The following is a 123,241-nucleotide window of genomic DNA, read 5'->3' as shown; positions in this document are numbered from 1 at the left end:
TCAAAGTTATTGAGCCTTAATAATTGCATTCCACCCCTGCAACCAAATACTGATTAGTACTCTATACCAACTGACCCTTAGTCTGTCCTGAGAATGGTGAAACGGGAAGAGTGAAGAAAGGGAAAGAGTTACTAGGTTTGCCCCACCTCCACACAGGAAGTTGGATTAGTGCTTTCCTTGGACCAACTCAGAAGACAGCCTTCCCTTTCCCTAGCTCTTCTTCAACAGTTCCCTCCCTGAACTGATCCCACCTGCTGAAGAATGCTGAACATAAGAAAGTGTCAAAGACAAGGCTGTTTGGGCTGCCTGCTATCCCTTTCTTTTAAAAGACTCTTTCTTCAAGAACTAACCCTGCTCCACCTGGTAGGCTAGCCATTCACCGGCACCTTGCTCCTAGGCCATGGCAGGGGACCTGGCACCCAAGGCAGATTCCTCAGCCAAGCTCCAGAGTTTTGCTTAGGCTATTGGCAAAGATTTGCACTCTATTTCCTGGAATCACGAGCTATTAGAATCATCTCTGTCAATGGAGCAAAAAGAAATACAAGGTATGCTCTTTGTGCATTTTAATCCCATGGACCATAAGTAGTCCTGTGAGCATGGCTAAGGCCAGCTCTATGCCTGGACTTATTTTGTTGATCGTTACAATTCCTTTTTCATTAAGCTGGTTTCAGTCTGGTTTCTTTCACTTAGAACTAAAATATCCTTAACGCAAAGGGAGAAAACCAAAACAGAAAGGAAAAGGAATATAATGTATGGAAAAAAGAGAAACTTAACTGAATGGCACAATAATATATTTCTCCAAACCTCCAATTGGTTAGTCAGTGAATTTTATACCTGCAAGGAATCTTGTAAGTGACAGTCATGCACCACATAAGGATGTTTCAGTCAACCATGAACCACACATATGACGATGGTCCTGTAAGATTATAATATCACTTTCCTAGCCTCCTTGGCTGTTAGTTGTGGTCATGTGACTAAGTTCTACTTAGCGACATGAGAGCAAAAATGGAATGTGGTATATGCTGGAGCCTTGTCAACCCTTCTTTTTCTTTACAGATACAAGATCTTATAATACTATGTTGCCCAGGCTGAACTCAAACTCCTGGCCCCAAGCGATCCTCCCACCTCCACCTCCCGACTATCTGCAACTACAGGCAACCCTTTTTTTCTATTCTTCAATTCATTCCTTCTTCAGTCCTGCTGCCTAAATTGGAATGCAGACATCCTGAATCAGGAGTCCAGCCTATGCTCAGTGACACAAGAGAAAAGACATCTGGGTTTGGGGACACCATGGAGCACCATGCAGCCTGGACCGCCTTCCCTGTCTTTTATTTACATGGCAGGGAAGTAAACATGAGGAAAGCAGGAAGCCCAGAGCTGGCTGAGCCAGGAGGAGGAAGGGGAGAGGAGGGAGAAGAGGAAGAGGTGGTAGGAAGGGAAACAGCAGATGAGGGGATAGGAGGGGAGGAGGAGAGGAGGGAAACAAGGAGGAGGGGAAAAGGAGCAAGAAGGAGGAAGGCGGAGAAAGAAAGGGGAGGAGAAGAGGAAAATGGGAAGGAAGGAGAGAGAGGTACAGGAAGGGTGGCAGGAGCAGAGACCCGAGATTAAATTGGAAACTATTAGTTATGATGCTTTCTGGTAAGAAAGTTACAGAAAATTAATTCAAGATGATGAAGTCCATAGATAGGAATAGGATGGGCTTGAGCATGGTAGGTACAGCACGGCTCTGGCTCCACAAAATGGCTACCATAGCTTCATGTTTAGACAGAACATTGATCAAAAGAAGGAGGACCTTCTGTATCTCTTTCTTAAAAGTGAAGAATCCTTTTCCAGAAACTTCCCAGCAGACTTTCTCTCCAGTCTCACTGGCCAGAACTAGATTATATACCGATTACCAAAGCAATCACTGGCAAGGAGAATGAAATTACCATGAATAATAAACCATTCATACTATACAAGATTAACCTCCATTACTGGGGATGGGATCTCCTTCCCCTGAGCCACACACAGGAGGAATAGACACAGGACCACTCCTTATGGGTGTGCATAGTCATTGTCATCTGTAAGGTTATTATGACAAATTTCCAGAAGATGGCAGTAAAGTGCTTGAGGAGAGGGCACCTCTTCCGGATTCACAGTCACAGCAAGCAGACATGGTAGATACCAAACAAAATCAAGATTCGGTCAGAAGAAGGTGGGAAATGGGTGCTTGACAGGTAGTAAGAGTTCTGCAACATAAAGTAAATAATCTAAACTATTGTAAACCTTTTAAAATTATATGTTGTAAATTATATATTAATGAATAATCCATTCCAGGGTTAAGAAAAATTCTGAAAATCTTTATTCAATTCCAATGTAGTTATTCCAAAAAAAAAGATATCCTAAATTGAAAACCATGAAGTATAAAACCCATTATCATTACCAATAAAAAGTTTAAAATAAGGTGTCAATGTTGATTTTTACAAGAGCAAAAGCATTCATACATCACAAACCCTACCTTCTCTCTCTCTTTTATATCAAATGATTAGGGCATATAGAAAATTACTATACCTTGAGATAAGGTATCAATTGACTAGATTAAATATTATCACCGAAGATTAGTCACATAAAGCATGATTAATTTTAAGAAATCTGAGACTTAAATAAAATATTAAAGTTCATCCACTTTTTCTGTCAACTACGTGTCCACAGAAAAGAAAAATACAGTCAAAACTAAGCAAGCAAATGATAAGCTTGGGAATACACAGTGATATGTCTGGAAAAATTTTTTTAAGTGAGACTGGATAATCAATTTTTTTCATTCCTGTAACTTCTATCACCTTTTCTTAATATCAAAGCAAAACTGTAAAAATGATTATATGTTATAAACATGCAGGGAGTTTTCTTTGGATCAGTTTACCCTTGGGGTCAATAATATATGCAACGTGTACGATGAAATGGAATTCCTTTCATATCTTCCCTATGATCACGGGCATAGTCCCATAAGTAATAATCCAGAAGAATGGAATTGATCTCTTCATTAGGTTTGTCATCCTTTTTTTCAATAAGCTCCAAAAGATAATCCCGGATAAGCTCAACACACCAAAGTGAGCACCCTCTGATTTCCACCTCTTGCTTATCCCCATACGAAAGCATCTCTTCTGCAACGGGAGAACAACAGAGCAAGAAGAATTAATAGTCAATGATGCAAAATTTACTCAGAACTTTACTGCAGGAAAAAACAGTATTTTTTCTATTCTTTTTTTTTAATTTCAAAATAATAAGGGGGACAAATGTTTTTGTGACATGGATGATTTTTGTAATGCTTGAGTCATGACTATAAGTGTGCCCATCACCCAAATAGAGTTCATTGTATCTGTTAGGTAGGTTTTTGCTCTTCCCCCCAGTTTGATCACCACTGAGTTTTAGTTCCCTCTGTGCACAGGTGTGCTCACCAGTTAGTTCCAATTTAATAGAGAGTGCATGTGGTGTTTATTTTTCCATTCCTGAGATACTTCACTTAGATAACAGTCTCCAGTTCCATCCAAATTGTTGCAAAAGGCATCGATTCATCCTTTTTTATGTCTAAGTAGTACTCCAAAACACAGTATTTAAATAGTACTCTTTAAAATTGTAAGCTTCAGACTTTGTTTTTGGTAATTTAAACCATTTCTAAACTTTGGCGTTAATTTTATATTATAAGTTAAATTCCACAAGGACAGGTGCCATATCTGGTTTGTTTGTCTCAATATTCCCAGGATCTAGCATAGCACCTTGCACATACCAGCTACCCAACAAATACCTGATAAATGAATATGTGGTAACGATAAATTTAAAAATATGACAGCAAGTAATAGTTATTAAAAAGAAAGGATTTAAAATTGGGTTTGATAGCAAAAAAAATTATTGCAAATTTTAGAGGGTTCAATAAACAGCACCTCCCTCCTTGTTTGGGTACTTAACGTTGTCTTGGGGACACTCTAGATGCATCAGGGAGAACCTGGGAATCAAAGTCGTTAACTTGAGCAAAGAAAACCATGACCATTCTTTGGATTCAGGATCCTTTTAGTCAGCTTTGCCTAAATATGCAGCTGAGAGCTCACATAAGACCTCCAGTCTATTCAGTACCCATCTCCAGGGTATACATGATTCTGCAGGGTACGCATTGGCTGTATCTTGCCACTGAGACTAGAATAGGATTCATCAACTCAAATGCCCATAAAGATCAGGCAGATAAACAAACGCAGCAATTATATGCAAACTGTGGTGAGCTAGACAGTGTGTGCAGTCCTGTCTAAAGTTAGCATGTTTCCATATTTCTCGTACAATAGAAGACAGAAAGTTTGATTTTTATGTTAAATCTCCTCATTTTCAAGTACTGGAAACTAATTTAAAATTGCTTATTGCTTAAAGCACTGCTCAGGCTAAAAAAAAACATACCTGCAGTCCATATTTGGCCACCAATCTGCACCCTTACACAGAGCTTTACAGTACCCAAGAGGTGCTGTGATCTTAAGTTGTGTTACGTATGCCCCTCTATGCAGCTTTCCCATGGGCTTAGGCACTGGATGATAGAACAGGTGGGAGAAGGGAGAGTAACGGTACTCCTCCATTTCCTTATTTTGCCCCAGGTGCTAACATACAAATTCATACCTTCCTCTTCAGTATCCCCCTTCATCTCTAAACTTGACTGTCAACTTGCCAAAACTGCAAAATCAACCACAAAAGTGACCATGGAGGCAGAGGCTACCACCCAAGTAGAGCCATTAGATAAGACCACTGCCTCAGCTGATAACTTGACTGCAACCTTGAGCCACAGGCACCCAGTTAAGCAGCACCCAGATTCCTCACCCAGAGAAACTGTGAGATAACAAATGTTTGTTGTTTTAACCACTAAATTTTAATATAATTTGTTACAGAGCAATAGAGAATAGCAGTGGGTTGAACTGTGTCCCCCCAAAGGATACATTCAAGTCCTAACTCCTGGCATCTGTGTATGTGACTTTATTTAGAAATAGGGTCTTTGAAGATATAATCAGGTAAAGATGAGGTCATACTGGATTAAGGTAGGCCTTAAATCTGATGACTGGTGTCCTTATAAGGAAAGGAGAGGACACAAAGAGACAGAGGAGACACACAAGGAAGAAGGGCATGATTGGTGTGATGCAGCTACAAGCCAAGGAATGCCAAGGATTGGTAGGATCCAAGAAAGAATTATACCCAAGAGCCTTCATCTCTTCTGAATTTTCTTGTGGAAAAAAAGGGGGGGGGCCTTCACAGAAAGGATGGCCCTACCAACGCCTTGATTTCAGACTTCTAACCTCCAGAACTATGAGGCAATAAATTTCTACTGTTTTAAGATATCCAGTTTGTGGTAATTTGATATGTCAGCCCTAGGAAACTAATATAGCATCTTACAGTATGGGATGGGACACAGACTTTAAAACAGAAAATGACTGAATCATTTGAGTAGACTGACAACATAGATTAGAGTAAGAGAAGGTAACATGGCCAACGTATTAGGGCTAAAATCTGGCCCTAGAATCACAGTGAAGAATCCAAATTTAGCCAAATTGCATTGTCAACCTTTATAATTGGCTAAGAAATACGACTTTGGTGAAGAAATGGATTAAAGACAAAGGGGACAGAAATCTGGGTAGGACTTCCAAGGGCTGTCCAGGAGATATCTGTAAGAGAGGAGAGGGAAAGGAATGTAAGTGTAGCACATCCTTAAGTTTGGAAGAAGCATCATTGGAAGCCAGTTAAGGAAGGTCCTGCCTCATCTAGTCAAGCTGATCTGGTTCTAGATTTCACTTAAGGTAGTCTTCAATAATCAGTGCACTATGCTTGTGTGTGTTCCTTTACTTCTATAGTTTTTTATTATCTTATTTTAGTTCTCCTCTAGTTTTCCAGTAAGATACTTCTTGAAAAATCAAATTTTGAAGGCCGGGCGCGGTGGCTCACGCCTGTAATCCTAGCACTCTGGGAGGCCGAGGCGGGTGGATCGCTCGAGGTCAGGAGTTCGAGACCAGCCTGAGCAAGAGTGAGACCCCGTCTCTACTAAAAATAGAAAGAAATTATATGGACAACTAAAATATATATATACAAAAAATTAGCCGGGCATGGTGGTGCATGCCTGTAGTCCCAGCTACTCGGGAGGCTGAGGCAGAAGGATTGCTTGAGCCCAGGAGTTTGAGGTTGCTGTGAGCTAAGCTGACGCCACGGCACTCACTCTAGCCTGGGAAACAAAGTGAGACTCTGTCTCAACAAAAAAAAAAAAAAAAAAATCAAATTTTGATTAAATGAACTAGGGGAAGAAGGAATTTGTCTACCCATGTCAAACTAGCTAAGGATAACAGACTCTTTCAGAAGGCAGGCATAAATGTAGGCAGTAACAGCTGTAGCTGGCTATCTGGAAAAGAGCCTCTGGAGCTGACATGGACGGGAGAAGAAAATTTTGACATCTCTGTACAACTATGCTGAATGATCCTTTTCTTAGGGGTTTTTCTCACAGTAGCAGAAACAATTATGTGTTATAAAAATTCAGAAGGAGATGAACAAATCATCAGAAGTTAGGAAAAGCTACATGGAAAAGAGGTAACACTTGAGAAAAAAATGCTTGAAGAAAGGGCACCTTTTTCAGATTCACAGAAAGTGTGTGGATGTGTAGGATTTGAATTAAAAAAAAAGAAAATTTGGATGAGGGAAACCATGCAAGAGAATGCTTAGAGACAGGAATGAGCAGTGTGTATGCATGGGCAGGTGGGTGGGAAGGTAAGTAAGTAAATGAATGAATGAATAAATAAGCGAGCAGTTGAATATGGCTGTATGAAAAAGACGCCCTGATTGCTAAATGTTATTCCTTTTAAAGTTATCCAACACTTAATGACCCAGGACAGGAGCATTATGACATAAAATAGCATGTTATTTTTTCAAATGAGGAAATGTTGACTTGTCCAAAGCAGCACAAAAACCTGGTAGAACCAACCATACGAATAATGGTACCATTATATTCTGTTTTATTCTGATTTGGGGAGATTTAAATCTATTTCACAAGAGATTATTAATCATAAACATTACCTCCTTTTAATGAAGAAAAAAGTAGCAAAAATCCTATACCCAAAAGAGAGAAATAAACATGAAAATCATATAATTCTTTTTCTTTTTTTTTTTTAGAGCTAGGGGCTCACTTTTTTGCCCAGGCTGGAGTATAATGGTGCAATCACAGCTCACTGTAATCTCAAACACCTGAGTTCAAGTGAGCCTCCCTCCTCAGCCTCTGGAGTAGCTAGGATTACAGGCACGCAACACCATGCCCAGTTAATTTTTTTATTTTTACTTTTTTGTGGGGACGGGTCTCACTATGTTGCCCAGGCTGGTATCAAACTCCTATCCTCAAGCATAATTATTTTTCTTATAAGAGGAAATGTTTAAAAATCAAAAATCTACTTTTCACATAAACTTCTCAACTCAATTTACCTATTCTTATATATTATTAATATAAGGCTCCCAGTCTTGATATCAATAATGGTGAATAAATAAGCCTAGAGAAGTGAGTGACTTGTGCAAGACAACCCAGTGGTAGACCATGGAGCCTGACTCAAAATCTAGTACGTATCACCTATCCCTCAGCCTACCCTTCGTATCACAATGTAGTGTGCTGTTCAGCTTAATTAGTACTCTTCAAATACTACATCTGATGAACTGTCAGTGTTGCACATGTTCACGTAACATAAATTTAGGTTTCATTTTATTAGACTCTGGAATTAAAATGTTCAAATAGCACAATTTTCCACAATATTCATATTCTACAGCGAAACAACAAAAGCCATTTTCTCTACATTTAAGGTTACAAACCTTTGAGAAGCTTCTTTAGTAGTTCATCGGAGTATTTCAGGGCTCCAAGGTGAACAAGAACCTGAGGTAATCTATAGTCAGCAAACATGGTGATGCTGGAGATATCCTTAAAGCAGCCATCTCCTTTTCCTTCTAATACACTCCATGTATCTGCTACAAGGATTTGGGCTCGTTTGTAAAAAGAAACTTTTTTCCCCTGATGAATGAAGAGAATAGAAATGTTACCTGGGTCTCTGACAGCTTTATGTATGCTATTTTAAAAAAGCACATGTTGAATAATCTTACTCTGTTGGTAAGAATTTATAGACCTTTTACAGAAAACAAAAGGACTTTAAAAACATTATCACTCCAAATTTACTTCCTATTTTTTCAAGGCACATAGAATACAGTTTATGTAATCCTGGTACTATTATCTTTTTTAATGGCATGACTTCATATACCTATTTCTATATCACTATAATCCAACTACTTATTATTTTTGACATCTAAAGAGTATTCCTTTTGAAAGTTTCTTAAATTAAAAATATACATGTTTTTCTGACTGCAACATAATTCACATTAATTGTATAAAATACAGAAGAATATATAGAAGAAAATAATCATCCATAAGCTCAGCTCTGAAGACAATTATGGCATTCATTTTTTAACTGTTTCCTTTCAGATAACATGATTCTTTTTGAGATAAAGACATAATTGATCTCCTAGCACTCTGGAAGGCCGAGGTGGGAGGATCACTTGAGCTCAGGAGTTCGAGACCAGCCTGAGCAAGAGCAAGACCCCATCTCTAATAAAAATAGAAAAATTAGCCAGGCGCAATGGTGTGTGCCAGCAGTCATAGCTACTAGGGAGGCTGAGGCAGGAGGATCACTTGAGCCCAGGAGTTTGAGGTCGCAGTGAGCTATGATGATGCCACTGTACTTTAGCCCAACCAAGTGACAGAGGGAGACACTATCTCAAAAAAAAAAAAGAACATAAATGATCAACAGCCAGAAAATTATCAAGTCTACCATTTTTGGAAATGGTCAAACTCAATATGTACGTTCATATAACAAAATAAACTAGCCAATTATATTTATACATATAAGAGGCAAATTTAATGAAGCATTATAAGACAGTGGATTAACTCAAGACTTCTCCATAAATCTACAAATGCAGATCAGTATAGAATATGAAAAAACATAGATAATTACCATCTACTCCTAGTCCTAATACCAATAGTAATAAGCTCAAATCACATTTTACAAATGTCTGATAAATGGAAATAATCAATATTACTCACTCCCAAAACATATTCTAACCACCCTGGAGAATATTTTAATTAGTGACATAAATAATTAAACAAAAATGAAATTAAAATTTTAAGAAAGTCTCCATAAAAAATTTCTTAAGATGATAACATGGATTCCTTTATTTACTAAGAAAACTTCAATGATACTGTCATAACAAAAAATAACCTAACATCGATTAATCTTAAGGCATATCTATTGCAACTGAGCCAGACTCACTTTTACTAAATAAATAAAAATTTGGCTGGGCAGAGTGGCTCAAACCTATAATCCGAGCACTTTGGGAAGCCAAGGTGGGAGGACTGCTTGAGGCCAGGAGTTCAAGACCAGCCTAGACAATATAGCAAGACCCTGTCTCTAAAAAAAAAAATAAAACGAGCCAGCATCATGGTGTGTGCCTATAGTCCTAGCTACTTAGGAGGCTGAGATGGAAGGACTGCTTGAGCCCAGGAGTTCACCTGGTGACAGAGCAAAACCCCATCTTGAAAAATAAATAAGTATACAATACTTTTAAAAAATTTCTAAAGCCACCATTAAGAAATTCAGGATCTAGATGGGCACAGTGGCTCATGCCTGTAATCCTAGCACTCTGGGAGGCCAAGGTGGGAGGACTGCTTGAGCTCAGGAGTTCAGGACCAGCCTGGGCAAGAGCAAGACCCCATCTCTATTAAAAATAGAAAAATTAGCCAGGCATGGTGGCGTGCATCTGTAATCCCAGCTACTCGGGACGCTGAGGCAAGAGAACCACTTAAGCCCAGGCCTAGGAGTCTGAAGTTGCTGTGAGCTAGGCTGACAGCAGGGCACTCTAGCTCAGATGACAGAGCAAGACTTCGTCTCAAAAAAAAAAAAAAAAAAAAGAGAGAGAAAAGAAATTCAGGATCTGATGGCACCGTACTTTAGCCCAGGCAAGAATGAGACACTGTCAACAAAAAAAAAAGAAAAATTCAGGATCTTATTTTCCAGGGAAAACAAACATGCTCATTTTTTGACATGGTGTAAAGTCCCTAAATTAAGTTGAAGGGCTGGGAAACAAATCATCATTAAAAAACATTCCTATGTTATGCTATGAACCTATATTCCCAAACCTACCCAAATATGACAACCTGGCAATTGTTCTTCCATCTAAACTGGATTTACATATAGCAACTAGGTTTCTAGTTCAAGTCTAGTTTTGTAAAACAGCAAGAAAAAAAAAACCTCAATTTATAAAACTGTATATAAAGCATAATTATTACATCATGAAGTTTATTATAATAGAAGCTATAACCTAATATTGTTAACAAGACTGACAGAGCAAAATGGAAAAAAATGAGGAATCAAATATGACAAAATCAGTGCTAGCATCTAAGAAACATAGAAATTGTCACATCATGACCACTGTTTCCATGGTAGCAGACTAGTAGTATCATAAAGATTAGGTTATAACACCACTTAAAATGAAAAAAAAGATTCAAGTGCAAAATCTAAAAATAAATTCAAATAATCTATAAAATATTTTCTTAGTAAGCTGTTTATGGTTTTTAGTAATCAAATGATTTTAGTAATCAAATTCTAGGCCTCTAAAATATTAACTGTTATCACTAAAAATACCAGTAAATCCCCAAGTAACAATTCTCTATATATTCCATAATATTGCTTCATGACTAAAATATTTTCAAAATAATACCTTTATAAAATGATTACCAATGAAAAACTCTATGACTCTGAGTTAATTTTCTTGAACAAATTCGTCAATAAATTTATCATGAAAAAATAGAAAAGTCAAGGATTATAAATGCTTACAAGTAACAAAATGTTATCTGTTAAAATATCAAAACACTTATGTTTTTCATGTATATTTATCAATAATGTTAGAGGAACAATGATAGCTTAAGGAAGCTTTTTTTTTTTTTTTACAGTCCTATAGACAGATGATTTATTAATTAGGACTTTTACAAAGTTACTGCATACTCTATATCAGAGTCAGTTGAAGAGCTTAACAAAATAGTTCTTCTCTTACCTATTGATCAGAATCTTTGAGGGTGATGCTTTGGAAATATGTCTGAATTTTAAGCTTCCTAAGTGTTCTGGGGCACAGCCAAGTTGGGAAATCACTGATCTAAATCTGTCTGAATTACAAATTTTTAACTTTATTCATCTGTTCATAATATCTAAAAACGAATGATATTCTCAGTAAGTAAGTATACATTTAAAACACTTGTGACTATTTTTGTGTGAATTTGTTAAAGATCAAAAATATAACAACCAACTAGCCAGCGCAGTGGCTCATGTCTGTAATCCTAGCACTTTGGGAGGCTGCGGTGGGAGGATGGCTTCAGTCCAGGAGTTAGAGACCAGCCTGGGCAAGAGCGAGACCCTATCTCTCCAAAAAATAGAAAAATTAACCAGGCGTGGTGGTGCACCTCTGTAGTCCCAGCTTACTCCGGAGGCTGAGGCAGGATCGCCTGAGCCCAGGAGTTTGAGGTTGCAGTGAGCTATGATGATGCTACTACACTCTAGCTGAAGCAACAGAGTGAGACCCTGTCTCAAAAAAAAACAAACCAAAAAAATGCTGCTGTGAAAAAAAAAAATGGTGCTGTGAAAGAATTTTTACTGACATAGAAAAATGTTCATAATGTTAAATTTCAATACAGTTTATATAGTATGATCCTATTTCTCCCCATGAATACACATTCATATATATATATAAATATATAAAAGACCCATTGACCAGGCTTAAAAAAATAAAAAGGTTAAAAAAATTTTTTTGAAAGACTCAACCATCAACAGTGGCTACCTGTCAGTAGTAGAATAGGGATTGCTGCTCTGTACTTTCCAAATTCTATAATTAACATATTTTACTTTTGCAATTAGAAAATTTTAAAATACTAAGATATATTCAATTATGATACTTTGTGAATTTCAAAAGAAGTCCCAAAAGTTCATTAGAATTCCTCCAGATTTGGAATTAACTGGATAATGTGCTTTAACTATTTGTGTGTCTTTTAAGTGAATATACAAAGATAACTATAAATTGACTGATCAAAGCATTAAGTGAACACCCACTATGTGCTCAATATTATGTTAGGCATCACAGAGGTTACAGAAATATAGTGCTTTTGGAAACTAATGATAATCTTATGAGAAAAATAAATGGAAAAACCATAATACTCTTTTAAGAAAGTGTTAAGATTCCTAAGTATGTTTTTTGTAACATTTTGGATTCTTCTGTAAAAAGGTATTTTAGAAATGAGTACTCAAGGGAAATGGTTCATGTACCAATTTTCATTTTAAAATGTATTGTCCTTAAACCAGGCATGGTGGCCTGAGCCTGTCATCCCAGCTATTCTAGAGGCTAAGGCAGGAGGATCGTGTGAGCCCAGGTGTTTGAGACCAGACTGGGCAACATAGAGACCTTGTCTCATAAGGGAAAATAATAATAAAATAAAATAAAATGTATCAGCCTTAAAATTAATCTATATCCTGGTACATTTTCTAAAAAAATAATTTTTCAGCAAAGCAAATCAAAAGCACTGTGTTCTAAAGTAAAGTCAGCAAATGTTTGTTAAATCAATACTATAATCTACAAAAAACATATATACTCCTTTCATTTACAAAAATAAGAACTCAGGACAACTTGAAAGTAGCAAACTACATGGTGTCACGAATTCATTCCATCCTGAAGTCATATTAAATTTAATCAGCCTGTTCTCTACTATAATTGTGTCAATTCTGGAATACATGGATTAATAGCTACATCAATGACAGTTTGATTTCTTTTATACACTGTTTAATATATTTAGATAGCCTATACAATGGACCAAAGGACTTGATCTGTAATTTCCTGAAAAACAAGGGCTGAATAATATACTTTGAAGACAAAGATAAATCTCAAAAAGTAACCCTTGCATTATTAGCAAAATGGTCAGTCAGAACAGAATGAAATTCAACAGTGGCTTGGGGACTCTATTAGAAACTACCTCTCAGCCTCATTCATACACAGCAGCAAGACTTAACTGGCCAAAGTTCATGCTAGTTCAATTAGTCCTTGTCTGGGAATTCCAGAATTGGCACTGAGAAAGAGTATCTCCCTCTTTCTCTGGTAGCTGAAGCAATAAAATGCAAAATTCAAGGACATTTACTTTTTCTACTTCATGGAGAAGGCTGGTCTGCAGTAAGAGAAAAATGAAGCCAACAGAAGCAAAGATGAGAGACTGAATCCTGATGGTATTTGAGTCCCTGATTTGGGATGTTCCTATCCCACATACCCATCTAAAAATTCCTGGTTTTGCTTAAGGCTTTTTCAGTTGTGTGCCTGTCACTTGCAATTATAAGAATCTTAACTCACATGGCTCATCAGGCATCTTTCATTTTATGTAGAATCAAAAGTCTAGCTATTTCCTGACTAAACCTAGGGTAAATCATTTAATCTGTCAGACTTTTTTGCTTCCTGTCTGCAAATAGGACAATAATGTTCCTCATCCTTTAGCCCCACAGAGCTGTTCTGTGGATCAAATGAGAGTGTGTGAATACTTTTACATCATAAAAAGTGATTAAACAGTATTATTGGTAATTGTAGTTATTTTTGAATTGCAATTACAAAATAACTTTTAAAATTCAATTTGATATAAGTATTCGTTAATCTATTTAATAGATTTAGTTACTCCTCTTAAGTTGCTTCCACTCTATGCCATAGTTAAAATACACTGTAATAAAGGATTCCAAAAGAATTTCACAAAAACAAGATCCAGGTGCATATTGGCAGGGTATAACAAAGTGTTCACCATTTTAAAAATACATCTATTTAATTTTTTTGTACCATAAAACAAATAATATTGTTAAAGTACATTATGTGAAAAAGAAAACCCATAGTACATATACAGTACATTGAACTTTGCAAGAAATACTTATTAGAATTTAGTACACATTCTCCTTTTTTTTTTTTTTAAGAGAATGGAGTCTCACCATGTTGCCCAGGCTGGAGTGCAATGACTATTCAGGTGCTCCATCATAGCTCACTGTAGCCTCAAACTCCTCCTGGCCTGAAGCCATCCTCCCACCTCAGCTTCCCAGTAGCTGGGAATACAGGCTCTCACCACTGCTCCTGGCTAGAGTTCACATTGTGATTTTCAGCCAATAAATTTTTTGGAGTACTAAAATGGTTCAATGTTTTTTAGGTATGAAATATTTTAAAAGGACAAAAGCAAAGAACAAGGGAAATACACTGATTAGAAAACATAAAGAAGTAATGAAACACCACTTAATTTTGTTACTGGTTCTTGTCCACAGGGAATGAACTTCAAAATTTAAATTTAAGTTTTTATTACCAAAAAAAGTTCAGGAAGTAAAAGAGTTAACTCTGAAAGGATTAGTTTTTTAAAATTTTTAATTATTATGGGTATGTAACAATTGAATATCTTTATAGGGTACAAGTGATGTTTTGATACAGGCATACAATGTGAATTAATCAAACCATAAGTGGGGTATCCATCACTTCAGGCATTTAACATTTCTTTGTGTTAGGAACATTCTAATTTCACTCTTTTAGTTATTTTAATGTACACCCTGACTCACTGATTATAGTCACTTTGTTGTTTTATCAAATAACTGTTCATTCTATCTAACTATATTTTTGCACCCATTAATCATCCCCACTTTATCTGAAAGGATTATTAAAACTACTAAAATTCTCAACAGAAGCAACTCACCTCAAACTGAGTCACATCTCTGTAAGAAGGAAAATTTTCAACGACCAAGTACATTAACTTCTGTGCACTATTTTCACTTTTTCGCACACAATTAAGAAAAGAGCCTCCAAACTTCTCCAGCAGAATTTTCCCGGTTTCATTGAGAATCCGATGCCTCTCTTCTATCAAAGGCATGGAAACGTCTGAGTCAGAACGAAATATATGGCGAACCTGATCCAGGGTCACTGTGGCATAGTACGAGGCAGTAGTTAAAGGTATTCCTTTAGGGAGAAAAGAATTCGGAGGAGCAATGTCATACTTTTATATTCATTAGACCCTTGCTTTTACAACAGGCAACTAATAGGAAACCAAATGAGTGTTACAGGAATGCGCCAGAAGTGGATGAATAATAAAAGCAAAACTCTCATTTTCTTCTTGTTCGTGTGTATTCACCCACTTCTAACTATTGTAATATTACATCAGATGTATTTTGACTTGTAAAATATTTTATATCTGTCCCTTTGTTCTTCAGGTGTCATTAAAGCGGCATTGTTTAGAAAACTGACTTTTATGCTTAAGCTGCGATAATGACAAATATTAGGATCATTTCCCACTGAATACACCTCTCCTCATAGTTTTATTTTAAGCAGAGAGACCTGCAAGTACTTCAGGTTCACCTCGTTAACATATTACTCTCTCTCCCAACCTGCTCATTGGGACACACACTCCCCCCTCCCCACCCTCCCAGTAAACCCGAGCCTCAAAGGCTGTTGGGTCCGACGGAGAAGGGCACCAACCTTCGTCGAGGGCTCTGTTGACTGCGGCGCACAGGGACCAGTACCCACTGTACGTTCTCTCCCTATACTTCACCACACACTTGTGCTCGTTCTGCTCGGACCAAAAGGAGAAGTTGAGAGTGTCCGTTAGGAACACCCAGTTGACCGCGGCCTCGTCTGCCGCCTTGGGGTTCAGCTCATGAAGGGCCTTCCATCCCTCCACGCGCAGCTCCGGCCCCGACGCCTTGGCCAGCAGCAGCTCGGCCACCCTCCGTACGCCTTCGCTGTCAATGAACACATCCCGACTGTTTTCTGCAATGAATTTAGCGGATTCCCTGGGCGTTAGGAGCCTGTCCATTCTGCCCCTACCCTTTGGGACAGGAAAACCACGCTTTTGATTTCGGACTAGTCACAGCCTCTTCCAGCCCTAGGCGGGGCAAGGTCCGGAGTCCCTCAGCGCCTCGCGCGCCCTACCCACCGTGGGGTCACCGCCCTAAATAAATAAAGTGCTGCCCTCCTAGAAAGTGACACTGAGAACTGAGCGCCGCCACGTTGTAGGATCATCCGTCCCGTCGCGCTCTCAATTAACCGCAAAGACTCGGAGATGCGCGCCGGGCCGAGGCCTCAGGCACTTCCGGGAGAGCGACCCGCCCACTCTCGCTCGGGCGCGCGCCGGACCTCCGCTTCCGGCTCCGAAGGTCCGGAAGCCGCTTCGTAGGGTCCAGAGCGCGCCAGCCCGGGGGTTGCCCAGCCTGGGGTATGTGGCTGCATTACTTTGTGCCTCTTCCCACCCAGCCTTCGGACAGATGGGACACGAAGACTGAGGTTTGCCGAATTGGCTTGGGTCGCGATGACTGCAACCGGTGTACCGCGTTGCCCTCAGCCGGCTCCCGGTCCTTTCCTTTCCCGGAGGACGAAGTCTGGGCTGTCGGCGACGCCCTGCTTCCTTGGCCGCTACGAGCATTATGGCGCTCGGTCTCGGTGCCGGGTTCTGAGCCTCCCCCGACTGCGACACTGGGCGGCGGCCGGCCGCCCGGCAGGCAGCTGGTTTCTTTTGCTAAATTCCTGGCCTATTTGGAAGCCGAAAGAACGTTTGATTAGTTGGGAGGTTTGGAGAAATGGGTGAGGAAACAAGTGTGTTAAAGTATTAAATGAACATTGTGTGCCTGACATTGTGCTTACGTACACAATCTCACCTAGTCTGGGACTTAACAGAAGCGCCTGTTGAGATCCGGTTTTTGCAAGTGAAGCTAACTGGTTCATTGATTAGCCCCCATCACGACTATGTTTTGGGCTGAGATTCAAACCTTTGGTAATCGATCCCCCCCAAATCAGGAACACTTTATGAGCCAATCAGTGCCAGCCATTCTGGTCAATTAGTGACTATATCAATGCCCCTACTAAAGAGACGTTAAAAATGAGGAAATAAGTATCACCTTACTACTGCAAACTTCTAAAAGTACTTTGTATCAGAATGAGAGAGATACAGAAGTCAATTTAGTGCTGATCCAAATTTGGTGATTCAGTATTAGTGTAGATGTATTTTTACTCTTTTTGGAATGCTTAAGTCTCCATGGATAACAAAACTTTCGCACCTTTGAAAATCACCTGTTGAAAATAATCAGTAGTCATCTCTAGTTATCCACAGTAAAGTCTCTTCCTTGGTATTTTTGGAGGATTTGGAGCTTTTTAAGTTTGACAGCTGTCCCCCTAGAGAAGCAGAAGATCTTTATCCCTACAATTTCTTCGTTTTGGTAAGAAAAAGGAACTTTAAGGTCTCCACTATGATGTTTTTTCCAGAAAAAGTCACTAGTACACTAATACAGTTGGTAAATATAAATCTGTTGGTTTGGAATTTTTCCTTTCTACACCAGCAGCTGTTAAATCTTGGGAGTCAAATTGATGAGCAAGAAAATCTAGCAATCTAAAAGATTAAATATGAATAATTTAGGCCATTTTCTCTTGCTGAGGCTTGTTGATAGAAAAAGATCAACAACTGGAATTCTTACCTATGTTCAGGGTATTGAGTTAGACACTAGCAGTAGTATAAACAAGAATAAAACATGCTTCCTTTTTTTTTTTTGAGATAGATTTCTCACTCTGTTGCCCAGGCTGGAATGCAGTGGCATGATCATAGCTCACTGTAGCCTCAAACTCCTGGGCTCAAGTGATCCTGCTGCCTCAGCTTCCCAAGTAGCTAGGATTACGGGCTCATGCCAGTACACCTAGCTAATTATCTTATTTTTTGTAGAGATGGGGTCTCTCTGTGTTGCCCAGGTTGATCTCGAACTCCTAGCTTCAAATGATGCTCCTGCCTCAGCCTCCCAATCTGCTAGGATTACAGGTGTGAGCAACCTCGCCTGGCCTGCTTCCTTCTTAATATTGAGACAAATCATAAACTTGGTGTGTCTGGGTTTTTATGTTTTTTTTTCTTTAAGTATGTCTACAAGATGCTGAGAATACAAAAAGTGAGTTATTTACCTACTCAACATTGTTTCTCTCCTTCATTTCCAATACCTATTGTTCAGGAATCTGTCTCTCTTAACCACAGTCTCTGTAGTTTAGCATCCTTAGCCTCAGGGGTGGTCTGGACTGGTTAAAACTATCCTCTTGCCTGCGACAGAATTAGGATTATGCATGTTCCCCAGTTCACCTTGGTGAGTTGCAAGGGTAGGTTTGAAGGATGCTTACAGAAAAGCTTTTCCTCACTCTTCAAAAAGAACTTCCAAAAGTGATTTGTGCTCCATCTGGACCTGGTTGAGTTTGGATGTAAGGCCTGGAATTGCTGTGGCACTTCTGGTGGAGATTGAAGTCAACACGTGGGGAGAGCAAGGCCAAAAGAATGGCAGAGAAATGGAACTAGAGTAATGGTATTATGTCAACTCTTCAATCTGTCCTACTTTAAGATCTTCAGTTATGTGAGTTAATAAACTTCCTTATAGTTTAAAGCAGCGTGAGTTGGGTTTTTGTTACTTCGTATGAAAGCTTACAGTCTTACATAGAGAGCAAGGACAAACATGGTATCTAACATCTTACAATCTGGTAGGAAAGGTAAACAATCAAATATCTGGATAGAATTGTGCTTCAGGACACAGAAAGCCAGACTATAGTGATTAAAGAAAAATGGGATTGTTTTTCTCGTATAGTAAGTCGAGAGGTCGGCACCCCAAGGCTGGTGCACCTATTTGAGAATGTCAGCAAGGATCTAGGCTCCTCGCTTTCTGCCTCACCATCCCTACCATTTGGCTTTTGTCTTTATGGTGTGAAATGGCTTACACTTACAGGTTTGTGTCCACAGAAGGAGGAAAGTACAAGGGGCAAAGGGCCAAAGCAACATGCTAGCTGAGAATGTTTCTTGGAAAACCTTTGCCAGAAGCTCTACCTCATAGGCATAGGCTTTTGAAGAGTTCGTGATGACCTCAAAACAACCCGTAAGCTTGCATTTTAAAGGTTAACAAGGGTGGGAGATATGATCAATGATGTGTCCCGGCCGGGCGCGGTGGCTCACGCCTGTAATCCTAGCTCTCTGGGAGGCCGAGGCGGGTGGATCGCTTGAGGTCAGGAGTTCGAGACCAGCCTGAGCAAGAGCGAGACCCCGTCTCTACTAAAAATAGAAAGAAATTATATGGACAACTAAAAATCTATATAGAAAAAATTAGCCGGGCATAGTGGCGCATGCCTGTAGTCCCAGCTACTCGGGAGGCTGAGGCAGTAGGCTCGCTTAAGCCGAGGAGTCTGAGGTTGCTGTGAGCTAAGCTGACGCCACGGCACTCACTCTAGCCTGGGCAACAAAGTGAGACTCTGTCTCAACAAAAAAAAAAAAAAAAAAAAAAAAAAAATGATGTGTCCCTATCACTTTTCCCCCTCCTGAACAGTATCCGAGTGAGATTATTCCAATTACCAAGAGAGCCATTCTGAATATCTAAATTAAATGTCAAGCTCTTGGCAACAATTATTGCTCTGTCTTCTGTTTTCTATCATGATAGGCTAAGGCAGGTACTTTAAGAAATAGAAGGTTAAGGGTATTGTTGAGGAAAAGTTAAAAAAGTTGGCTAGAAGGCCGGGCGCGGTGGCTCACACCTGTAATCCTAGCACTCTGGGAGGCCGAGGCTGGTGGATAGCTCGAGGTCAGGAGTTCAAGACCAGCCTGAGCAAGAGCGAGACCCCGTCTCTACTAAAAAAAATAGAAAGAAATTATCTGGCCAAATAAAAATATATAGAGAAAAAATTAGCCCGGCATGGTGGTGCATGCCTGTAGTCCCAGCTACTTGGGAGGCTGAGGCAGTAGGATCGCTTAAGCCCAGGAGTTTGAGGTTGCTGTGAGCTAGGCTGATGCCACGGCACTCTCTCTAGCCCGGGGAACAGAACGAGACTCTGTCTCAAAAAATAAATAAATAAATAAATAAGTTGGCTAGAGCAATGAATGGACAATAGACATTGCTAGAGAGGAGGCTGTACTTTTTCATATATGCAGATGGGGTTATGCAGAGAAGTAAAATGGATTTTGTGAAGGTAGGACACTTTCTTTGATTGTTTTTACTTTTCCTGAAATCCCCCAAATAATAGACTAGGGCCCCAAGAAGGCTTGGCAGAAAAGAGGTATATTGGTGTGGTGGCTAACACCTGTAGTCCCAGCTACTTGGAAGGCTGAGTAGGAGGATCCCTTGAGCCTAGGAGTTTAAGGCTACAGTGAACTGTGATTGTACTACTGCCCTCCAGTCTGGGACAATGAGTGAAACCCCATCGCTGGAAACAAACAAAAAAACAAAGAAGAAGATACAGTTCACTACAGTGTAATTTTTCTCTGTTCCTTTTCTTCTTGATTTATCCATATTTAGCATTTAAGATTGACCATTTCCATGAAATTCTCCCTTGGCTTCCAGGACATTATATTATCCTACTTTTCTTAGTACCATTGAAGGCTCTTTCTCTTCCTAGTGTCTTTTTACTGAGTGTTGAATGTCCCATGTACACAATATGACTTAAGGACAGAATAAAATCTTGAATCTTTCTGGTGAAAACTATGACTCTTAACTTCATTCTCTGATTTAAAATATTAAAATATTTCCTTTATCAGTATCCGGACTCCAGTAATAATAATGATAAATAAAGTATTAAATTATAATGGAATAAATCTATTGTTTCCCATTATATATCATTAACATTATTATTACAATTCAAAACCAGGGCAGGGCGCGGTGCCTCACACCTGTAAGCCTAGCACTTTGGGAGGCTGAGGGGGAGGATCACTTGAGGCCTGGAGTTTGAGACCAGCCTGAGCAAGACCCAGATCCCATCTCTATGAAAAATAGAAAAATTAGCTGGGCCGTGGTGGTGTGTGCCTATAGTCCCAGCTACTCTGGAAGCTGAGGCAGGGGATGGCTTGAGCCCAGGAGTTAGAGGTTGCAGTGAGCTATGATAGCACCATTGCACTCTAGCCTGGGTGACAGAGTGGGACCCTGTCTGGGGGGGAAAAATAACTTTTTGAACCATATTTTGCTTATAATTAGTGAAGTTAATATTTCCTACTTAGGAGGAAGAGCTAAGTATTATAAAAAACAATGCAAAAATAAGCAGGCACAAAGGAAAATTTAACTTGGATTCCCTTGAAAAGAGAATCTGAGGAAGGGTTTAAGTGCTGATGTTTTATCTATGAGGTACAATCTTTGGGTGTGGACATTGAGAAGACGCAGTGTTGCCCTAGCCACTGCTTCATGGTAAGCTCAAAGAGGCATACCTAGTCACTCAGTAGGAGTCTTGGCACAGTTGTTGGGGAAGTCTGCAGACAAACTATAAGGAGAAACTATGCCTCGGGGTAGTTTTGGGGAGGGAGGAAGGAGAGGAAATTCTCTCTCATATCTGTTACTTTCCATTGGTCAGAGTTGCCCCTCAAGGGTGCTGACTTCTCCGTAATTCCAGGATGTATCATCCATCTCCTTTGGTGGCTGCTCAGGAAATCATATCCTTTACCTGTGAAGTGTGTCACTTTATCCAAATCTACAAGTGAAGGGAAAAGCCAGAAATGCAGAGCCCATTGCTCATTGCCCAGGATGTTCAGCGGCATCCTTGAGTGGAGCTTGGCACTTCCCAGGAAACTACTGGTCAGCCCCAGACATAGCATAATCTTCCCCTCTCAGCCTCCGAAAGTGCTGGGATTACAGGTGTGAGCCACTTTGCCCGGCCCTGGTTTTTAATTATAGTAATAATGTTAATGATATATTATGGGAAACAATAGATTTATTCCATTATGATTTAATACTTTACTTATTATTATTATTATTATTAGAGTCCTAATACTGATAAAGGCAAGATCCAACTGATGTTGGTTGACAGCAGTGGCAGCTAAGATGGAACAAGAGCTGTCACCCATACTTTGAGTGACTTTTGTCACCCACCCTGTCTCTGCAAAAAAAAGAATTATAGTAAGATAAATCTCTTTGACAGGCTGCATGTAATAGCAACTGACTCTGGATAATTTAAGCAAACAGTTTAAAAAAATATTTTTTAACTGACAGATAAAATTATATGTATTTATTATACATAACATGATGTTTTGAAGTATATATATTTTGTGGAATGCTTAAATCTAGCTAATTAACAAATGCATTACCTCACAATTATTATTTTTGTGGTGAGAATTTTTTGAAAGGTTATGAAAAAGCTCACAGGTTGGAAGGGAAGACTGGGGAACTAAACTCCTAAACAGAAACCATATAGTTTTAGAATATTGAGAGCAGAAACTGCCCAAAGGCCTCTTTCAGTGCTACTGAAAACACTGCGATCATTACAACTTGCTTGCATCATTCTGCTCAAGATTGAAAATCCCTGGGGAAAGAGTCTGGTTGGCCAAGCCTAAATCAAATATGCATCCTCTGGGGTTATAAAGAACATCTAAGGACCAGGATTTCTTTGTTTTTGAGACAGAGTCTCTGTTGCCTGAGCTAGAGTGCCATGGCATCAGCCTAGCTCACAGCAACCTCAAACGCCTCCTGCCTCAGCCTCCCAAGTAGCTGGGACTACAGGCATGCACCACCATGCCCGGCTAATTTTTTCTAAATATTTTTAGTTGTCCAGCTAATTTCTTTCTATTTTTAGTAGAGACGGGGTCTCACTCTTGCTCAGACTGGTCTCAAACTCCTGAGTTCAAATGATCCTCCCGCCTCAGCCTCCCAGAGTGGTAGGATTACAGGTGTGAGCCACCAAGCCCGACCCAGGACCAGAATTTCTATCTCATCAAATCTACATACAATGGGGAGAGAAAACCCACACAAGGAAAACTGTTAGAAAGGGGAAACTTATGTTATATTAACAAAATGTCCATTATAATTCACCCCTTTGGCTGTTCAGCATTCAAACAAAATTTTTTCCATATATATGCTTTCAAAAATACTCCAGCCTGGAGAATTGCTTGAGCCCAGGAGTTTGAGGTTGCAGTGAGCTATGATGATGTCACTGTACTCTAGCCAGGGCAACAGAGCAAGACTCTAAACAAAAACAAAAACAACCCCCCCCCCAAAAAAACCTCCTGTCTCATATGATGCAGTTATTCCTCATAAAATAAAAATTTTTCACCCCTTATTCAGAAGGAGATAACCTAAAGTCTCACTACTTTCTGCTTCACAATCTAAGTCCAGGATGTCTGGGTGGTGTACATGTCTGCTCTAGCTCCAGCTCAACTGACCTAGATCAAGTCATAGAAGGAGAGCCCACGCCAGGGATTCTTGTGCAAGTGACTCACTGGAAAAGTGCTCTCAGGTGAAATGGAGTTAGGGAAGCAGCATATGTAAGAGAAGTAAAGGCCTGAAAAAGGGCAAAATATTCTATGAGTTGTCTCTTGAAAACCCCTAACACTTTTTGAGGAATTAAAACCTGCATTCCCATCTGAGGCCAGTAACCAGAGGAGATGGCCCAATGGAATGATCACGAGATCATCTTCACTGGAGATGATAAACAGCAATAGCCCAAACCTGAAAACTCCCTTTAAAAGCCCTGTATTTCTGCTTAAAGGGAGGATGATGGTTCTTTAAGACAAGAGTCCATCATCCTCCTCATTTGCCAGCAAATGAATAAACTTCTCTTTACTTTTCCTTAAACCGGTTATCCTCATTCTTTGCTTGGCCTCAGGGACAAGTACTAAACTTTTGTTTACACATAGGGCAGGGAAAATTAGTCAAGCCATGATGTGGTCTCAGCTGGAGATTAGCGTCAGCCTGATCCCACAAAGAGTCCTGCAGCCTGAACTGTACACAGAATTGGTGCCAGTTTGAGACACAAGTGTGAATAAATGATCTAGAAAAAAAGGCTACCTGATGTATCATATGAAGGCCCAACCCAAATGAGACCACCTCTACCTAGAATTTATAGTTTGAGAGCATCAACCTTACCTTTCCTGTTTCTATGGGGAACTCCAGGGCCTCCAAATTGCCATATGCCCTCTTGACTGAGTTGAACTTTCTCATAAATTCCCATTCCCACTGATGACAGAAAAAACACAGAAACTTGCCAGGTAAAAGTGACTTGCTCTCTTCCAGTTTTAAATAGTCTCATTTAAGGGAAATAGTTAATTTAAAGGGCTGTTTATTTTCTCTCCAAGGTCTGTCTTTCTTTTGCCTCGTTATCAAGATGTTTTCTGGGTGCAAAGGGAGGTTTAGGTGTTCTCCTGATAATACGAGGAAAGGGTTTTTGTAAGCAAGCTGTGACCTCTAGCCGAGGTGTAGTCTGTTTGGTGTCTGAATTTTGGCCTTTGCTCTTCCTATAGCTACCACTGAATGACCACAGCTAGTGTAACTGGGGTGTGGTTTCTCAGCACTAAGCCCAACAGTCTTCTTTGACTAAGTTGATCCCACCTTGGCTTTCACTGGTATTGCAGGTCCTTTGCAAATCTTCCATGTCTCCATCCAGCCCCTGGCTGGTCTACCTTATAGCTCCTCCTATTCAGTAACGACACCCTTCACCATAGTGACCCCATCGCAAGCCCATTAGCTCTCAACTCATGTCCCTCTTTTGATATATGGATGTGAAAGGGAAATTCTGTGGGGTGTTTATGTGTGTGTGTGATCTCATCATCTCTGTGCCAAAACATGACATGTCTCTACTTCTCTGCTTCCTATCCCATACAGTCACTGGGGCACTTTGCAGGGCTCCAAATTAGAAGTGAGGCTTGTGCCTTGCTTTTCTTTTGATTTTTCTCTTCAACCCATCTGGAGTTCCTGCTCTCACTAATCATCCCCGACTTGTCCTGCCACAGGCTGAAATCTAGGGAGGTCTCTGAGAGACCTAGCTGGCACCTTTTACCCTATTGTCTTGCCAATTCTTTCTATTAAAAGGACTTCTCCCTCTTTTGGTCCCCTTTTAACTTTTGATAAGTTAAGTCATATGCTTTTTCCATCCTATCTATAGATTTTGTTCTAGGTGAACTGGTCCTCCCCTTCTATAAATCTTGTCCTTAATGGTAGAAAGTCTTCAGGAAGGGGGAAAGAAAAGGATGGTCAAAAGGGGGAAAAAATTCTGAAAGGATTTTGAAAGGTGTGAGGTTTTGGTGACCTCTACGTTTTATTTCCCTCACAATTAAAAGTGTGGGGGTTAAGAGATGGAGATAAGGGGTTTGAAGGAGCAGGGAAAAATATTCCAGGTCATGGGATAGGCAGCATGCCAGTTTATCTTAACCTTGTTGCTAGGGTCTGGTGATCACCTGGCAAACGGAAACCCACCCCCATAAAACACATGCATTTTCTGTTCTCCAATGTGTATTTACACATAGAATCACATGCAAACACTTTGACTCAGATTAGTTCTCTATTTTAAATGCAATGGAACCAGGTGTGGTAGTGCCACATCACTTAAGCCAGGAGTTCAAGATCAGCTTGGGCAACACAGTGAGACCCTGTCTTAAAAAAAAAAAAAAAAATAGAATGGGCCCTCCATATCCATGGGTTCTGCATCCATGGACTCAAAAAATACTGGGAAAAAAATTACCTCTGTACTTGACATGACTTCTTTTTTGGCTATTATTCCCTAAATAGTGTAACAACTATTTATTAATACATAGCGCTTATGTTGTATGAGGTACTATAAGTAATCCAGAGATGATGGGAGTTATGTGCATAGGTTATATGCAGCTATTACACCATTTTATATCAGGTACTTGAGCATCCTATTTTGGTATCTGAGAGAAGGCCTGGAACCAATCACCCACAGATAACCAAGGGTTGAGTGTACAAAGCTGTTAACTGCCTGGGCTTTTCCTCCAGCTATTTCCTTCTCTCCTTTTCCTCAGGTCAGATTTCCTCCCTTACTGAAAGTGCAGAGGCCTGGTTGGGCAAATGATGTCCATCTGTGTAAACAAGCTCCCACAATGTCTACTTTTGTTCATCTGCTAAGAGCATAGAGCAGAATTTTGGGTCCCAAATTTTTGGGTCAAGATTTCTAGTTGAACTCTAGGAAGGACAGTGTTACTTCAAGCAACATGCTTACTAATGTGCATACACAAATATGTACATACGTGTTTTCTGCTTTCTTAAACACATCTTATAGTACTATATGGATCCTTTTTCTCATTATCAGTATGTTGTAATTATTGGATTCTCTAAAACAAGTTTTTGCTAACCACTGCACCCTTCGGGCCCAGCACTGTTCCCACACACCTTAGGAAGAAAATACTGTTATTTGATGATTTAATGAAAAGGTATGCAGACATATTTGTAGTTCTTACTACACATTGCATTTGAGGACCATAATGGTCCTCAAACTCCCAAGAATAACAAAGGGAATTTGTTAAATTTGCATGTTCCTGGTGCCTCTATAGAAATTGTGATTCAGTAAGCTGACATAGGATTCAGGACTTGCATTTTTAACCAGCACCTTAGATTCTGAAGGTGGTCCTGGGAACACAATTTGAGAAACAGTGCAATATTGCTTTCCAAAAACTCAGTGCCACCCAGAAGTTGGCCAGTTTCATTTCCAACTTGCCAGCAATGGAAAAACCTTAATAAGCAGGAGCTGAAAAACATGGTATTTAAGGTTGATTTAATTTACTTACAAGCACCATCAAGACTGAACATCTTTCCAATAAAAATTTTTGATGGCACTAAACAATGAACCTCAGTTTTCATTGGTCTAACATTCTAAGAGAAGATTTAAAATATAGGGCTCTTTACCTAGTAGCAATCTTAAGCAACTCACAACTTGTCATTTAATTGTGTGGAACAATGATATTTTGAGCACTAAAAATATAAGACAAACCACTGAAATGATTTTTTTTTTAACAGATAATCTCTTTCTATTTTTAGTAGAGATGGGGTCTCGCTCTTGCTCAGGCTGGTCTCGATCTCCTGACCTCGAGCAATCCACCCGCCTCGGCCTCCCAGAATGCTAGGATTTACAGGCGTGAGCCACCGCGCCCGGCCTGAAATGATTTTTAAAAGAAAAATTGCTGTTTGGTTTCCTGATTCTATTCAATGTCAGCAAAGATTTAGGATCCAAGTATTTTGACCTGGATCCTAAATCTCAGGAAAATAGAATAGATTAAAGGCAAACTACTAAAATTTGAACTCATTAATAGTAGGAAAAGGGTTTAAATTCTTTTTAGATTCAAAATTATTTTTTCATTTGAGACTATCATAAAATAGTATTAAATTCTTGAAATAATTGTGGTACAACTTGGCTTCCAACATGTTTGTTGGCATTTTGGTAAGACTTTCTAAATTACACTAAAAACATTTTTAAAACTTTACATTTGGCCTGGCGCGGTGGTTCACACCTGTAATCCTAGCACTCTGGGAGGCTGAGGTGGCGGATTGTTTGAGCTCAGGAGTTCAAGACCAACCTGAGCAAGAGTGAGACCCCATCTCTACTAAAAATAGAAATTATATGGACAGCTAAAAATATATATAGAAAAAATTAACCGGGCATGGTGGCGTATGCCTGTAGTCCCAGCTACTCGGGAGGCTGAGGTAGGATTGCTTGTGCCCAGGAGTTTGAGGTTGCTGTGAGCTAGGCTAATGCCACTGCCATGGCACTCTACGGAGGGAAAGAGTGAAACTGTCTCAAAAAAAAAAAAAAAAAAAAAAAAAATTTACATTTGCTAAAGTTCTTAAAGCTTCAGTAAGTCAGCATCATGTACACTAGTTGCTTCACACAAAATTGGTTCAGTGTTCCATTTAACGAATTTTAAGAGCGTATGTTCACTTCTCTCACCCTTCTTGAAAATGTTCTCAATTTATCTCAATTCCTATCCCAACTTAAAACACCATTTGATTTACCAATAGTAGTGGCAAGAAATAAATGCCTGAGGTGATGGGATACCCCAGTTAACATTTTAATTCATTGTATGCTTGTATCAAAACATACCAGGTACCCCATAGATAACTATTATGTATCCACAGTAACAATCAAAAAAGTGTGGCAATGCAAAAGCCCCTCGACCCCCAGTTTTATACAAGTTATCAATGACAGATATTCTTCAATCTATTTAATCCTCAGTAGGTTCATGTTATGAAAGTCTGAATTAATTCAAAAGGCAAAAATGAAAACATTTTCAGGTAAACAGTCCATGTGCTTCATAACATTTTAAAATGATGAAACCTTTGAAAGCCAGTTAATACTTTCCTCCAGTGGGAATAACAATTTGACTAAAATGTCATTATTGGTAATTTTTCTCTAGGGAGAATGGCTGGTTTCACCCTAAGCAACCCCAACTCACCCACACTTAAAACACCCAGGTGGCAATTCTGACTAATTCCACCTTTGGGGAAACTATCCCACAGGTTAACATTCACTGGCTTTAAAGTGATATTTTGACATTTATTTCATATTCTATTAGAGAATACTCTATGTACCTCTCCAAATTAAATGGGGAGTGGGCATGTCAGTGAAATTCTAATTTCCTTAAAAAGCATGTTTGCATGTACTACTTATATATATACCAGAACTGCCCAATTCACATTTTATTATACACATGCCTCTTTCCCTAAATTTAAGAAACCAATTACATTCACGACTCCTTTTCCACATAGTTGTTAACCTGTTTTCAAGCTTTCTGGACAGTTGGAGGTTAACAGGTAATTTTAGGGATGTATTGAGCCAGGAACCATATACTCTACAATTATTTTACTTTATCCTCAGTATTACCACACACCAAACTAGAGCTATTTAAAGAAAGAAACCAAATAACTCAATTTCTCATAGTTAACATGAAATGAAGATTGGAATAACTGGTTAATGATTAGGCTCTCATTTTGGTTGACTACCCGTTTAATAAAACAAGAGCCTAACTACTGGAATTTTACGTCTACCACCCCTACCAGATTTCATTTATGAATGCTAGAAAAACACTTCACACAAAAATTGTATAATTTAACATTACTGTATTTCCTTACAAGAGGAACGTCTTGACAAATTTTACAGGTGTCAATCAACCCTTGTTCAAATTGGGCACACATAAAATCTAGCATCATGGGAGTTTTATTTGGAAGTGAATTTTTAACTATCAATACAAATGCCAAGATACTACACAAAACATCCACAGGAACTTTTTCATTTTTTTTTTTTTGAATTGTACACAAACATTTCCTACATAATCCAACATACAACAGAGAAATGGTACATCTTTTTCTTTCAATTTGCATACAATGGAAAAAACAAGAATATATATATATTTTACAAAGTTTAACTAATAGACACTAGCGAGTTGACAGTTTAAGTCTATAGGTGAGAAATTATCTAATAAAAATAATCAGAATTTATTCAGCAGTCACTTCCATAACCAAGTGTTATTTTGATTAATAAAACTTGTTGCCAATCAGGCTTCTGGTATACACTTATACCAGTACTCAATTTGTAGCACTGCTCCCCACCTTGGTTCCTTGTAACTACTGACATAGAAAACTGTTGAAAAGTAGGGGCAAGCATTTGCAAAAACAAACAAAAATCCCCAGCTTATTATAAGCATGAACACGTATGATGGAATTTCTTCCCAGCAATAGACTTTTAAACCATCAAGAAATCACCAGAACTGAGTTTGCCAAGATATTTTGCCTATGTCCAAGAAGAGATGCACTTATATCCAACAGAGGAGCTGAAAATCAAACTTAGTGTTTAGTTTGGAGATGGGTTGGGAAATTCAGCCACCATTTGAAAAATGACTGTCTTAAAAAAAAATGACCACCAAAAATAGGTTCACTAAATTTATTTTAAAAATCATAAAACGTTTCTTACAAAAGAGCATAACATTCTGCACACTGCTCTGAACAAATGCCAGGGACATGTGGACTATTGTTACTTTTCCTCCCTGTCCCACCCCCCCAAATGTTACAGTGACCACAAAGCAAGGTGTTCACAATTATTACATGGGGGGAACTTTTTTAAACCACCAACAATGAACAAAAAATAAAATTCACTCACTCTGCTGCTGTTTCAAAATTTCAATGTTAGTTTTTGCACGCCCTTCCCCCCCCCAACCCTGTTTGTAAGGAACTAAAACATTACATCTGGTGAACAGCAAAGATTTCACTACACCTCAAATGCAGAACACCTATGAAGCAGAGGAATGTTGGCTTTTTAAACAGAAGCAGATAAAAAAAAAAGATGCAGGACTCCTTCAGTTCTTCACTAGTCTTAGAAAAACTTTCCAGAATACTGCTTCACACTATAAAAAAGAAAAAATATCTTGCATTAGAATCCTTCAACATCTGCATACTGCTTCACACTATAAAAGAAAAGAAAAAAAGTGCGAATTAGAATTTTTGTTTGTAACATCTTAATCAACATTAAGACATTTTCAATGGTAAATTAAATGATAAACATGTCCATTACAATTAGAAAAATTAAAAAAAAATTTAGCAATTACAAATTAAAGCAATGTAAAATTCAAGAAAAAGGATTAATAGTAAACCAGACATTAGTAGAGCAGAATTAAGAAAATGAAATTGAAAGTTGTTAATATTTGGTAGAAAAGACAAAGAATGCTAGTAAGGTGTGAAATGCTGCATTTTACAGCACCAATCATTTGTCCTGTAGAGGCATGGCCTGTGCCATATGGCAGACTGTGATTTGTTGTCAATTTACTTATCTAAAAACAACAAAATCACTAGTCTTCCACACAGAACTAGGCCAACATCCAATGAATCTTCTATTATTTTCTACAGGCTCTGTTTAATTTATAACAAGTGGTTTTGGCAGCAGTTTTCACCAGAGAAATGAGAAGTTTGCTTGGTTAAGGCTTCTTCCAGCAAGATTAGTATTGAATGTCTTCGTTTTTAGTAAGAAAGCAGAAAAAAATTAAGACAAAGCTATTATAATGTTTAGAAGTTAGGTCCCCAAAAGGTTGAGACACCATGGCTTCTAAAAGAAAAATCAATTGAGAAGAAAAAACTTTTTAAGGTTTTAGTATGTATAAGCTAATACAAAGCTAAAATTAAACTGACCTGTTCTGCAGCAAATACTGTGCATTCTGTATCTGGTCCTGTGTTCCTGTAATGGTAATGATCCGATCTTCGGATCCTTCTAAAGGCTCATCGATTTTGATGGAAGCTCCCGACTCATGACGGATTTGTTTAATCCGCTGACCACCTTTGCCAATAATAGATCCAGCCAACTGAAAAGATTTTTAAGAAGTCTTCATGATATACTTTTAAAGAAAACTTATTACTGGTATTTTCAATAATATGAGTGTTAATTTTATAGGCATTTATTCAGACTCTAATTCGTTATCTAATGCTCCCTAAACCAGTCAAAGTTTAGATTATGCTGTACTCACATCACAGATTAACATTTCCTTTAATAAGCTAATTAAGGGATTTATTAAAACCATCTTAACTGCTCTTAATAGCACTGAACATCACTTGACAAGACTCAAATTGCAGAATGACATGTCACTGAAGTCTTTAAACATAACCTTAATCCTAAAATGGAGTTATTTTTGTTAGAAACCTTTTGAATTTAAAGGAAATGTATAGAAACGGGCAACAATCATAAAAATGATTCACTAAATGCTCCTGGCAGTATTAAAGGTACTTACATCTTTGGGAATAGTTACTTGTGTAGTAATAATAGGTCCACCAAGATCACCATATGAGCCACGACCCCCTGCATAGGAATAATCTGATTTAAATAATGAGCATTAAGTTCATTTAAAAAGTATAAAATTAATATTTTGATTTCACAAAGGAGCAAACTTACCATATCCGGAGCCACCCTAAAAACAGAAAGAAAAAATAAAAAGTTACTTTGCCTTCAAAATTACTATTCAAGTATTTTAATACTCAAAAATCCCTCATTTAGGAAACCAAAATCCTCCCATATCCTCCCTAGTTTATTTCAATAAGTAAATTCCACAAGATGATCACTAGCAGAAGAATAAAAAGGATTCAGGTACACAGCATTAAAAAAACCAAAAACATTACAAGAGGCAGAATAAAACTCTTATTGGTGAGCAGGTGAGCATCTTAAATTATGGATATGCATGCCAACACCCATGATACTCAACCTGTGGTTCATAAGCCATCTGCCATTCTGATGGGCTCCATGTATCTATTGCAGAGTCCCAAGTTTCATCAGCACTGAAACCAACCTGTGTTAGAGACAGAATAGTAACATGATCCTGCATTACACTTGTTATGAAGCTACCATCGTATATGACTAATTTCCACTTTACATTGCCAAATATAAAAAAATATTTATCAGACAACAATTATATATTGGGGGGGGACAAAGACAATTTTAAAAAGCCTTCATACTCCAACAGCAAATAATGATTTAAATGGGTACCTAAAAAATTAACTTATAAAAGCCTTTCAATTACTCTAATCTTCAACAAAATGTTAACTATTCTCACAGCCTTCATACCCACACATTAAGGGTAAACCAGAATTCTTACCATGCCATCGTAGCGGTCTCCAGGTCTTCCTCTTCTGTCATAGGCCATTAGATCTCTGCAAGGATAGAACTTGTTGTAATCGTAATTTGTTTACATGTTATACACATCAAATCAAACTCTACTCCATCTACCATGAAATGCAGCCTCTTGTATGTTAATAGTAATTTGTGAATGAAAAAAACTTACCCTCCTCTAGGAGGCGGTGGTGGAGGAAGAGGGAGATTCCGAGCTCTACTACCACCCCGGCCACCTCGACCAGGAGGAGGGGGAGGTGGTCCTCTACGAGGGCTCATATCATCATAATCTCTTCTAGATGGAGGCATGGGACGCCCACCCCGACCAGGAGGCATTCTGTCAAAACCACCTCTTCCCCGCATTGGAAATCCTACAGGCCGTCCACGGCGGTCATCAAACATCATTGTAAAACCACCATAATCATAGGTTTCATCGTAAAAATTGGGATCATAAGGCTGTGCACGTCCTTTGATGGGAGACTAAAAAAACAGAAATACAACAACCTTACAGACTGAAGAAAAAGTTTATACCAACTCTTCTTTAGCAAACAAAACAAGTTTATTTTCCCCAGTAGGTAATAGAGGCAGAGACAGGAATATGGCAAAGATAATAGCAGGAAAGAAACAATTTGGAAATGCAATACTTTTGGTGAGTTCTAAACAACTGAGCTTACTGCCTGCTGGAGAAATAGCAGCTTGCTTTTCCCTTGGATCCCAAGACACCACAAACTCCTCCCCCATTTTACATAAGGAAAACTGATGCACATATTACAACGGGGTCTAAAAAAGTGACCATCCTGCAGGGCAGAGAGGACAATTATTCTGGGCAACTCTGTAATCAATCCATACACATCAGAAAGGAAGCTGTGCAATGCACTACAAAGATACAAGCAACACTACAGGGAACTTCATTTGAAGGATCAAAGGCTATAAATATATCACCAGCGATCAAATGACCACTCTCCACACTTTTCCAAAGCCATTTCTAAATGCATGCAATGGCTGAAGCCAGGTGATAGAAAATTACTAGGGAAAGGCCAAGTAAAGATTATTTATCTAAATGTTCTGTAACTACTTTTGCAGAAAATATGTTGGTTTCAGAAAATGAAATGTAATCAAAGTGTTCTTAAGTACCTCAGATATGAGATCGAGAATGATCTTTATGCACTCTACAACCCTATCAGGCTTTCCTCCAATAAGAACGACTCTGTCAGTGGAATGAGGACAGCATTCCTGGAAAAGCTTGATTGTTGTTTGAGTGTTCTGTAATAAATTTATAAAGAAAAATTAATTAGAGTAAAATGCACTGAAAAACAGGTTTCCTAGGTTCAGAGAAATTTACATTTGAATTTAGTAATTTTCCCCCTTATTATAAAGGCTTTATTAGTGTAGGTCTTTGCAATGGTATAAAATTTTTGACAAAATGACTTGTCTAGCAGTCAAGCCTTTTGTTATTTTAATAGCAAACCACATAAAGATAAATGAGAAATAATCTTAGGGAGGAAACTCAAAGGGGGAATGAGGAACCCACGGAACCAAGTCTATTATAAAAAAATCAGTAAGGAATATGACAGGAGAAAACAAAATTGTGCCTTTACCTCACGAAGTTCTTTGATTTTAGCACCTTTGACCCCAATAATTCCTCCGGCCAGACTCTGATGAATCAACAGTCTCAACTCGCAGTCAAAGTCGCTTCCTTTATAGTGCTGGTACTGTGGAGGGAGAGTTATAAAATTTTAGTCTCAAATCAACAATTCCCCAATACACACTTATCTGCTATAAGCATAACAATAATATACTGTTGCAGTGAGCAACCTGAATTTATATTTCAATAACTTTACCAGTTATGTGCTTATTATCCTCAATAGCCAGGCCCAAAAAGGACATTCTGCACCACCTTAAAAAACTATTTTATTTTCAGGTCCTGCAACACCATACCCACACTGCAGCCATTTAGCATGTCGCTGTTACCACAAAATTATTATTAACATTCAAATAACACCATAATAAAAATGACTGCAAAGCACTTTGCAAATGTAGTTAATTCCCACTGCAGCATGGAGCAGGGTCAACAGTGAGTTGTAAGACCATTCATGTATCATGTTTTTAAGCCTTTTTCTATAGAGATGGGAAAAGTACGCTATGTTAAAAATATAATCGATCCTATGGGCCAGGCTCCATACTTCAGTGGGGTTCAATGGCACTATGACATACATTTAAGCATTCCACAGCATCAGATTCGAGCGGGAGCTGGCTGGTTGCAGTGGGTGATGGCAACTGCAGGCCCTGAAAGTAGAAAAATAAGAGTAATAGGTTAAGTGTCTAGCGTGATCAGGCTATTGTCGCATATATTGGTAAAGCTACTACAACACATTTTAAATCTATATTAAATAATAAGAAACTGCTTGTCAACATTAAGACTCAATGTAAAATTTAAAATACTTTACACCTAGTAAAAAAATGATTAAGTAGAATCTTAAAAATCCTTTAACTAGATAAAGCTAAACACAATTAATATTCTAAATAAAAAGCCCCTTTTCTAAAACTAAAGCCTATAATATATACGATACCCAAAAGTACATGGCCACGGGCAGTTCATATTTACTCCCAAGAGTGGCCAGCCTGTATTTTTGAACAAAAATACACATATAGTAATGCTGCACATTATGTAGCAGGTTGTAAGATACTGCTACAAACTGTTATGCCCACTGTCACTCCACCCACCCATTATGCCCCAATGCAATGTACTTTAAACATTCCCCCCTCATATTGTCAAATACATTAAAAAAAAAAATGAGCCTACCTCTTCCAAGGTAGGGATGATTTTCTTCAGAATTTCTCCAATTGTTTCAATATCAGCACTGATACTCAATATGCTGTCAAACATCACAAATACCAGATAGTACAAAAAAGGTGGAAAAGAAAAATGAGTTTTGTGTTTGTCATCAGTAGTCATAAACTTTTACAGAGATGTAACATTTATTTAATATTCCCCATTTAAAGTAGCCTATTTATAGATTTTTCACATGCATTTTGTTTTATACCCAATATAGACATGATAACAATATTAGGAGACTTGCAGAGAGACAGAGAGAATGGGCTTTTGGAAGGGCTCAGATTAAGTGGGCAATAAATTGACCAGAACTGAAGCAGAGTTGAATATTTATGTTCCCCGCCACCACTAAGTTAAGGATACCCTCGCTGTTACATTGGTAAAACTGGCACACCTTCTCTTAGGCAAAGTGGGGGAATATGCAAGTGGTGAACATTATATCTGGAGTAAGGTTATGAATACCAGTTAGAAATTAGATCACTAATGGGCTCTGCAAGAAAACAAATACAAATGCAAGACAAAACAAAGACAACACAAATGAGAAGTGAAGGAAAGTGAACCAGAGTTAGCATTTCATCAGAAAAAATTATGAACAGGCAATGTTGGGAAGCAAGGTGGGCCACAAAGACAGAGCGAGAGACTATTTTTGGTAACGATTTGATTTACAATGCAGCAAATATGCAACACTTGAAGCTGTGCTCCTTCCATCGAAATAAAATTAGTGGATCGTTTGGGTGGGCAACTCACGGTAAAAGTTCAGTGACAAAAAGACTTAATGGGGAAAATAAGACAGAAACTTGAAAAACAATACACCGTCTAAAGGGGATACTATTTAATTATATAAAAGGCAGGTAATAAAATACATTTCTCTCTTTCTAATCAGGCAGTGAGGCATAAACTGTTGGGACATACCGCTCGGGGCCACTGCTGTCTGGGACTGAAACACTGGCATTGTACTGCATTGGTCATTGGCGTTCGTGGATGTTGGCATTGGGCATGGGCATTCAATCAGAAGTTGTCAAGTATGGTACCCGTTTGGCAACGAGCACATTTTTGGGCATAGCCAACCAGGGTTTTCACATGGGCGTTCAGGGGCGGATGGGCCAACGTCATGGTGGGCAACGCAGGGGTAAGTCGATCCAGTACATGGGCAACGGAGATATATGGCCAAAAAAACAAGGAGAGGGAAAAGGGGGAAAAGCAATAAATTTTAATTTAATACAAACTATACTCATACTCTCAATTAATGAAACAAGCTTAAGTTGTTCTGAAGACTAACACAATAATGGACTTGTCTATAGCTGACTGTGGCTTAACATTTAAGGACCTCAAATGATGGTTCTAGCCTTTTTAAAAAAAACAAACGATGTTTCAGTAGCAGGCTGGCTCATGAGGGTAGACACAAAACCTGTCGTGACTCAAAGTTTACTGAAATTCTTGAGGAAATGGGGAAATTAATAACCCAGATAAATTATCTGGGTATAATATACAGAACATCTGGATTAAGAGGAGAAAGGCTTATAAAAGACAAAACAAAAATTCCCACACCACCAAAAACCCTAGGCAGTAAAAGACTGGTTTGGTTTTCTGGAGGGTTTAAAACGCATTCCTAGAACCTAACAGGCAAGTTTGTAAAATTTTAAACAAATTTTCAAGTTCAGTTTACAGTAATCAAGAGGAACATACAAAGATCTGCGACCAAGAGAGAAATGAAATACTATTAAATAAGTACTCAACACAAAGTTATCATTTGCCGCAATTTTAGCAAGAAAAACATTAAGAAATGTGTACACTATGAGAAAAAAAAATTTATCAATTTTGGTGTAGCCAAGTCCTATAAATGTGCTCACTTCTGGCACTCCCAACATTTAATGTGTCTAATCACAAGAGTCAACCCACTATTAAATATGAAGACTCAAACAAATTATAGGCACTGACAAAACAGTTTCCCACTTAAAAGATTAAATGTCTACTCTATTCTTTATCCATATTTAAATCATGCAACCCCAACATGAAGTTCTTTGTGCTCCATGTGCACGCTATTAAAGAACAGATGGACAATTAAAAAAAAAAAAAAAGAAAAGAAAAATTTTGGATTTAATCAGCCACCTGCAATGTTTTCTCAGTAATACTGTACTGATTCACACACGGGAAAAGGTGTAATCAGGTTTTTTTTTTTTTTTTACATTTTGTTGCTATTTCTAATTAATTAAGATGTTCTCTTGCTTGAAGTGAATAATTTGGTGGTGGACTCTTATTAGAAAGTGAAGAGGTTTAATACAAATCCTCCATTCTACTCAATCTGGGCTTTTGTTAAAACAGGAATGGCAAACCTTGAAATCATCTATGTAATCAATTATTAAAAATGTCTTGTTGCTAAACTATTAAATGATTTCTATGATGTAAGTCTTTAAAATTTCTAGAAACACAAACTGAAGCTGCTTGTGTAGTAGTTCAAACTCTTTAATACTTACGTCAGTACGAAGAGCCTTAATATTCTTGCCTCCTTTTCCAATCACTGCCCCAGCATTCTGAAGAGACAAAGGACAAAAATATTATGCCTTTCCCTAAAATTTATGTCTACCTACGCACTTAGCTTTAACTAAAAAATCTCTAAACTGTCTTCGTTATACGGCTAAAAATCTATTCAGGGACATAAAAATATAATCAGGTAAAGGACAAAAATATGATTCTAAATGCTTCAAGGACTAAACACTTTAAGATCTGGAATCTCCCATGCCAGAAATACATTCTGCATATACAACTTAAACACAGATTAATTTTATAGTATGCTTTGGTTAACGACAAATCAAAGAATTCAAGACTATTAGCTACCTTCATATTGTGATATGAAAAAGCTATCAACTGCCAACTAAGATGTTTTCCAAAGAATCCACAATGTAATAAAGATTTACTCTATTAATGCTATAAGAATCATAACCCCCACACCCTTCTAGTTTGACCTGTAGCAGCTCACTACAGCAAAAGCTTTCATCTTAATTATTAATGAAATAATAAAACTTCTAGGGCCTACAAATCTGTTTAGAAAGAACCACAAACCAATCCTTTTATATTCTTCAATCTGTTAAACTATGATGGCTTTCCAGAGGGCCAAACCAGACCTTATTTTAATTTTTACTTCAGCATGAACCACCTTCAAATTTTCAAGAATAAAGTTTATACCTTGCTCTGAAGCAGAATGCGTAATTCAACCATCTCATCAGTGTTTCTAGACCTTTTAAATGCTTGTTCCTCTTCCATATCTTCTGCAGGGCGTTTACCTAAAATTAAACAGTTCAGATTTCAAATAAAGTAGCAAAGTCTTCAAGAAAAAGCATTTTAATTACATTTTAGTTGTAACTTGTAAGTTAAATAGATCAACTCCATTCTGTTTGAAGAGATTTGTTGCTAATAATGTTTTAAAAAGGCCAAAGGCAGTGTCCTGGTCTTACACTCCCATGTAAAAACAACAGAATTTACCAAGCACAAGACACCAGGACAAAATAATCCAAAGGATTAGGAATTCCAAAATGTAATAAAAATTTTTTTAATTCAGACTATGAATTTAAAATTACCTAAATAAAACCATGACAGCATATTACACCACACAATCATCATGCAATAATGAAACTGATAAAATGGAAAATATCAAATTGTTACAATTAAAATGTCTTCTCACCAAATTCACCATTGGTTTCAGTGTTGGGGAAGGTTTCCTCTGGCTGTTCAGTTTCCATTTTCTTGTATTAATTGGACACACCAATCTGTTGAAAAATAAAGAAGCTAGTATGTTTGGCTTATTGGAAAGTAAGCTATATTTAAAAAAAAAAGAAATGACTCTGCTTCTAGAACGTACCAGTTATTATATATCCTTGTAGAGCAGAACTGAAGTGTTCTGGGCAGGATCAACAACTGACACCCTAGTGCTGAGTAGCCTACAAAAACCAACACAAATCAGTTTTACTTGTTTATTCTTATTACACAACACTAATTTCTGATCACAATGAACACTGATTTAAATACAGCAGGCTAGTTATTTCTAAAACTTCATTCATTTTAGGGCCTTAAAATTCAAGTGACTGTCTTAAAAAAATTCAAAGGAGCCTATCTGATGTTTTGCAATGAAAGGAAAAACACTAATTTTTAGCCACCGGATTGTCCCACCACAGCAATCAGTTGTTTAATTCTATATATTTACAGCCATCTAAAAAGGTGGTAAGCCCGTGAGCTTCAATTTTGTTTATAAAGCACACACTTATAAAAAGTTATGCTGCATCTCATTCACTGGAAAAACTAGCTTTACACCGAAATTTCTAATCACCTTTGGGCTTCTTTCGACTCCTAACTTTAAAAGCCATTCTTTGAAATCTCGAAGGTTTACCAATACAAGCCATATCCAAAAACAACCCACTGAAGGAATAAATCTAAAAATCTGATACAGGACCAGACCCAGACTGCTATCACTATCCTACTACTCCGCAGAGCTAATGGAGCCTTTAACGTTAATACTGTACTAGAGGAATATTTTAAATTAGGCTAAAAACGGTATAACCCAACAATTATACCTCCACACAAAAGCTAAAAAGATTCTGCGTGCCAGAATGGCGACGGGACCACAAACCGCCTTTTCAGCTCCTCTCCCGGGACTAGTAGGAATTGACATGTAGCCTCTACTACAAAAGATGGCTAAAACAGCAAAGGGCTAAAGACCAAGGATAATATTTATGCCTCCCGTTCTTCCGTAACGTCGGTCGATTACTCTCCTAACGACTGAAACGATACCCTGCTGGCCCGTCACTCAGTTAAATCCTGAGGTGTGAGGTTTTTACAAGGAAAGTTTAAGCAAAACCAGCCGGGTTTATCTGTAAGGATAACGTTGCCGCGCGCGTTCATCCCCTCAGGTTCTGTAGTCACTACTCCTCAGACCCCGGAAATCGCTAAGTATGTGCTCGAGCAGCTGAACACAAACAAGCTCTCCCCTCCCGACCTCCAAATACCGGGATCGGCAACGGCTGGGTAACCTGACCAGAAAAAGCGAGAGTAGACAGCAGAAGCGCCACACCTCTCCTCACCCGGATCCGACAGGAAATGGCGGCCCGCGTAATGGCGACTACGTGCTACTAGGCGGAGCCGAGCGCAGCCCCCTCCCCCACCCACCACGCGGTCCTGGGATCTCATCCCCCGCATCCTCCCCCCACCGCTGTAGAGACAAAGCAACCGAGGCTGCCCTGACCATTCCATTACCCCCGCTCCAGCTCCGACCTAGGCCGGGAGACCCAAAGTGCCGCGGGACCCACACAAAGAGAAGCGGCGGCGCCGCAGCGTCCTCCTCCGCTTGGGCCTCCCGTCCGCCAGCCCTTTCTTCTCCCTACACAACATGCCTAATTCCCAATACCACATAACTACGGCTCATCCTGAAGGAACATGCCTCGCGATTCCCCGAAGTCCCTAGTGCCACAACGCGGACTGCGGATATACGCTCAAGGAAATGGCGGAGGTGGGGGAGGGGAAACCGGGCAACGTTCCCACTCGGAGAAGCAGCCGACCACCAAGCAGCCCCTAGCACGCCTCCCTCAAGCGGAAAAACCGGGATCCGACCATCGCCCCCACGAGCTGCTCGCCCAACCCCGGTCCTCACCGCGCGAGGCAGCCGTCCCTTCGCCGCCGCGCTGCCTCAGCCGGTCAGAGCTAGACAGAAAACGAGTGCAGGCCCCCTCCCCCGCCTCCTCGCGCCCTCCCCGCCGCCGCGCCCGATTGGCCGCCCGGGCTTCGGCGGTGGTGCGACGGCGAACCGATTGGCCCAAGGCCGCGTCAATCAAGACGACGGAGGAGGAGACAACCCCGCCTCCCGCCGGCGCCTCCCTTCGGGCTGTTAAGGCCACTGAGGGCCCGAGAAAACCCCGGCTTGGAAAAAGTCAACGCAACCTTTCAGGGAGGCCAAACTCCTGCCTGAATCAATAATACGCTAACCCCAATAACTCCAGTTACCTATAGGCTGCAAACAAGTGGAACACAGGCAAGACGTCGAGGTCGGTGTAGTAGAGAAACAGAGGATAATGGCGTCCGCAGTGCTGTCGCCTGGAGCGCCCTCCTCCTTTCTCTTTCGCGCACTCACTAGCTTGGGGGAGGGGAGAGCAAGGAAGGGGGAGAACCTCTCGCGAGATCTAAATACTGCCTAGTTCACGCGCACAGGGAGGGGGCGGTGAAGAGGCGTTTTCGAGGCCCGAAGGAGTGTTTTTAGGGTTGGAGGAGGGGCGCGAGCGCGCGGCAAATTGGGCGGGAAGAGGCAAAAAAGGATTAGGGTGCGCGCCGTGGCGATTCCAGGTCCCGCCGTTGCGCGAGGGAAAGGCGGGACGGGCAGGTCGGTACTCGGCCCGGACTAACGACCCCGTTTCCACAGTCCACATTTGCGTCTCCCTCCCTCCCCGGCGCCCCCATCCCGCCCGGGCTACGGAACAAGCTGAGCGGCGGTAAGTGCGGACTCCCGCGGACGCTGGGCCCTGCCCACGCCTCGGAAGCCCGCTGTGTAACGGTCCGTGGCGCCCGTCAGTCGTGGCTGGGCCCAGGGACCCAGCCGGCGGTTCTCAGCCTTCCATTAGCTCGAGCGGGATCCCGGGAAACGCGGGGCGAGCCTCGGAGTCTGGAGAATTTCCCTTTGGTTTTGGCCCTGAGCCAGGACCCCCGAGAAAGCGCAGGCGTTTGTACAGGGCTATCCGTTCTGACGAGACCTTTCGTTCTTTTCTTCTTTTTTTTTTCTTGGTTAATAGGGTCTGTGATACCAAGTATTTTGTAGTGTCGTCGTAGTTTACTCTCAGAAAAATTTCAGGAAGTAAATACTGCATTCATTTCCTAAAGTGAATGCAAATCGCAAAATACGTTGTAGGCATCCACGTTCCATTCATTAAACTCTTTAAAGCGCGTACCTGTGTCGGCAGTAATGAAAACAGACAAAAACACCCTTAAACATGCTGCCGTTCTAGTGTGTTCAGTTTGCACTTGCATTGTATTTGGTTACTTATTGCTAAGGTCCCTGTGCCAATCTTTGATGACTTCTTTTGTTAAGGCTTGTAAGGTCACTTTGAATCGGTGACAAACCTGGGAAGTCTCCAGCCCTGGTAGTACCTGCTTTTCTCATCCTTAGTCGTCAATCTTCCAGCCTCCACCCACAATCCCAAACTCGTTTTGAAGCATAAAGATCTTGTAATTTACACTTAAAGCTAAATCCACCATTAACAGAATACATAACATACATTTTAGTAGTGATGAACTTGTATTGATTCATTCCTGTTGTAACCTAGTTTCCTCGAATAATTTGCAAAATACATAAAACCAGCATCCTTTTTAGTGGCTGTGATTACATACATCAATCATCTTTTACCTGCTTGATTAGGAAGAAAACTTGTTATGGGGAAGTGAGGACTTTATGAAGCACCAATATTTAGGTCCTGGGAGGATACGTTAACAAATACTGTTAGAGCATATGTCTGCGATCGTGGAACTTATAATAAAGTTTTCATTAAGTGGTAATATAATTTTTTTAATGGTCCTCACCATGAAGAGTGTATATTCTTGTTGGGAAGGTGACATTTAACTCATGTTTTGGTTCTAAAATACAAAGTTCAGATTTTTATTAAATATTCAACCAAGAATTGATGAGTGTATATAGGAGCTGGGGTACTTGGATTATAGAAATTTAATCTGCCAGTCAGAATTTGCAACATTTAATTTAGTCTGTCACTGAAAACCTGGTACATTTCACTAAGGCTAATATGCACACATAAGGTTATTCTAATAATGGTGTTAGGTGGGAAGGAGGTTCTGTTGCAGCCATCATTTTCTACCTTGTTAAGCAGTGATGAGTGGGAATCCAAAGTAAGCACCCCTGTGTAGGAACTTCTTCCCAATTTCACTGTCTGACTGGACCCGACTGGTGAAAGCTATTATTCACCACCTCTAGATGCTACTGTGGAATAGTTAGGTTTTTTTTTTTTTTACCTCTTTCATTTTCTTTCTTACCTTTTTTAATTTACTTTTTAGGTTTACTCTTTAAATAACAGCAAAGTCTGTCTTTTTCCCATCCTCTCATTCTATATTTAAAATTAAGAATTTTCAACTCAACAGTATTACACCTGTGGTCATTCAAGAACTTGCCAATTTGATCGATACATTCAGTGGCTGGTGTCTTAGGTAATTAATTGGTGCAGTGGTGTAGTGATCATTTTGGACTCATAATGAATTTAGAGCTGGTATTACTTAGCTGTGGGATTTACTTTAGATAGACTAATGTAATTGAGATTGTACACTAGCCAGCTGGATTATTATTTAAAATATTGTTTACAAATTGTTTATTTAAAAATTACAAATTGTTTATTATTTAAAAATTGTTTACAACTACAATTTCCTGAGTTCCCCACTAAGTGCCAGACCTTCTGCTGGCAGTTTAATGCTTATTATAGTCCTTTGAGTAAGTCATAGTTATCTTTGTTTTGGATGAAGGAATTAACAAGGTCACATAGCAGAATTTCATTTCAGACTCCTAAACCTATTGTTTCTGTCTTTTCCTTACACTAGGTTATGGTGGATCCACGAACAGTTCCTCTGATTACCGCTGTCTGATTTCAGTCGTCATAAATAGTATACATTTTTCCTCTCATTTTCAGAGTACCATCTCAGAATTCTGTGATTACCTTAAAGTCATCCTCAACAAATAAAACAGACTTTATTTTTTAGATGAAGGTAATAGAAACATGGAGTAGATTTAACTATTTGTTAGTGCTTATAAGTCTCAGCTAGGGGGTGAGGTTTTCAGGCTGTTACTCTGAACTATGCCGAAAGTAGTGTCGCGGTCGGTAGTCTGCTCCGACACCCGGGATCGGGAAGAATATGACGACGGTGAGAAGCCCCTCCACGTGTATTACTGTTTGTGCGGCCAGATGGTCCTGGTGCTGGACTGTCAGTTAGAGAAATTGCCCATGAGGCCCCGGGACCGGTCCCGTGTAATTGATGCTGCCAAACACGCCCACAAGTTTTGTAACACAGAAGATGAGGAAACCATCTATCTTCGGAGGCCGGACGGCATTGAACGACAGTATAGGAAGAAGTGTGCGAAGTGTGGACTGCCACTCTTCTACCAATCCCAGCCGAAGAATGCTCCCGTGACCTTCATTGTGGATGGAGCAGTAGTCAAGTTTGGCCAGGGTTTTGGGAAAACGACTATATATACGCAAAAACAAGAGCCCCCTAAGAAGGTGATGATGACCAAACGGACTAAAGACATGGGCAAGTTCAGCTCTGTCACTGTGTCCACCATTGATGAAGAAGAAGAGGAGATTGAGGCTAGAGAAGTTGCCGACTCATATGCACAGAATGCCAAAGTGATCGAAAAACAGCTGGAGCGCAAAGGCATGAGCAAGAGGCGACTACAAGAGCTGGCTGAACTCGAAGCCAAGAAAGCGAAAATGAAGGGGACCTTGATTGACAACCAGTTCAAATGACCACGACCTTTCTCTGAGCACAGACTGGAGGCAAGCATTTAGATAAGGAAGAAAAGTAACTTCTTTATTACATGAACTGATTCTTATGTATGTCCCAGCTGAAGGCTTTACGTTGCTTCTCATAGATTCTTCTACATTCAGTGAGATCTTTAACTGAGTCCGTTTGACCTGCTTCCCGGGAGATGGATTTTTTAAAATCTTTTCTGTACTATTTTTTGTCCATTTGATGTAAACTTCAGCTATGTAGAAACTATGAATAGATCAGTGCTTGGGTGTCTCTAGTTTCTAAAATGGCTGTTTTTATTCCTTCTTCAAAGTTAATAAAATGTTTAAAGATTTTCTGAAAAATAAAAAATAAGTCTCAGCTATTGGTTGAATGCCACATACAGTGTCCCAAAGGATGGTTCTACTGCCTCTTTTTCATGTTAAAAAAATTGGAATATGTGAGGCTGACTGAAAGTTAAGGTATAAAGTAAATATGCCTAAATCTTAGTGCTGAGTGATAAAATTTTCCTTTTTTATTCTCTTCAGTTCCTGGCAGCCAAGATCTAGAATGTAGATTAGTGTGCTCAGCCAAGTTTATCATGCACAAAATGTTTATCAGTTTCTTTAAAAAGTATGTTTTCCTGACTACGAAATTATTGGGGATTAAGCTATATGTAATTTTATATTTGGCCTTTTCCTAACAAAATGTGAACGTATTTTCATGTCATTTAATTGTCCTTAAAAAATCTTCCTTTAAAGATTCTATAACTTTCCATTTCATGGATGCAATACAGTGTCTTTAATTTTTTTTTTTTGTTGAACATTATTTAGATTGTTTTTTCCCACATATAAAAACACAATGATAAACACTCTGGCAGATAAATCTTTGTCCGCATTTATTATTTTGTTTTTATTTATTTATGCATAAAAGGTGTACATAGTTTTGAGATACATGTGATATTTTTATACATTCACTTAAGTTATAAAGAAAAAATCAGTGTACTTGGGATATCCATTACCTTAAATATTTGTTTTTTTCTTTGTCCTTATTTGTGATTGCTTCCTTAACATTAATTGTAGAAAGTAAAAGAAGTGGATCATTTGGTTAGAACATATCTTACTGTACAATTTAAAAGACATCTTTTCCAAATTTTTCTTTTCTTGTACAGTGAAGTTCTTAAGGATTAGGGGCTGTTCTTTGGTATTCACAAATGAGAAATTGTGCTGCCTTAGCTAACCTCCCTTTCTGAACTGCTTCTGCCTGTCGTGTCTATGGTTATCCAGTTTCTCAAGAAGGGTAGGAACAAAAACCTTAGGAATTCTTTGAAGGACTAGATGCAATTTTTCATATTATTAAGGGTCTCTGTTATTGAAACCCAGTCTAAACTTTATTATATAGATCCTACATGATAATATTAATACTTTTTCCATTTAATTAAACATTTTAGTAAGGTTTCTAATCTGTAGAAAAAATCTTATACATCATTTTTCATTACAATTATTAGGGCCTACAGTGGTAGGAACTATATTGGTGTCCCAGATCTATCCTACCCTCCCTCCACTTTATTTTGTTAAGTGAGGAATTCTGTGTAACAGATGTGCATTTAGCAGTCAGTTTTTTTCCCAAAGTTCTTGACTTTTTGGTAAAATATTTGAGAATAGCTGTATTTGAAGGCTTATACAATGTTAAATATCTCTGATCACATTTGCTTGTGTTTTACAAATGTCTTGGTTATCTTTTGTGATTTTAGTCACTGGAATTTTTTTCCTTTCCTGGTTATGATAACAGTATCAAATTATAGTATGTCAGTTAGCTCCAGAGGTTTGAGGGTAGCACTTGGAGGAGAGAATTATTAATTAGGACTGGCACACATTAGTGGAACAATTTTGTTGTGGTTCACTGAGCAGTGTTTCTCATAATTTGTCCCAACTGTCAGCTGAAAGGAGTTTTGTCACTTGCCGTGTTCAGTAGCACATAAAAGGAATTGCATGTTTGGAATAAATTTTAAAAATTGAAAAATAGAGTAAACTGATACATAAGCCTTAACATATCAATTTGTAATATTTAAAACCTTTAAAGATTATTTTATGTGCTATGTTAGAATTATAGCAAAAGGAAAAGTAGTACTTAACCATAACACTTGTTTTGACACTATCACAAAGATAAATATAGTAGGTAATGTTTTTGTTTTCTTTCACATGACTTTGTAAATGAAATAATTTAAAATGCATTAAGTGAACTTGTTATTTACCTGAGATCTGAGAAAAGTCTGTTCATTGTAATAGCAGTGTGGTACTTTTATAGAATAGTCATTTATGCATGGATTTTATAACATATGTATGTGGGTTTTATTTGCAAATGAGGGATTGTCTATACTTTCTCTTTGCACTTAAGTCATCAGGGTCTAGAAAAAGGTATAGGAATGGAGATTAGCGAGTCTTTATGCCTGACTTTCATCATCTGTCAAATAGATGATAAAATTCTTTCTATCACAAATTATTTTATATTTTATATAATATTACAGATGTAAAAAGTATTTCAAAAAATTTTAAAGTCTTACAAATAGATTTTAGTTTATTTTCAGCAAACTCTTATCTTCAATTTTCTCTTTATACATCTGTGTATGCTGGGATATAGGATTAGTATCTCAGAAATTCATCATTGTTCATTTCATTTTCTGTCCAACCTTGACCTTTTCAATTCACAACCAATCAGTCTTTCTTCCTTTTCACTAGTTCCTTCAATAGTATTATCTCTCGGTATTTAACATTTTCAGGTAGAAAGTAGCATTTGTGTTATATGGCTGTGTATGATAACTTAGGGGCATATACTGTATCCGGAGTGATTTATAGTGCAAAACACTGTGTAAGCAACTTAGCTATAATTGTTCATTTATGCTTGATAAGTCACTTAAACAATTTATAACCCTCCTGAAAATATACTTTGTCCTGATTTTGGTTTACCTAATGACTGTCATCACATTATCACAACACCTTTGAAAATTATACCAGGTCCATTTGTCAGCACTGTGGTATTTAAATTTTAGTGGAGGAAATAGGTCCTTTATTGAATCAGTGCAACTAACAGCCATAAATCTGGCTTAATTTTTGAGATTAAAAAAATGACCACAGGCCGGGCGCGGTGGCTCACGCCTGTAATCCTAGCACTCTGGGAGGCCGAGGTGGGCGGATCGTTTGAGCTCAGGAGTTCGAGACCAGCCTGAGCAAGAGCGAGACCCCATCTCTACTAAGAATAGAAAGAAATTATATGGACAGCTAAAAATATATAGAAAAAATTAGCCGGGCATGGTGGTGCATGCCTGTAGTCCCAGCTACTCGGGAGGCTGAGACAGGAGGGTCCCTTGAGCTCAGGTGTTTGAGGTTGCTGTGAGCTAGGCTGACGCCACGGCACTCACTCTAGCCTGGGCAACAGAGCGAGACTCTGTCTCAAAAAAAAAAAAAAAAAAAAAAAAAAAAGACCACAGATGCAATAAAATAGTACTTTGGCATCTTAGATGATGTAAGCATGGATCTCTCAATATTGAGGATAAGATGTCAGTAAGTTATGGCCTCATGGAATCAAGCATGGAGATTTTAATGTGCCATTATTTTAATTAATTTTATATTTTGGTGTATTTTGTTTTAGGTCTAGCTCTTATGAAGCATACAGCTGGATTTGGTTTATCCAATTTGAGATCTCTTTTAATAGGTGAGTTTAATCTATGTTCATTATGATTGCTGACATATTTAGACTTATTTTTATCACTTTATTTATTGATTCTATTTATAGCACTTCCTCATTCCTTTCGTGCCTTCTGTTGGATTGTTTTCTTTATTCTATGTTTTCCTCAGCTAGTTTGAAAGTTGTTATATTCCTATTCTTTTGATGTTTACCGTCAGTTTTGTAATTCGAGCATAACTTACATCAAGTAAAATTCATACTCTTTGGTGTATAGCTCTATGAATTTTGATAAATACATGTAATTATGTAACCACCACCACTATAGTCATGTTATAGAACAGTTTCATCAGCCCCCAACTTTTCTTTCTTTTTTTTTTTTTTTTTTAGACAGAGTCTTGCTCTGTTGCCCGGGCTAGAGTGAGTGTGGTGGCTTCAGCCTAGCTCACAGCAACCTCAAACTCCTGGGCTTAAACCTCAAACTCAAAGTCCTGGGCTTAAACCTCAAACTTCTGACCTCGAGCCATCCACCCGCCTCGGCCTCCCAGAGTGCTAGGATTACAGGCGTGAGCCACCGCGCCCGGCCCCCCCAACTTTTCTTGTGCCCCTTGTAGTCAACTCCTCTCCACATCCCCAGCCTTTGGCAACCACTGAACTGTTTTCTGTTTGTATAATGTTGCCTTTTCCAGAATGTCATATAAGTGCAAATATATAGTCTTTGGCTTCTTTTACTTAGCATACTGCGTTTGACATTCATCCATGTTACGCCATGTATCTGTGTTTTATTTCTTCTTATTACGGAATAGTATTCCACTTTATGGATATACCACAGTTTATACATTCACCAGTTGAAGGACATGTGAATTGTTTCCAATTTTTGGTGATTATGAATAAAGCTGCTATAAACATGCACGTACAGGTTTTTAATGAATGTGAAAAGTATTTATTTACTCTCTTTTTTTTTTTTTTTTTTTTGAGACAGAGTCTCACTCTGTTGCCCAGGCTAGAGTGAGTGCCGTGGCGTCAGCCTAGCTCACAGCAACCTCAAACTCCTGAGCTCAAGTGATCCTCCTGTCTCAGCCTCCCGAGTAGCTGGGACTACAGGCATGCGCCACCATGCCCGGCTAATTTTTTCTATATATATTTTTAGCTGTCCATATAATTTCTTTCTATTTTTAGTAGAGGTGGGGTCTCGCTCTTGCTCAGGCTGGTCTCGAACTCCTGAGCTCAAACGATCCGCCCACCTCGGCCTCCCAGAGTGCTAGGATTACAGGCGTGAGCCACCGCGCCCGGCCTTATTTACTCTCTTGAGTGAATACTTAGCAATTCCATTGCTGGGTTGTATGGTAAAACTATTAAACTGGTTTCCAAAGTGGCTGTGCCATTTTTCATTCCCAGCAGCAATGTATGAGTACTTGATATTGTTATTTATTTTTTATTGTAGCTATTCTAATAGGTGTGTAGTGATATCACATTGTGATTTTAATTTTGCATTTCTCTGATGTCTGATGATATCAAGTGTCATTTCATGTGTTTATTGGTCACCTGTATATTTTCTTTGGTGAAGTATTCATTTAAATATTTTGCTTATTTATGGATTAGGACCAGAAACTGTGAAACTATTAGGGAAAAAAACGCTGGGGAAATGCTTCAGGATGTTGGTCTGGGCAAAGATATTTTTGGATAAGACCTCAAAAGCAAAAATAGACAAATGGGATTACATCAAACTAAAAAGCTTCTGTACAACAAAGAAAACAATCTATGGACTAAAGAGACAACCTACAGAATGGGAGAAAATATTTGCAAAGTATCCATCCAGTAAGGGATTAATAACCAGAATATATAAGGAGTTCAGAGAACTCAATAGCAAAAAAAACCAAATAATCTGATTTAAAAAATGAGCAAATAATCTGAAGCGATATTTCTTTTTCTTCCCCCCCCCCCCTTTTTTTTTTTTGAGACAGAGTCTCACTCTGTTGCCCGGGCTAGAGTGCCATGGCATCAGCCTAGCTCACAGCAACGTCAAACTCCTGGGCTTAAGCAATCCTTCTGCCTCAGCCTCCCAAGTAGCTGGGACTACAGGCGTGCACCACCATGCCCAGCTAATTTTTTCTATATCTTTTTAGTTGTCTAGCTAATTTCTTTCAATATTTTTTAGTAGAGACGGGGGTCTCACTCTTGCTCAGACTGGTCTCGAACTCCTGACCTTGAGCGATCCTCCCACCTCGGCCTCCCTGAGTGTTAGGATTACAGTCATGAGCCACCGCGCTCGGCCTGAAGAGATATTTCTTAAAAGAAGACATACAAAAAAAAAAAAAAGACATACAAATGGCCAATAGTTAATTACTAATCATCAGGGAATGCAAATTAAAACCACAGTGAGATACCATCTCACCCCAGTTAAAATGGCTGTTACTGGCTGAGCTTGGTGGCTCGTGCCTGTTTTTCCTAGCACTCTAGGAGGCCAAGCTAGGAGGATTGCTTGAGCTCAGGAGTTTGAGGCCAGCCTGAGCCCTGAGCAAGAATGAGACCCTGTCTCTACTAAAAATAGAAAAAATTAGCCAGGTGTGGTGGCACCCACCTGCAGTCCCAGCTACTCGAGAGGCTGGGGCAAGAGGATTGCCTGAGCCCAGGAGTTGGAGGTTACAGTGAGCTATGATCATACCACTGCATCCTAGCTGGGGCAACCAAGGGAGACTGTCTCAAAAAAAAAAAAAAAAAAAAAAATGGCTATTACCAAAAATATAAAAGTAACAGATGCTGGGGAGGATTTGGAGAAAGAGAAATGCTCATACTGTGTCGGTGGGAATGTAAATTAGTATAGCCACTATGGATAACAGCATGGAGGCTCCTCAAAAATAAAAATAAATCCACAATATGATCCAGCAATCCCACTGCTGGGTATATATCCAAAAGAAAGCAAATCAGTATAGCAAAGAGATATCCACACTCCCATGTTTATTGCAATACTATTCACAACAGCCAAGATATGGAAGCAACCTAAGTGTCTATCAACAGATTAATGGATAAAGAAAATTTGGCATATATATACAATGGACTATTATTCAGCCATAAGAAAGAATGAAATCCTGTAATTTGCAGCAACATGGGTGGAACTGAAGGACATATTAAGTGAAATAAGTCAGGCACAGAGATACAATTATCATGTGTTCTCACTCATGTGATATCTCAAAAAAGTTGATCTCATGAAAGTAGAGGGCAGAATGATGGTTAGAGAGGTTGGGAGGGGTGGGGGACAAAGGGGATGAAAAGGGGTTGGTTAATAGGTACAAAAATACAGTTAGATAGAAGGAATAAATTCTAGTTTCTGATAGCACTGTAAGGTGACTATAGTTAACATTAATTTATTGTGTATTTCAAAACGGCTAGAAGAGAAGACTTGGAATGTTCCCAATACAAAGAAATGATAAATATTAATATTTGAGGTGATGGATATCCTAATTACCCTGATTTGATCATTTCATATTGTATCCATGTATCAAAATGTCACATGTACCCTCATATTTTTCACTGCTCTGTTCATGTTCATGAGAATGCAGGAAATGTTGATTTGGGGATTACAAATAAATTTTAGTGAGTAGGCAAATTTGCAAATATGGAATTTGCAAATGAGTATCAACTGTATTTAGGATTAAAGTTGATTTTTATACTGTATATTGGCTCTGCATTTTGTTAACTCATTTATCAGGTGATAAAGCTTTTTTGTAGATTCTTTGGTATTTTCTTCATAAACATTCATATTATTGGCAAATAGGGGTACTTTTAGTTTTCCTTTTTTTCTTCCATTTCTTTTTCCCTCTTTCTCTTTTTTTTTTTACTCTTTTTCCCTCTTTCTCTCTCTTTTTTTTAATTGTAGTAAAAGACATAAAATAAATTTATCTCCTTAACAAATTTTAAGTGCATATTATGGCATTTTTTGTTTGTTTGTTTTGAGACAGAGTCTCACTCTGTTGCCCGGGCTAGAGTGCCATGGCATCAGCCCAGCTCACAGCAACCTCAAACTCCTGGGCTGAAGCAATCCTACTGTCTCAGCCTCCCGAGTAGCTGGGACTATAGGCATGCGCCACCATGCCCAGCTAATTTTTTCTGTATAGATTTTTAGTTATCCAGCTAATTTCTTTCTATTTTTAGTAGAGACGGAGTCTTGCTCTTGCTCAGGCTGGTCTCGAACTCCTGACCTTGAGCGGTCCTCCCACCTCGGCCTCCCAGAGTGCTAGGATTACAGGCGTGAGCCAACGCGCCTGGCCATGACATTGTTAACTATGTGCACATTGCTTCTCCATAATACTTGGCATCTACTTTCTGTTTTGATGCATTTAATTACTTTAGATACATCATATAAATGGAAGCATGCAGTAATTTGTCTTTTTGTGATTGCCATATTAGCATATTGTCTTCAAGGTTCATCTATATTGTAGCATATGACAGGATTTCTTTCTTTTTTAATGCTGAAAGATATTCCATAATATGAATATAATCACATTTTCTTTATTCATCTGTTAGTGGACATTTTGGTTGCTTCACATCTTTAATGTGAATAATACTGCAGTGAACATGGGTGTGCACGTGTCTCTTTGAGATCCTGTTCTCAGTTCTTTTGTGTATATACCCAGAAGCAGGATTACTGGGTCATATGGTAGTTCTAGTTTTACTTTATTTTATTTATTCTTTTTTAGATATGGGGTCTCACTAGGCTGCTCAGGCTGGAGTGCCGTAGCTATTCACAGGTAAGATCATAATGTGTACAGCCTGGAATTCCTGGCCTCAAGCAATCCTCCCACCTAAGCCTTCTGAGTAGCTGAGACTACAGGTTCACACCATTCCACCTGGCTCTACTTTTAATTTTTTTTTTTTTTTTTGGTGGTGGGAGCACTTTGAATGAATGACCTGGGGCTTCTACTTTTAATTTTTTGAAGAATGTCTATACCATTTTACAGTCCCATCAAAAGTACACAAGGATTCCAATTTCTCTATATCCTTAATACCACTTGTTTCTGTTTTTTTGATATTGGCCATCCTAACAGGTGTGAGTTGACATCTCATTGTGGTTTTGCTTTGCATTATAATTAGTGATGTTGAGCATCTTTTCATATGCGTGTTGGCCATTTGTGTATCTTCTTTTGGAGAAATATCTATTCAAGTCCTTTGCCCATTTTTAATTGGATTACTTTTTGTTATAAATTGATGAGTTCTTTACATAGTCTGGATGTTAACCCCTTATCTGATAAATGGTTTGTAAATATTTCTCCCATTCTGTAGTTTTTTCATTCTGTTGATTGTGTCCTTTGCTGCACAGAAGTGTTTAAGTTTAATGTAGTCCCATTTGTCTATTTATGCTTTTGTTACCTGTGCTTCTGGTGGCAGATCAAAGAAATCATTGCCCATTTCTAATGTCTTGAAGCTCTTCCCATTTTCTTCTAGGAATTTTATAGTTTCAGGTGTTATCTTTAGATCTTTAATTCATTTTGAGTTGTTTTGTATATGGTATAAGATAAGGTTCATCTTCAATCTTTTGCATGTGAATATCTGGTTTTCCCAGCACCATTTGTTGAAGAGACTATCCGTTCCCCACTGTGGAATCTTGGCATCATTGTCAAAGATCATTTGACCAGATACATGAGGGTTTATTTCTGTGCTATCTGTTCTGTTCCATTGGTTTATATATCTATCTTTATGCTACTTTTCCTTTTTAATGTTTGCCTTTTATTTCTTTTTCTTGCATTATTGCACTGACAAAGGCCTCTAATACAATGCTGAAGTGTTGATACTGGGTATTTTTGCTTTGTTCTTGATCTTAGAGGGAAAGTATTTAGACTTTCATACCTTTAATTTTCAAACATACATACTCTTGTGCTATTTTGTTTATTGCTAATAGCAGAAATGAAAAACTCAGTAGAACAAATGGAGGATAATGTTAAGAAAACTTTTCCTAAAAGTTAAATATCAGTATGAAGAAATTGATAGAACATAGAAGATCTAAGAAAATAAGTTTTATATATATATATCATTTAAATACCATACTTTAAAGAATTATTTTGAAAAATAACAATCCCTAGCCCTTCTCTGTGTTTCCCTTTGCAGAAGCATCCACTTTGAACATTTCTAGCTGATTTTTTTTCCCCCCCCCCACTGGCTTTACTGGTAATTTTTTTTTTTTTTCCACTGTGATTCTTTTTTATATTTACTTTCATGGCTCTGAAAGCAATGCAAATATTGCTACTTATTGATTTTTCAGTTTTAGGCATTATTTATTGACTCACTATGGAGATGAGGATTTAGCTCTCTCTCCACCTATCTTTTCTACCCTCCATATATATCACACATCTTTTTCCATCTCGCTCTTGTCTTTGTATAGCTGTGTTAAATTTTTACCAGATTAGTATTGAGTGTGTATTGTTAGGACTATGTTATTATATTTGTTACATTTACAACTAAGTCATGTAGTATACAAATATTACTTTTTCTCTGCTGTACAACCTTTAGTTTTTATTGATTTATCTTGTTTTGTTTTTCCCCTTAGTTTCTGTATATTTATCATCAGTCAACCCCTAACTCCTCCAATTCTGTAAATCTCCTCCCTACATTGAGATACATCAGTGCTCCCATGTAACAGAGGTGTGTAAGCCAAGAAAAAGGACAATATGAAATCCTGGAAACAGTGGTCTTACACAATTTTGTCTTCTTGGAAAATGATCTCTCCCTGGCCGGGCGTGGTGGCTCACGCCTATAATCCCAGCTCTCTGGGAGGCCGAGGCGGGAGGATTGCCCAAGGTCAGGAGTTCGAGACCAGCCTGAGCAAGAGCGAGACCCCGTCTCTCCTAAAAATAGAAAGAAATTATGGACAACTAAAAATATATACAGAAAAAATTAGCCAGGCATGGTGGCGCATGCCTATAGTCCCAGCTACTCGGGAGGCTGAGGCAGGAGGATTGCTTGAGCCCAGGAGTTTGAGGTTGCTGTGAGCTAGGCTGACGCCATGGCACTCTAGCCCGCCGGGCAACAGAGCGAGACTCTGTCTCAAAAAAAAAAAAAATTTCTCCTGATGCTTTCTGGGCCATTTGTCTTTATAGTCTATAAAACCCTTCATCATGATGTTTTGCCTCTTTTTTGTGTTAGATCCAGGATATCATGTCTTCCTCTGTCTTGGTTTAATCCTCTGCTAAGTTAAAGTATATCCTCCATTATAAAAATTGTTTTAGACAATGCTAGTCTGATAATGTTTTTATTTCACTGTCATACTTGATTGATAGTTTGCTTGGGTAGAGAATTATAGGTTGGAAATAATTTTCATTCAGAAATTTGAAGGAATTGCTCATTTACTTTCTAGTTTCCATTGAGAAGTCTAAAGTCATTTTCATCCTTATCCTCTGAATGTGACCTATTTGTGGTTTGTTTTCCTTCGCTGCAAGCTTACGGAATCTTTATCCCTGTATTCTAAAATTTCATAATGATATGCATTGTTGTATGTCTATTTTTGTCCATTGTGTTGGGTCTTTTCCATCTGGAAGCTCTTGTCTTTACGTTCTGGAAATTTTTCTTAATTTTTTAAAAATTATTTCTCTTTCTAGAACTCCTACTCTATTAAGACTTCCTGGGCTGCCCTCCCCCACTCTCTGAATTCCATTGATTTCTTTGTACTGATGTTTTCCTTTTCCTTTTAGAAGAGATTTTCTTAATTTTATCTTCCATTTATTCTACTGAGTTTTTCTTTTTTTTTTTTTGGAGACAGAGTCTCACTCTGTTCCCTGGACTAGCGTGCTGTGGCATCAGCCTAGCTCACAGCAACCTCAAACCCCTGGGCTCAAGCGATCCTTCTGCCTCAGCCTCCTGAGTAGCATAGCTGGGACTACAGGTGTGTGCCACCACACCCAGCTAATTTTTTCTATATATTTTTAGTTGTCCAGCTAATTTCTTTCTATTTTTATTAGAGACAGGGTCTCGCTCTTGCAAGGGCTGGTCTCGAACTCCTGACCTCGAGGGATCCACCAGCCTCGGCCTCCCAGAGTGTTAGGATTACAGGCATGAGCCACCTTGCCTGGCCTTCTACTGAGTTTTTCATTTTGCTATTATATTTTAAATTTCTCAGAGTTCTTTTTTGTCCTATTTATTGTTATAGCATCCTATTCTTATTTCATGGATTTGGCATCTTCTCCCTGAGGATATTTAATGTAGCTTTTTTGAAGTTTTTGCCTTCCTGCCTGGTCACTTAATTGCATTTTTTTCATTTGATATAGTTTCTTTTTAGAGATCTTTCTCAGATATCTTGTCAATTAAGAATGGGAAACTGGGCCTGGCACAGTGGCTCATGCCTGTAATCCTAGCACTCTAGAAGGCTGAGGTGGGAGGACTGCTTGAGCTCTGGAGTTCGAGACCCTGTCTCAAAAAATAAAAATAAAAAATGGGAAACTGGAAAGCTGATGGGAACTCTTGAGTCTGCATGCAGTCTCAAAATGAGCTGTTATTTCTTTATTTTTTATTTTTTGTAGAGACAGGATCTCACTATGTTGCCTAGGCTGGTCTTAAACTCCTGGCCTCAAGTGATCCTCCCACTTTGGCCTCCCAAAATGCTGGGATTACAGCCATGAGCCACCACACCTGGCCATAATGGGCTATTTAATTGGAAGCCTCTCATGTTAGTATCTTTAGGCCTTTGCTGTTAGGGTGGTAAGATTGCCCAGAGAAAGATACTCTTGATGAGTATTAAGTATTTTGCTCAGGGAATGTTGTTATTGGAGAGTATAGGCTTAGAAGCTGGGGTTTCTGGAAGCTTTGTAGATGAAGAAAGCAACGTATGGTCAGCATTCTGTATTTAAGAATTCAAGTTTCTGGCAGGCCCTGGTGGCTTGAAAGCCAGGGCAGACATGCTGGTCTTGGTCAGGTTTCCTGTCCTCGTCTCACTGACGTGGCGACTGCAGTAGGAGGAAGGTGGTTTTGGACCTTCCTCCAAAGGAAGAAGCTGGCCCTCCACTGCTATACATTGCAGCCTTATTTCAGTTCAAAATGAACTATAGGCCCGACACCACCAGTCTCATAGAGGACTTTGACAAAAATTACTTGATCCTGCTTTGAGATGGAAAGATACTTACAGGCTTTTTAAGAATCATTGATCAATTCGCTTAGTGCTACATCAGACTGTGGAGCATATTCACGTGGTCAAAAAATATGGTGATATTCCTCTAGGGATTTTTGTGGTTGGAGGAGAAAATGTGGTCCTACTAGGAGAAATAGATTTGGAAAAGGAGAGTAACACACCCCTCCAACAAGTGTCTGTTGAAGAAATCCTAGAAGAACAAAGGGTGGAACAGCAGAGAAGCTGAAAGTTCAGGCTCTTAAGGATCAAGGTCTTTTCATTCCTGGAGCAGATATTTTTGGTGAATAGAAAGTCCTTTCTTCAGAAGCTATCGCTCTTGAAGGGCAGGGGCTGTCACTGAATGATAGTCACATCCTGGTCCCCTAACACATTTGACCAGAGACTATCGAGTTTTGAAGTGCTGGGATTATAGCCATGAGCCTCCATGCTGAGCCCAAAAATATTAATCTTAGGAAGCACTTATATAGCATTTACTATGTGCTAGGACAGAAATATGGAGCAAAAGAGGAAGAATAGTTTAGAGGTAATGGTAAGGAGTACATATCACTGAGAAATATGAAAAGATGTTCAAATGCTAGCATTAGGATCAGCAATAAACTGAAGTTTTAGTTTCCTTCCATTCAGGCACGTGCTGCAATTTCTTTCAGTTTTGGGGGATGCAATGTAAAATAGTTTTGTTGCCACAGCAGTAGCTTAAGATGAGCCATATTAGCATTTTCAGGGTTTAAGCTTCTAAAATCTTAGGTAGATGTGTTATTTTCTTGTTTTAGAACTTAGAAAGAAAGTCTTAGTTCACTAATTTAAGAGCAGTTTAGGACTTTATCCAATGTAGGAACCAGTCATTCAATCCAAAGTAACAATAACTACAGTTTTTGAGGGAATGCTTCTTCCCAGGTACTAGTAGGGGCTTTAAGTCTAATAATAGTTTACTCTTACTCAGTTCTTGCTATGTGCCAGGTACTGCTTTTTTCATATTAATTTAATCTTTATAATAAGCCTCTGAGGAAAATCCCATTATTCTAATTCTACAAATGAGATCAGTAGGATACCTTGAAGTTGAGTAACTTGTTAGGGTCACAGAGTTTGTAAGTGAAAGATAGTTTGGCACCAGAGTTGTATTCCAAACTACTACGTCACATGCTGTATCTCCTGTATTCTTTAATTTACACAGTAACCCCATGAGGTAAATATGTAGATAAGGAAACAGGCTTGGAGAGAGTGTGTAACTTTCTCGGGGTCACTTGTTTCTGTTTATCTCACTACAAACCTTATATTTTAATTTTATATTATCTTCACTCTACACTGATTGATAACGGCATCCCTAAGAACTATAGCGTGAAACTCTTGCACTCATGAAAATAGGCCAGTGTTGCTTTCCATAGCTTCATCTTATTACTCTTACTACTTTTTGTCTTATCTTCCAGGCCATTTCTGAGCGGTAGTGGTATCAAGTATTCCATTGAACAACCAGTCCCAAAATCCTGTGATCAGATTCTGTGTTTCGTGTGGTAAGTTTTCTTGTAGGCATATTACAACTCTAATAAATTCTACCTCTTAAATATCTCCATTTGTAGAAGGAACAGATTATACTTATGTGAACACGTGGTTGATTAGTCTTTAGTGTTTTGCTACTACTTTACCATACTGAGAAAATCACGGAAAATTTGCCTGGCAGGACTGTTGAAAATATTTAGCCAAACAAATAAGATGCTTTACATCAGCTTAGAGTCTACTGTATTTGTTATGATTTTATCCTTAGACCACCCATATTTAAGTGCTAACTGGCCAAACACAGTGGTATAAGTTTTAATAAAGTTAAATCATAGTTAGAGTTAGTTCTAGATGTGACAAGACCATTTACTGAACATTGTTTCTTAACTGAATTTTAAATGATTAGAATCTAATTATTATATTAATATAATACAGTAAATCCCCTCTTATTCATGATCTCGCTTTCTGTGGTTTAAGTTACCTGCAGTCAACTGTGGTCTGAAAATACGAAATGAAACATTCCAGAAATAAACAATTCATAAATTTTAAATTTCAGGTTGTTCTGAGTAGCATGATGAAATCATGCCTGAGACATGAATCATCTTTTTGGCCAGTGTATCCATGCCATTCATGCTACCCACCCATTAGTCACTTAGTAGCTGGTCAGTTATCAGATCAAAAAAAATAGTGTATGTGGGGTTCGGTAAGAACCAGGGTTTCAGGCATCCACTGTGGGTCTTGGAACATATTCCCCAAGGATAATGAGGGACTACTGTGACTACTATCTACTGAATGTCTTTTATAGGTCTGACATTATGCTTTACAAATATTACTCATGTAATCCTCATGACAATGTGGTGAGATAGATGATGGTATTGACATTTTACAGATGAAAAAACTGGGTCAGAGAAGTTAAGAAATCTATGTTAGGTCACATAGCTTGAAACTTCACTAGGCTAACTTTCAAACCTCGGTATATCTGTCTCAAAACTTTTGCTTTTTTCATTAAACCATCTGATTACTTATGGTGTTTGAACTTTGGCCATGTAGAAAGTCAAAGATTTTTAAGATGCTGAAGAGAAAAAGAGTGTGGTTATTCCTGTTTGGGCAATGTAGAGAATTATAGAAGCTGTATTTAAATGTACTGAATTATCATAACTTTTTTTGTTCTTTGTTTTCAGGTAATAGATGCATATTATTTCTTTTATTTTAAAGAAATGAGTGTAACTAGTATTGCATTGAGGGTTGAAACCTGGCTTTTAGCCACATGGCATGTTAAAGTACCTCTCATGTGGCTAGAAGCTTGTATTAACTGGATCCAAGAAGAAAATAATAATGTTAATTTGAGTCAGGCCCAAATGAATAAACAAGTGTTTGAGCAATGGCTCCTTACTGATCTGAGAGATTTGGAGCATCCTCTTTTACCTGATGGCATTTTAGAAATTCCAAAAGGAGAGCTGAATGGATTTTATGCTCTGCAGATTAATTCCTTGGTTGATGTAAGTCAGCCTGCATATTCCCAGATACAGAAGTTGAGAGGAAAGAATACAAAGAATGATCTAGTTACAGCAGAGACGCAAGTAACCCTAAAGCCTTGGGAAGCAAAGCCTTCACGAATGTTGATGCTACAGCTAACTGATGGAATTGTACAGATGCAGGGAATGGAGTATCAGTCTATTCCAGCTCTTCGTAGTGACCTTCCTCCGGGTACAAAAATTTTGATTTATGGAAACATTTCTTTCCGTCTTGGTGTTCTCTTATTGAAACCAGAAAATGTGAAGGTGTTGGGAGGTGAAGTAGATGCTCTTTTAGAAGAATATGCACAAGAAAAAGTACTTGCAAGATTAATTGGGGAACCTGATCCTATCATGTCAGTCATACCAAATAATTCTAACCAAAACATCCCCAAAGTTACAGATGTTCTAGATACTGCATTAGGACCTTCTGATGAAGAACTCTTGGCAAGTCTTGATGAAAATGATGAGCTTACAGCAAATATTGAAACCTCCTTGGAAAGAAGATATTTCAACACAGGTAGTTCCTCAGATACTATTTCTATAAGACAGTCAATTTTTGAACCAGGATTTGTTAGTTCTCCAAGACCAAAGGAAAAACCACCCAACCAATCTATGCATTTCACTGATGGGGAATTAGATGACTTTTCATTGGAAGAGGCCTTGCTTTTAGAAGAAACTGTCCAGCAAGAGCAGATGGAAACTAAAGAATTGCAGCCATTGACTTTGAACAAAATCACAGATAAAAGTATAGAGAGTGTTAGCAAGCCTAATACTATGAATAATTTTTCTTCGACTTCCAAAACTGGAAACAATTGGAATGAAAAAAATGTATCTGAACAAATGACTAATGAAGATAAGTCTTTTGATCATCTATCTGCTATAGACCAAAACAATAGTGTTTTTTTAATTCATTGTAATGTACCCCTAACCCATGATTTTACAAATAAAGATAAGAACTCAGAGCCAGATAACCAAATAAAACAAACCATCAACAATTCAGATGGACATTCCTTAAATAATAAAGTATTAAATAGAGAGCTTGTCAACTATATACCAAAAAGGAATTCACAAGTTTCTAATGAAAATGAGCACCATTTACAGACTTGTTCTTTAAGATCATCAGAGAATAACACTGATCTTTCTATTGCCATGGATTTGCATTCTCCACCCTTTATCTATTTGTCTGTTCTGACGGCCAGCAAACTAAAGAAAGTTACAACAGTGAAAGTCAAAGCATTTATTGTAACTTTAACTGGAAATCTCTCAAGTTCTGGTGGCATTTGGAGTATAACTGCAAAGATTTCTGATGGTACTGAATATCTAGATGTAGAGTTTGTAGATGAAATACTTACTAGTCTGATAGGGTTCTCGGTACCAGAAATGAAACAACTAAAAAAGGAGCCTCTTCAATATCAAAAGTTCTTGAAAGGTTTGCAGAAATGTCAGAGAGATCTAATAGATTTGTGCTGCCTAATGACTATTTCATTTAATCCTTCCTTGTCTAAAGCAATTGTACTGGCATTACAAGATGTTAGTATGAAACACCTTGAGAATCTAAAGAAGAGGTTGAATAAATAATTTCCTAAAACAGTATTAGAAAACAATTCAAAACAACAAGTAATGCTTAGAATTAAATTTGTTCACAATTTTATTTTGGAAACTTTCTTTTCATAAAAAGGAAAAATGAAGTTTCATAGCTTTTTTCAGTTTAATTTTAAAATGTTTAATCATGTTTGTTATATGTGTAGGCTTTTTTAATAAGGTAATTTTTTTTTATAGTAACTGTTAGATGAAGGAATTTGGTGACCCACTTTTGTTGAGAAATTTGTTTTTGACTCATCATTTCACATAAGACAATTGCTAAAGTATTGTATTGGTGTTCACCCATGAGTCATATTATTGAAAGTTAATAATTATACATAGTAGTTTTACTTCTAACATGCTGAGTGCTCAAACGATTTGTTTACATGGTTATTCTTAGAAAAAATATCCAGTGGATCAGAACATCAGGCTTTCAGATGCAAATTGCTTTGCTGGTTTTTATTTTGCAGATTGTAAATTTTTGTCTGGTATATTTGAGGTAAATCTTGTTAACTAGATAATATTTCATAGATTATATATTTTGAATGATTAACCTTATTTTTGAGGATAGTTTATTTTAAATCGCATATTGAAAATTTCATTATTAAGGGCCAGTAAATAGTTCATTTAGTGTATTAAAATAAGCCATTTTTTCACGTCTTTAGGCATTATTATCTCCTTTCTGAATTAGCTGTACATAGACGCCTTTAGTTTTATTGTAAGTGCTGATTTTGTTAAAGGGAGGCTGTTTACCATTCTTATACTTTGCTCTTATGAAGGTGTATTTGAAAAATAAAGTTATTTTTATTAATCTTTTATCTTTAAAAAATGTAAAGTGGCTTGAATTTTAAGACATTAAACAAATGCTTAAATAATAAAATAAAGACATTGTGTTTGCTTTATTTTAGTGAAAATGTAGCAGGAAATATCAAGAAGTTAAATACACATATAAAAATATGTAGAAGAAAAAAGATTTTAAAAACATTTTCCATTGTTGTTAAAGGGTGATAATCAGAACTTAAAACACAAGAACACAGATATCGCTGATAAATGCTCTAATACTAATGTCATCTGTATACTTGGATAGATTTTTTTAGTATAAGCTATCTAAATGGGATGGTATTATCTTTCATTATCTTTTTTCTAAGTGTTCTCCTCCTGTACTCTGTGAGTGGTGCTTGAAAACAGCAATTTGATCTTATTTCCTCTCTTCATATTCACTCACTAAAGGCTGGCTACAGTATTTTTTAAAAATCCATCCTTCTATATTGGTTCTCAGTGCTTTGATTCTGTTTCTAGTCTTCTCTGGCCTGGATTATGCCAGTGGTTTGCTAATTGGTCTTTACCTTATTTTGCCCTCAAACCATTCTCCATAATGTTGCCAAAATAATCTTGCTAAAATAAATTTCCTCTTATTTTCTCTTTGTTAACCTTTAATAATCAACCTCCTCCCATCTCCTTACTTAGAGGGTAAAGTCCACACTCATCTAATATGTAAAGCCTTTTATGATCTGGCGCCTGACTTCTTTTAGCCTCCTCTTGCCCTTTTACTCTCTACTTATCTGATCTGCTCCTATGTTTTAGTTATACCAAATTATTTGTAGTTTCCCAAACATGTAGGGGAATATATCTCGTGCTTTCATACTCCGTGCTTTCATAGTGCCGATACTCCCTGATCCCATACTTCCCAAAACCATTCTTACTTCCAACTCAGTTTAAGCTTTAGATGCCCATTGTAGCATTGTAGTGTTTCATGAATTCCCCTGCCCACTTCCATGCTCTCCTGTACATTGTACAGACTAATATCATGTGTGTTTTATTGTGCTTATTTGTTTCTGTTATTCTACTACAATTTTGGCAGGATAAATCTTGTAGGGGGCTGCCCTGTGCTTTGTAGGATGTTTATCAACATCCCTATCCTCTACCCACTAGATGCCAGCAGCATCTTTCCAGTTGTGACAATCCAAAATCTCTCCAGACATTGCCAATTATTCCCCAGGTTGGGGATATGCCCCCGGTTGAGAATCATTGCTCTGTTGGAATATGAGCTGCTTGAGGGTATGGTTGAGTAATTTACCTTTGTAACACCAGTAAGTATTTCATCAAATATGATCATTTTTATTCTGTTGCTTAGTATTTTTTAGTGATTTCCCATCATCCATTCCAACAGGATGGTACTTAAAGCCCTGAAACCTCTGCATACATAGCATCTTGAAGAGCTACCATATTCAGTGAAAGAACAGATTAGAAAAATCTGCCCTATAGTAAAGAATGACTATGAGAAAACTTGGCTGACTTGGCCTAGATTCTGGTAGAGGGGGAAAAAAAGGGTGGGTTTTTTTTCCCCCTGAGAATTTGTAGCCAGAGGTCTGTGCCTGTGTGGAGCTAAGCAGACACTTAAGTTATCAGCATGATAATGCCCAAACAGAACTTAACACAAAAAAGAATGATCTTAGGACACCTGGTAGTAGCAAATGAGGATAACCAGATCAGTTTTCTCTTCCTCTTGGGAGTGAATCTGCTTTCAGAGAGTACAGTGATCCCTCAGTAACCTTGGGGGATTGGTTCCAGGACCTCCTATGGATACCAAAATCCCCAGATGCTGAAGTCTCTGACACAGAATGGTATGCTATGTGTAATACTAGTTGCCCCTCCTCCCATAGATATGGAAGGGAAATATTGACAGTGGGGAATATGTAACAGGGAATGGCCTGAAAAAATGGTAAAAATAGGGCCGGGCGTGGTGCCTCACGCCTGTGTAATCCTAGCACTCTGGGAGGCCAAGGTGGGAGGATCACTCAAGGTCAGGAGTTAGATACCAGCCTGAGGAAGAGCGAGACCCCGTCTCTACTAAAAATAGAAAGAAATTAGTGGGCCAACTAAAAATATACAGAAAAAATTAGCTGGGCATGGTGGTGCATGCCTGTAGTCCCAGCTACTTGGGAGGCTGAGGCAGTAAGATTGCTTGAGCCCAGGAGTTTGACGTTGCTGTGAGTGAGGCTGACGCCATGCCACTCTAGCCCGGGCAACAGAGTGAGATTCTGTCTCAAAAAAAGAAACAAACAAAAAACCGGCAAAAATATTTCTGTCTCTTTAAAACATCCTCCACTACTTTTTGAGAACTAAAATCTGTATCCCTGCCTCATGCTAGTGGTTGGGAGGGACTGGGTAAGTCTTTTGTTATTTAGGCAACAGGAGATGGCCCAGCCTGGATCTGGTAAAGAAAGGTCATGAGTGGAGGTCATGGGATTGTCCTCAGTGGATGTGGGAAGATCAGGATCATCAACTGTAATTGAATAGCAATTGCCTGAAGCTGGATGGCCTCCCTTTAAAAGCTCTATATTTCTGCTTATTAGGAGGATGGCATTTCAGACAGGCGTCTCCATCCTCCTTTGCTGGCAAAGTAATACAACTTTTCTTTCATTCTCAAACCATTTGTTCTCTGATGTGGCCTTGAGGAAAAGTGCCAAGCTTTTGGTAACGTGCATAAACCTATGAACATACTGCCATATACTTTAATCTCTACTTGTAATAATCATACATAAGCAAATGTTACAGTTGTATTGTTTAGGGAATAATGGGAAGTAAGAAAGTCTGTATGTGTTTAGTACAGATGTAATTTTTTATGTTTTCAGTCTAAGGTTGGTTGAATTCATGGTCACAGAGGGTCAGCCATATATGTTCTTTCCTTGTACATTCTTAAGTCTTATGTGGTTGGTCCCTGCCCTGTCCCAGCACTGCTTGTGACTGGGTGGATAAGTCTGCCCAATTCTGGAGTTAGCAGGCACCACATGAAGCTCCTAGACATCCATGAACTTAAAATGACTTGAGGAAAAAAGACAAGCTTGAAAATTTCAGTAGTTAACTGGGAATTAAATGGAAATTCTAAGAAAAAAATGTAATAGCTAAAATTAAGAATTTGGTGAATGAATTTAACAACAGATGAAATGCAGCTGAAGATAAATTGGACAGAGGAAAAAAAATTAATAATGATGCATACAGAGACAAAAGGATGAAAAAAAACATAAAAGAGAGAACAGCTAACATTATAGCAACTGGAGTTCCAGAAAGAAGTGGAGAATATCTGAAGTTATAAGGCTTAAGGATTTTCTAAAATTTAGGAAAATCATCAAGCTACAGATTTCAAAAGCCCCACAAACCTCAAGCAAAATATATTCAAAGAAAATCATATGTATTAAGAAAAAAAATCTGGAGCAGTGATTGAAAGAAATAAGACATATTACCTTTAAAGGACCAAATGTGACAATTGACTTCTTAATGGGAACAGTGGAAATCAGAAGACAATGGAATGGTGTCTTCAGTGTGACAAAATAACTGACAACCTAGATTCTATAAAAAGCAAAACTTATTAAAAATAAGGATGCAATAGGTAAACTTAAGAAAATTACACACAGAAAATGAAAATTTTTCCCTAGCAAACCTTACTCAAGAAAATTATCCTTAAGCAGAGGGAAAAATGTTACCTCTGGAACATTTGGAGATGTGAGCTTGGAGATGCAAGAAGGAATGATGAGCAAAAAGAGTAAATATGTGGCTTAAATGAATAGTGATTTTCAATCAAAAGTAATGTCTTGAGAGTTTTAAAAAACAGAACTAGTGTGCATGAAAACAATAGCATGTAAGTTAGGAGGGGGATAAATGGAATTATAAAATGTTTTAATGTCCTTATGTCTGAGAAAAAATTCAGCTGGAGTTTCATATTTGAATATTCAAAGTTGCATGTTGTAATATTTAGGGTAACCACTCTAAAAGATTTGTAAGAGTAAATTACTACCAAGCTAATGACTTTGTAGTAATGGAATAATAGAGAAAAAAATGCACTCAACCCAAAGGAAGGCAAGAAATAAAATAACAAAGAAAAAGTGGCATGTAGGAAAACAGTTGGTGGGTGGTACATTTAAATCCAAATGTATCATAAATTGCATTAGGCTGGGTGTCGTGGTGCACACCTGTAGTCCAGCTATTTGGGAGGCTGAGATGGGAAGATTTCTTGAGCCCAGTGGTTTGAGGCTGCAGTGAATTATGATCACACGACTGTACTCCAGCCTGGCGATGAAGTGAGACTCCATCTGTAAAAAATAATGAAATAAAATGCAAGAAATTGGGTCAGGTGCCTTGGCTTACGCCTGTAATCCTAGTACTTTGGGAGGCTGAGGATTGCTTGAGGTCAGGAGTTCGAGACCAGCAAGAGTGAAACCTCATCTCTAAAAAAAAAAAAAGATTGAAAGATTAGCTGGGTGTGGTGGCACATGCCTGTAGTTCCAGCTATTTAGGAGGCTGAGGCAGGAAGATCACTTGAGCCCAGGAGTTTGAGGTTGCAGTGAGCTATGATGACACCACTGTACTCTGGCCAGGGTGACAAAGCAAGACCATGTCTCAAGGAAAAAAAAAAAAAAAAAAACTGAAAAGCAAGAAATTGCATTAAATGTAAATAGACTAAATCCTCCAATAAAAGACAAACATCATCAGATACACAAATCAATTATTAATATATATGAGATACACATAAAATGCAAAGATTAAAAAAAGATAAAAGGGAAGGTTATAAAAAGATGTATAAACACTAACCTAAAGAAAGCTGCTGTGACTTAATATCAAACAGAATTTTAGGCAAAAGACTTAGAGAGGGTCAGTTGATAATGACAAAAGGGCTAATTCACCAGGAAGGTTTTACAATTCCAGATTCATAGAATTTGATACATAGCTTCTAAATTTATCAGAGAACTACAAGGAAAAAAATAGAGAAATCTATAATCATAGAGGAAAATTACACACTCAATCAAAAAAGTTGGCAGGATTACAGAAAATACAATATAATTAAACTTGACCTAGTCAAGAAGTATAGACTACTGTGCTCAACACATGCATAATACATTTTTGTCATGATACATGTGGAACATTTACAAAAATTGACCATATGCTATACCATAAAGCAAGTCTAAACAAGATTCGAAAGATTATACACAGTATTCGGTGATCATAGTTAAAGTAAACTAGGAAAGAATGTTTAGAAAATCTCATATGTTTAGGAACTACAAAACATACTCCAAAGTAACTTGGGTTAAGGGAACAATAGCATATAAACCACAGTGGAACTTAGAAAATATTTTTAATTATAAAAATGAAACATCAAGCCAGGTGTGGCAGCTTACACCTGTAATCCCAGCACTTTGGGAGGTCAAGGCAGGAAGATAACTGGAGCCCAGGAGTTGGAGGCTGCAGCAAGCTATGATTGCGCCATTGCACTCCAGCCTGGGTGACAGAGCAAGAATCTGTCTCAAAAAAATAAAACATCAAAATGTATAGAGTGTAGCTAAAGTTGTTCTTAGAACTTTATATCTTATTAGAAAAGAATACAGGGTATATATCAATGAGTTGAGCATTTATCCCAATAAGTCATAAAAACTTCAAATTAAGCACAAATAAGGAGGAAGGAAAAAGCAGAGAGCTGAGCTTAGTAGAATAGAAAGTGAACATAGGATTAACAAAGCTAAGAGTTGCTTCTTTGAGAAGACTAAGACACCTAGTAAGACTAGCGAAAAAAATGTCAAGGCACAAATAAAAATCAGAAATGAAATGGAGACATCACCCATTGTTTCTACATGCATTAAAAATCTTTTAAGAGGACATTATGAATAACTTCATGCTTATGCATTTAAAAACTTAGATACAATGGTTAAATACCTGCAAAACTGCAGATACAAGAAGAAAGAAAATCTGAATAGTTCAATATTTGTTAAAGTCATTGAATCTAATTTTTTTTTTTAGACCTCTGCAATGACTTGGAATGACTCTAATTTTGACAAGGGTGTCAAGACAATCAGTGGGGAAACAACAATCTTTTCAATAAATGCTGGGGCAACTGCATAGTCACACGCAAAAGAATAAAGTAAAATTCATAACTCAGACCATATATAAAAATTAGCTAAAAATGGATTAAAGACCTACATTTAAGCACTGTAACTATAAAACTCTAGAAGAAAACATGTAAATCTGTGACCATGGATAAGGCAATGGTTTCTTAGATATAACACAAAATGCACAAGCAACCAAAGAAAAACAAATTGGAGTTCATCAAAATTTTAAAAATTTGATTCAAAGTACACTATGAAGAAAATGAAAGGACAACTCTCAGAATGGAAGAACACATTTGCAAATTGTATGTCTGATAAGGGATAAATGGTAAAGAATTCTACACCTCCACAATACACACAAATAGCCCAATTAAAAAATGAACAAAATATTTGAATACTATTTCTCCAAAGAAGGTAGTGATGTTTGCACAACTTTGTGAATGTACCAAAAATCACTCAATTGTACACTTTAAAAAGGGTGATTTTTATGGTATATGAATTATATCTAAATTTTAAAAAGTATTCAAATCTCTTAAAAATTTCACACAAATTCCAGGCCTAGATGATATCTCCAACTGAATTCTTCCAAAATATTTAGAATAACACCACTGTACATAAACTTTTCCAGAGAATTTGATATTATAGTTCATACTCACTAGCTAGTTGAAATGTACTACTCAGCACCAAAGGCAAAGAATATTGGGCCAGGCATGGTGGCTCATGCCTGTAATCCTAGCACTCTGGGAGCTCGAGGCAGGAGGATTGCTTGAGTTCAGGATGTTCAAGACCAGCCTGAGCAAGAGGGAGACCCATGTCTCTACTAAAAATAGAAAAATTAGCCAGTGTCATGGTGTGTGCCTGGAGGCTGAGACAAGAGGATCGCTTGAGCCCAGGAGTTTGAGGTTGCTGGGAGCTACGATGATGCCACTGCACTCTACCAAGGGCAACAGAGTAAGACTCTGTCTCAAAAAAAAAAAAATAATAATAATAATATTTTACTCTTTTATAAAAGGACAGGTCTATACCTCCAACTCTGAATTAACTGATAAAGCAAAACCAACACAAAATATTTAAGATTCTGTTTCTGTCTCTCCTCCTCCTACTTCCACACTACTTGGTGCCATCACACTTACTGATGAAGAACAGACTAACAAGGGGTTATTTCTCTTCTAATATCAGTATATTTAATGATATTAGAAGATAATGGCAATTTATCTGCAAGATCAACTGCAGCTAAGAGAAGAAATTGAAGTAGCATACAGACTGACCTGTATCCAAAAGAGGTAAAAGAACTAGTCAGGCCAACCTGTGATTTTTATTCCCCAATATTTATTACCTTAAATTGTCTTCAGTTAGCTCTTTCTAGAGCTTATTTTGTTATATATTTGTTGTAGATATGAATCTTACTTTACCAACCCAGGTACAAGAAATCTTAACATTTCTTTATTATTTCCTGTGAAAAGATTATTTTCAAAAAAGGTAAAATCATGGCTTCTATACAGATATAAAATTGAACATATGTTACGGATTTTATTTAAATATAGCAATGAAGGAAACAGGGAGATATAACTGGTTCAAATGAAAAGTCAAAAAAGCACCAATTTATATGAAGTAAAACCATGTTGAAATTAATGTACAAGGGGAGGCAAAACTGTTCTTTCCACAGTGGAGAAGGGAAATCAATTTAACCTCTATCACACAGGACATAATTCGCATGTTTATACACAAGAAATGTTTTGTATTGCTATCAATTATCTACTACAATTTACAGTTCTAAAATAACTCACACAGTGCCTTTTTTATTCGTAAGGAGCGTGTTTTGAATACAACTGAGTTTATGCTAATGAGGTAACTTAGGGGTGGGATCCCCAGAAAGCTTCAGGATGGGGCTGGTCACCAGAAAGATCAAGTGATTAGAAGATTGGAACGTTCAGTCCCACCATTGACTTCTGGAAAGGGAGTAGGACTGGAGATTAAGCTGTATAAAAGCTCTTGAACAATGAGATTTGATGAGCTTCTGGGTTGGTGAACACATTGAACCCTGGGAGGGTGGCACATCTGGGGAGGGCATGGAAGCCCCACTCCCTTCCCCCAATACCTTGCCCTATGCATCTCTTCCATCTGGCTGTTGCTGATTTTTATTGCTTTATGATAAACCTGTAAATGTAAGTAAAAGTATTTCCATGAGTTTTGTGAGGTGCTCTCACAAATTATTGAACCCAAGGAGGGGGTTGTGGGAACCTCTGATTTATAGCCAGTTGCTCAGAACCCAAGAAGGGGGTTGTAGGAACTCTTGATTTATAGCCAGTTGTTCAGAAGAATCACAAGTACCTAGACTTGCCATTGGCACCTGAACTGGGTAGCAGTCTTGTGGGACTGAGCCCTTAACCTGTGGGGTCTGTGCTAACTCTGGGTAGTTAGTGTTAAATTGAATTCAGAGTTGGAGTTGAATTATTGGACATCCAGTTGGTGTTTAGAGAATCAGAAAGTTGGTTGCTGGTGTGGGAAAAACACTACAGAATTGGTGTTGGAAGTGGAATGTGAGTAGAGAAACAGTTTTTGTTGTTTTTTTAATTAACCAAAGTAGCCTTTGAAGCTTTTGTGTCATACATGGGTCCAAGAATCTTTGTAAGGCTGTGAGTTCCTTGCTGAATGCCAGACACTGTGCTAAATGCTTTACAAAGAATATTACTTTAAAAATTTTTTAGAACATTAAAAACCTTTTATCAAAGTAACACATGAACATAATTAGAAAGTTACATAGTACAGAAAGACCCATGATAAAAAGCAGCAATCCCCTTTTCACTCTTTCCCACATCCCACCCCTATTCTGCTCTCTAGAGGGACCACTGTCATCTCCGGAATTCTGTTTTTAGTTTATATGTTAATTTTCCTCACTTTCTAAATAATATGGGAATTTCCATTATTTAGACATCTACCTATCAAATCAGCTCTGATAAAGTTTTAACTCACTTAATTCCTTTATCTCTTCTTTCTGTCCTCCCTGTGCAATAATATCATTCTTTTTAGTTTCTTAACTGATTATCATTAGAACATGAAGTGATGAACTTACATCTTGATTTCTTATTTCAACTGTAGGCCATTTCTCCTGACTACTCATAACACAAAGTATTCTAATTAGTACTCCTAACATTTCCTTCCACTTTATGTCTCCCCATTCCACCTTCCACCTTTAGGCAGCTGTACTTTATCAGGCTGATAAATTTGCATTCTGTTAATCAGATTTGTGACTTCTGTTTTCTCTATAGGTGTATTCTAAAGGTTAAACATCATTAAGCAATGATTATTACAACTATTTAAATATTGGTGATTGCATAGGTAGTTATATGTAGTATATTGGGATTACCAATCTTTTTGTAGAGATTTTTATGGGGGAAGGAGGAGGTTAATTGCCTTTCCATTTTGAGGATAATTTCCCACCTTTATCTCATCCTTAAGTTCTTTCAACTTTTTAGGGACAGTGTCAAATCTCTTCTTTTTCCAGATACCTCCTTAAAAGAAAGGACTTTTTAGATTTGCAGGAAAATTGAGAAGACAGTACAGAGAGTTCTCATATACCCCACACTCAGTTTCCTCTATTATTAAATACATCTTATATTAGTATGGTACATTTGCTACAATTAGTGAACCAATATTGTTACACTATAGTTAACCAAAGTCCATATTTTATTCAAATTTCTTTAGTTTTACCTGATATCTTTCTCTTCCAGGATCCCATCCAGGATAACAGTACATTACTTTTAGTTGTCATGTCTCCTTATGGGGGTGACAGTTTCTCAGACTTTTCTTGTTTTTGATGATCTTGATGGTTTTGAGGAGTACTGGTCAAGTATTTTGTAGAATGCCCTTCTTTTGGAATTTGTGTGACATTTTTCTCATAGTTAGACTAGGCTAATGGGTTTCTGGGAGGAAGACCACAGGATAAAGTGTCATTTCCATCACATCATATTAAGGATACATACTATAATACTAACATGATTCCTCACTGTTTTTGTTGACCTTGATCGCCTGGATGAGGTAGTGTTTGTAGTTTCTCTACTGTAAAGTTATTCTTCCACCCTCCCCCCATCTTTCCATACTGAATGCTTTGGAAGTAAGTAACTGCATAGTCCATGTTTAATGGGTGGGGATTTATGCTCCTCCTTGAAGCAGATTATCTACGTAAATTATTTGGAATTCCCCTGCAACAGAAATTTGTCTCTTTTCCCTCATTTATTTATTTATTTATTTATTTTGAGACAGAGTCTCACTCTGTTGCCTGGACTAGAGTGCCGTGGCGTCAGCCTAGCTTACAGCAACCTCAAACTCCTGGGCTTAAGCAATCCTACTGCCTCAGCCTCCCGAGTAGCTGGGATTACAGGCATGCGCCACCACACCTGGCTAATTTTTTCTATATGTATTTTTAGTTGGCCAGATAATTTCTTTCTATTTTTAGAAAATTTAGTAGAGATGGAGTCTCGCTCTTGCTCAGGCTGGTCTCGAACTCCTGACCTCGGGTGATCCACCCACCTTGGCCTCCCAGAGTGCCAGGATTACAGGCGAGAGCCACCACGCCCGGCCTTCCTGTAAGCTTTTTAAGCTCAACTTTATTTAAGTATAATGTATGTACAATAAGTTGCATTTATTTAAAAGTTACAATGTGGTGAGTTTTGGTAGTTATATATGTCTGTGAAACCACTACTATAATCAAGATACAGAATATTGTCATCATCACTTCCCCCGTGGCAGACTTCCTCATACCTCTGTGTACTCCATTCCTCCCTCTGATGCTGGGCCCAGGCAACCACTGATCTGCTTTTTTGTCCCTATAAATTAGTTTGCATTCTCTAGAATTTTATGTAAATAGCACCATATACAGGCGTACCTCATTTTATTGCATTTCACTTTATTGTGCTTCACAGATATTGCATTTGTTTTTCTTTTTTTGAGACAGGATCTCTCTCTGTTGCCTGGGCTAGAATGCAGTGGTGCAATCATAGCTCACTGTAATCTCAAACTTCTGTACTCAAGCGATCTTGCAGTCTCAGTCTCCTGAGTAGCTGAGACTACAGGCGCGCACCACCACATTCGGCTGATTTTTCTATAATTTTTCTAGAGACAGGGTCTTGCTGTGTTGCTCAGGCTGGTCTCAAACTCCTGAGCTCAAACAATCCGCCCACCTCGGCCTCCCAGAGTGCTAGGATTACAGGCGTGAGCCTCCGCTCCCAGCCTCTAAGTTCTTGAATATGTGAAAATAGTTTTTATTTCCCCCTTATGTTGAATGCTGATTTTGTTGGATATATAATTCTAGATTTTAAATTTTCCTTGAGAATTCTATTGTCTTCTAGCATCTATTAATAAATTGCTAATAGTCTGACTTCAATCTGATTCTTGCTCCTTTGTGGGCAAAATATTTTCCCCTCTTTCCTTGGTGATAATAAAATTTCACCATGATAAGTTTGCGTATGGGTCTTTAAAAAATCATCCTGTTTTGCACTTGCAATTTGAATTTGAAGACTCAATATCTTTCCTCAGCTGTAGGAAAAAATCTAAGCCACCATGAACTTCCTCTTATCGGGACTATCATAATAGTCTCCTCAATCCTAAATCTCTCAATCTCTTTATGTCCTTCTCAAATTCATCCTCCACAAAACAGCTGAAGTGCCTTTTTCAAACCTTTTTGTTATGGAAAATGTCAAACACATACAAAAGTAGAGAGAATGATATAATAACCCCCCATAAACCCATCATCCACCTTCAACAATTATAAACTCAAAAACGATCTTGTTTCACCTCTACTTTCTCTCATTACCCCTTCAATTATTGTGAAGCAAACTCCAGATATCATTTCATCTGTAAATATTTCTCTAAAAGACTTTCTTTTAAAAAACATAACTACGATGCTATTGGTATACTTAAAAATAATATAATCAAATACCCAGCTAATGGTCAGATTTTCCTGGTTGTGTCATAATTTTTTTTAATGTATTCAAATAGGATCCAAATAAGAACCACACATTACAATTAGTTAATATGTTCCTTTGTTCTCATTTAATCTATAGGACCAGACCCTCGCCTTTCCCTCCTCCCTATTTTTCTTGCAATTTATTTGTTGAAGAAACCAGATTATCTATCATGTAGAGTGTCTCACAGACTAGGTTTTGTAATTAATGATAAGTCTAGATCTATAGATTAATTAGAGGTTGCAAAATGATGATATTCCAATTCTATAATTCCTCTGTATTTACTAGCTGGAATACTTCTATAAGAAAAATTACGCATTAACTCTTTGGTTACCCTGAGAATATAGGTGGTGTAGGAAAGAAAGGATAAATGCTTGATTTTTTTTCCCTTTTATTTTTCTATCAGTTTCAAACTAACTAATTAGTTCCCTAATGTGAGTTAGCTCCCTAGCATCCTTCAAAAGTAACCAATGAGTTGTTTTTTATTTTTAAATTATTTTTTGTTATCACTATAAACTTATAGATTTGAAATATGCACTGTTGTTATCCTTACTGAAACTCAAATCTTTGGCCAGAATTATCCTCTCCAGGTTGGTTCCTGAGTACTTTTGATATGACCCTAGTAGTCTTTGATAGCTTTCTTGCTTTCTACAATAGTATAACAAGATATTCTAGCCTCATCTTGAACATTTACTGCCCTAGACCTGGAATCAATCATTACTATCAGGAGCCCTTAGTCCTTTTAGTGGAAAATCATATTTAGAGACCATAATCTGGGCACTAGGGATGTTCATTGCTATAGAATTTGTTATTTTTGTAGGTGTTTTCAGGGTAAGGCCAGGATATTTTAATACCTTTTAATTTTTTTGAAGATAAAATATGCTATGAGACTATACTGATATTTTCAATTTAAATTCAGGACATGGGCTTTTAATTAATCTCATGTATACTACTTGTGTATTTATTTTTCCCTGTGCCTGAAATCCCAATTCCCATTGGCACCACACCAACATAATAATTAATTTGTTTTATTCCACAGCACACACACGATGGCCTGTGGAATAAAACACAGTGTTAGTGTAACAATGCTAAAACTAACAAGAAAATTATTGCTGAGAGTAATTTTCAGATTTTTAATTTTTTTCAGTTCTGTTTTCTATGAAGTATATTATACTAATGATGTACAGAGTATTATGTTTTAAAACGCTTGAAAACATTCCTTTTTTTCTCTCCTTGAAAGGTTCTAAAACAAAAAAAAAGAAAAAAAGAAAACATTCCTTTTTGTGTGATCATGCCACAAACTCAATATACAAGTATATTTATTTTATTTTGCTTTTAATTTTTAGAGATTTATTTTTCAAATTAAGTTTTACTTTATAATTATGAAATGTATTTACATAATTTCAAGGTCAAATTAATAAAACAAGATATACTTAAAAAGTCTAGTTTCTAAATCTTTTCTCTCCATCACCCCATTCTCTCCCTCCTTGTGTGGATAACCACTTAAAAAAATTTATTCTCCTGTTAAAATATATATATTATACAACTAAGTTTCAAAGTAATATGTATATTGACATAATATGTATTTGTGTGTGTGTATGTATATATGAATGATTTCTAGGTTCATTCATCTATTGGTTAAACAGTAGCATTTACACACATACAGTGATCTTCTAAAAGTGCCAAATCCAATCATACTATGAGAACTGTTAAGCAAATGTTCATTGTTCTTAGGATAAAAAAAAAAATCTTCAAATAGTTTCCATGACCTGGCATCTGTTTTCTTAACGGCTTTTTTTGAAACCAAGCAACTCTTTTACCTTCTGTACTGCAGCCAGATTGGGCTTCTTCCTTGAACATACTCTGTTCTTTCCTGCGTTAGGGTAATTTTACATGCTGTTCTCTGCCTGGAAGATTTTCTCCCTTTCAATTTAGATAATTGTTACTTATTCTTCAGATTTAAACTGAAAAAACTTCCTCAGAGAAACCGCCCTTCCCTTGCCTTTTCAGATTAGGTCAGGCCCTCACTGTTATGTATTCTCTCTCTTCTTTTTTCTTTATTCATAGGCACTTGTCCTGTGAGATGTATTCTCTTAATACCCCATACTTTTTGTGTTATTTCTTATAACTATAATTTTTTATAAATTATAAAATTTTAAACTTAGAAAAAAGTAGAGAGAATATAGTACAATCCTTGCATTTCTGTCACACAGTTTTAACAATTATCAACTCAAAGTCAGTCTTATTTGAACTATATACCATACCTGATTATTTTAAAGGAAATCCTAGACTTTATATAATTCAATCATTAATATGTTGGTATCATAATTATAATTTAATAATTAATTGTGAACTCTATTGGTCAATGACTATCTCTGTTGTCACAATATGAATTCCATGGGCTCAGGGATTTGATGTCTTGTTCACTATTGCATTCCCAGGATCTAGCTCAGTGCTGTGAATATAGTAAGTGTGGAGAGACATGTTGAATGAATGCATGAAATGTTACTAGATTACTAGAGAAAACAGGAGTATGCATTTAGTGTATTCAGAATTCAGCGAGGCATTTGACATATTCTCCCATGGAATTGACATGTTAACAATATGGGCTAGAATTAAGAACAATTAGGTGGATTCATTTCTTGTTAACTGATTGTATCAAACAGATTAATGAGGTTGTGGTTTTTAGTACAGTTGTGTTTCGGAGGGCTCTTCCTATGTTCTGTTCTTGTACCACAAATTTTTTTTATCAATGACTTGGATGACTAGAGAAAGGAGGACGTTCTTTTCAAATATGGGAGAAATAAGAAATATACTGGATGACAGAATCGGAATCCAAAAATGAGTTTGACAGCCTAGGGTGACAGAAACCAGTAAGATAGATTTAATAGTAATAACTCAAAAGCCTTATATTTAGGTACCAAAAATACAGTTGTAGAGGTTCATGATGGAGGAAATGTGGCTTAGCAGCAGCATGTATTAAAATAGCTAGTGTTTACAATGTAATGTAGCCACTGTGAAAGCTGATGGTGGTCAGATTTTATAAGTAGAAGACAGCATCTAGAAGGAGTGAAGTAATCACCACACTTTTCTCTTGTTAATTAGGTGGCACCAGGTATGTGGTGTTATGTTACAAGCAGAAAAGACCTGATGCTGTATTAAGGAGGAAGCGGTTGAAGGACTGCGTGAAGATATTTAATCTGTGGAAGCTAGATTTGACCAGTTTAAAAAATTAAAAAAAATTAATGATCAATACATAAAAATTGTGAGACATCACAATTCTCTTGATAAATGGGAGGATCTGGCAACTGTGGGCTTAAACTGCATGGAGACAGTTGCCTGGAGCTGGTTCACTGTTTTCTTTAGCTAGGGCTCTTTCTCTAATTCACCTGAGTTCCCACCACTCCCTGCTATCTAACACCTTGCTGCCTTCACTCATAGGTATCTTTCTTGGCCGTGTAGGCATTTGCATTTGCAATCCCTGGATAGGCTAATTGTGTAAGGAGGAATTTGGGCCACTGAGGTTAAGGTCATGGGAGTGGACTTTGGCACAAGGTAAGGAAGTCTTATCAATCAGGACAGCTCTAATGCAGAATGGGCTGCCTTGAGGTTTTTTTTTTTTTTGAAATTTCATAAAGTCATAGCCCACTTCTCCCCCTCCTCCACTTCCATTATTCTTTCTCTTCCTTCCCCTTCCCTTCCCTTCTGCTGTGGCCTGAACTGTGTCCCTTCAAAATATGTATGTTGAGGCCCTAACCCCCAATGTGATTGTATTTGGAGGTAGGGTTTTCAGGAAGTAATTAGAATTAAATGAAGTCATAGGGATAGGGGTACTAATCTGATAGGATTGGTGGCTTTATGATGAGAGAGATACATCCCCTTGCCACGTGAGGACATAGCAAGAAAGCAGCCATCTGCAAGCCAGGAAGAAGACCGTCACCAGGAACTGATCCTGCTGGCACCCTGATCCCAGACTTCCAGCCACCAGAGCTCTGTGAGAAAATAAATTCCTATTGCTTAAGCCATCCAGTGTATGGTATTTTGTGTGGTAGCCGGAGCAGACTATGACCCCTTCCTTTCCCATTCCTCTTCTCTTCCCCTCTTTTCCCTCTCTCCTTCTCTCTCTCCTTCCCTCCTTCCCTCCTTTCTGTTTACCTTCTTCTTTCCCTCCTTCTCCTTCTTCTTCCCCCAAAACAATCATGCCTATAAGAAAATAGATTTCTTGATTGTGTTATAAGTACCTTTTTCTTAGAATTTTTGCACACTTTTCTTCATTTGGCTGTTTCTTGTGTGCTTATCTGGATGGACATGGCCCTGAACTGCAACAAAGCATAAGATTCTCAACTGAGGGTGCACGTGAAAATTGTCTGTAAAAAAATATAGATACCAGTTCCCCCCAACCCCCATCCCAGGAGACTAACTCAGTAAGTCTCTGGAATGGAGCTTGGCATCTGTAGATTTAAAAAGCCCCAAGGGAGATTTGGAATCGTCTGGGAACCACTGCCACAGGGATTATATTTATGTCTGTACAGGACCCAGATCACTGGTTTCCTCAATTATTTAGCAGTCACTGGATGTGTCTATATGGAGAACCCCAAATAAAATGAAACAAAATTCTGTAAAGGAAGGTACCATCTTGCCTCTTGTGGAAACTAGTTAATAAATTCCAGTTAAAAAAACAAGAAGAAGACAAAAAGTATTCTGAGAAAGTGAGGCCACTTTGGAGTTGGGTTGGTTCAAGAAGGCTTCCAAAGGAGAGCAGTCCCAAATGAAGCTTGAAAGAAGGATAGTGTTTGGGTGAGTAGGGGAAAGGAGGAGAGCATATTATAGCAGGGGAATAACATAAGGTAAGGAATAGGCACAGGCAAAAATTGAACTCAACTTATTTAGGAGACATTAAGGAGAGTTGCCTGCCCTCTCTTAACAAAAAGGAGGGTTCATTGGGAAATTGGGTAGACAAGAGAAGCTGCGTGATGAAGATTGCTGTGTGCCAGGTGAGAAGTTCACACTTGGAGTCAGAGAGATCTGGGCTCGAATCCTGCCTCTAGTACTTGCTACTGTGATTTTAGAAAGATTGTTTATCTTCCCTGAGCCTGTTTTCTTCTGTAAAATGGGGTTAATACTCACTATCCATGAGGGATGTTGGGGATTCAATGAGACAGCAGTGCCTGGCAGAATAGTTCCTAGCACATGGAGTTAGGGCCATATTGATCCAATATACTGAAGATAACTACTGAGGGAACTGGAGCAGAGGGGTCAGGGGCAGGTGATGATATGTTGTGAAGGTGAACACAAATGGAGCAAACAGGAAGGACAGACATATTCACTTTGATGAGAAGATAATCCACACTGGATTTCTGGCATTGTAAGGGTGGTGTGATAATTCCAGCCTTCTCGCTTCTATTGGGTGTTGTGCTGACATGGCTGGGACCGCTTACAGCTGCTCAGTATCACCCATGCTCAGCAAATAGATGTTCTTGCTACTCTTGCATTGGTTGTTTAAAATCCCCAAAGGATAAGCAAGTGGCAAGTTGGAGGCATATCATAGTAGATCCCATTTGCTGAGCATTGTGCTAGGTACTTTATATATATTATGCATGTTTATGAAAATGAAAGAAAACTAAGGAATTTTCAGATTAATTAAAAATGCAGGTATATTTTTTCTAAAATTTGTTTTTATTAAATAAGGAACAGATTAAGAACATTTGTAGCATTCTCACCTCAGCTCAGGCCGCTGCTCTCAGGGCTGCAAGTGAGCCGGGTGGAAAACAAAAAAAATTTGTAAATGTACATGTAAGATTTAAAAAATGATGATAAAACAAATTCAAGTGTCCCCACCCACAGTCTAAGAGGTAGGACAGTCTCTGTATTTTAGAATCCACTAGAATGTTCCTTCCCAATTCCACTTTCCTTTTTCAGAAGGAATCATCATCCTGATTTTATGTTAACATTTCCTTGATTTCCTCTTTAATTTTATCGGTCTGTGTGTATTCTTAAATAAGATATTGTTTAGTGTTGCATGTTTTTGAACTTTATATAAATGGAATCATATCATATGTATCTTTCTATTTCTTTCTTTTTTTCCCCCTTCAACATTATATTCCTGAGATTCATCCATGTGTAGCTATTGTCTATTTGTTTTGCTACATATTTCATTATAGGAAAAGACTATATCTTATGCATCCATGTATCTATGGACATTTGGATTGTTTCCAGTATTTTGCTTTTACAAATGTTGTCGCTATACATATTTTTGTACAAGTCTTGGTGCACACATGCAATAATTTTTTGAGGGTGTATGCTTATGTATCAGTTAAGATTAGGTTCTCTCTATTACTCTCAGCAGCTATGACCTCTGACACATCCAGGGTTATAGAGGTAAGGGGTAAGAAAGGTCTTAACTGACTGTTACTCCCTGGGCTTTGAAACTGTTTAAGGATACTTCTATCTGAACTTAGTAGTGATCAGACTTCCTTGGGGCACTTGGTGGTTTCGTCAGAGACACATTTCTGGGGACCTGCAGATCCCTTGACAGGGGTGGATGACCTCCTCTGGCTGGTAACTTATGAATACCTCAATAACCCCTGGATATTTGTCCATGCATCTTTAGCATATTTCTCCTGAGGCCGTCACACTACTCCAGATGGCCCTCATTAGCAAGATCCAAGATTATTCCACTTCTGCTTGTACCCCTGCGACATTTCCCCTGACTCCCCTTAGCCTCACAATGAGAGAATGTCAAATGATTGACAGAAAATGGAAGATGAGCATTTTCAAAAGTTTTAAGATGATTTTAATTCACTCCAGTTATTACTTTTAATTATTTCATACCCTGTTATTGGGGGCAATACCTATTAAAACTAAAAATGTGCATATCCTTTAATCTAACAATTTCACTTTGTGCTACAGATACATCCACACAAGTTTGCAGACTATTCATTGAAGCATTGCTGGTAAGGCAAAGACTAGGAAGAACTTAAATGTCTATCAACAGGGAATGTATCCAGGCAAGGTTATATTATGCAGTCATTAAAAATGAATAAAGTATATTTCATAAGGAATAAACTCCAAAATATATTAAGTGAAGAAAAGTAATTTGGGGAACAGTGTGTATAGCATATTACCATTTAAGCATGCTAGACTTTTCAAAGGGCATTGCTGTGGTTTGAATATTTTCTCCTCCAAAACTCATGTTGAAATATAATCCCTAATGTGGCTGTATTGAGAAGTGGGGCCTTTAAGAGATAATAGGGTCATGAAGGCTTTGCACTCATGAATGGATTAATGGGTTATCACGGGAATGGGACTGGAGGGTTTATAAGAGCAGGAAGAGAGACCTGAACTAGATGCTCAGCCCCCTCGCTATGCACAGCCTTAGGACTCTACAGAGTCCCCACCAGCAAGAAGGCCCTTACCAGATAAGGCCACTCCACCTTGGACTTCTCAGCCTATATAACTGTAAGAAATAAATTTCTTTTCTTTATAAATTACCCAATTTCAGGCATTGTGTTATAAGCAACAGAAAATGGACTAAGGCCTCAATACATATATACTTGCAAATATATAGAATATGTTTGAGTAGGTGTATAACAAACTGATAACTGATAAAATTGATAACACTGCTTATGAGGAAAACAATTAGAAGTATGGTGGGGGGGGAATGTATCTTTTACTGTATATGATATACTATTTTTTTTTCTGAGACAGGGTCTCTGTCACCCAGGCTATAGTGCAGTGGCAAGATCATAGCTCACTGTAATGTGGAACTCCTGGGCTCAGGCAGATCCTCCCACCTCAACCCCTCAACTAGCTGGGACTACAGGTGTGTGCCACCCCGCCTGGCTAAGTTTTTGAGTAGAGATGGGGGTTCTTGCTATGTTGTTTAGGCTGGTCTCAAACTCCTGGCCTAAAGTGACCCTCCTGCCTCAGCCTTCCATAGAGCTGGAATTATAGATGTAAGCCCTGCGCCCAGCCCAATTTTGTATTTTTTGAGTTATTCTTTTTACCATGTGCATTACTTTTGAAAAATATTGATTAGTTTTGTAAAACAATTTTTTAAACAAAAGAAAATAAATTTTATTTGAATATTAGACCTCTATGATTAATATTTGGCTACTGTAACATTGAACACTGCAACCTTAACTTGTTAATATTTTTTTCACAATAACTGGGAGAATAGTATTTACAATGTAATAAATAGATATGTGTAAAAAAGGAAATTGACTATCTTTTGAGCATACTGAGTTTGAGGTGTCAGTAGGAAACAGGGAGATGTCTAACAGGCAGTTGGAAAGGTGGACTGACACTAGTCAGGATTGAAGATTGGCACAAAAGATTGAGTAAAATTTTCAAAGAGGGGAGTGTAGAGAGGAGAAATGGGCTATGGACATAACCAAAGCAAACACTTACATTTAAGGCCAGAAGGAAAAAGAGGGTCAGAGACTGAGAGGCAGATGTGAGAGCGAACAGCTTTATAAACATCGTGGGATAAGATGACATGCAGAAATAAGAGTTGGTGGTGGTGGCTTGCTGCAGAGAGTTTGAGGAGAATGAAAACTGAGAACAATCTGTTGGATTTGATCCTTCAGTTGTTATCAAGTGAGTACTTTCTGCACATGATTAGATGGTGAGGAAATAGAGGCAGTGAAAAAGGAACTTGAGAGTGAAGGGAAGGAAGGAGGGACAGGCATGTAGTTCAAGGGGCAGCCTGGTAAGTGAAGGTGGTGTGTGCATGTGTGTGTGTTAAGACAGGTGCACTTCAGACCATTTATACATTGGCAGAAAAAGTCACAGAAGAAGAGGATGAAGAAGTAATAAAATGTGATCAGGTTGGGGGGATTATTGATGGAGAAATGGATGAGCATAAGCACCACAGAGGTGGCTATCACCTTGAAATAGAGGCAGGTCACCTTTTTCTCTGTGACAGTAGTGAAGGAAGGGAGGATGGGGAAGAAACAGGAAGTGATGTTAATGTAGAAGCACCTCCACATTTCGAATAAAGGAATGAATGAGATCATCTGCAGAGAATAAGGAGATAGGAATAGAAGGGGACTTGACATTTATAGAACAGTCTTGTGAATTTTATAATTAGAAAAGAAATGGAAAGGGTCTTTTCTTAATTTAGCAAAGCAGGTGGTTTGCAGTAACATGACATAATAAAAAGAACATGAACTTTGGAGCCAGAAAGGCCTGAGTTTGAGTTCTGGCCTTATTCCCTAACAAGTTACCAAACTGATCTTCTCAATTTCATCATAGTAAAACAGGGAATATACTTATTTTGTCAAGCTGTTATGCAGAGTCAATGATAGGACATGTTAGTTAATCTTAGTTTCAACATTTATTAATCTCCCATCATGTACTGGATATTACATTAGGTCTTTATCGTCAAGAAATTTAAAGTCTAGGAGGGAATACACGTCCTCATTTTCTTTTGAGACAAAGAACCAGCTTTTGCAGAATTATTAAAGGACTTGCTGACTATTTTCCTCTTTGTGTGCTTTTAGATACTAGGTAAGATTCCTCCTGCGGTCTTATTCTAGTCCACCTGGATTTAGCCACTAATGCAGGGGGGCCACTTCCCTCACAGAACAGCGAGTTGCTGTTCTGACCCCTTGCCCTTTGGCCAGTGGGGTTGGCAGAGCCCTTCGCAGCTGCCATTTATGAGGTATGAGTGGCCTTGGACTGCTGACCCTTCCAATGGTGACTCAACCAGTCTTATTCTTACCTTTGCAATGAGCTTGATGTGTTTTTTGTTGTCTTTTTTATTGTTATTGTTATGGTTGTTGGTAGGAGCTAAACATGGCATTGTTTAGTTTTTAAATAGCTACCCAGAGGAAAATGACCTCAGGCTGAGAACCTGAGAACAATTGACCACAATCATGAACAGTAATGAAATTCATCCATTTATAATCTCCATTATTTTTAGAGAGAATAGGTAAAGACATGAGTCCTTGATTAGGGAGATTGGAATTAATTGTAATGATTGAACTTGGAACATGAGTATAGAGAAATATTAAATTCTAACAGAAATGCTTTTGCAAAAAGATTATAAATTAAAGCTTTAATTTGTGTACTCTAGTTGCTTAAGTGATTATAACATCATTTAAGGATTAAACGACAGTGAAATTGTTCCAGTGTCATCAGTGATTTGTGATGAAGATCAGCACGTCCAGATCAGAATTGGGTTAACTGAAGCTCATCATCAAAGAAAGGACAAAACATTCTGACCAATACCATGATTGTATAATAGACATCCTTCCCTTCTTTAGTCCTTTTTCAATGCAGCTGAGCATTTATAATTTTTTTTTTGGGCGGGGGGGGGGGGGGACACAGTCTTGTTCTGTTGCCCTGGGTAGAGTGCAGAGGCATCATCATAGCTCACTGCATCCTCAAACTCCTGGGCGCAAGCAATCCTCCTGCCTCAGCCTCCCAAATAGCTGGGACTACAGATGCACTCCACGACACTCGGCTAATTTTTCTATTTTTGGTAGAGACGTGGTCTCGCTCTTGCTCAGGCTGGTCTCAAACTCCTGAGCTCAAGTGATCCTCCCACCTCAGCCTCCCAGAGTGCTTGAGCATTTATAATTGTGTGGTGGATAAATAAGGATTAGGTTGGCACCATTTCTAGGACTACATAAATACCAACTCGTCAAAGTTGGCAATGGGAAGTTCATAGATGGTTCTTTTTCATATGTGACCTCTCAGTTTTCCCAGGCAGGCCAATCTGTTTCCCACAGGACTGATCTATTGCCTTGATTGTCAACCTTGCATGAGAATTATTGCTGTGTTCACAGGCTTTGTAGAATGTTTCAGATGACTTTTGTTAGGCCTTTGAGGAAAGATGGCAAAAAGGAAAAAAAAAGAAAAAACAAAACCAACCAAAAAACAATCAGCAGGTGCCAAAATATCTTCAGTGATTAACAATGATTTTCTTTAGAAACTTTATGATTTTGTTAAAATAGAAGCAGACCAGAGATTAACTTGCTTCCAGTGAGATAATGCATGTAGCATACTCACTCGGCACAGAGCCTGGCACAGGGTCAGTGCTCAACAAAGGCAAGAACTTACTATCATTATTTTTGTTATTTAGAATCAATGTCACCCATTTCCCCCTCCTTCTACCTTTTTAATCCTCGTGGCCATTTGCCCTTTTACTCTGAACCCCAGTGGTATAAAGGTAAACCACAGTCATTCTTGTTCTGAGGACAGGCTGCCCTGATGTTAAAGGACAGTCAGCATCCTTGGAAGCCCCATTCCAGATCCTGGGTAGTTTTGCTGGGTCAGCACAGCCTTGTAAACGGGCAGCTGGCTGGAAGATTGAGGTTATGTTCAGCATTGGCCTACACTGGGGAATTGCTATGCACAGCCAAAAATCTTCCTTGGCAGTAAAGTGTGGAGAGCAGCCCTGGGCCCTGTTCCACAGCATTCCTTTAAATGATGTACTGTACTTCTAAGCCAGAACTTAGATGCTTGTACTAAACGGAGTCAATTTTTGGACACTCAAAGGCATTGTGTCAACAAAGGATCATTATTCAGGCCAAGATGGAGTTGCTATGTTTATGGTTCTGTTCAACCCAACTTGTAGATAGGAGGATTTGGAACATCTATAGGTTCTAAACAAATTCTTGTTTCAATGCAGATGGCTCCTTGTTCTAAATAATATCCTTTATATTCTTGTGCCTCAGACTGGCATTTCTAACTGTCTGATGGACATTTCTACCTGGATTTCCAATTATTAACATCTGTTCTCAACTTCCCTATTTTCTATCTGTGCTATCACTGTTATTGAGAGGCTGTATATGTAGTGGTTAAAAGTGAGGGCTTTGGAGGCTGACTGCTGGGTTTCAACTCTGCTGTGCTACGTCCTAGGTGTGTAGACTTGGGTAAGTTATTCTACTCCTTGGTGCCTTCATTACCTCATCTATGTAACAGGGATAATAACACATCCCTTACCAAGCACCAAATTGAATTGCTTAAACCAATGCTTGGCGTGTAGTCAGTGTTTGTATCAGTTTAGTTGTATTAGGCTACAAGTAACAGAACACCAGTTAACAGTAGCTTAGGCAATAAATATATTTAATTATCTTTGTAACTAGAATTCTGAAGGTGGGCAGTTCCAGGTTTGGAGCAGCAGGTCAGTGGTGCCACCAAATACCTCATTTCTTTCTGTCTTTCCCCTCTGCCATGTTTAGCATGTTGGCTTTTCACCTTCCTGGTTATCCCATTGTGGTCACCAGGCTGCTGCCGCTGCAGGCATCACATCCACATCAAGACAGGAAGAAGGCAGAAGGGCAGGGCCAGTATCAGCTGTCTCTTTCATCAGGAAAGTGAAAGCTTTCCCAGAAGCCTCCCAAAGGACTTCTCCCTACACCTTACTGTCAGGACTAAGTCACATGTCCACCCTTGTCTGTGAAGGAGGTCAAGAAAGTGACTGTTACAGTGTTCCAGCCTCTGTAATGGAAGGTGAGAAAGAAAGTAGAGAGTTGGGTGTGATTGTTGAGGTAGCCAGGCCACAGTGACTGCCACAGTGATTGATACATGTAAGCTGTTACAGCTGTTATTAGTTTCTAAAGTTAGACATGTTGAAGTTATTTACACCCCCTAGTTCTCTAACAGTCACCAAGTGTAAAGGGAAATTCATTTGTATAGGCAATAGGTTTCTTAGGCCAAACTAAGATGACTGGTGGAGTGTTTTTTCCAGCCTGCTCCTCCGGCAAGCTGGCCTTCCGGGGAGGCATGAGTCAGCACACTTATGTAACCAAGGTGTTATCACCTATGTAAACCCATGTGATCATGCTTTCCCATGGCATGTTGCCACTATTGCACTCGCCATATTCTCACTGCGTGGCTACTGTATCCCTCCCACCCACCAGACAATAAACAGTATGTCTCATCTGCCCATTGCCACTCACCTCTTCTTCCAATTTCCGAAGCCAGCTCCGGTGCTTTCGCTAGCCACAGAGCCCCCACCCCACACCAAGTTCAGTGATTCCTCCTTCTCAGTGTTTTCCATGCCTACCCCTTCCTTTCCCTTCATACTGTTCCTAACGGTTCTGGTGTTAATATCTCATGCATGGAAAAACACAGCAGCCTTTGTTCTGTCCCCTCAGTGTCCAGTTTCCCATGCTTTACTCCCTCTTGCACTCTGCCAGATGAATCTTCACCAAACTCCTCTATCCTGCCATTTTCTTGCCCCAAATCCCTCAATCCTATTCTATTGTCTACAGTAGTGATTTTTTTTTTTTTTTATAGTCATGATTCTTAAACTTCAGTGTACATCAGAATCACGTACCTGGGAAGCTTGTTAAAAATCAGATGTCTCTTGAAAAGCAGATGCTGAGGTTAGAAAATAATATATTCTCAGGGCACTCACAGTATAATAGGCACAACAAGTAAAATAATTATAATCAAGGGTATTGTCATTTATTTTCTATGCCACTCATTTGGCACATTAAATATATTGCTTTACATAAGATCCATCATTATAAGATCTAATCCCTTATTAGTTATCTTTTCATGTATATACAAGTCTTATCTCCTTCAGTAGATCAGACATTCCTTGAAAGCAGAGATTATGTAATATCATGCTACAGTTCTCATTAATTCTAAAACATTCAACAAAATAATTACTGAATCAATCAGTGGTATTCACACAAAGTATTCATTGGGTGCTTAATAAATGTACAGATCCATTAAAAAACATTAGAAAACCTCAGAGACACAAGACTGGGTAAAAAAAAGAATAATACCTGAATGTATTAGATTAGAAGTGACAGAATAGTTCTTAGTTGAGAAATGGCTACAGTCTAATAATGTAGATCTTGCATGAATAAAATGGAAAGATATAATGTAGATCTGCCATAAATACAAAGCTTTAAGGGGCAAAAGGGAATCATTAATCAGTAATTCTATCAGTAATAGGATTGATATCACCCCTTAAATAATGTTCTTTTCAGGGCACTCCTGATATCCACTGGATGTAATGCTGGTTTTGGTAGCAAAATGCATTGTGAATAAAATATAGGAGAAAAAAATCATTATTTATTTGTTCATTTAATCAACAATAATTAATAAATACTTGTTCTGTGCCAGAGTCTTCAATGATGAATAAGACTCAGTCTCTCAGGGAACTTGGTATGTAGTAAGAAAAAGCACACAAACAAGTCCAAGTGATTTCAGGTGCAACCTAACATCACCAGGTACAATGTGGGAGTGAGGGCAGGGTCTCTTCTGTCTGGAGTGTGAAGGTAACCTTCCCCAAAGAGTTATTTTCTCTCTCACCTTCTGCTGTATTTCATTTGGCTTCTCTTAGAATATTGCTAGAGTTATTACTTTTCTCATGTTTGGTCTCACTTTCTCATTAACTGCTAAATTGCAAAGTTAAATATCCAAGGAATTGATAACATCTTTCTTTGTACTCATTAAACGGGGAAACAATTTCAGAAATCATCATATCCAACCCAACCCAACAAAGAAAATGGTCATCTGTTCTCTCTCCTTCTACCTGCCTCCTATTCCTCACCCCAGCCCTGCATCACTTGAATATGAGAAACTAAGAATGATCAGCCATCCTAGTGTACCCAGGAGTGAGGGGTGTCCTAGGAAGCAGAACTTTCAGTGCTAAAGTCAGGACAGTCCCAGATAAACAGGGATCAGCTGATCACTGTGGGGCATAGCAGCAATATTCAGAATTAAGGAGGCTGGGTTAATCTAGGTTAAATTCCTGACTGGGAAAATCCTTTAATGCTGATAGCTGCTTTATACCACCAGAATATAAGTGTGTCCCTGGAAGCCAAGCTTACGAAGATTCAAAGCAATCATCCCACCACAGCCTACCGGGTTTGACTTGTCCAAAGGTTAGGTTAGGGTTAGGTTAAATCAACACAAGCATATATTTGCAGTAAATATTTGATATAACTTCCTTGGAATTTCCCATTATCACAGATTGTCATGGTCTAGTAATAAAATTACATTAGACAAAAATAGAAACAATATATTTAATGACTTTTAGATCCACTTCCTGATTTTATCGGCTCCAGGAGTCTGGTTCCAGTAGTCTGAGAGCTGGGTATGATTCCTAGCTTTGCTACTTACTAGCTGTTTGACCTTGGATAAGGGCTTTATTTTTCTCATCCAAAACATAATGATAAGGTTTCTTGTAATTACACAGGAAAATACGAGTATTTTATGTGAAATAGAGACTATATTGTTATGAAATAATCTATGAAATAGAGACTATTTTTATTTAAAACTTTTTAGATGAGGAAACTGAACCGTGGAGAGGTGAGGTGCCTTGCTCATGGTCACACAACCAGTAAAGCACAGAGCCAGGACTGAGCCCCTCGGTGGTCCAGTCTCCTGGTCGTTGCCCTTAATTGCTTCTCTGTCTCTCTATTGCCTCCTGGCACTGGGGACCTGTGGCCTGGGGAGTTGGCAGGACCTCAGAGGGGAGTGGATGCATCTACAAGACTGGATCCTGGAAGCCCAGGCCCCCAGAACCTAGTGTTCTAGCCTACCATGGAAGCTTCCTGTCTTTGAGCAGCTGGGCCTGGAGATATGAACAATGACCGCAATGGACTGAAGGTGAGAACTATTCATGTTCTCTTGGAATTTCACAAGTCTCCATGATTTTTAAGGAAAGGGGTTTAGGATTGGTTGAGATTGAATTTTTCAGTACAGGGGTTCACATTTAAGTTGAATCAAAGAAAATAAGGAAATCGTTTTTTTTTGTTTTTTACATTTGAGTTTGTCATTGTGACATCATTTCTACCACACCTAGAAAAAGAGCCTGAAGGATATACACAATAGGTTTTTAAAATTTTTTCTCTTTTCATTTTTTTCTTTGGAGGAGATTGGAGATTCCATTAGAGGAGATGAAGGGAGCTCACACTTTTTAACTTTATACACTTACTTATTTTTTATTTTGGTTACAATGGGCTCTTACGGGCAGTATGGTATTCTCCCCCAAATTCATATGAGGTACCCCAGTACCTCGGAATATGACTGTATTTGGAGAAAAGGCCTTTAAAGAGGGAATTAAGGTAAAAATGAGGTTGTGTGGATGGGCCTTAATCCAATATGCCTAGTGTCTTTATAAGAGGAGGAGATTAGGACACAGACACAACAGAGAGAAGACCATGGGAAGGCACAGGGAGAACGGGGCCACCTACAAGACAAGGAGAGAAGCCTCAGAAGAAATCAACCCTGCTGAGGCCTTGGTCTTGGACTTCTGGGCTCCAGAATTGTGAGAAAATAAGTTTCTGTTGCTTAAGCCACCCAGTCTGTGGTACTTTTTTATGGCAGCCCTAGCAAGCTAATACATCGGCATTGTTATATTAGTCTGTTTTGTGTGGCTTATAACAGAATACCTGAAACTGGGTGATTTATAAAGAAAATAAATTTATTTCTTGCAGTTATGGAGGCTGAGAGGGTCGAGGTTGAGGGGCCACATCTGGTGAGGGCCTTCTTGCTGGTGGGGACTCTCTGCAGAGCCCCGAGGCAGTGCAGGGCATCACACCGGGAGGGGGCTGTGTGCTGACGTGTTAGCTCAGGTCTCTCTTCCTCTTCCTGTAAAGCCACCAGTTCCACTCCCATGATAGCCCATTAATTCACAAATGATTAATCCATTCGTGAGGGCAGAGCCCTCATGATCCAATCACCTCCCAAAGGGCCCACCTCTCAATACTGCTGCATTAGGGATTACGTTTCAACACGAGTTTTGTAGGGGATAAATGTGCAAACCGTAGCAATTGTCTTAGGCTGGGCTTTCACACATACATATGGGGATTTATGCACAAGTAGTTTATTTGGGAGGTGGTCCCAGGAAGCCCTGAATGGCAGAGGGGAAGAGAGAGGGAGATGAAGGAAATTAATCCACAGCAGGTCACTGCCGGGGGCAACTGGAGCTGAGTCCCATTGTGGGCCTCTGAAGACTGTGTAGAACACACCTTAGGTTGTCCCACCCAAGGGACAATTTACCCTCCATGTCCCCTTTATCACAGGGGAAACAGGGGTCCGCCAACTGCCTGGCAGCTTGAGCCTGCCCTGCTCAGTGCTGAGCTCATTTCTGCCGTGTCAGAGACGGCCCTGGGGAAGGGTGGAGGAGCTTGCAATAAGCAGCTGCAGGTGTGCACAAGCAACAGTCTGTGTGTTTTATTTGATTTTGCAATCAAAACCAATAAAGATTTAAAAAACAGGAACGTGATTGTATTACTGGGAACAGTTTTATTTAACATTATAACAAAATGATTGCCAGGTTCAGATTCTGGAACTTGGCCTAGAAATAAAAGTTGCCTTCTCTAGGCAGGGTGTGAGATGTGATATAAGCCATCTGCTTTCTGTGCCCTGGTGGCCTCTTGTATCAGGCCCCCAGCACTAGCCTCACGGCCACTCCTAAATTCCTAGGGTTTGGGCTTTGTTACTGCTAAAGACCTCTGAGGCTCCTTTAAATCAGTGATACATTGATTAAAATAAGAAATGAGACTCTCCCTTTCCTACTTAAGCTGGCTAAGAGCAAATAGCAAAATGTGTTTTCCTTGTATCAAAACAGAACTCTCAGTGTACTGGAACATCTAAAGATGAGTTCCTGAGCCCGTAACTTCCTACCCTTCCCACTGCTAAATGATAGAGTAGTTATTCAATACCTTCCTCTGTGAGGACTAAAATAGATGTTAAACACTTTAGACAAATTAAATTTAACAGAGTTTAATTGAGCAAAGTACGATTCATGAAGGGGGCAGCCCCCTGAACCAGAATAGGTTTGGAGAGACTCTGGTGTTGCCACATAGTAAGAGAGAATTTACGGACAGAAGAAGGAAAGCAATGGACAGAAAATGGAAGTGAGGTACCGAAACAGCCAGACTGGTTACAGCTTGGCATGTGAACACAGTGTAATAGTTGGCTGCCTTTGATTGACTGAAACTTAGTGACTGGTACAAGAGTCGGTTACAGTCTGTTTACACGTCCAGTTAGGTTACAGTTCACTGTGTATGGAGAAACCTTTGGGCCAAACTGAAAATATGTAAGGAGGCAGCTTATGGCTAAACTTAATTTAACATAGATAATGCAGGTAAAGTTCCCAGCAAAGGACCTGGCTAGGAACTGCAAGCACAGAAGCAAATTGATAATACTGGCAATTTGTATATTTAGTTCACGTAATCAGAAATCTTCATATTTTATTAAAAAATAAATTTTGCCCCCAGATACTATTTCACTTGTAGGTAGGCCAGGCTTGGAACTGTGGATCTTTTCTCTTTCTGGTTTAAGTGTCTCCAGGTTGAATATTGGGAGGTTTTTAGTTAAAATAAAATATCTTAGGAAAGGTGGGGGCTGGCCCTGGAGGAATAGAGGGGAGAAAAGGGGATAGAACCTGGATGTAAAGTTCCCTGTCCAGCCCCTGTAGCACTGCAGAGTTACGGGAGTGGAACATGAGATGTCTGAGCCAGGCCCAGGTGTCTCCTTGCCTTTCCTCCCTCTCCTCTTGGGCCAGACAGGCTGTTTAGCAGAAGTTCACAAAGCTTCTGGCTTTCTTCCAAAGACACATATATAGCCTTGGCCAAAGAGAATCTTAGGAAAGTAGGAAATGTCATCCCTTCTACTTATTTGGTGTAAACAGGGAAGAATAAGTCCCAACAGAGCTTGTCACAGGCAGCTGTAAACAAATATCTTTATCCATGAACAACTTCTATCATAAGTAGGTGTGGAGTATTCAATCGTTTGAAGGGTCAACTGTGGGAGATATCCCAGACTTGGTTCAGTGAAGTGGGCACATATCCCTAATACTAAAACAGCTCACATAATGGAAATAAAGATTTCAAATTTGTCAATGGTAATACTTATGTTAGCTCTGCATCTTGGAGAAAAGGAGTAAGCTATAATAATAGGAAGTGCAAACAGGAACTAATTTTGCCGCATTCTTTAGGCAATACCATACTGAGTTCAACATGATTATATTTTAAAATTGTATACCTGAAAGAACATTAAGTAGGTCTATGAATCGAAGTAGTTTGACAGAAGTGTGAGAAGGAGCACATTTCAGCGGAGGGTGGCAGAGGAGTTGGAGAAATGGATTGACCTGTTTATCTCGCCAATGGAAAGGGAGGAGGGATAATTGTGACACTCTTCTGTGGTATGAAAAGAGAAATGGGTAATAGATTTTCACCTGGTCTCCCTAGGCCAGCATCAAAGAGATTTACACTAAATTCCCAGAAGGATGATGTGTGGATGAAGACAGCAGAACAATAGAATATGGGAGAGGTACCCCTTTTTGGCAGAGTTTTAAAGAATAAAGTAATGGGATGCCTTGTTTCCTAGATTAGATAGTGAGTTTTCTTTTAGCTCTGTGATATTACAGAAGCTGTGGATGTTCTTAGTTTAACTTGTGTTAGTCCCATGTTCAGAAGAAGATAGCTTTAACCTCTATTGCCTGCTACATGAAAAGAATAATTTAGCATTTTCCACTTTCAAAGTGAAATATGAGCTTTCATAAAAATCCTTCCCCATTGTTCTTACAGCATTTTGATGTGCTTTTATATTTTAACAATTTTTAATATAGTATATTGATTTTGATTGTAAATGTTCCCACACACATGCCCACTGGTGGTAATATTCTATATTTACCTTCTCATTTGTACACTTTTTGGGGAGTAATGCATTTTGATTACTCATTAGGATACATGGAAAATTCTCATTTTAAAGTAGAATAGTTTTAAGCAACATTAAAGTTTAATTAGAACTCATCACTGCATTTCATTATGAGGTTATTCTGTAATTACTCAGCAGGTCCTGGTGTTTGCTAATGCAGAAGTGACAGCACATACTACTACTAAATTATTGCCGCATTGTTGGAAAAGACAATTGGAAAATGGGGCACAAATAAAGGCATTGTTTAAAGAGCCTCCAGGGAAAACAGTCTCAGAACATACTCCTTATTTTCTTTTAACCTCCTTTTTCCATGTCCATCCAGGGCAACATATAGCAAGCAGACATTCCCTACTATAGTTTAAGTAGCTTACATAATGGCTCCAGCTGCAATTTTCACATTTTGCATGAAACCCTTTTCTTTCAAGAGTAGGCGTGAAGTGGAGCCTGTTAGACGTAGTTCTAAATTGCTCAGATACATTATATGTGGGGAGAAAAGAAATCTTCAAATAACTGTCAGAAACTGAGGTTTCTAAGAAGCTTTATGCTTTTTAAATAATCATACTTTATTCCTTTTTAATTAGGATGCATGTATTACATTATGACCATAGAACATAATGGTATTAGAAAACTCCATCAAATGTACCCTGACCCTCTATAATGTGGCAGGGATGTGCAGGTTGTAATTTTCATATACGAGCACATTGAAATTCTTTTTTCCTTTTAAAATTTTCCTTTATGCAGACCTCATAATCTTGCTGTTAATTTGATTCCCTGCCCCCTTTCCTAATTATTCCCAATACTGCTTCTGTACACTCAGAGTGAATTGAAGCAACTATTTTGATAATTTGGGTGAAAATTAGTTTTGACTAAGACATTCAGATAACAGATGTGATTGTATCTGTGTGCATATGCATGTGTGTGTAGCTGGTGTTGGTAGGTGTTGCAGTGAGGGGATTAGATAGCATCTACGGAAGGGACTACCTTAATAAATCACCTGAACTCTCCTTTTCATATGCCTTTTTGCACTAGAGTGAAGACAGCTGACATTCTTGCCTTGTTCTTAACCTTAGGAAAGAAGCATTCAGGCTTTCACCTTTAAGTACAATGTCAGCCGTAGATATTTTGTAGGTACCTCTATTAGTTTGCTAAGGCTGCCATAACAAAGTACCATGCAGTGAGTGGCTTAAATAACAGAAATTTATTTCTCACAGTTCTGGAACCTAGAAGTCCAAGATTAAGGTGCAGGCAGTTTTGTTTTTCTCTGAGCCTCTCTCCTTGGCTTGCAGACAGCCTCCTTCCATTGTGTCCTCACATGGTCTTTCCTCTATGTGGGATTATCCCTGGTGCCTCTCTGTCCAAATTTCCTCTTCTTGTGGGAACATGAGTCAGATCAGATTAGGCCCACCCTAAGAGGCTCATTTTAACTTAATCATTTCTTTAAAGTTCCTATCTCCAAATGTAGTCACATTCTGAGGCACTGGGAATAAGGGCCTCATATAAATGTTGGTGGGGACACATTTCAATCCATTAACTGTACCTTTTATCAGGTTAAGGAAGTTCTATCCTATTTCAGTTTGCTGAGAATTTTGATCATGAATGAATGTTGAATTTTGTCAAGGTGAGACAGGGAACCAGCAGGTTTGAGTCGTAAGACCCAAACCAAGGTCTCTGATAAAATAGGAGGTGGTAGAGAAGCTGACCAAAACCAGCCAGAACTAAGATGGCGATGAAAACAACCTCAGTTTACCCTCATTGCTCATTACAGCCTGCTTATAATGTATTAGTATGCTAAAAGAAACCAGTTCCATGACAGTTTACAAATGCCACTGGCAACTCCTGGATGTTACCCTATATGGTTCAAAAAGAGGAGGAACCCTTGATTCTAGGAACTGCCCACCCCTTTCCCAGAAATTTTATAAATTATCCTCCCTCTGCTTAACATAAAATTAAATAGAAGTTATAAAATAAGACCCCAGAAACTCACAAGGTGCTACTCTCTGTTGCTCTGAGAGATAGGGCAGCCTCCCTTTTTTTTCTTTTCTTACTTTAATAAACTTGCTTTTGCTTTACTCTGTCAACTTACTCTTGACTTCTTTCCTGTGTGAAGCCAAGAACCTACTTGGTCTTCAGGCCAGTCCCCAGTTTGGGGGTCTATTTTCCTGTATCAAAGTGATATTTTTGCATAAATTGATAGGATCATGTGGTTTTTCTTCTTTAGACTGTCATAATGATGGATTACATTGATTGATTTTTATGTATTAAACCTGTATATTATTATTTTTATGTATTGCTGGATTCAATTTGCTGATATTTTGTTGAGTATTTTTCCAAAAATATTTCATATAATGCCTTTGGTTTTTGTATCAGAGTAATGCTGGCTTCATTAAATAAGTTGAGAAGTATTCCCTTCTCTTCTATTTTCTGGGAAAAATTGTGTAGAATTTGTGTTATTATTTCTTCAATTGTTAATTGATGAATTGTTAATTCATCTGTGAAATACTCTGAGCCTGGAGATTTCTAAAAGGTGGTTTTCAATTACTAATTCAATTTCTTTACAGGTTATCTGTTTTGCCTTGAGTGAGTTTTGGTAGTCTGTGGTTTTTGCAGAAGTGCTCCATTTTATCTAAGTTATTGAATTTATGTGTGTAGAGTTGTTTGTAGCATCCTCTTATTATTTTTTTAATTTCTGTAGAAATTAAAAGTCTGTAGTAATATCCCATTTTTCATTCCTGATATTGATAATTTATGACTTCTCTGTTTTTTCCTTTGTCAGTGTTGTTGGAGGTTTATCCATTTTATTGATCTTCTTTGTTAGACTTGCTAGAGATTTGATGTTGGTCTTTTCAAAGAACTACTTCTTTGTTTTGTTGATTTTCTGTGTTGTTTTTCTGTTTTCAATTTCACCAATTGCTGCATAAAAAAATTTTTTTTTTTAAAGGTTCAATTTCCTGTTTTTTTGTTTTTTTTTTATGGACGGAATCTCACTCTGTCACCCTAGCTAAAGTGCAGTGGCGTCATCGTAGCTCATAGGAACCTCAAACTCCCGGGCTCAAGGGATCTTCTTGTCTCAGCCTCTCCAGTAGATGGGACTACAGGTATGCACCATGACACCTGGCTAATTTTTGTATTTTTAGTAGAGATGGGGTCTCGCTCTTGCTCAGTATGGTCTTGAACTCCTGAGCTCAAGCAATCCTCCCGCCTCAGCCTCCCAGAGTGCTACGATTGCAGGCATGAGCCACCTTGCCTGGCCCAATTGCTGGTTTTAACTTCATCATCCCCTTCTTTGTGCTTGCACTGGATTTTGTTCTGGTTAGAAACTTATTAATAGATTGCTAATTTGAGATTTTCTTTTTAATATGAGCATTTAGTGCTTTAAATTTCCCTCTAAGCGCTGCTTTAATTTCATCCCCAAATTTTTGTTTCATTGTATTTTTATTTTTATTCAGTCAAAAATATTTTCTAATTTTTCTTGATAATTCCTCTTTGATCCATGGATTATTTAGAAGTGGTTGTTTAATTTCTGTTTGTAGTTTTTCATGTTATCTTTCTGTTATTGATTTCTAGCTTAATTCCATTGTAATCAGAACATAATTTGCATGATTTAATTTTTGTAAACTTATTAAAGTTTGTTTTATGACCCAGGATATACTGTGTCTTGGTGAATGTTTCATAAGTATTTGAAAGGAATGTACAATCTTTTGGTAAATAGAATATTCTATAAGTGACATTAGCTTTAGTTGGTTGATGGTGTTCAGTTCTATATCCTTGCTAATTTTCTGTCCACTAGTTCTATTAATGAGAAAGGAGTATAAAAGTTTCCAACTATAATTTTGGACGTGTCTATTTCTCCTTTCAGTTCTTTCAGTTTTTACTTCATGAAGCTTTGTTGTTAGGTGCATACACATTTAGGATTGTTATGTGTTCTTGGTGAATTGACCCTTTTATCATTATGTAGTGTCTTTCTGTATCCCTGGTAATTTTCTTTGCTCTTAAGTTTACTTTGTCTGTTTTTAGTAAAGCCATGCCAGCTTTTTTCTAATTAGTGTTTGCATGATATATTCTTTCTGTTATTTTACTTTAACCTAATTATATCATTATGTTTGAGGTGAATTTCTTGTAGGCAACATGTAATCTCATGTTTTTATTTATTTCTCTTTTTTTGAATTTTTATTTATTTATTTATTTATTTCAGCTTATTATGGGGGTACAAAAGTTCAGGTTATGTATATTGTGCATGTCCCCCCATTCCCCTGAGTCAGAGCTTCAAGCGTGTCCATTCCACAGACAATGTGCATAGTACTCATTATGTAGGTATACACTCATCCCCTCCCCCCATACCCCACATCTGTCCAACACCCAATTGGTGTTATTCCCAAATGATCCATTTTTATACAGTCTGATGTCTGTCTTTTAATTGGTGTACTTGGAACATTTACATTTAATTTAACATTTACATTTAGTTATTGATGGATTGGATTTGGGCCTATCATTTTATTATGTGTGTTCTGTTTTTCCCCTCTGATTTTTATTTCTGTGTTTCCCTTTCAGCTTCCCTTTTTTGGGTTATTTGAACAAATCTTACTATTCTATTTAACTTATCCTTTGTGTCTTTGACTATAGTTATTTGTAGTTCTTTTTAGTAGTTGCTCTCTAGGGATCATAACACTACACAAAACTTGTCTCCCTCCTCAAGCAGGACGATTGCTTGAGGTCAGGAGTTCAACAGCAGCCTGAGCAAGAGCGAGATCCTGTCTCTACAAAAAAATTAGAAAAATTAGCTGGGTGTGGTGGTGCATGCCCATAGTCCTAGTTACTCAGGAGGCTGAGGCAGGAGGATCGCTTAAGCCCAGGAGCTGAGATTGCAGTGAGCTATGATGATGCTGCTGTAGCCAGGGTGACAGAGCAAGACTCTGTCTCAAAAAAAAAAAAAAAAAAAAACCCAACCTGGGAAGCTGGCTAAGTGCTTTATGGGGAACCCATCCTTTCCTTTCCACAGCCTTTGCCAACTTCAGTGGCCCCATGACCCTTCTTCATGCAGAAGGATTCCTGCACCCCTTTATTCCTGGGATGGATAAATCAGGTCCAATCACATGTTCACTATGTTTAAACTGCCATTTTGGGGGGATTATTGTGTTATGATTATTGGATTCCATTAGCAATGTTTCTTATGGCCTGGGTAAAGGTCAGTGGCAGCAGACAGGCTGTTGTGTTCTCTGCCAACACTCTTCCTCTTCTTATATCAAAATCTTACTACAAAAAGATTTGCTATTGTCACGTATGATTTTCATACAAATTTAAGGTAATTTGCTTCTCTTACCTCACATTCTTTCTGCTATCATTCTGCTCTCTAATTGTGGCTTAAAGACTCGATCATCTATTAAGGGAATTTCCAGGACCAGTGAGCAGATGTAGGAAGCTTTTGGGGAGAAGAAATTAGTGGCTGCAGGTAGGCAGGCTTTCCTTGAGTCCTGTTATGATTCCCTATACATCTACTAAGGCCAGTCATGTCCATTTGTGTGTAACAACATGGCAGCTGTCCCCATTGGGAAGAGGGGATGGACAGGTTCAAAGAGCAGGCCAGGCAAATGACATGATGTCAGCTGTTAGGTAGAGTTTCTTAGCAGGGTCAGTTGCTGTTCTTCCTCTCCCCCAAAAGTCACTCCATAGAAAAAGACCCACTACTTGCAAGTATAACCTAAGGAGCACTTGGCTTCCATGTAGGCAGGGAAATAGCATCTGACTGGGAAAGCCTAACTGACCTAGATATACGTGAGCTAGGTTGTAAGCGTGATCAGGGCTGTGGGCTTCACTTGGCTTTGAATCCTGAATTTACAACTTACTCGTTGTGAGACTGAAGGTAACTTGTCACTTCTTTGTGCCTCAGTTTCCTCACCTGTAAAATAGGCTTATGATGTTTACCCACTTCCCTCTCTGGGTAACTGCAGAGGCTGACATAATCTGAACAAGAAAATGCCTGGCACATGCTGCAGGGACTCAGCAAATGATAGTTCTTTATTAATCTTAGATTGTATTGTGGGTGTCAGACAATCACTGCTCACCTTGGCTCTTCTGTCTAGTGTGGTGAAAACGGGTGAAATCATGCGAGGTCTCATGGAATTGAAAATCTTGACCTTTCTTGGATGGGTAAAGGAGCCATCATGTTTTTCATGTTGAAAATAAATCAGTCCCTCAAGTCACATGTTACCAGAGCAAATAATGATGTACTTTTTTAAAGCAACTGCCGTGAAATCCAGAACAACTTTTAATTGTGAGTCTCTTTCTTAAAAACAACAAGTTCACATTAGCAAATGCTAATATTTCAAGAAAATTCTTGGAGGGACTTTAAGTGACATGTAAATGCTGCTCAATTTGCATCCAAATAGGCATTCTAAATATCTCCTTTTAAATAGGCTTTATTTCTCTCTTGTTAAACTAAAAATTGATTTCTTCTTTTTAGCAAAATGGGTGCCTACTAAGGTTCATGGTTAAGAGATGTGGCACAGCTGTTCTTTTATTTCTCCTACTCAGTGTGGAAATAGCCTTACCCAGAGCAAGGCAGGAACGAACAATAGAAATAATATTTTTTAAAAATGTGCTTCTGCAAAGGATTGATCGGTGTTCTAACAAAGATTGACATCAGCATGACATTCTCTCCATCAATGTGCAAGGCCGCCTAGAAAAATCTCCCTTATTTACAAGCACAATCTTCCATCTCTGATTTCTCCTGGAGACCACAGTGACCCTCTTAAAATGCACTGCAGGGATGAGTTTGTTTTTGTTTTGTTTTGTTTTGTTTTGTTTTACTTTCCTCCCTTTACATTGGCATAAGAGAGTTCTCTGAATCAAGCCTCCAGTCAGGGAGTTTTGGGAGGTGGAATTATCTGGAATTTATTACCACAGTCACTCTTGAGCAGGGGTATCACAATATGGAGCTTGAAGGTTATCGAGGTTCCTTATTCAAGTCTAACTCTAGGTCTGCTAATGGTCTGTGGCAGGAGGTACTAGGGGCTCTCCCCAATCCACATTCTCTTCATTCTGGGCTAGACTGTATTTCCCTGACCCTCTTCTAACTAGGTTTGTTCACATGTCTGAGTTTTGTTCAAAACTGGTATGTGCTACTTCCAGCTTGTTTCGTATAAACCTCCCACGTGTACCTGGCTTTTTTTCCTTCTGGCTGGCTGGAATGAGGTGACTCCCAGGGCAACCTTGAAAGCCACGTGCTGCAGATGGCAGTGCCTCCTGCAGCTTAGGTTCCCTGAATGACCTAGTCACTTGCTCAGTAGTGTTTCATGAGCAAGAAATAAACTTCTATTGAGTTTGATCCATTAGACATTTGGATATTTTTTTTTTTTTTGGGTTTTTTTGCTATAGCAGTTCGCCTATCCTAACTAATACAATCCCCTTATAATAATATTTGGTATACTTTCAGTGGCAATCTGTACATTTTAATAGGGCTGTAAGTTCTGTGGATGCAGGACCAGTACTCCTTTAAGCATCTGGTATAACTCTTAATCCTCACACATCCCCTTCTCTGGGAATCTGAGGTCTAGGTTATTGTCCAGTGATGCTAAAGTAGTTTTTACTCAGAATGTCTGGCCCAGATCACTTTGAGGGCCTTTCTTTTCCTGAGAACAGTCACGATATATTCAACCATTCATTCATTTGACCTTTTGATGAATAAATCATCCATTCATTTGATTATCTGTTCTCAAAAATGTTCCAGACACAAAAGGCAGTTTACAAGATGAATAAAATACAACAAAATGGCCTATGAAAACCAGGAATGAAATAGGGAAGGAAAACAAGAGCCAAATCAACAAAATGGAGCTGGGACTATAGCTCGCATACGTAAGGGTTTATCTTCTTTACCCCTGCCCACTCTGACGTTTTGCTACTGAAACTGCTCCTAGCTGCCTCTCAACTCCTTCTTCGTTAATCTCCTGTGGGATCCTTGGTGGCTTCTCATCCCTTCAAACTCCATTTAGGCACTTGGACAATTTGGTCTGGGAAGCCTTAATGTGGGAAGTCATTTTTCTTCTTACTCATGAGGCTATTTTTTTATGTATTGTACTTATTTGCCATTTACATTTATTCTTGTGTGAGTTTTTCATGTTAATCTGTTACTGATTTTTCTTTTTTAAATTTTTTCTCTTGGGTTTCTTTTTTATTGATATATAGGCGTTCTTTGCATGTGAACAGTCTTAATCCCATTTTTAATTTATGTTACAAATATTTTTCCCAGTCTGCCTATGTCTTTTGAAAAATATGTATGCAAATTATATTACTTTCTATTTCCTAAAAAATTTTAACACATAATTTTTATTTGTACAAGTAATACTTTATATATTCCTATAAAAATCTAAAGGGTATAGATCATTTAAGGAAAGTATTCCCTTTTTAACCTTTTCTCCTGTGAGGTCATCTTACTTCTTTCCTTGGTGGGAGCGAAAAACACTGTTTCTGTTAGTGTATTTAATTTTCAACACATTTACATTTGAATGCTCATATAGAAATCACATATGTACATATGCAAAAAGTATCATGTTGCATACAGTATTCCTTAACTTACTTTTCTCTCTCTCTCTTTTTTTTTTTTTTTTTTTGAGACAGAGTCTCACTCTGTTGCCTGGGCTAGAGTGCCATGGCGTCAAGCTCACAGCAACCTCAAACTCCTGGGCTTAAGCAATCCTTATGCCTCAGCCTCCCCAGTAGCTGGGACTACAGACATGTGCCACCATGCCCAGCTAATTTTTTTCTATATATATTTTTAGCTGTCCAGATCATTTCTTTCTATCTTTTAGTAGAGACGGGGTCTCGCTCTTGCTCAGGCTGGTCTCGAACTCCTGGCCTTGAGCGATCCTCCTTCCTCGGCCTCCCAGAGTGCTAGGATTACAGGCATGAGCCACCAGCCCAGCCTACTTTTTTCTCTTAAGTGTACATTTGGAGAACTTTCTAGGTATGTATCTAGATCTACCTAAAAAAAATGCTGTATGAGATTCCATTATATTGATGTGTTAGAGTTTACTTCACCTTTCTTTTCTCTACAGACATATATATTATTTCCAATTTTTTGTTATTATTATACAAACAATACTGCAGCAAAATTCTTCATTCCACTTTGAACATATGTGGTAACATTTCCAGAATTACCAGATATTTTAAACCTTTTAAAATTTGTTATAATCTGATGAGCAAAAAAAAATTATACATTTGTTGTTTCAATGTACATTTCACTAATTCCTACTAAGACTAAGTATTTTTTATATATTTATTGGCCATTTGTATCTTTTGTATTTTGGAATATTAATTTATTTTTGGATATTAATCTTTTGCCTTATATGTTATAAATGTTTTCTCCCTTTTTCTCATTTGTCCTAAAAACTTTGTTTATGATGTCTTTTGTGGTTAAGTTTTTCTGTTTTATGAAGCAAGTCTGCTAATCTTTCATTTTTTCATGTTTGCCTTAAGAAAATCTTCTTTACCACAAGCTTACACATACATTCTCCTAGTTTTCTTCTGCATAAAAATGTATAAATGAGGCTATCGATTGTTTGAGCCTTCAGTGAGTTATAATGTTTTTGCTGCAGAGGGTCTTGCCTCCATATTGATGGCTGCTGTCTGATCAGCGTGTTGGCTGCTAAAGGCTGGGGTGGCTGTGGCAATTTCTTAACATAAGATAACAATGAAATTTGCTGCGTCAGTTGACTCTTCCTTTCATGAAAGATTTCTCTGTAGCATGTGATGCTGTTTAATAGCAGTTTATCCACAGTAGAAATTCTTTCAGAATTGTAGTCAGTCCTCTCCAAACCCTGCCACTGCTTTATCAACCAAGTTTATACAATGTTTTAAATCTTTTGTTGTCATTTCAACAATGTTCACAGCATCTTCACCAGGAGCAGATTCCATCTCAAGAAACTGCTTTCTTTGCTAATACCTAAGAAGCAACTCCTCATCCTTTCAAGTTGTGTCATGAGATTGCAGCGATTCAGTCACATCTCCAGGGGCCACTTCTATTTCTTGCTATTTCCACATCTGCAGTGACTTCCTCTACTGTAGTTTAGAATCCCTCAAAGTCATGCCTGAGGGTGGGAATCAACTTCTTCCAAACTGCTGTTACTGTTGATATTTTGACTTCCTCCCATGAATCATGAATGTTCTTAATGGCATCTAGAATGGGGAATCCTTTCCAGAAGGTTTTCAATTTACTTTACCCAGACCCATCAGAGAAATCACTATCTATGGCAGTTATAGACTTACAAAATGTATTTTTTAAGTGTTTAAGAGAAGTTCTTTATTTGTTATTAATTTACTTTCTTTTTTTTGATACATAATATTTTACATATTTATGGGGTACATGTGAGTATTTGTTACATGCATAGAATGTGTAATGATCAATTCAGGGTATTTAGGGTATCCATCACCTTGAGTATTATTCATTTCAATGTGTTGGGAACATTTCAAGTCCTCTCTTCTGGCTACTTTGAAATATATAACACATTGTTGCTAACTATAGTAACCCTACTCTGCTATCAAAAATTAGAATTTATGTCTTCTATCTAACTGTGTGTTTATACCCATTAACCAACCTTTCTTCATTCCTCCCTCCCACCCACACATACCTCCCAGCCTCTGGTGTATCTATCATTCTACTCTCTACTGCCATGAGATCAACTTTTTTAGCTCCCACATGAGTGAGAACATGTGATATTTGTCTTTCTATGCCTGGCTTATTTCACTTAATGTGATGACCCCCAGTTTCATCCGTGTTGCTGCAAATGACAGGATTTTGTTCTTTTTTATGGCTGAATAGTATTCCACTGTGTATATACATTTTCTTTATCCATTCATCAGCTGATGGACATTTAGGTTGATTCCATATCTTTGCTATCATGAATAGTACTGCAATAAACGTGTGAGTGAGGGTATCCCTTTGACATACTGATTTCTTTTCCTTTGGATACAGAGCCAGTTGTGGGATTGCTGGACATATGGTAGTTCTATTTTTAGTTTTTTTGAGAAATCTCCATATTGTTTTCCATTTACATTCCTACCAACAGTGTATAAGAGTTTCCATTTCTCTACATCCTCATGAGCATCTGTTAAAAAATGTATTTCTTAAATAATGAGACTTGAAAGTCAAAATTATTCCTTGATCTGTGGGCTGCAGAATAGAAGTTGTGTTAGCAGACATGGAAACATTAATCACCTGTAGATCTTCATCAGAACTCTTGGATGACCAGGTGCATTGTCAATGAGCAGTAATGTTTTGAACCTCTTTTTCTGAGTAGTGGGCCTCAACAGTGGGCTTAAAATATTCAACAAGCCATAATGTGAACTATTGTGTTATCATCTGGGCTTTGTTCTTCCATTTATAAACCACAGGCAAAGTAGAGTTAGCATAATTCTTAAGGACCCTAGAATTTTTAGAATGGTAAATGAGTGATGATTTCCACTTAAAGTTACCGGCTGCGTTAGCCCCTAAGAAGAGAGCCAGCCTGTCTTTTGAAGCTTTGAAGCCAGGCATTGACTTCTCTTCTTTAGCTATGAAAGTCTTAGATGGGATCTGCTTCCAAAATAAGGCTGTTTGTCTACATTGAAAACCTGTTTTTTAGTGTAGCTACCTTCACCATGTTGGCTAGATCTTTTGGATAATTTGCTACAGCTTCTATATTAGCACTTGCTGCTTCACCTTGCACTTTTATGTTATGTAGACAGCTTCTTTCCTTAAACCTCATGAACAAACTTCTCCTAGTTTCAAACTTTTCTTCTGCAGTGTCCTCACCTCTCTCTGCCTTCATAGAGTTAGGGCTTTGCTTTGGATTAGTCTTTGGTTTAAGCAAATGTTGTGGCTGGTTTGATTTTCTATCCAGACCCCTACAACTTTCTCCATATCATCAGCAATAAGGCTGTTCTAATTTCTTATTTAAGCTCTTTTAATTTCTTTCAAGAACTTTTCCTTTGCATTTACAATCTGGCTAACTGTTCAGTGCAAGAGGTTTCTTTTGGCCTGTCTTGGCTTTCCACATTCCTTCCTCTGTAAGGTTAATCATTTCTAGCTTTTGTTTTTTTTTTTTTTTTTTTTTTTTTTTTTTTTTTTTTGAGACAGAGTCTCACTCTGTTGCCCAGGCTAGAGTGAGTGCCGTGGCGTTAGCCTAGCTCACAGCAACCTCAAACTCCTGAGCTCAAGCGATCCTCCTGTCTCAGCCTCCCGAGTAGCTGGGACTACAGGCATGCGCCACCATGCCCGGCTAATTTTTTTTTTTTTTCTATATATATTTTTAGCTGTCCATATAATTTCTTTCTATTTTTTAGTAGAGGTGGGGTCTCGCTCTTGCTCAGGCTGGTCTCGAACTCCTGAGCTCAAACGATCCGCCCACCTCGGCCTCCTAGAGTGCTAGGATTACAGGCGTGAGCCACCACGCCCGGCCCATTTCTAGCTTTTGATTTAAAGTGAGAGATATGTGCCTATTCCTTTCACTTGAACACTTAGAGGCCATTGTAGGGTTATTAATTGGCCTAATTTTAATACTTTTGTGTCTCTGGGAATAGGGTGGTCTGAGGAGAGGGAGAGGGATAGGGGAATGGCTGGTCAGTGGAACAGTCAGAACACATACAACATTTATCGATTCAATTTGCTGTCTTATATTGGCATGGTTCGTGGTGCCCCAAAACAATTGCAATAGTAACACCAAATATTACTGATCACAGATCACCATAACAGATATGATAATAATGAAAACACTTAAAATATTGTGAGAATTACCAAATGTGACACAGAGATAGGAAATGAGCACATGGTGTTGGAAAAATGGTGACAATAGGCTTGCTCCATGCAGGTTTGCCACAAACCTTCAATTTGTAAAAAACACAGTATCTTTGAAGTACAATAAAATGAGATATGCCTATAAATATATTTCTAATATTTACATCTTTAAGACAATTGATAAAGTAATTTATTTTTGTTTGGTATGAGATAAGGGCCTAACCTAATTTTTCCCCCATATGGACAGACAATTTTGGGGGATAATTTTTCTTTTCTCCACCTACATAAAATGTTATCCTAATCATATATTTGGTTATACCATACACAATTGCCCATTTTCAACTATTTTGGACCTTGAATAATGGCAGCTTCATGAGTCAATTTAATATTAAATTCTCTCATACATATGAGAAATTAGAATGTTTGTGGACTTTACATCATCACCGATCAGTCTATTTGTTTCTTTATCAGTAGCATACTGTTTCCATTACTGTAGCCTTATGGGGTGGGGAACCTGCGGCTTCAAGGCCACGTGTGGCCCTCCAGATCCCCGAGTGCAGCCCCTGGACCGAATCCAGACTTCACAGTTGTTCTGTAAAATTTGGATTCAGTCAACCATTTACCAACCTCTTCATCTTCTCCCTCCCCTTCCCAGCCTCTGGAAATCCCCATTCTACTCTCTACCTCCCTGAGATCAACTCTTTTAGCTCCCACATATGGATGAGAACATGTGATATTTGTCTTTCTATGCCTGGCTTATCTCACTTAACATAATGTCCTCCAATTCCATCCATGTTGCTGCAAATGACAGAATTTCATTCTTTTTTATGGCTGAATAATATTCCATTGTGTATATATGCCACGTTTTCTTTATCTGTTGCTGGACACTTAGGTTGATTCCATATCTTTGCTATTGTGAGTACTGCTGCAATAAACATGGGAGTGCAGATATCTCTTTGATATACTGATTCCCTTTCTTTTGGATATATATCCAGTAGTGGGGTTACATTCTCTTTTCAGTTTTTGAGGAACCTCCATACTGTTTTCCCTAATGGCTGTAATAATTTACATTCCCACCAGCAGTGTATGAACATTCCCCTTTCTCAGCATCCTTACCAGCATCTGTTATTTTTTGTCTTTTTGAAAATAGCCATTTTAACTTGGTTGAGATAATATCTCATTGTGGTTTTGATTTACATTTCCCTGGTGACTAGTGATGGTGAGCATTTTTTCATATACTTCTTGGCGATTCGTATGTCTTTTTTTAGAAATGTCTATTCAGATCTTTTGCCCATTATTATTTTTAATTGGGTTATTTGTTTTTTTTTTTTTGCTATTGAATTGTTTGAGTCCCTTATATATTCTGGTTATTAATCCCTTGGAGGATGGATAGTTTGAAAATATTTTCTCCCATTCTGTAGGCTGTCTCTTCACTTTGTTGATTGTTTCCTTTGCTGTGCAGAAGTTTTTAGCAACAACAGGAGCAGCATCAGCCATAAATTTCTCTAGTTGGTCCCACTTCATTCAGAAAGATTTTCTGGAGTAGATAGTTAGGGTCAAAGTTCTTTTGTTCTTCTTCTTTTCAGGCTATAAGGCTCAATGCACATCAAATTATTTTAGCAAAGCTTCTGTTTTGATGCAAAATGTTTCAGCCTTGTCCTCTTAGTTCAACATGGATCAATTAAATATCTCAGTAATTTCAAGGCAGCTCTTTCACAGCTCACTTATTTACCAAAATAATTAAATTTATTAATGCATGTAAAGTATAGAATTGCATATATTGAACAGTCTCAGCTGCTTGGCTTGGTTCATTCATTAATATTAACCATTCTTTCCTATGTGACTATAAGAGTTATTGTCTTTTAAATTTATATTGTGAACACAGCTGAAAAAGACTTCACTTATGGTACATTTTTAAAAAACAGCTTCATCATTATCTAAAAAAACATCCTTACCAAAAAGTATTATTGATTATGAACCATGCCAAGAGAATTTACATAAATTCAGCCACTATAGTCTAGGGATTTACAATAAAGGACTTTACAATTGAAACTAAGTAATGTAAATTCAATAATAATTGTGAAAGTTATCTGTGAAGTGCAACCACACAAATGTATGGTATTGTTATTTTTCAGCATGCATTATAATATTTAAAAATGTAGAAATTGACATAGAGGATGAATGGGCCATTCAGGCTGGGGAAGATGGATGAAAATAGTACTAATAAACATCATCAACTTTCAGTTAGGTAAAAAGGCCCCACAAGTGCTTAGGTTATTAACTGACACTCACCAACCACTTGGTCACGTTGCATCTAATGAGAGTGAGCACTAATGGCTCAAGGAATTGTGAGTCAAATTATGAAGTTTTATTAATATATTTTCTCTACTTGTCTTCAATTATTTAAGTCCAATCGAATTTTCCTCTAAAATTAAAGTCTGGGGCTCAAGCTAATTTATGTTACTAAACATTTAAAAATAAATGTCCTTTCTACATGTACAACATCTGTGAGAAAGAGCATGGTATGTTTCCACAGCACTGTTGTTAAAACACAATTGTTTTCCTAAACTTATTAAGATAATGTTCAATGGAAAGAGCATAACTGGAGTTTTGTCCCTGAACACTGACTGAAACCTGGAAACCTCCAGATTAGCTTCTTCTCTACTCTCCTACCCCTCCACCTCTCTAACTGCATCTTCAGTAGCTGCTGCCAACCTCCCTTTCCCTGTCACCTACCCACTGGCAGGTGAACACAGATAAAACAAAGATCCAAGGTCAAAGTCTGAGTCAATGAAGTGCTGAGGGCCTGGAGTGACAATACATATTCAGCTTCTTGGATAATTGTCACAGAACTGTCCCTAAACCTGGAATGTCAGAGGTCATTCACGAAATAACCCTTCTGGGATCTGGACCTCTGGGACTTATTTTACTTTACTGTGCAGCCTCTGGATGTTACACAGCATTGTTCAGGAGCCAGGTACAGCTAGTGGTGAAAGATGCATGGCGAATAGCCCACTGCTCCTCCCAGCTGGGGTACCTTGGACTTATAGCCGCCAACAGGCCTAGGCACAATCGCCACCTTCTCCCTCTCCTTTATCTTCCCTTGTTCCTTCTCTGTGCTTTTGATCTTCTTTTCCTCTCTGGCTTTATTTTCCTAAACAAAATTTCCTAGCTGCATATCATCTTAAACTGGGAAAACCTCCTACATTTTAATAGAAGAAGTGCTTAACAGATTCAATAACTTATCAGTGGGAATGACCCAGTTTAAAGTAGTTATGAGTATTTGAGGTGGTATGACTTTTTCTTCAAGCAGTAGGTATTGTCTCATTTGAATGGACAATATACACATTTTAATTCCTGAACGTCTGCACTGCTATAGCATGCAGTTATTTCTCAATTATCTGCACAAGAGGCATAGGTCAAATGAATAATTTGAAAATGTTTTGCATTGGAATGTACAATATGATTTTTTTCTCCAGAAGCTTATTTTATTAATTATATTTGGTTTGGGCTTGTATTAAAATAAATATTTCTCTAGAGTACACAACAATCTGCTTCTAAGGAGAGGCAATCTAGAAATAGTTGGGACATGGGCAGAAGCCAAAGGGAAATGAAAAATTTCCAGAAACAGGACACTCAACATTCAGTTGATCATTTATTTGTACCTTGCCATATTTTGAAAAGATTTTGAGGAGGAATAATAGCTACGGTACCAAACTGGGAGCATTATGCCTTTTGATGCCCAAATGTAGGATTCCAGCTCTTTGTCCAATGTAGCATTTTGCTGTCTGATAACAGCAATAGTGAAAATTCACAGATAGCCCACCAAGTATCAAGAACTGCGCTAAATACCTGACATGGTTTAGCTCATTCAGTTTCAAGTTACTTGCTGTCCCTATTTTACAGATGTGGCTTAGAGAGGTTAATTACTTCGCCCAAAGCCACAGAGCTAGCACATGGCAGAAGCATCCCCTGAACCCAGCTTGTGTGGCTCTTATGCCTGTGTTCCTAACACCTCCCTCACCTTCCTAACACTTTGTTGATGAAGGTAAGCTATGCAGCTAGGACTGAACTAGAAAAAAATCTAGAAAAAAATATCTAGGCATTTTTAAAGTGGATCTCAGAGCCTGAAGCACTAAGTCGAATGTGAAGGAAAAAGGCCTTGTTAATATCAGATTATTCCATTTGTTAAAGCAGTTGTATTCATCTTAGCAGGACAGTTTTGAGAAAACAACTGGAACCCCAAACCTTTGATAATTGCCTGGACACACCAGTTCCAGACAAGTGTAAAGTCTTGAGATAACCTTTATATATCCACATGAACTTGGCTTGACCAAAGGACCTGTCTGTAGAACTTCTCACCAGGGTTGTATCTTCCCATTTGCCAATGCTTTCCTTGCCTTGTGTAATGATTTACTTGCTAAATCATGCCTCAAATACAGGTCTTCAATCAGCAATGGTCTGCACCACAGCCCTGGGATGGGAGGCAGCATTTGATGGGCTTGACAACCCACCCTCCTGCATTGCTCAGCTGTCTAGGTGGTAGCCGTCTTGTCACTGACCTCCCAGGTCAACATCCTGGACTTAGCTGCTACTCATCTTCCCCAATTACCTTTACTGAGGACTTAGTGGTATTTGACTGTGACTTTGGGCACAATCTCAGTTTAAGTGTACAACCTTAAAGGAAAATTCCTCAGTTCAAGTTTTTTACCTACACCTGTTTTTCCATTCTGTTGTCCCTTTCCACTCCCCTGTATCTTAGTACTGTCAGAAGCAAAGACCAATAAATATTAAATTTTAGTTCAGAGCAACTAATATCAATGCTTCCTATAGTAGTGAAGTTTTTGGTAGTTACTCAAAACTGTTACAGTCCATTATATGCAGTTTTGTTTTTCAATGGAGGAGAAAAAATGAGCCTAAAGTATTAATAACATGAATCTTCCTGAGCACCAACCCCGCTGCCTTGTGGAAATTACTTCGTAGAAACAATGCACTGCATCTAAATCATGTCAGTTCAGGTCGTTGCTTTGTCAAGAAGGGGCTTAATGCTTGTGTTGACTTACATTATTTTAAAATTGTTTTGAGCCTAAGACTGGTCTACCTAATTGCTTTTTCAATGCATTTGTTAAAGCATCAAGAATATTGTCGACTGTATTTATTTGGGTGGACTGCTGTCATTAAGAAGCAAGGTTGACATTTTTCTCTCTAACCTCTAACTTGATGGTTTTAATATCCAGGCTATTAAATTTACACCAGGAAGTTCTCTAGCAGATAAATTTTTATCAAAGCAATTTAAGCAAACAAAAATAAGGAAAAAGGTAAAACATTTAGTTTTCAGATAACATAGTCTCCAAGGACTGTCCTCTATTTCTGTGATGCTGCACAAGGTTGTTTGAAACTGAAGATGCTATATTTGAGGCTGAATTTTTCTGAAATCAGCTTCTGAATTCAACCCTGAAGTGAATGCTTTGGCTTCAAGTGTGATGTTGATTAACTACTGAAGAAATTTCAATCAGAGGTAAAGAAATTCTAAATTCCCTTTTGTAATTTTATTTTAGAGGGCAAGAGTAACTCCTTGGAGGGGGAAAAAAACAAAATAAAACTGACTTTTCTTCATTTAAAAATATTGTTTTGGTCTTCTCCCCACCCCCAAAGTCCCTGGGTCCTATAAACATTCTTCCTTCATTCAACAGACTTTTATGGGCCATCTACTCCGTCCCAAGTACTGTTCTCTGCACTAGTGAGGATGGTGACCATGTCACAGAAAGACACATCCCTGGAAGATTCTCTCTATCAGTTTGATGATAATTTACCTGGGAAAACTCTGGCTAAAAACTCAAATGTCTTAGGATATTTGTAAAAAATAAAGGTACAGAGGTTTTTTTCTTCTTTGATATGCATTTCAATATGGATTCTATTTGAAGATGCTTTCCCCTTTCTTTTTGGTAAGATTTACAACATGCCCATACCATTTTCAGAGAGCTTGCCTGCTTCTTGTTGGAAGAAAGTCTGACACAAAAGTAAAATTACTGTGCAAGGCTGGGACTTCTGGTGACAGTGTGTTATTTGTGATAGAGAAAATATGCTATTTTTTCATCTGGTAAGATGTGCATTTACTAGAGCATTTATCAAATAATTTGGTTTTCCAATACATTATCAGGAATTAGTGAGATTGGTTATGGACTTAATTATGCTGTTCTAAAAAAATGTTTTTAGTGTGCTCTCAAACATTTTGAAGTGGACCTTTATTATAGTTACCAAATTGTATGAAAGCATATTGCCCTCGTCACATAAGGGTCACAGGTGGAATGTAGCAGGGCTGAAATGAAGAGTAATGGAAAAATCCACTACTTTTGTTTGCTGCTTAAATGTCATGGCTGGGTAAATGGATTTTTCTACTTCCTAGGACTCAGCTTCTACTACATTAGTCTGGCAGCAATTAGAGAGGAGAGGTTGCTCTGCAAATTGGCTTGGCGAACCATGTAGTTCATCTTTTTATTGTGCAAAACAGAAAAAATTGCTTCTAATCAATCCACTTCAACTTTCAGGCTAAAAATTATTTACCATCCTATCAGCTGAAAGTACTGATGAAATGCTCTATTTGAATTAACTGAAGGGAAGAAGTATTTGTATCAATAAGCTGATTGCAATTACAGGGGCACAATCTTGCTACGGAAGCAATAGAGAGACTGCATTATTATTGACGTGTCCTTGCCAAATTGATAATGCTTTTAGGATAATTAATCTATATTTCAAATATAATTGGACTCTTATTAACTAAATCAGAAATGTACCACTTTACAGCTGTAATGCTCAGAAAAGATAGGTTTTCCTTTCAAAAAATTATTAATTTTGAATTTTTTGTAGTCTTTGCATTTGATTTATGTGGTTGATCAATTTCTCTGCTTCGTAATTGCCCTAGGATATAACTAACATTTGAGGTGCTTAGATAAAAGTTTATTATTCTTAATTTTCTCAAAGTGTAGATTGACAGAGAACTGACGTGGGAGTACAGGGAAATTTTACTGATTTCCACTTTGCCCATCAGTACATTTTTAAATGACTTTAAAAAATGAATGCATGAATTACTCTTTTAAATGAAGCATAATAATGAATTTCAGATAGTGTAAATTATAAAAGTAGACTCCTTTAAGCTGTGTCCTAACACAAATGGCTTCATTAGGAGAAAACCTGGTACCAGAAGCCAGGGCTACACAGAAGAGAGAAGAAAGGATGAAAGAGGGAGAGAGTGAGTGTGTGTGTGTGTGCGCGTGTGTGTCTGATGGCAAGTGGTTTAGGAGATTCAGGCAGTCTGTTCTGGGAATTAGGATGTTGTAGGCTGAGAAAACTTAGCTTCATCTGAGGAAAAGAAACTTCATTCACAGCTCCAAATCAGGTAAATACTGTTTGACTTCTCAAAAAACAAAGATTTCCTATGCAACAGAGGCCAAATTTCTGAACAAAAAAACCTTAGCAGAAAGGAACACAAAGTCTGTTGAAACCAAACTTTTTCAACGAGTTCTAATTCTTCTTATTGGCTAAACCAAAAATCATCTAAATTGAAACCAAAAAGAGTCAGTTCTTTTAAAGAGAAAACTCGCTCACCCTTTAAATGTATGTTGATTATACAATGGGGTATTAGGCAATATCTGCAGATAATGTCACGTCTCATTTGGTGTAGAGGTTTAAATTCTAGGCCCTGTTTCAAAAGAAGCCCTTTAACCTTTGTAAAAAAATAAATAGAACCCCATTGGAAAAGCCTCTCCTTTTGTACTCTCTCCCTATTCTCCTTTTGTCCCAAACAGGGGCTACTTAGGAGCTGGCTTATGCCTATAGACAAAGACGAAGAGGCAGCTGGCTTGGCTTTCCTTTGAGTTTGCTCTCCATTACCTGTTCTCAGTTCGCCTCTCATTACCAGGGCCACATAGGTTATTAACACTCAAATAAAGCTCACTACCTCTTGCAAGTTAAGAGGGTTGACCTGAAGTGGATATTGTGTATATGGTGCAAATGAGACTGCCTGAACCACAGCATCCTATTGCTTTAGTCCTCCACTCCCACCTGGGAGGGCCTCGTTAGAAAACGGAAGGGCTAGTATTCAGGAACAAGAAGAGAGGAATGATCAGGGAAGGACTCCCAAGTGCAATGCTTTACGTAGATTTAGGGTTCTCGGGTAACCTCATCCCTGTTTATGGGGAAGGGGGCCCACCTAAAGGATTTTTATGTGGCAGTCCTGCTACCTGCTGGTTGGACCTAAATGTTGGCTTCCAGGCTTTCTCTGTTTTCAAGAATCATTTATATTTTTTGAATTTAGTTCCAAGTGACAACCTGTAAGGATCTCAGTTTCCTGATCACAAGGATGAGAATGTTGGGCTAATGGATGTCTTTTTTGGGTTCCTTCCAGTGTTAACATTTGAAATAATCTGGCAGACATCCCCCACCCATATATCAAGCATATTCCAGGAAACACAAAGTTTGGATAATCAGGACTGAAAAGAAGATTCCCAATCCATGTGGAACACCATAGTACATTCTTTTCTTTAACATTCTCTTTTTAAGGCTGTGTACAGATGGAGTTCAAAGTTTATTTGTATCTAAGTCCGGCCTGCCCAAAGACCTGGTTAGCTCTCCTAAGACGTTTCAGACACAAGCATCCCCTAGGGCAAGGATGTACTGCACATATTCATAAACAAAACTGGTTTCCCACATTAAAAAATGACTGTTCACCCTTATATCTGTGCTCAGATGTTTAGTTTGCTGAGAGCTTTGGGGATATGGGAGGTTTTGTGGGAAAAATGTGCAAAATGTAAAACAAAGATTTTGTGCTGTTCATCTTCTAAGAGAGACTACAACTAACTTCTAGTTGTTTTGTAGGTTCTTTCCTTCCTTCTTTTTTTTCTTCCTTCCTTCCACCTCCTCCCCGCTGCCCCTGACCCCAAAGCATTTCTGGCAGCAAATGCTTAGGAACCTGCAGAGGTCAGAACCTTGGCACAGATCACTGAAAAAAGAGCATAATATTTGCCTTCGGAATTAACTCCCTCTCTCTCCTCCCATTAAAGGCTTACTTTATTTTGTATTTCTCTTGGGTTAATAAAAACATTAAAATAGTTACTAAAATTATTGCCTAGCTCCTGGCATACTCACCAGATGAAACTGGGTGGGGAGAGGCGAGCAGTTGACATTATGATTGACCACAGAGCACAGAAACTGCCCAATAAAGAGAAAGTCTGTTGGCTAGTCCGGTCTGTACACCTGGAAAACTGATAATCACCTTGGTTTCCCCTGCGGTGTCCGGCACCAGGCAGGGGGCTCTGTCAATCACACGGCACCGGAAGCAGGGTCTGGAAACCCGAGGTTCCTGGAAATCCCTGAGGTTATGCCATGCAGTGTCGGGTCTCTGAGGACAAGACGAAGTTTTGAGTCGCCTAATCAGACCTTCTATCGTCTTGCCATTTCCAAGACCAGATCAACGAGGCTGTTCTGCCTGGGCATAAGCGCAGGTTCCTCTGGGCAGACCTGTGGGCTGGAACTTTCTGCAGGGATATTTAGCTACCCAGGCCCAGAAAGAGAAGTGTTCCAGGAATGCCATTCACATGGGGACTCTTGTGCCTTTCCCGCCCCCGACCCTTCTTCTAATGTTAGGGACCCTGAGGGGGGAAGAAGGAAGGAGAGGCGTCCCCTTCCCACCAGGTGCGCGTCTTGGCCAAGGGGTGCATCATCGGCATGAAGCCCCACACGCAGCTACGCAAGAGCTGCTGGAAGAGTCGGGCGCCCTGACACAGCCAGATCCCCTTTTTTTTTTTTTTTTTTGTTAATAGCATTTTTGTTAAAAATGCTACTATATATCGAATGATGACGGAGGGTGGGGCTTGGTTTGGGAGTAAGATGAGCGGGCTTGTTTAGGAAGCTATGACAACCTGAGGTTTATGGATAGTCTTTGCACTCCTTTTTGAAAAGCAGATTCAGAGCCTTCATTCCCTTTTTGTTCCGTTGACACTTTCAATTTTGAACTTCTCATGTATGGTTTTAGACGACGGACATCTTAAATTTAAAAAAAGCACAAAATTCCACACACAAAGAGCATTGGCTCCTCATATATGCAGTTCCCAAATTAACCAACAGCATATGAAAAATATTGGGGAGAACCAATAAAAAATAACAATACAACAATAAGACTAATATAAATAAAAAACAATATGTTTTAACAACTATTTACATAGCATTTACATTGTATTAGGTATTATGAGTAGTTTAGAGATGATTTAAAGTTTATGGGACGATGTGCATAGGTTATATACAAATAGGCCATCATTTCATATAAGGACTTGAGCATCCTTGGATTTTTGTATGGTGGAGAACCTGGAACCGATCCCCCATGGATACCAAGGGACTACTGTGAAAAGATTACATGACATAGTCAATTTAATTTTAAAAACCTTGTAACATTTTTCAAGTTTCCCGATGGCAGCATTTGCAGGATTTTAACCTAATGTCTAACCTAACAAAATACTGTGATACTTCTTGGAGGTAGTTTTACTTTTGAAAAAATTCCTTTTTCCATTTGGTAGGAAATTTCCCAGTGTTTATAAATAAGCTTAATGTTAAGGACAGAAAATTCTGGTGTGTTTAAAATAGTATCGCCCCATTCTATCACATGCTTGGAACCAAATTTATATTATATATGCATATGTGTATATGTATGTGTGCACATATGTACACACATGTATACATATGTATGGATAAATAATCTTAGACTTCTAGAATATTAGGGCTAACTAAATCCTTCGTACCCAACGAGAAACCCAACTCATTCACTCGACAGATGGGCTGATCTCACAACGCAGTTCTTTGTCTTCTTTTTAAGTAGTGGTCCATTTCTGTTCTTTCTGCATTGGAGTGTTTTCTAAGAATTATTTCATGCCAGATCACTTGCATGACGTGCTAGCAGCATATAATGTTTAGGCAACTTCAACTCATGCTTTTACGCATTTAGAATTAAGTTTAACTGCCACATTTCCGTTTTCCAAAGAAACGCATACACAAATCCTGGGTTTAGAATTTGCTTACAGTGTCAACCAAACAGGTGCAAGTGAGTTCTCTTGTTTAAGAGTTGTTTTATTCCTGTTCTTCCCCTGTGTCCGTGGAAAGGGGACACTGGAGTCAGGCTGTTTCCAGTGATTTATGAGGCATTTCAGAACGTATGGGTTTGTGATGGTGGTCATGGGAAAGGCCTGTTTAATAAGAAATCCACAGTGAGTGGAAAGACTTTCTGAGAAGGTTTCTCATTTCTCTACAATTGCTGAGCAAGTCCCAAGGTCTATTTCTGCCTCAGACTCTGGAGACCAGGCAAGAGCTCTTTTGGGAAAGGACTCTTTAGTGCACACACTCATATTTCTCAGGTATTACAAAGATGTGATGCTGCTGAGATTTACACACATGTGAAGGGTAACGGTGGGCATTCAAAATTCCTAAATGTGATTGAATTTTAATAGTAACAGCCACGTGGGTTGTATTTAACTCACGCTAGTTTTGAGCCCTGGGCCTCATGAAGCAAAAACCCTGCAGTTTGTTCGTGAAAATCTTGTTGATGTTCTTATTGTTACAATTAATATTTACAATTTAATTCTAAAAATGAAGATTGCATTGCATATAACTAACAGAGAAAACAATAAAAAATAACAAATTTTTCATTAAATTAGAAAGGATCGTTTTGTTTTCCAAGTTTTTATTCTATTTTCATAATAAAACACTGTGGCCCCAAGTAAAAGTTTTTTTTTCCTAATGTGGCAGTCAATGTGTTAAAATACTGTTCAGCTTCTCTTCTTTACCATGTTATGCCAGTGGATAAAGCTGTTCTGTTGTCAGCTACTCCTTCCTTTCCTGTGCAGCTCCTTAACTGGCTATCGATATTTGTAGGAGAAACAATGGTCAAACTTACAGAGGATCTCTTCTGTTCCAGACCCAGGGATAAATACTTTGCATGCATTATTTAGTTAATATTAGCAACAGTCCTCTGAGCTAGATATTTTCATTTAGAAATGAGCAAATTGAGGCTCAGAGAGGTAAAATATAGGAAATAAAATTGAGAATCACACATAAATCTATCTCACTCCAGAAACTGAGTTCTTAATCTTTCTTTATTAAATCACTTGATTCCAGAGAATTTTAAATGTTCACTTACCTGGTCAAATTAGAGCAATAGCTTTTAGTTATCAACTGTGTTCTAACATGATTTCTTTTTTATTTTGTTATAGCTCTAACATTCGAGGAAAAACAATTTATTTCTGCCATAACAGCAGACATTTGTTTAGTACTTAGTTCATAAACACTGTTCTACACTTGTTCTCACTAATTCTAACATCCATCCTGCAGGGCAGTGTGTAGAAAAGACCCCTAGCCCACCAGCATCAGATTTTGAATTTCCTGGTGTGCTTGTTTAAAAATGCTAACCTCTGGATCCCGCGTGGACTAGGATAAGAATCTAGACAGTCAGACGGAACCTGGGAAACTGCCTTTTAATAAGCTTTCAAGTATGTGAATGAATTAGAAAAAGAAACATTTATTTTGGACTCAAACTTTGATTTCTACACCAGTTTTAGCTCTTTTTAATTGTCTGACTGTAAGCAAGCTGTTTCTGGGGCTGTAGTGAAGATTAAATTAGATGGTGTGTATGAAGACAGTAATGTGAAGAGTATGAGTGATGCTGAAACCTAATGCTTCTTGAGCACTTACTATGTACCAGACATTGTAAAAACTTTGCGTGTATCAATTCATTGACATGTCACAGCAAACTTGTAAGGGAAGCCTGTAATTATGCCCAGTTACAGAAGAGAAGGCTGGAGCACAGAGATTAAGCTGAACCAGGATTTGGTGTCAGGGAGTCTGGCCCCAGGGTTGTGCTCTTCCACTCTGTGCCCAGCTGTCTTTCATAGTAGATATCCACTGACTGACTGTTAATTCCCTTTGGACATGTGATAAAAACAACAGCAACAAAAGCTGACAAAAATACTGGGTGGAAAACAATCAGATCATTTTCCTATTGAGCCAGAATACATAAGCACTATATGGTAAATTTCTCTTTGAGATTATTCATTTAGTCCTGTATCAGGTGCACGTGTTTAGTAAGACCTGGCAGAGATCTGTTTCTATAATCTGATGGCTTGCTTTGTGCAAGGTTACTTAAAATGTGATTCTTGGACTTGTAGCATCAGGATCATCTGGAAGCTTGTTAGGCCAATTCTTGGAGCCCACCCAGACCAATGCAACAGAATCTCTGGGCATGGGGCTTAGAAACCTGTTTAAACAAGCTCTGCAGGTGATACTGATGCACGCTAGTCTCAAAAAACAAAACAAAATAAAAAAAAACCAAACCATTATTGGTTGACATTAGTTAATTACTATTAACTAAACTCCAGACTTTATATTCAGATTTCATCAGTTTTCCCATTAATATGCTTCTTCTGTTCCAGGATACAATCTAGAATACCACATTGTATTTAGCCACCTCTTAATTTTAACCGTTAAAAAATGCTCAAAAACTGAGAAGACACATCATGATGAAACTGTTCCTGGTTGTTCTTGGGGAGTCCTCCACTCAAAGCGATTCCTTTTCTTAGTTCGTAGCTGACTCTGGCCATGTCTTACATTTATTCGTCTATTCCAGCTTGGTTTATTGGCCTCCTAATGTGTTGTGGAGCTGAGGAGTTTATTCCTGCCTTTCCAAGCTGCAGGAAGCCCCCTTTCTTTGGCACATCTTTCAGATTCAACCATAGCCCTCTCTCAGGGACCCCCTCAGGAGGTTTTCTCTCATCCCCAGAGTTCCTTTTCTCAGCCCATATAACCCCTTCCCCAAGCCTCTTGTAACTGCATAAAGTTAAATGTACATGGCTATTAGAGTCCAACTCTATTGGCTGGACATGTTCCTTATGAGAAGTCCAGAGCTGCTTGGATTACAGCTGGGAGTCCCAGTGGTGATGAGAGGGGTGGGAGGGCAAGACTCTCATGCTCTTCTTGTTTCTCTTTTCTGCTCATTTTAAAACTACTGCTGTTGATGTGAATATGATATATCCTTTGTTAGGTCCAAAAAAGCAAAAACCACACCAAAATCAACTAATAACAATAACAACAAAGAAAACACTGTTTGCAAGGGGGTTGATTAAATCATTATTCTTTTTGTCTTTTTACAAAACTTGTTCTTCTATAGAGGAAGATGTCAGACTCCTATTGTACCCTTTGTTCCATTATTTCTGCAGGTCAATCTGAGTCCTTCGCTGATATTTCAGCTGCAGGGTCTGCTCCAGAGCTATAACTTGGTTTCAGGCCGTGTGGTGCATGCCAGACATGAGCTTTGGGGAACACAAACAATGGAGTGCTGGTCCCAGAGGCCCTGAAACTTGTTTTCTTGACCAGTCCCTGATGTCAAGCAGTCTTGTGGTCATTTGCTGCCTGCTCCGACGGTAGAGTGAGGCACGCACAGCTGCTGGACTCCTGGGCCGGATAATGTGCCCGTCTTCCCAGCAAACTAATTAGCCAGGCTAAGGCAGAAGCAGTGTTTCCTCCCAAGTGCTTTCTTGCCTTCAGAAACTTATTATCCTCTCCAGTGTACTCAGCGACTCATGACTTGTCAGCATCGTACAAAATATTATTTCTTCTGTCTACACCGCCACAACGCTTGTGCTCCCACTTACAGTTTACAGTTTCATTGCACGCACACCTAATGCCACCCAGTCACTTGCCAACCCTTACACACATACTCAGACTAGGAGTGTGGAAGATGATAAGACCCACTTGGATTTACATATTTTCTTAACAAGCAACACAGTGTTCTTTGGGGTCACAAGGAGATCTTAAATGAAGCAAATTATTGCTTTGCTCAGAGCGTGATACTGACAGTCCCCAAATTACTATGGCTCAATTTATGATTTTTTGTAATATCGACTTTATGATGGTGTGAAAATGATGCTCATTCAGTAGAAACCGTATTTTGGATTTTGATCTTTCCCCAGGCTAGCAATATGCAGTAGGATACTCTCTCCATGCTAGGCAGCGCCCGCGAACCACAGCTCCCAGTCAGCTCCGCGATCGCCAGTGTAAACAACTGATACTCTATAGTGCACAGTGTCGCCAGATGATTCTGCCCAACTGTAGGCTGATGTTAATGTTCTGAGCATGTTTAAGGTGGGCCAGGCTAAGCTATGGCATTCAGTAGGTTAGGTGTGTTAAATGCATTTTCGATTCATGGTATTTTCAATGTATGATGGGTTTATCTGGACGTTAATACCATCTTAACTCCAGAAGCATCTGTAGAGATTTACAAAGCAGCTGAAAGAAACCCACAGAACTCATCACAAAGACCGCTAGGTAATTAACTGAGCTGTGAACAACAAAGCAAATATGCCAGTCCTTTTTTGCCCACAATTTGGTTAAGTTTTCAAGCCTGGAGGGTTAGATGTGTCCCAGCCCATTTTTCTCTTTCTGTCTGGACTGATTTACTTCCTGAGTATTTCATGTTGTCCTCCCTGTTCTGCAAGCCCAGCTGTCTGCTCTCTCTTTTAATTTCTCTGCACTGCTAAGCAGTTTGCAAGGACATCATTCTCAAGTATGTCATGTCAAGCTACTTCTATTACTCCTGGGACTTGCTGCTCTTGCTCTCATATGGTAGGAGCTCTCTTTCTTTCTTTTCTGTTTGGGTTTTCTCTATGTCCCATGGCGTATTCAATGCAGGCTGGCTGTACCCAGCACGATGCACACAGCAGGCTACTAATAAGCTCATTGAATAAATTCACTGAATGAACGATCTTTTACTTAAGCCTGCAGTCTTTCTCCATGGTCTGCACTGAGTCTTTCTCTGATTTAT

The 123,241-nt window shown here is 38.4% G+C and overlaps 3 protein-coding genes and 1 pseudogene across 10 annotated transcripts; 2 read left to right on the top strand and 2 right to left on the bottom strand.

The window, feature by feature from the left end:
* Positions 1–2,403: 2,403 nt before the first annotated feature.
* On the bottom strand, positions 2,404–16,284 carry QNG1 (Q-nucleotide N-glycosylase 1). The gene is made up of 4 exons (XM_069474082.1): positions 15,586–16,284; positions 14,810–15,069; positions 7,837–8,032; positions 2,404–3,140 (listed from the first exon to the last, which is right to left on the bottom strand). The coding sequence occupies exons 1-4, from the start codon at positions 15,920–15,922 to the stop codon at positions 2,908–2,910; spliced, it is 1,026 nt and encodes a 341-aa protein (XP_069330183.1). The 5' UTR covers positions 15,923–16,284; the 3' UTR covers positions 2,404–2,907.
* Positions 16,285–28,918: 12,634 nt separating this feature from the next.
* HNRNPK (heterogeneous nuclear ribonucleoprotein K) lies at positions 28,919–41,395 on the bottom strand. Of its 8 annotated transcripts, none has more exons than XM_069476315.1 (17): positions 41,273–41,395; positions 39,141–39,219; positions 38,964–39,048; positions 38,468–38,565; positions 37,759–37,815; positions 36,197–36,240; positions 35,255–35,327; positions 34,666–34,737; positions 34,050–34,163; positions 33,586–33,714; positions 32,624–32,931; positions 32,438–32,492; positions 32,048–32,131; positions 31,741–31,756; positions 31,580–31,662; positions 30,987–31,156; positions 28,919–30,268 (listed from the first exon to the last, which is right to left on the bottom strand). In XM_069476315.1, the coding sequence occupies exons 3-17, from the start codon at positions 39,019–39,021 to the stop codon at positions 30,235–30,237; spliced, it is 1,395 nt and encodes a 464-aa protein (XP_069332416.1). In that variant the 5' UTR covers positions 39,022–39,048; positions 39,141–39,219; positions 41,273–41,395; the 3' UTR covers positions 28,919–30,234. The 8 variants fall into 8 exon arrangements, with proteins under 8 accessions (XP_069332416.1, XP_069332418.1, XP_069332417.1 ...); XM_069476317.1 differs by having other exon boundaries at positions 28,919–30,208; XM_069476316.1 differs by lacking the exon at positions 41,273–41,395 and adding an exon at positions 40,923–40,987.
* Positions 41,396–44,067: 2,672 nt separating this feature from the next.
* LOC138387183 (STING ER exit protein pseudogene) lies at positions 44,068–44,837 on the top strand (annotated as a pseudogene).
* Positions 44,838–48,434: 3,597 nt separating this feature from the next.
* On the top strand, positions 48,435–62,140 carry RMI1 (RecQ mediated genome instability 1). The gene is made up of 4 exons (XM_069474081.1): positions 48,435–48,472; positions 53,140–53,190; positions 58,979–59,062; positions 60,227–62,140. Exon 4 carries the CDS (start codon positions 60,263–60,265, stop codon positions 62,138–62,140), a length of 1,878 nt encoding a protein of 625 aa, XP_069330182.1. The 5' UTR covers positions 48,435–48,472; positions 53,140–53,190; positions 58,979–59,062; positions 60,227–60,262.
* Positions 62,141–123,241: the final 61,101 nt, after the last annotated feature.

This window comes from Eulemur rufifrons, chromosome 7 (genome assembly GCF_041146395.1).
Source record: "Eulemur rufifrons isolate Redbay chromosome 7, OSU_ERuf_1, whole genome shotgun sequence".
In the NCBI taxonomy this organism is placed as follows: Eukaryota; Metazoa; Chordata; class Mammalia; order Primates; family Lemuridae; genus Eulemur; species Eulemur rufifrons.
The sequence above is the reverse complement of the archived record's forward strand: the minus strand, read 5'-3'. Positions and strand labels throughout refer to the sequence as shown.

Bases quoted from the DNA above. Each gene is read 5' to 3' on its own strand.
- QNG1 (XM_069474082.1), bottom strand. From the start codon at position 15,922: ATGGACAGGCTCCTAACGCCCAGGGAATCCGCTAAATTCATTGCAGAA. The intron at 15,070-15,585 runs GTTGGTGCCCTT...TTCTCCCTAAAG, and splicing joins CAACAGAGCCCTCGACGAAG to GAATACCTTTAACTACTGCC. The intron at 8,033-14,809 runs GTGAGTTGCTTC...TTCATTCATCAG, and splicing joins GAGATGTGACTCAGTTTGAG to GGGAAAAAAGTTTCTTTTTA.
- HNRNPK (XM_069476315.1), bottom strand. From the start codon at position 39,021: ATGGAAACTGAACAGCCAGAGGAAACCTTCCCCAACACTGAAACCAAT. The intron at 35,328-36,196 runs GTATGTCCCAAC...GATGTTTGACAG, and splicing joins GACAGCAGTGGCCCCGAGCG to CATATTGAGTATCAGTGCTG. The intron at 31,157-31,579 runs GTAAGTACCTTT...AAATCTTTTCAG, and splicing joins AAGTAACTATTCCCAAAGAT to TTGGCTGGATCTATTATTGG.
- RMI1 (XM_069474081.1), top strand. From the start codon at position 60,263: ATGAGTGTAACTAGTATTGCATTGAGGGTTGAAACCTGGCTTTTAGCC.